The sequence below is a fragment of the Oreochromis aureus genome, linkage group 23 (assembly GCF_013358895.1).
Source record: "Oreochromis aureus strain Israel breed Guangdong linkage group 23, ZZ_aureus, whole genome shotgun sequence".
NCBI lineage: Eukaryota > Metazoa > Chordata > Actinopteri > Cichliformes > Cichlidae > Oreochromis > Oreochromis aureus.
This window is the reverse complement of record NC_052963.1, coordinates 43,194,198-43,314,894: the sequence shown is the minus strand read 5'-3', so window position 1 is coordinate 43,314,894 and position 120,697 is coordinate 43,194,198. Positions and strand designations below refer to the sequence as shown.

General features: G+C 40.8%; 2 protein-coding genes and 1 long non-coding RNA gene across 3 annotated transcripts; all 3 read left to right on the top strand.

The window, feature by feature from the left end:
* The first annotated feature begins 3,760 nt into the window (after nt 1–3,760).
* lpxn (leupaxin) lies at nt 3,761–10,335 on the top strand. Its single transcript, XM_031736052.2, has 9 exons — nt 3,761–3,923; nt 4,912–4,997; nt 5,163–5,230; nt 5,596–5,692; nt 5,949–6,203; nt 6,333–6,506; nt 7,054–7,135; nt 7,217–7,365; nt 8,875–10,335. Exons 1-9 carry the CDS (start codon nt 3,890–3,892, stop codon nt 9,139–9,141), a joined length of 1,212 nt encoding a protein of 403 aa, XP_031591912.1. The 5' UTR covers nt 3,761–3,889; the 3' UTR covers nt 9,142–10,335.
* A 16,278-nt stretch (nt 10,336–26,613) lies between these two features.
* Nucleotides 26,614–99,386, top strand: trabd2b (TraB domain containing 2B). The gene is made up of 7 exons (XM_031736053.2): nt 26,614–27,084; nt 29,754–30,323; nt 67,515–67,661; nt 73,220–73,394; nt 95,720–95,816; nt 97,934–98,218; nt 98,503–99,386. The coding sequence occupies exons 1-7, from the start codon at nt 26,971–26,973 to the stop codon at nt 98,729–98,731; spliced, it is 1,617 nt and encodes a 538-aa protein (XP_031591913.1). The 5' UTR covers nt 26,614–26,970; the 3' UTR covers nt 98,732–99,386.
* A 1,702-nt stretch (nt 99,387–101,088) lies between these two features.
* LOC120436184 lies at nt 101,089–110,385 on the top strand. Its single transcript, XR_005610220.1, has 3 exons — nt 101,089–101,149; nt 109,874–109,976; nt 110,099–110,385. It is a non-coding gene; the product is annotated as an uncharacterized LOC120436184 (long non-coding RNA).
* The last annotated feature ends 10,312 nt before the right edge of the window (nt 110,386–120,697 follow it).

Here is a 120,697-nt window from a genome sequence, read left to right as displayed (position 1 = left end):
CGTTTTCCAGCTTTTACTCTTTATTGCGTCGACTGCAGATCAGTGACAAGTAGCGTACAGAACGGAGCTGGGCAAGTGGCTCCTCCTACTTTGCGCGCTCTCGTGGATGGGGAAACAATTTTTGACGGGGGTAACTACTTTGGCACAACACCGGTAAAAGACGAAACCACAGAGGAGGGGGTAGTACTTACTTGTAATTACTCACTTGGTTGAATAGCTTAATGTTTTTCAACTTTATTTTCAACAGATACAGGTTTCAAATCCCTTCATCATAAAATCATTCGTTAATAGGTTTTCTTTGTTATTGATAGATTTATACAAAAGAACAAACACCCCACCCCGTAAGATAATGGTTGCGACTAAAGTGGTGCGAGATAACGCAAGTAATCAGCGGAGAGTTGAGCGCCAGATGGTGAGTGAAGTGAAAATAGAAACTGTCACTATCTGTCTTACTGAAACTCTAAAAAGCACACTGTTTCATTCTCAGGAAAAGCGGGTGTGCCGTCCATAATGTTGGGGTAACACATAGTTATAAAAGTTAATATCGTCTTAAGTGTATATTTATTTTCTTACTCCTTTTATATCTATTTATTAGGCTTTTTTGCACTGATGTAACCGGAGCCTCATCACTGGATATAGCGGAGATGACAATAAAGTTTACTTTGACTTTGACTTGACTAAAAAGCTGTCAAAGCATAGTTTCGTAGTTCATTCCGGTTTATTATAATGATGATATGCATAATATACGAGACTCCCAAACACAGCTAGGTTAAATAAAATAAACCATATAAACACTACCATTTCACGTAAAGCCATCATGGGATGTTAAATCTAAAAATTTGCATCCCAAACTTTATTTCTATGTTAGTGGGGTTCTTAAAAATATATATCTTTCAAATATGCTTTACATTGCTTGTTTATTAGAACTGCTTCCATCCTTACCACCACCACCATTACTGGATTTTTGGAATTAATACTAAAGGCTGCAGGGTTGTGTTGTGGTTACCAATGTCACCTTACAGCAAGAAGGTGTTGGTTTCAAATGTTCTCCCTGGGTCCTCTGGGTTCCTCAAGCAATCCGAAAACATGTATGCATATGAGACAGACTGGTGACCTGTCCAGGCTGTATCCTGTCTCTCATCCTATGTCAGCTGGCATATGATCTAGCCTCACCATGACGGCAAATTGCACAAGTCGAAGTGGAGATGTGAAGTACAAATATTTCGTTACTGTAAGTATGTAGCCTTTTCAGGTATATGTACTTTACATAAGTATTAATTTTTTTCTAACAACTTCTTACTTTTATTACCTATATTTTTAACCAAATGTCTGTACTTTCTACTCCTTACACTTTCAAAACAGACTCGGTACTTTTGGTTTAAGACATTTGAGGGGAGTTCTTTTTTTCATGTCAGTGTGCATCTTCAAACATCAAACCTTCAAAATTTGAGCCTCAGCAGCAACACATGAAAGGCAATCTTACTCGTGTATTATTCACAAGGATATGTCACATAAAAAGAGATGAAAGAGACCATAATCAGGGGTTAAAATGCCAAAAGGTGATTGCCTGCCAAAAACTGATTTCCAGTATTTGCTAAAAAGTGATTGCCTGTATTTAAATTGCCATAAATAACTTGTTGGCCTATAATATCTAAAACATATGTCAAATGTATCCCTCATGAACGATATCAAGTCATCTTGAGCCACAAACAACATTCCTATCGTTGTAGATCAGTTTTTGGGAAAGTGACTTTTATATATACTTTATTTATCCAGTTAAAAAGTCTAATTGACATTAACAAATGTCTTTTTAGGAGTAATCTGGCCAAGAGGACAGCAGGAATTGCAACAAATATAACAATAATTCTATAAAGATACTTCCAAAATGGACTGGATTGGTTACAATGTAGGTACAGTAACCCAGAGTCATAAAGATACTTGAAAAACATGTATTTTTTAAATTATATAAATAACCCCTTTGTAAATCCTGTTCACTAAAGTCTATTGACCAATATAAGTAAAGACATGACACATAAAAAAAACCCACATAGAAACACTGGAAATCAATTTTTGGCAGATAATCACTTTTCGGCACAACACAGGAATGGGTGCACATGTCCGTAAGTTGCAGTTGCTGTACTTCAGCATCTAGCTAGCACTACAGAAGAGGACCAAGAGAAACATAAAAGGAGTGATATTTTTTAAGTAGCAGGTAATTTTTTGTCACCTCAACAAATGTCAGGAAACACACAAACTCTTTGTGTGTGCAGTTTGTCACACTGTGTGTCTGCTAGCTAAAGAAAGGTAGATCTGCTGTGAAGATGTTAATTTCACTCAGAGATGGAGAGAGATAAAGACAGGGCAGGAGAGGAAGAAGAGAGGTTATATTTAACTTCTGCTCGGTGGTGTTTGATAAACTGGAAATTTGAATATCAGGTTTGTACATATTATGTTATTTTTTTCATGTTGTAAAATGTGCTGAAAAAAAACTGACACAGACCAACTGTATTATTTAAAGGTTGCATGAAAATATGGAGTTTAGTTCAGGATAAGCTGGTTCACTTGCAGTAATGTGATGGATTTAAAATAAAGCGTTGTGTTAGATTGGTGCAAAGTGGCTGTGGTCTTCAGAGTTAGGTTACATTAAGTATTGCAAAGATGAATTTGAAGGTAAGCTGATTATACTTGGATTCATTCACTGAATTCCACCTTCATACTGTTTAGTATAAGGACAGCATAAACAGTGTCAGTGTAGAGGATGGAACAGGACAACTCATGAAACACCTGCTCACACCTTGTTAAATTCAGTTGTGTTAAACCACAAAGAGCAATAAACCTCAGAGCAGCAGCACCCCAGATCATCTGATCACAGCCTGTACACAAAGAAGATCTACAAGAGCTCACAATAGAAATTGCGATTCTTTTCCCCACGCTGAGCCACTATAACCGATTTTAGGGTTCCACTACGTGCTGAATCCCGCTATAACCCCGGGCTATACTCATTTTCTGTTTAGAGGCAAAGTCGCCCTCTACAATGTAGGCGACAGAAAATAGATCTCTTTAAAAAAAAATGTTCCTTCTTTTGCGCATATTCTAGGGAATACAAATCCCACATATTCTTTATGAGTATAAATACAGAGTGCAAGGTTACATTAAATAGTTTATTTATGAACTTTCCAGCAATGTGTTTCACAAGTGTAAACTGAGGTTAACTTAAGGTGAAGACATTACTTGACTCTCCACTGATGGATCCTGCTGCATGTGATGCTTGCACTGCTAAGAGAACTGTGAACAGTGGAGTCAGAGCAAACTCTGCTGGGCAAACACTGTCATGACACAGCTTCAAAATGATATTTTCTGTACTATTTTCTGTATCTGTGAACCAAAATGTCAGTCTGACTCTGTGTTAGGAACACAAGGATGTTGAGTTTTATCAGCGCCATGTTAATCAGTAATTAAGAGAAGCTGATTTTTTCTACCACTTGCAGTGGAGGTAATGTTACAACAGAACACACACCTTGTTTAAAGAAATATGCAATAAATATTTAACAAAAGCACAAATTTAATAAGTGAAAAATTCACTCTGTTGGCATCACACTTGCATTGCTATAAAACTCACTGTTTTCATCTTCAGGAAACAAACAAACGTCTTCCTAGCTATTGACAATTCTTCACACAGCAGCAACCGAAAACACACCTTCCTCACAGGAAGCGACGGTTTTGATCAGATCAGAAATGAGTTCAGTTGCCTTAGCAACTAACCAGCACGCACACACGCACACACGCGCACACACACACACACACACACACACACACACACACACACACACACACACACACACAAAGAGAAGAAAAGAAAAAAAAAGCCACCCACTCACGTTCAAGTTTTATGCTGTCAGAAGGAACCAAAATGGATGAGCTCGGTAAGAACTTTCTGTCATGTTTTACCTTCATAAATGTCCTCAAACTAATCGATGGTACAATTTAAACTGAGGTCGAAACTGTTAGCAAAATCAGGAATTAGAATGTTGACTCCATGAGATCAAGCACAGCCAGTGCTTATGAAGTATTACCACAGTCTTGTGTGTTCTCAGACTGATTTATACAGCAGACTCTAAGTACAATATTTAATGTACTTAATGATCCAGCTCATTTGAAGGAATTTGTATACCATTGTTCTTGTGTTTTACCTCTGATTTGTAGTGCTCTGCATGTAGCGATTCACTACAAATCAAATACGGTGTAACATTTAGAATACAGTAGGACTTTACAAGTCTTAACGAAGTCGTTTAATTCCCATACTGGAAATGAAATAAGGGTGACGGTCAAAAGGTAAGACAAAAAGAAATGAATTTGTTTTAATTTCACAATGTCATAAAAGATTTTTCTGAGGTGCGGTGTTGTTTGAAGATGATGATCTTTACTGACTTACTGACATTGAAAGTTAAAGTCATGTCTTTAACTTTTTAAAATGAACCTTTGTCTTTTTTGCTACTTGTATGTAAAATACTTACTCATACAAAAGCTTCCCATTTCCCTAGATGTGTGGTTTGCCCTGTGTGGAGGAGTGTTGTATTTGCTGTAACAAATGTCACCAGATTCTTGCGACATTATCACAAGTTTCACTTCTGCAATGTGGTATGCCCTCACTTCCTGAGGAATGCAACTTGCATGAGCAACCTTAGTCTGCTAGCGTCTTGATCTGTGTATTGAAATTCACTGTATCTTACTTCATAGAAAATATTTCACTGTACATAAATTATATGCATACAGTCTAACAGTTAACACCCACAAAGGACAATAAGTGTGAAAGAGCAATGTGTGCCATACAAATGTTGTGTAATATGAATATTTGGTTGCATGAGTATTTGTCTGAGGTTTAAAGATTATTGTGTGTGTGTCCTGCCGCAGATTTGCTGTTAGAGGAGCTGGCCCTGAATCCAGCGGGTTCAGACAGCGTCCCCGAGAAAAAGAGCAACGATACAACAAAAAGAGAAGTAAAAAGACAAAACTCATTAATCATGAGCTTATCCTGTTTCTGCTTTATCCCCTAGTTCATTTGTAGATGAACCTCGAATTCTAAAGAAAACAACTTAAAATCTAACATGTAATTTAATTTCTTTAAGTACAGAAACTTCAGTATATGTTGGTTGTGTTCGCAGGTGCCAAGTGAAGTTTGTATTGGAAATACCAAAAATGGAAAAGTCTCAAACTCCTCAAATGTGTACAGGTGAAGTTCAAAGTTGAACCCGATTCATAGTGGTGCTGCATGAAGATCATTAGCTTAATAATTTAAATAATACATTTTAATTAATTTATGTATTTCTTTTTAAAATTTTAAGGCTAAGGTTTTTCTTTCATTCAGACCACACCCAAAAAGAGAAGAGCAAATACAATCAAAATTAAAGCATTGTTCTTCAGCATATTCAGGCCTTTATGTAGATGTGCTTTATTTTCTTAAGGTCTAAAGGGTTAAGAATTTCCAGTTATATTTTTGCTATGGTTCAGAAATGCAACCATTTCAATTATTAATGATGTTATGGGATGTCAGTTTTACATTTTAAAACATTCATGTTTTGCCTCTCTGGGATTTAGTGATGTTCCAACTCCCGTGCCAGCTTTTGTGGAACCTGACTCACCGACTCAGGAGCTGGACTTAATCTTGCAAGACCTGATGGGTCTAGCTCAAGGGGTTAGTACTACCCCAGTGTGGAAATACATATCTTAAAAATATTGATATTTTCAAACATTAGTAAAATGACATGGTTAACAACAGAGGGCAGCATTGTACTAATATCAGACTAAAGCTCTTGGACCAATAAGCATTTTGTTCTTAAACGTTAAAAATACGCTGATTAAATATAAAATAAATATAACAGGACAGCTAATATATTTTGATGAAATATGTACCTAAAACTGTTATTCCTACATTTTGTACCATAATTTAGGATCTAGAACCTCCAACCGACCCACCACCACTTACACAAAAAAAGCAAACAGAAGGTGGAAAACAGGAGAGCAGCAGCAGCAGCAGCAGCAGCAACACTCCAGCGGCTTCAGATGGAAAAGCCACAACGCAAAGAAAGAAAACAGATATGATAGATGACCTGCTGGGAGGGTTGAGCACTGACTTGGAGAAGATCGGTGTACGGACCACAGCCAAGGGCCACTGTGCTTCCTGCAACAAATGCATTGTAGGAAAGGTACAATCTGGACCTACAGGACACAAAGAAGAGAATTTGTCACACTGGTACCAAATTGTGGAAATTCAAACAAGATGAAAGAGATCAAAACCTCTTGTTCCCTCTTTCACTTACATTTCCTTTCTCCAGATGATCACAGCACTGGGTGAAGTGTGGCACCCTGAACACTTTGTGTGTGCGGTGTGTAAGATGGAGCTGAGCACCACAGGCTTCTTTGAGAGAGACGGACGGCCGTACTGTGACAAAGACTACCATCAGCTCTTCTCACCACGCTGTGCCTATTGCAAGGGGCCTATTATGCAGGTGAGGAGAACTGTATTCATATATGACCCTGCCTCTGCATAGAAAATAAGATTAAAATAAAAATAGGTGTTAATATGATCTCCACTAAAGTATGAAATTTCATGTTTTAATGAATTCATTTCGGTGGAAAATGCACATAGAAAATGACCAAAATACCAACCTGGAACTCTCTGGTATCTAAATGTCACTCAAATTCAGCTGCGCTGTTGTTTGATTGAAGCTATAATTTGTTCTGTCATATAGTACATCCATTTATTTACACAATAATCTTTTGAAGATTGGATGATGACATACAGTAGTATGTAATCAATTTTTCTCAACATATCCCACATGTCATCCTAATAAAGAAAACACAAAACCATACTGGGATTCTGCTGCAGACCAAAGTCATTAATCAGAAACTAATGCAGCTTCTTCTATGTTTCACTTTGTGTGCTTCACAATTCACATTTTTGTGTTCTCTGACATTTGAACATGTGAGATGAGACAAACCTTACTAATCCTCAAAGGAAGTACATTTATGATATAATATTTTGGGCTGCTTTAGAACATCGTGACAGCTCTGGACCAGACCTGGCACCCAGAGCACTTCTTCTGTGCACACTGCGGAGGCTTGTTTGGAACGGAAGGTGAGAGATTTGTGGATTATTTCTCTCCAATTGAAACCACAACTTTAGCAAATAACTCACTGCATCTTATGCCTATCCTAGGTTTCCTAGAGAAGGATGGGAAGCCATATTGTTGTAAGGACTTCTACCACCTCTTTGCTCCAAAGTGCTCAGGCTGTGGGGAGTCGGTGCGGGAGAATTACCTGACTGCAGCCAATGGCACCTGGCATCCAGAGTGCTTCGTCTGCGCAGTGAGCCTCTTACCTCAGACCACACACACAGCTCTGGCTTGCATATGAGCCCAAGAATAAATGAGAAAAGATACCCGCACGTTTGCTTTATTTGCAACATTTTGAGCTCAACGCTGATGAAAACCATATGCCTGATGAATACTCTGCCGTTAGAAATGATGCAGATAAATCAAGGAAAGTGTATTCCTCAGTGTGGGTATCTTTTACATTCTCTTCAAATCTATTTCTGTATGTAGCATCTGGTCAAAAATGGTTCAATGTGCAGCTCTGCTTTACTTAACATGTGCAACCGTAAAATTTAAAATGCTCTCAGTAGAAAGAGACAAGCAGAAGCAACTGCAATGTTAAGAATGTATTCATTGTTTTTCTGGAAGGTCCATAAACCAGACCAAAAAACATATAAAGGGCATTTTATTTCTTAATACCTATCACTTAAAATTACAATTAACATATCTTAGCTAATCATAAATCACAAACACCAACTACAGCTACTTATTTTTATACAAACCAGTCATTATCAATAAGGTCTGTTGTACCTGCTACCTAATAACCTAAAACTAATTCCAGCAGGCTGAAGGTCAGACACTCCATAAAAAAGGATGAAGTGGACACTCAAAAGTGGAGACTTTTTAATCAACCTACTGATAAAAATAAATAAAACAGGTCATACAATTTAGGACCCTTGAACTTCCCAGCCACTTTTTCTGTTTCACAGCAACAGTAGAAACATTTCCGTACCATGAGTCATTTGCTGAAATTCCCCCGAAAGAGCAGTCATTAACAAGGCTGTCACAGTGTTATTCTCATCACACATTTGCTAGTCATTAATTGCTTTATTTTGACTGTAATCTGTATGAAATCAGGCTAAAGCCATGACGCATATCTATTGTTTTAGTTTGTTTTGTCACCAACACTGAACAAACCAGCCCTTTGATGGACACAGATAATTCAGGAGTTCCAAGGCTTTGGAGCTGTTCATGCTGGCCCACAGTCATTGCTTACTGGTGCATAATAAATGGAACAGTGCCACTGGTGATGTTAAGAGTTACACCTGTGCTTTTACTGCTACAGTATGACAAGTCAAAGTGTCGGCCAAGAGAAATGACCATAATCAAATTCAGTGCCGCTGCTGTACATGTAGGTTCCAATTATGCTTTAGTGGTTATTAACAGATTGTTAAAAGAAACACAGCTGTAACACTCCTTTAGTTTTCATATTAAAGGTCCATGCCATGTGATTTTGTGGCACCGTCACTTCATTATCCGGCTGTAACAGTCAACCATTTTCCAGGCGCTTGGTTTCCCTTCACATTGTAGACATTTAAAATGAATGATGGATTTAAATTCTTTTACTTTTTCCCTAAAAGTTATCACTCTGCTGTATGTTAAGCAGTGTTGGGTATAACGTGTGGGTTGGGTTTGGCATCACTGTGTCTAATTGAAACTGTTATAGAAAAATCAAGAAAGTTTAACTGTTGGAAGTTTAAACTTCCTCTCTTCTTCTACGCAGGACTGCCTGAAGCCCTTCACTGATGGAAGTTTCATGGAGCTCAATGGTCGTCCCCTCTGCTCGCTTCACTTTCACTCCAGGCAAGGCACTCTGTGCGGTGGCTGCGGAAAGCCCATCATCGGCCGCTGCATCTCTGCTATGGATCGCAAGTTTCACCCCGAGCACTTTGTGTGTGCCTTTTGTCTGCGGCAGCTCAGCCAGGGCATCTTCAAGGAGCAGAAAGGGAAACCATACTGCTCAGCTTGCTTTGACAAACTCTTTGTCTGAGATTTGCACATGAGTGAGATGTAAAAATTACAAAACAACAACAACAACAAAACATTCAAATGCTACATTACTATCTTTGTTGAGTTTAGACGGTCTCGTCTGTGTATGAATGACAAAATAAAATGAAGCAACTGTACAGTCCCTACATTACAATTCATTGCTCTATTTGTATATACAAATTCTCAGTAGATCATATTTAAAAACCAATATGGTGAATTACATGATAAATAGCATGTAACCGTAAGAAAAACATACATTGATCATGGATTATATGAAGGGAACATGCTCACATTGTTACATAATTAATTAGATGGTTATGAAAAATACAAATTTTCCCCATTATAAAAATAAATGTGAGGACTGAATGGTTTTAAAAGGTGTATTGCTTGGTGTAAAATTTATGGGATTTCATACATCATGATGACAAAATTTATAGGTGAAGTAAGAATAACACATATGTGCTGTTTTAGTCCACGCTTTCCATTAAACTATCCTTAGTTTGCCGTAAGACTTGGCAGTCCAGATATGCTCTCTCGCAGTCAAGGTGTTTGTCTTTGTGGCCCGATAGCTTGTATTGGCAGTGACTGGCATTGAATCAGCATGCCAGCCCGAGTTTCCTCTTACCCTGACTGACCACTTGGCCTCTGGCGTGCACTGAATTCAGACAACCTCTTCATTTTCCACACAGGCTCTTTTACAGCTGTGCACAGAAGATTAATAGAGGTGGTGAGGTTAACAAAGGTGGTTTCAGAAAGAGCTCCTTCACATCACTGCATCTCTTTAGAAACTCATTTTGACTGCTGAGGGATGACAAAACCACAAAGTGTTTTAATGCTTTTTAGGCTGTCGATGTATTTGGGCTCATTTTGTTATGGGCAGATGGTGCAGATGATACGTGACGGTGAAGCATTTGCAGCCCAGTTGGGATGTACTGTTGTTCTAATAGAAGACAGATTTCTTTCATGTGAATATTGTAATCAGTTCTATAGAATCACATCATGACAAAGTTTTGACTAAGCTTTTGAATCTCTATCACAACATATGTATTTAAATATATTCATTTCTTCTTTGTCTAATTATTTTTTAGCCAAATTGCTTTTATCTGATATCTGAATTTTGCTGAATTTTTGACTGAAGAGTCAGTTAGCTAAATAAATTGAAGGCTAGTTTCTTCTAGTATGATGTATAACCAAACTTGCCAAAATGTTTCACTGTTATTATCCCTAAAATAATGAGTTCAGTGTTGTCGTCAGTACCAAACGGTGTCTTATCTTATCAGTGATCTTCAGATGAACACTGGCTGCTCTTCGAGTTTTCTTCAGTTTTGTTTAAGCAAGCCTCTTGGGCTTGCATGTGATGTTAGTGTGTGAGCGGGAATGGAGGTGTGCATTAATCATGCTGTCATCACTTTCAGAGCAGGTCCCTTATGGCCTCTATAGAATATAGACCTTGCATCGTGGAAGAACTGTGACTGTATGGTGCTCGGTCAAAATCCACGATTTTAAGTGTTTAGTAGTCTAACAGTCTTCTGCCCAGATTGCTACCAAAGACTTACTATAATGATCATTTTTAGAAATGCTTGAAGATGCCTGGCACATTTGCTGCTGTGTTTCCAGCATGAGTCATACACAGAACATCATCTTGGGATATGATCTGATTGAAGACCTTGGCATGTAAACTGTAAAATTTCACCCTGTCATATGATAGTATTACACATACAGCATCTCTTTCTGGATGAAGGACTTTTACAAATGATTGCTATTATTTGTGGACCTAACACTGACAAAACTGTGTTATGAATGGAAAAAAAACGTAATTTAATGCTGTATTTCCACTAATGGCTTCAAAGGCCTAAATGTAAACTAAGAGTTTAAATTAAGATTTGCAAAAAACACGTGAACATTACTCACAGCTATCCAGTCTCAAAGCAGGGAAACAAAAATCTGGTGTGACTAAATAAAATCTGACATTCACAGAAATATATAGGTGTTATCGTATGACTTCTACAATATTTTATGGAGGATAGGGAGGAAAAGTACCCTTTGGCACGTTTTAAAAAAAAGAGAAAACATGAAATGGAAACAGGGGTCTTTTTTAAATGGGGGCTGAATAAAGCACACTCTGTGAAAAGCAGCGAGAGTGTAACTCAGGTGACATTTACAGCAGTGAAACAGAGTACGAACGGTCTGGGAGCGCACTGGGCCATGAGATGGCAGCTAGAGCTCAATGGGGGACAGAAAAGGAGTGGGGAGTATATTGGGACATAATGGATACTGGTGCTGAGGGACACAGGGTGAGGAGGGCAGGGGTCGAGGAGTGTAGTTGTAAGAGTTTCCCTTGTGTGACACTGAAACTCAACACTCGCCTCCTCTCCTGTAAAATGACTGTGTCCGCTTGGCCACCCCTGATGGGGATGGAGGGGAGGCTTGTCCAGATCCATACAGCCCCACTGCAGGTCACACCCGGCTTGTCCTGCCATACCTAGTAAACCGAGAAACTTTGAACTCATAACTGTCAAACAGGACTTTGGCTCAGACCAGCACATTAATCAAGACATTTGCCTCTAGACACATCCATGAAAAACACCAGCCTGAGACAACTCCGTTGCAACTTTGTCCTGACAAGGTGAAAATACAGCTTCAGTCAGTGCAGTAAAACACAGACGGGTCAGGTTACTGCAACATCATTACTGGCACCATCAACGCACAGCATATTTCTAATAAATGTAAACGAGTGATTGGATGTGTTAGGCATTTGTGTTAATGAAGACATGAAGATTTAAAGCAAAGCAAATGACATCTAATTTAAAACAACAAAACTTAAACTGAATGAATTTGTTACATCTTTGTTAGAATAATAGATAATTATCATCAGCATCAGTTTTACACTGCTAGCATTCTAGAACATGTACAATTTGAGATATACACAGGTGAGATGGCAAAATTCAGTCAGGCCACAACTTTTCAAAACTTCTCTCTGTTCCAAAATATATTCTCTCAGTAAACGAGATCTTCATGTCTCTTTCTTATCATGCAAGAAATGCTCATTCATACATTATAGAACAGGAAAGCCTCCTGTTATTCTGATATAAAGACGTGTCATTAACCATCTACGTATACTGAGGATAATGCACGTCTCAAAAAACATTAGCGCCTGTTACCCTATGAAATAAAAGGGTTTCTGTGTAAGAGATTTACATGAATACATTTTCAACAGCAGAGGAAAAGTGACAACTTCAACACCTTGGTAATTACTTCCACACAGAGAGAAGTTTAGCTGGAGTGCGGCTCTACTTTGGGTGTGTTTGTTTTGGCTTTCTGCTAACGCAGGGTCACAGGTATCGCACCTGATTCATGACTGCCTCCTCTGTCCAAAGGGAACTTCTTGTTGTCCTTGGCTGAACACTGAGTTCCCCTCACTATCTCACACTCCCTTACACACCAGCAGACGTATAAATGCACACACACAAACCTCACAAACTTGTAAATACTATTTGGGGATTTTCTGTTCGTGCCATCTTGGATTTGGTTTACATAATCACATACACAGACATGCACAAAAACAACACATGAGCGCAAAAGGCTTTGGTTTAGCCACATATTAGGAATGATTTTTAAAAAAAAATACTTACGCACGCTCCCAAATCAGTTCACACATGTGGGGACTATCTTTGGGTTTGCTCAACAACATCACGCACAGATGCAAAACACATGCACATGCATAAATATATAAATGCCTTTTATTAGTTTGGTGTCTGTCTCTCAGTCTCTCTCTGCACAGCCTTCTTTTTTTTTGGTGACACAAAGCGTATCTGTGCGAACATCACTGCCCTCCCTGTGTGCTTGTAGATCCTAAACCAAGTGAACTTTAGGTCTCCAGTTTTATGGGTTAAATGGAGCCAGCTCCAGAGGTGGACTTAATGGGTGGTTCCCAAGACAACTTCAACTTCTTCTCCTGTTGCTTTGCTACACATCTTTGTCTCATCTCCCTCACATCTTCTGCCAAGTGTCTCAGCTGGACCTCCATGCTCAACAAGAAAGAGCTTGGAGAAAGAGAATGAGAAATACAGCGTGGTGCAGTTTATCTGGATCCTAATAACTGCATGGATCAAACTGGCTGGGGTTATGAAAAAGATTTATAAGACAGTCAGGTCCTTCTGTATGCTAGACGTTAGTATCAAGAAGATAGATGGTTTCATTATGCTTGCTCATTGTGTCCATGTGTGGGTTTACCGCACAGTGTGCCAGAACTTTACACTCCGTGATATTTTCAGGGAAACCTCTCTTGCAATCGATGGATTGCTTTGAGAAAATTAAAGCCTTCTTGTAACTGTTAGAACATGCTTTGAATGGTGGTAAACCTGCAGTGATTTAGTTTAGTCTCACATGTCACTGTTTTTCCAAATATGGTCCAAAGGTAAAAATTAGGTAACAAATCTCAGTCTCTGTTGGAGCTCTATACAGGGAGTGCAGAATTATTAGGCAAATGAGTATTTTGTCCACATCATCCTCTTCATGCATGTTGTCTTACTCCAAGCTGTATAGGCTCAAAAGCCTACTACCAGTTAAGCATATTAGGTGATGTGCATCTCTGTAATGAGAAGGGGTGTGGTCTAATGACATCAACACCCTATATCAGGTGTGCATAATTATTAGGCAACTTCCTTTCCTTTGGCAAAATGGGTCAAAAGAAGGACTTGACAGGCTCAGAAAAGTCAAAAATAGTGAGATATCTTGCAGAGGGATGCAACAGTCTTAAAATTGCAAAGCTTCTGAAGCGTGATCATCGAACAATCAAGCGTTTCATTCAAAATAGTCAACAGGGTCGCAAGAAGCGTGTGGAAAACCAAGGCGCAAAATAACTGTCCATGAACTGAGAAAAGTCAAGCGTGCAGCTGCCAAGATGCCACTTGCCACCAGTTTGGCCATATTTCAGAGCTGCAACATCACTGGAGTGCCCAAAAGCACAAGGTGTGCAATACTCAGAGACATGGCCAAGGTAAGAAAGGCTGAAAGACGACCACCACTGAACAAGACACACAAGCTGAAACGTCAAGACTGGGCCAAGAAATATCTCAAGACTGATTTTTCTAAGGTTTTATGGACTGATGAAATGAGAGTGAGTCTTGATGGGCCAGATGGATGGGCCCGTGGCTGGATTGGTAAAGGGCAGAGAGCTCCAGTCCCACTCAGGCGCCAGCAAGGTGGAGGTGGAGTACTGGTTTGGGCTGGTATCATCAAAGATGAGCTTGTGGGGCCTTTTTGGGTTGAGGATGGAGTCAAGCTCAACTCCCAGTCCTACTGCCAGTTTCTGGAAGACACCTTCAAGCAGTGGTACAGGAAGAAGTCTGCATCCTTCAAGAAAAACATGATTTCCATGCAGGACAATGCTCCATCACACGCGTCCAAGTACTCCACAGCGTGGCTGGCAAGAAAGGGTATAAAAGAAGAAAAACTAATGACATGGCCTCCTTGTTCACCTGATCTGAACCCCATTGAGAACCTGTGGTCCATCATCAAATGTGAGATTTACAAGGAGGGAAAACAGTACACCTCTCTGAACAGTGTCTGGGAGGCTGTGGTTGCTGCTGCACGCAATGTTGATGGTGAACAGATCAAAACACTGACAGAATCCATGGATGGCAGGCTTTTGAGTGTCCTTGCAAAGAAAGGTGGCTATATTGGTCGCTGATTTGTTTTTGTTTTGTTTTTGAATGTCAGAAATGTATATTTGTGAATGTGGAGATGTTATATTGGTTTCACTGGTAAAAATAAATAATTGAAATGGGTATATATTTGTTTTTTGTTAAGTTGCCTAATAATTCTGCACAGTAATAGTCACCTGCACACACAGATATCCCCCTAAAATAGCTAAAACTAAAAACAAACTAAAAACTGCTTCCAAAAACATTCAGCTTTGATATTAATGAGTTTTTTGGGTTCATTGAGAACATGGTTGTTGTTCAATAATAAAATTATTCCTCAAAAATACAACTTGCCTAATAATTCTGCACTCCCTGTAGGTGCCCTCCGTTGTTTGTATGAAAGATGCTTGATAGTTAGGGCAGGAGCTTTGATTCTTTAAGTGGCAAGGGTAAGGCTTGGACCAGAGGTCAGACATTGAGCATAACAGTGCTTATATGGCTCTGATCCAAATCCACCGCCTTTGTAGCAGCCACAGCATGGATCATTATAAGATTTGTTTTAAAGAGTGATGGTTAACCACAATGCAGCCCTGTTGCCTAACAGTTGAATGGTCTCCTGGGTTTAGACAAACTTGGAAACGTTTGTTTAGGGCTGGGAAGCCCCACCAGCGGAAGATCAGGGTTGGCTTGTTGATAAATCACAGCCGCTGTAGTAAGAGCCCAAAAGGCCAGCTTCTAGTCAAACTTCACACTAGCCCGCTTTGAAAATCAATGTGAAACTTTGTGGGAGCAAATACAATTTTAACCCTGGAAACACCAATAGGAGTTTAGCACAAAATCATTAGCAGGTGTCCATTTTACAGCACCTCAGCTTTGGTAAGTTTGACTGCATGTTAATTTAATTTGTACTGAGAGGATTTCAGTTTGCCCTGGTGAAGGATAAATTAGCAGCTCACTCAAAAACTTTGCGCTGGTGGAGACATTTTTGTAATTGCTAATCCCCCAATGCTTTCTGTGACACCTTGTTCCCACTAAACCCATTAAGACGCAATCATGAGCCCTCATCTGAACCCAGGCTTAACCAACAGCTACGTGTTGATGGAGCTGCGGTTACTCCTTAGCATAAAAATGATTTAGTGCACAGTAATTCTAAACCACTGCATTGCTTTCATCAATAAAGATTTCTTCTCTCTGAGGGTATTCTGCACATTTTAAAAATGTAATATTTAATTTTCAAAGATCAATTCTTTTTAAATGTGTTCATTGTTTAAACAAAATGCTGAAATCACTGAAACTAAAGAAGCAGCACAAATGATTCAAATTCTTTTTGAAAAGAAAAACACACTTCTTTAGGTGTAAGTGTGTGTTTTAGTGTTTTTTCTGTTTTTGTTTGAAAGTAAGGATGAATATCTTTAGGGGGAAAATGTTGTTTAACCCTTTCAACTGTAGTATGTTATGTTTGACATCACAGTAGAAGATGCACTAATGTTTCCTTTTTAATGAAAAAAAGTTTCTTCCTTTCCTTTATCAGATACTTACTCAGATCATCTCTCTCTCTCCCTCTCAGCCTTTTTTTTCTTTTGCATGCTTCATCATCACAGCAACCAACAAAGCCAAGACAAACAGGAACACACGGATTATTCAGTCATTTTTATCAACATCTTGTTCACTTTCCTTCCCCGAATGATGTCTGGCTTTGTAAATATTTCCACTAACCAGTTGAGTCTCCATCAGGGCTTACGGTGGGATTAGAGCTCAAATTACTGACTCTGTGGCTCATTTACTCTCCGAATCCACGGTTTTCAGAACAAAGTTGCATGTGCACATGTCCAGTGATATGATAATAGCATGAAATGAGAAACACATTTCTCTTTCCAGTGCCGCAGAAAGGCTTTTATGTGTAATGTTTGATGTTACAAGTTGTAACACATAGAGGATGTGAAAGGCAAGCGCAAGGACAAAAGTAAAGGTTTTCTGTGCTACGGTATGAAACTGAGCATCTCAGAGAGAAATCTAGGAAAAACAACAATTATTTGAGTCAAAATTTGTAATTAGCATTAATAGTTTAGCTGTAATAAAATGTGCACAGCAGAAGTAGCAGTAGACCAACTTGGCATACTTTTCTTTAATTATCCTCCTGTTATCGTTACAGTTATGACTGAACTGTTTACCCAGCAATGACTCATCTTGCATCAGGTTCATGTTTTGCCAAAAAAAATGGTTAATTTACTGTGGCGACAACATCACCTCAAACCACAAACAACACCAGGCTTATTTTGGTCACTGCTGTTGAAAAATGTTCTTGGCAGTGTTAATGAATGACTTAAACCTGCATCATTCTGTTATTGTTATCTTCCTGTTCTCTCTGCAAAGAGGAATGGATGGCAACAAGCCACGCCTCATTTATCTTCTGCGATATTATCAGTGAATGCTGCTAGATACACACTGCTGTCTGACCATTCAAACACAGTGTTCCACAATCTTACTCAGGAAACGAGGGCGAGTAGCAAGATAATTTGTGTGATCATGCGGTTACTATGTGGCATTACAGCATGAAGTTAAACCAAACCACAAACATGTAAAACATGATTTCAAAGATGCAGTTATTTGTGCTAGTGGCAAAACCACTATAAGCATTAATATAATAAGGTTCTTGTGTTTTTTCGACTTTATTTTTAGGACATTTAGCAGGTAATAATTCATGACGCTATGCTTGCCTTCACTTTCAGAGACCTCCCACTTCTGTTTCTATTTTCTGTTTCAAGTCAGAGCCAGTTTGGCTGCTCTGTGAAGGTGATACAGGAGTCTATGGTAATATTCAAAATTCATTTTCCATCTTTTTTTTTTTTTACCAACTTCATCCATGAAATAGCTCTTTTTTTGACCAAGAAGTTCTTTTGATTTTTGACCATTTTGAGCCAAATGTTTGACGCCACCGATGACTCAACTAGGTAAAAGTAATTATTCTTTTATTAGCACAGCAATTTTCTGCAAGACACAATTGAATGGGAGGTTCTCTAAAGATTAGCCAACCTTTTAACATGATAAAATGACATTAGATAATACAGCTTGCAACTGAAACATGGGAATGATTGGCTAATCCAATTTAGTGTAATAGGAGGATGGAGTCCCTTCATGTCCCTTTGGTGGGTGAGAGACTGGCTTCACCCTGGACAGGATGCAATCAATTGCAGGGCCAACACAGAACAATGAAATGAGAATTATCAGTTAACCTAACTTGAAAATGGACTTGCACATTGAGAATATGAATGACCCCAACCAGCAGATTTGAACCTGCTGTAAGATGAATGTGCTAACCAGTGCACCACCTAATTTATTAAACCATCTGTTATCAATTTCAAGTTACTTTTTAAATAAATGTGTGAAATCTATGCAAAAACAAAGAAGATTTCTCAGTGACCTCATACTTTTGATCTTGTTGTCTGTTTACTGGTCAGGCAAGACTTCTGTCTTTAGAAGGTCATGCAAGAGGCAATAAAGATAAATACAGGAAGCTAGATTACCTCAATTTTTGTGCATCATTTGATTTGGCTGTAAGATTTCCGAGCAACTAATTCAATATGACTACCCACATGTGACTGGAGAGATATGACAGTATAAGGGAGCGATGGAATAAGGGAGCAAGACAAAATAGCAGCAAATATAAAAAAGAAGGAAAAGAAAGGGAGACTTACGAGCAACAGAATCCAAAAGCCTCTTCACCAGACCAGTGGACCACTGTTTCCTGTGTGCTCGAATTACTTTGTAAATGTTACCCTGTCAACTTCATTTTAAGAGCCTCCGATATCAAAACAGAACTCAGTCATCTCTGGGCATGTGCAGTGTGGTGACTGAAAGGGCAGCACATTGGCTTAGATGTGACTTTCAATCATGGTGATGTGCTTCAGCCCAGCAGACTATGCTAGGCTCAACTCTGGCTCATAAATCAACCGACTGTCTCGCTTCGACTGCAGAGCTCAGAACTCCCCAGAGTGTAAAGCATGTTTTTTAACTCTCTGCAGTCAGGCCAGGCCGCTATTGTCAGGCATCTTCGCAGTCACTGGGTCATCACAGCAGTCTCCCTTTGTCATGAATCGCAAAACTTATGTCTGCACTGTACTCTATATGTACAGTGTATACATATTATAGATGAATGGCCTTCCGAGTTCATACAGCAAATTTTACTAGAAAGGGATTAAGTTAAATATCAAAGGTAATGAGTGTGAAAATGCTTATAAATTGAATGTTTTATAGCTCCAGAGATAGCAGCGGTCTAGACTGATCAGCTCAATACCTGATCGAATTACTGTGTACTTTTGGACCAACATTCACGGTGCCCCAAGGATGAATAATACGTACTTTGTTGATCTGGTGAGGTTTTCAGGGGTCATCTGCAGGTCAAAATTTGACCTGTCGCAGAGACAAAGGCCTCACATATTACAGTAACTCCTAACTTTTTATAGCAAATTTAGGGGAGAAATTTGAATTATCTAATTATGACCATTACAAAACATTGTCTTCACCATTGTCTTCATTCACTTGTGATACTTTCTGTTATACATTGTTTGTAAATGTTACTAGCTAACATGCTAAGCTGTCGATGATGATAATACTGTCATGATACCACTAGCCAATCACAACAATGTTAGCTGATACATTTAACATATGAGATCAACCCCGTTTGGCTTCCAAAAGCAGAATACCGCATTTTTCTCCATACATATCTGTACTTGTCTAGAGAGATTATTTATAAAGTTTGTCCTATTTTTTAAACTAAATACTACTGTAGAATGAAATACTGCAACAACATATCCACTGAATTGTGTTCACTTACAGAGAAGGTGCTGGCAAACGCTTACACTGATACAGTTTGTATTTCACTTACTGTATTATTGACTTCCCTGTTGGGGCATTAAGGCTCGAAGTTTGCCCCCCACTGGGACCTGAGCATCGGGGCTCAGTCAGATTCAGAGTATAATTCATCTTCTGTGAGACCAGGTGGAGACTGGAAGCTGTCATCGCAACGTTATTGATGTGTTGCATTTAAGTTATACTCTTGGCTCGGACTGCTACCAAGGAAGTAAAAATAGTCTTTGCTCAGTACAGTGATATTGCAAAAAATATAAAGCTTGCTTGGAGTACAAATCTAAGACAATGCTTAATAATTATAGGCCCACTGTCATTTCTACCAAGGTAAGTGGTTAATGATATTATTATACACATCACAGCATAACAGACTCACATCCCCTGGAAGCCCAAACAGAGCTCCAGGCAAGACCATAAATAAATCTAGACATGAAAGCAGGGGCGAAGCTGGTGTATTTTCCTTTTTCAGTCTCATACTGTAGATTACAGTATAAACCGTGACACATGTTCAGGATCAGCTGAAGAAGCAGAAAATTACCTCTCTGGATTTTTCCTGAGAGAACTATTTGTGTATTTGTCTGTGCCTGCGTGCCTGTGTGTTTGTGTATTTAGTCATAAGGGTCATGCTGTTTAATGTGTTTCTGTTCTTTGTGTGTGTTCAGTTCAGTCATACGCGCAGTACTGCTTAATATGTTCCCTCTGACCTAGTGCGTGTGTTTGTGTGTATTTTGTCATAGAAGCCATGCTGTTTGACATATTTCAAAAGCATGTGCATGTATGGATCTGTGTTTATATCAGCGGCTGTGTGGGTGAATGTGTGTGTGTGTGTGTAGCTTAGTAGCGCAGCCTGCTTCTCAACAGGCTCTGGGCCTGTTGACAGCTCCACCGCTCCCTGTCAACCACAAGAACAGCTCTATGTGTGAGTGAAGAGTAGCAGTAGGAACATTGCCCAGAGAGCTGAAAGAAGTCTGGGGTTTGTGTGCGTGTGCATCTATGTGTGCGTACCTGTATCAGTGTCTATGCATGTCTGAGTCTGTGTGTTTATCTGAGTCAGGTTGTTATTATGGAGACAGATCTTGAAAATGCCCTCCTACTTCTCATCCTCCACTGCTCTCTTTCCACAAACCATTAATTTTAGGCATTTGAAATACGGTCTTTAAGGCAATAAATTATGTCTGTGTTGTATCAATACAGAGCCATCAGTCAGACCTAATCATCTCCCTCTGTAGCATTCCTGTGACTCTTCACATCAATTGCTTTCCATCAACACCTTTTCTTTTTGTGTTTCTTTTTCCTTTCTTCTTCCACCTTGTGCACTGGTGCGCCCTCCTTCTTTCAGTGTCTCATATTTAGATGAATGTGTATGTATATCTGCACCGATACATGAACTTGAGTTTGGGGGGTTGAATTTGATGGGCCAAGTGTTACAGAAGCACACACTGATTTTGAAAATATACAGAGCTGAAAACCAAAGGATATGTCGGGGTGGGAAAAGCGGGGATATAAAAAAGATCCAAAAAAGAACAGATGATAGAAAGAAAGCATGAAATGTCATATTGTGTTACCGCTTTCACATTATTCAGCCCCTCCCTACCCCCAACCTTGCACTGGTTCTGAACTCACAGCTGAAGTCCAGTTTTATCAGTCACAGGGATCAAAGAGCTTTTTTCTGGAATCGCACAGTTCTCAACGCAGCTGATTCAAGATGTTATCGTTCTGAGCCTGTTTCTTTGCTTCTAACCCAAAAGGAACCCAAACTGCAGATCAGGCCACTGAATTGTTTTTATACTTTCAAACACATGTTCAAACCACATGTCTGTTCAAAGCACCCAGGTACACACTATGTAGTATTTTGGACACCTAGCTTCACAGATGTGGGTAAACAAAGCTCAAGACAGTCTATGACTAAGACTACCCCCTCAAACACAGCAGCTGGCGTACAGTACGACCACAGAGAGAGATGTGCAAGAGACCAAATAAACCTCGGATAAATACAGGATAAACACACAGAGTTTCATTGCCACCAAACTAAACTCCCTGCCAAAGGCTGACTCAGGCACAGGGCCAGGCTTTGCTTTCTGTAGTCAGTGTAAAATCACAGAAACTAGGGGAAGCTGTGTGTGGAAAAACAACACGAGCAGACAGTAGTTGAACCAATGCTTCCTGTTCTCTATTGATCTTAAAGCATAATATCTTTTTTAACCTTTCATGCCACAAATTTACTATATGTGCTGCATTAAAGCATCTTCGGACAATATGATAATCTTCAAAAGACCTTATTAGTGCAGATGACCATCTTCAAAAGGAGGTCAAGTTCAATTTCTGCCGACTTAGAGAAGAGCTCATCTGATCCCTGCACACCAGTGCAGACCAGAGGCTTTGATTTAATGATATCATAACACATGCTGTTTGTGCTCACCAGTCAATGAAAAATTCCTTATTTGGCATTGGTCGCCTTCTTTGAACCCTGCTTGAATGAACCCCAAACAGGACACTGACAATGAACAACAACAGCATAATAGAGATTAACACTGGCAAAATATATATTGTATTACCATAATATTGTGATATTAATGGTATCCATTGTCGAGCTCTGAGATTTGGAGCAGAACCACTATGTATGCTTAAATGACAAGAGGGGAAACATCATTATTTGTCCATACTTTATTTTTTTTTACCATTCAAATAGCCAAAAGACAGATCTTCTTAACAGCAGGAGGAGCCTTTTCACTCCTCCAACTCTTCAGCTTTGGCTTTCAGGGGTAAATGGGGGAGAAGAGGGAAGATAGCAGGGGGTGCTCCAGATATGGGTAATACAATTACTAACAATGCCAGTGATCAGTGGGAGAGAGTGCAGTGCATCATGGGGTGACTTTGGCAGCCAAGCCTTTGATGTAAGAGAATTATAGGCTCTAGAAAACAAACACAAGATATGGCTCTCTGTGAAAGCATCAGTATGTGTCCACATATACAAAATGACCAGAAAAAAAATACAAATTATGATCAAAACTGCTGCTTTACCAAAATCTCAGCATAGAAGTCATTTCCACAACGGCCTTAGAAGATTGGTACTAATAAGATGGGCCTCCTTCATCATTAAATGGAAAGTGATCAACAGGTGGCATGCATAGTAAAAGCAATTTCAACATGAAGCATATTAGTAAGGTGTGTGGTCACCACACGCTGTCAAAACAGCTCTAGTTTGTGGAAATGTACCAAAAGCATCAACTCCATTCACCCAAAAATACTCCCTTATTAGGCGTCTTGATGATGATGGTGGAGAGCGTCCGCCAGATCCAAAATCACCCATATGATGATTTAAATCATTTTCAGACAATCAAACAATTCAGTGACCCCAAGTAGAAATTGGAATTATTGTACATTTGCTTTGTTTTCCCACTCTTTCAGTCAGGCTTTTTCCTTTGAAGAAGCAGTTCAACATTTTGGGAAATATACTAATCTGCCTACTCGTTGAGAGCTTGATGAGGAGACGACTGTAACTCATATGTCTGCACAGTGAATGTGAAGCGAGAGCCAGCAACCACTTAACACAAATAACTGGAAAAAGGGTGGCTGTGTGCTTTCATTCATTCATTCAGCATCTCAAGAAACTGTGAAAGTGTGAATTTTCTTTCCATGACTTAATTGTAAATATTATACAGCATGACGAAAGAACCTTTTAGGTGAAATATTGAAATATTAACATACAAAATAAACACTCCTGCTGCTGTTTGATACATCCTAAATGCAAATCTTGATCTCATTTAACTAAACTGAATTATTTCAATCTCTGACTCAGACTTATGTCTCTTCTTCTTTACTTCCCCCCAAAATAATGACAGATGTTAAAAAAAAATCTATATGAGACAATACTTCTGAAAAAACAACCCTTGCCGTGACCTCCGTCATTTTATCTCTTCCCCTCATCTTTCCCCTTCTGCTTTTGCTCCTTCTGGATGAAGATAGACCCTCAATTGCATGTGTTGACCTGCAACAAGAGACATCACTGCACCTACTAGGAAAAAACTATTTAACACAAATGTGCTGTCACCAAACAAATCAGTGTCTGCATGACCCACCGACGGCAGCAGAAATTCTTGGAGACTAACCAAAAATAGCCGTTAGACGTTAGACTTGGTTGAACTCCTTTTTATCTCTGCTTAACTCATCTGGGGTAAACAGATACATTTTGGGCCCACTCCCTGGATTCTTTGATATATTTTACCACATAAAATTGTCCTTCTTCTCTACTACCTCCTAACCTTTACATTTTACCCCCCATTTTCCCAGGACATCCGGAAAAGGGAACCACAATAACATTTCACCAGAGACTCTGTCAATATTATTCCTCGACTTCTTCAAAGGAGGACAGAGGATATTAGACCCTGAGCAAGAGATGGGTGGAGGTAGTGAAGGGAATGCGTGTTTAGTCCAGCTGAGACACCAGAAAGAGACAGAGAGTGGGAGTGTCCAGTGGGGCCTTCGAGCTTGACAGTCAGACTATGAGGTATGGAAGCCTGAAGCTATAAGTCACTCCTTCAAATTTATCATACCTAGTTTCTTTGAAGCGCAATTTTTATGCCCTCAGGGTACCCATCCCACCTTGTTCTTCTTACTTTTGTCCACAATGTGCACATGCTTAATTCTTCTTCACACCACTAGGGGTCCCTGTGTACATAATAAACAAAATAGTTTGCATGCATTTCCAGCCTCAGTTACAGTTACACATCTCTGTACAGTTCAGTGGATATAAATGGATGTTCTCTTTTCATGTGGTGTAGAGCACCGGTGGTGTTTATGAAGGAAATAATACTTGCATTACATAACAAAAGACAAGTAATGACTCTGAGGCAAAGGTGCAGATTTAAAATTGGGGTTTTGTGCCAGGACTTCTGCACAATATCAGACATATGGAGAGCCACAAGGACAAGTAGACACAAGATCTTTTGAACTGCAGGGCTACAGACGTTAACAGGGTGCCTTCAATCTCATCTTTACTCTTTCACTATCTGTATGCTTTCTTCTGTATGTCATTGACATATTAAAGAAAAATATGCAAAGCCAGTAAAAGTGTGGACAGGCCTATTGGCAGGGTTCAGCTGCAGACTTGTTTAACATGTCAAAAATACTTTTGCAGCCGAGTCGACTCTCTTTCTCTCCCTTTCCTGCCTCCTTCTCTCTCCAACACCTCCCCAGATGTGTGCTCTATAAGTGGACGTTGCCGCGATCTGCTAACAGAACATTAACTTTAAAGTCTTCTTTCGTCCCCAGCTATATACGTGCACCATGCTGTAAGTGCTGGCCCCAGTCCAGGAATATCCTGCAGCCAGCCGCTCATAAGCCCTCTACTAACCGGCCAAGAATGTGGAAAGCTCCTTCAAAGAGAAGCCTTCTACGAGGCGTGGTTAAAGCATGTACCTGGGTCTACAGGTGGCCACATTAGACTAGATGAAACCGTTAACTCAAGTCCCACACCTGTCTCAGAGCAAGAGCCACAAAAGGGAGAAACCGAGTAGTGAGGATGCAGAGATTAGATTTGTTTAGCATGGTTTTCTTGAGTTATTCTTCTGTTTCAAGTATGTGAAAATATGAGGTGGCATTCAAGTGGACCATTGTGCAAATCCATAAAGCAAAAACATGCTAACTTTTCTACCTGTCAGACTCTCAAATCTTGATAAATGACTCCCAGCGAAAGTAGTCAGAGTCAAGAGTCAAAGGGCAGAAGTGTCACAGTTTTACAACGTGAAACTTGGTTAAAAGACAACTTGATCAAAGGCACTCAACACAAACAGCCAATCTGAATGGAAAATACAATAAGGGTGCAGACGGACCGAGCTGCCCAGTAACAGAAGTGAACAAGGAGTGGTGAGAAGAGGAGTGGAGAGGAGGGGAGAACATGAAAGAGGACAAAGAGTTGCTTGTCTGAGGTCTGTCTGCCCAGCCTGCAGGGAGGGGCTCGGTGCCACTTGTTTGAGGGGTCCCCGTGATAAATTTCCACTACTTGACTCTGTCACGCTGTCTGCCACTTGGACAATAACTGAGGTCACAGTAGAGTAGTGGAGCGTTGACATTGGTGCCTGCACAGAGGGGCCACTATCTCTCAACACATGCGCTGATTTCAGAATGCCTACTCCTCATCATGACTAATACATCTTAAGAAGAGTGGTGGAATGAAGATAAATAAAAGACTTCTCACAGTTGTCTTTGCTTGGACCTGTTTATTTGCATCCATTAATCATGCATATAAGGTCTAAGATTATCCATACAGTTCAAATGCAGCCTATTGCTGCAGGCATGTCAAACAGAGAAGGACAGAGATGAATGGGATCCTACTGGTGAGGAAGCACATGACAGCATTTGAAATAGTGTTCATTTACATCTTTGAAATGACTCTGCCGAAAACCAAACCAAACAAACCTCTGGACAGCTAGTACTGTGAGCCCTCTGGGCTCTTGGTTAGTGGTGACAGCCTCCCTCATAATAATGAGGTACATATACCCAATCATAGTGCATGGCTGTGGTATATAAACCACTATAGCAAAGATTTATAGTTTTATATAAGAAAAAATATTGAACATATAGACACTGAAGATCTAGACTACCATCTGCTAATGAGGAGATGCCTTTCAACAGCTGCAATCTGCAAGAGTTTAACAGGTAATATCAAGGAAACCCCGCAATAACAGAATATAAAATCACATCTAAGCTCATTGGGATCAATTTAAAAAAAACGAGTTCCTGAGTTCGGTTTATTAAAAAAAATATCAGGAACATCGAAATGTGGACTAAATAAACTTAATAGGCAGCTAATGAGAAGATTAATTCCAATCTGCACTGTTTTGGGGGTCTGCGTGGCTAGAGCTGCTTCACTCGGGGAAACCTGTCATTTCTCTATGAACCTGCGCTCCCTCCTCTTAAAAGAACCTGGGCTGTGTGTATTTGGGTGGGGTGGGGTACTCACTCAGACCGTCCCACCTCTTTCCCAGTCAAGACGCTCCAAGTTCGTGGAGCGCAAACTCTCCAAAGAGTTTATAGCTCCTGCTTCAGGACTGCACCGGGTTGGAAGGAGCCAAGAAAAGTTTAGAACAGAAACAGACACATTCACAAGTGGAGTGCGTCGGGAATGGCGAAGAGGCGGAATGGTCCTCTCGCCGACCTGCACATGTGAGCCCAGAGGCCACCGGTAACTTTTTTTTTTTTTTTTTTTGTACTTCAAAGGAGACGGGAAACCGGGCAGTAACAGAGAAGACAGAGTGGGGGGAAAGAGAGAAAAGTCCGCTGTGAGCTGACTCCTACAATTGTCCTATAACATCGACGGGATGGTCTTTCTGCCGGGAATCAGCTGGGTCTTCCTGAGCGCGCTGCTGCACGCTGTGGCACCCTGGGGCGCAGACCGACCGGGCAGACCGAGACAGTGCGACGCTCCAAAGTCGGTGAGTCGTGTTGGGACGGCTTTCTTAAGTCAGTAACTCCCCGTGTGCACCGGGATGGACGCGTATTTGAAAGTTAATAATAACCCAGGCTACTCTAAGCAAAGATTTGACCCCGACAAGGTTGTTATTTAGCCCACAGAACTGAATGGAGCTACTAACAACCCTACGGCTTTGCGACACTTGTTGTCTGTTCATCCTAAACTCCCCTTTCTCTCCAAGAACTTCTTTTTGAATAATATGGTGAAACTCCACTGAAGCATTGGGTCATTTTGGAGGGAGATTCTACGACGAGGGGCGCAGTGACTATAGAGTCTAGTTTGTCATTAGGCTGTTTTTCTGACTTAGACACTTGTCTATAACAAGCGCAAAGGCTTACACTGATATGACTTTAAAGGAAACAGCCTACAATTTCTTATTACTTATCCTTAAAGTTATAGTAACAATAACTTAAAGTTATAATAATAATGATAATAATAATAATAATGATATTAATAATAATAATAATAATAACAATAATAATAATAATAATAATAATAATAATAATAATAATGATAATACGCCAACCAGCTTTGTGGAAAATAACTTTTTGTGCGTTTTGTTTATGTAAATGTTCATATATAAATGAAAGACCCTTATACTGCAGTAAAGCTGTGGAGTGGGGACTTAACATGAAGGAGACTGCCAAGAGAAACTGTTACCGTTTGCCAACTTTATGGCTGTTTATGTGACAAACGCAAGTGGGAACACCCACGGGTGACTTACTTCATTTGGGAAAGTTTCACTGACCTTTCAGAAGTGATCGTGTTTCAGTACTGTGGCGGCTTATTAAAACACTTATCGGGTATATTGGTAAAATTATGGATGTGGCTTGAACTCGCAGACCGTGAGGAAGTGCCGGAGTGCAGCCCAGACATATTCCAGCTCGGTTATTGTGCTTGCCCAGCCGGCTGTCTGCCTTCCACTTCTTGCATTTTCGACATAAAGAGCGGGGGGGAAGTTAATGGCCATCGTGACTTCAAGAGTCATATCCAACACTCTTTCTTGTTGGAAATAAATACAGCACATGAAAACTGCATAGCTCAAGAGCCCAGAAACAGTCCAAAACAAAACAAAAACAAAACACTTGGCACGTGAGTGTGCAAGTTGTTGCTGAAGATATCATTAAGGAGTCGTTTACAGATCACAGACTTTGTTGTATTAGGCTGTCCTATATAGTACTGTTGTCAGATATGGCTGAAGGCTTGCTCCATGTGATTTCTAATGCATCAGTACAGTGGTCTCTGTTTTCTGTTAAGAGTAATTACCCCCATAAAAAAGGAACCCCGTGCGTCAAGGCTCGCCAGAAAAGTCAAAGCTGCCTTAGTAGAGAGGCTCTCGCCTCTTTTCAGGTCTTACACGATCACCGTCTCACTTTCCACGTCAAAACGTCTTCGTTTACGGTTAGGCCCAAGTACACGTAGTTAACGGTGGACGTGCAAAATGCTTTATTAGTTTCCGCCCTTCCAAAATATGATATTAATCCCTTCCAAACCTTTCCCGTTAGTCTTCGCAGACGAGTGGCCTTGGCCAAAGTGAAAATGAGGTTAGAAACACAGAAACAAACGCAGTGTATCTGAAAAACCCGAATTTTGCCCTGAAATCAAATATGGTCATTTTGATTTATTTTGTCTAGCACAAGTTGGTGCCAGTAATTACGGTATGTAAATTGCAATTAATTATGATGATTATAAAAACATACCACAAGAGCACCGCTATTTGAAAAGTTGAAATGACAAAGGCAGCGTTGGCAGTCTGCAGTGGAGCACAGCTGAAGAAAATCTTGATTAAATTTTAGAAATAAACATTTTCTAAGAATAACTTTATTTTACAGTAATGGGTTTCATCCCTCAAATGCCTGATTGCACTGTGTCTCAGAGGCCAGAAGTTTGATATTGTTTATAAAAGCTATTTTTTGTCATATTTAAATAATGCCAACATCAAAGTCATAGCACATGCAAAGCACATTTGCAGAGCAGCTAATAAGAAACATGTCTTAAATGCAGTAGAGCCTTATATTCATTTAGAACAACTGTGATTATTTAATTTCAGTTTTGACATTGCTTTCTAATAAAGACAACCACAACAGTAAAAAGCTGTAACACAAACCTTAAAGACAAAATCAGTGCTGTACTTGAGACTGTCAGCATTTCATCCTCATGCCCGATGTTAAAAAAAGAAAGTAAAATCCCAAATATAAGTATCATAGTGAGGTCAAAATTGAGTGCAGGTTTCTTTCATGGCTTTTATGAGCTCCAGTGTAGTATATTTGCACCACAGCCCTGAAAATGCTTCCCAGGCCGAAAGAGGCTTTGGCAACCGAGGTATGCACCTCAACAATACACGGGGGTCTGTTTACAGCCCAGAAGGCCCCTCTATAAACTCCCTGACTGCAAGTGCTTGCAGCACAGCCCCAGGCTGACTAGACTTCATACTTCCCGCGGTTTAATTTTAAAATAGTATTTTGAATTTTAACTTGTTGACCTGAGCCCAAGAGCCAGTAAACCACAACAGAGGAAAAATCTGTCACTTTTAGTTTTAAGGCGAGCTCTAACATGATGGTTTTGGTGTTTTTGTTTCTGTTTATTGTTAAAATCTTTTTCCTCTTCTTCTTTTTTGTGTGTTTTCTATAGCAAAGTGACATGAACTCTTTCCTTTGGAGAGTAAAGCGGGCACCTCCTCACCCACCTTCTTACTTATTTGGTACCATCCACGTGCCCTACACCCGAGTCTGGGACTTCATTCCCAACAGCTCCAAGCAGGCTTTCCATGACAGCAATAATGTTTACTTTGAGCTGGACCTGACTGATCCCCTGACCATCTCCAAACTGACCAGCTGCCAGTTACTCCCCCATGGAGAAAACCTGCAGACCCTGCTACCTCGAGATCTGTACCGCCGACTCAAACGCCATCTTGATTACGTCAAACACATGATGCCTTATTGGATGACAGCTGACCAGCGAGGCCGAGGCCTGTATGCTGACTACCTGTTCAATGCTATTGCAGGGAACTGGGAGAGGAAGAGGCCTGTGTGGGTAATGCTGATGGTAAACTCACTCACAGAATGGGACGTCCGGTCCAGGGGGACACCAGTGCTCGACCTGTTCCTAGCTCAAGAGGCAGAGCGAATGGGAAAGACTACAGGGGCAGTTGAGCAAGTGGAGGAGCAGTGTCATCCCCTCAATGGACTCAACTTCTCTCAGGTAAGAGGATGAAATGACTGTCTTTGCCTTTATTTTCCTGTGTGTACACAGCCGGAATAGCCAAAGAAATTACAAAACAATTTGGTGAAGTTGGTGCATCGTTTATCCTCCTGAATACATGAAAATATATACACATATACTGCATGTTGCACCTTTGCTGAAAAGAAACTGAGAATGTGGGAGAAGACAACATAAGGAGAAAGAAGTGATTAAAACATGTCTGCTGTAGACAGCTTTATGGTTATGAATGTCCCTCCACCTCACTACACAAACATACTTAACTGCTGAATCTGGAAAAAGGGTGTGAGAGAGTACACAATAACACACTGAAGAAGGTGAGAAGAGAGGAGCGCTCTCTCTCATTTATTAATGCAGACTGTCTGTCTAACTCTCTGCAATAATCCTAAACTCATACTACAATTTGAGAGGAGTGTAATTACCAAATTACTTGATCAGCAAAACACAGGGTGTATATGCAATTTTAATTGATTGTATCATGTAAAAAGCAACGGAAATATGTTTCTATTTAAAGAATTAGTCAGCTGGAGTTTACTTAAAATAGAGGCTGTAAAACATTTTTCAAGGCATGTGAGCTCCCAGACAAAACTCCACTGAGCCTCAAAAGAAGGAGTAAGATGATCTAATAGTTTTTATTCCCTAATACAGCCTTTTGACAAAATTGTAAATGAGAAATCTGCATGTGTGTTCACAAAGTATCCACAGTCACACACATGTTTGCGTGGACTGCCTACACACAAAGGCACGCTGTGCGTGTAAAAGGTTCATACATCCATATTCACTGAGTAATGCAAGAGAATCTGTGAGGGCCTGAACCTCCATGCGAGAGGACGGAGGGCTCGGGAGCTAATTTGAGACGCAGCGGACTTCCAGCCTCTCCTCTTTCATCAGCACCTCCTAACTACGCTGTCAAAGTCGCGTTGCATGCCCTGCACATGCCTGAGAGCTTTACTAACCCTAGAAATAAGCTAGGGCAGGCACACTATGTTTCTCAGTACTGAAGAGAATATTGCTAATGCCTTTGGGAATTTTTTTCAGTGATTTTGTCTATTATGTGCCGTACAGGTGTCATTTTCTTATTACCTTAGGGTTCCATGTTTCCTGTCTTTAGTGTATTTAATGTTGATCTGCATTTAGTGCGACAGTCACTGCCCCTAAAAACAACACTGCTTAAATTACACCCAAACATGGTTGAGAAGCAGCACACGTCCAGTTTTAGAAAATAGCATTTATGTTTCTAAAGAACCTTGACTTTACTTTAATCTTTGAGATGTATTTTTCCATGAAAAGGCTTTAAACAAAATCATATGACGAGCTTTCAAATTCAGATAAGCACATTACATCGAAATTTTATCACAAATAATTTGAATTTCACCCAGCCTGTACATAGGCACCGCTGACTCCAGAGCTTCCAACCCCCTTGCTTCCAGACATGTATGAGAACAATCCAGAGCTGAACTGAAACTGACATGGAAACCATTATTCTCAATTATAATAATTTGTGATTTAATCTGAACACTATGGTTGATTGGATCCCTCTACGCTTGACTATAACAGCGATGAGGTCAGATGGATGGATACAGCAAAAGTTGAACAGAAAATGCGTGGGTGGGAATCACGGGAAAGAGAAGTGAAACACCAGAGAGAGAAAGTCAGAGATACATTGTCTAAGGAGGAAGAAACAGGGGAAAGGCGGCAGAGGAGTTGCATGGAGAGTGACCGGCATCTTGTTGCTGCTAATGCTAATCTGAAACATAAGCAAAGGGAGAGCTAAAATGGGAGTTACTCTAAACCTGGCTGGCTCACAGATAATTTGATCCCAAATAAAAAGTACATTTTTAACACCATCCCATAACTCTGACTTTACAGAGAGGCTCTTAAAAACGTGATCACTGATAATTTATCACCTATCACACTGTGGGTATCTCAGTGGAGGGCCCGGTCCCACTGTTACAGTACCAGTACAGTGGACTCCTGGGAGATGGGTGGTCTCGAAGCACTGCTTTGTGACTCATGAATTTAGAGGAAGCCGTTTTTGGCTGAAAAGTGGTACAGCAAATATATCATCCTCTCTGGAATAGGAGGAGGAGGAGGCATGTTTAAAGCAGTAATCTTCTGTTTAGTGGTGGTGTTTGTGGTAGCGTGGGAGGGACAGAGAGATATCAAGTATAGCAGAACCCTCTTTAGACAATTGTGGTCTAACAAGAGTGCAGTCTGTCTGAGACCTCTCTCTGGTCTTTTTAGATGACAGAGAGGTGTGGATATCTCTGTGAGAGGCAGTTTAAGGCTGTGGAAACAAAGGCAGGCTGGGTGCATGGTTCTTCTCCAGTCCTTTGAAGGCCGATGTAGGTTGACAGCTGGGCGGTACCAAGTGCTTTCAGCACAGATTGGAAAAGGCTGGCGACAGTGCAGTCAGCAGAGAGAGTGTACACTGCATAGCCAAAACTCTTTGTATGTCTTTTGTTCCCGCAAGGGTAGATAAATATATTACATAATGACTAATCAAGTAAATGCCACTATCACCATTATAATAGTAACTGTAACATGTGTTATTAATGCACAACATCAAACTCCACTGGCTTTGCACCTAGAGTCTCTTCATTTTTGGAGTTGGGACATGGAACAAAAATTGATTTAGTGCAACGTTTCTTTTGGGAAATTTGGTGGTGGCACTGGCCTGTGATAAGCAACAATATTTATTTTACCTGGGTCACTTGGCAGCCAAGACCACTGGACCATGTCAAAGAGAAATTGCATCGTATCGGTGGCGCCTTTCTCCTGGGCAGGGGTCATGGGTCATGGTGGGAGGTGGTAGCGGAGCCACAAGCAGCAGAGCGGTAAGGAGACTGGCAGTCTGCTGAGGTCAGCCTGGGCACTGCTGAGCAGGCAGACAGAAACCAGTCTGATGGAGTCCCTTGTTCAACCTCTGACCATTAGTTTCCATCAGCTCAAGCTACTTACTTGCGCAAATAGAGAGCGAGAGATAGATGACCGGTGGCAGATTCGAGTGCCGTCACCTTAGGGCTTGAAAGGAGATTGGGTAATGTTATTATGAGATGGGAGGGTGGTTAGTGAATCCAGTTTCCTCTGAGTAAGAAGGTGTTCTCCTCCCGATTAGGAGGCGCCCTGTTTACAGATGCAGCGACAGTCTGATGTGTCTATTTCAATCAGTGCAGCTCCTGCGGCATTCCTCTTCTAGAGCAGACATCAGCCTGAGGCTTTCTGCTGTGCTGACGCTGCAGCCTCACACATGCTGTGGTCACAGTGGGGCACTTTCAGGCCTGGAGGGATGGCCAAAGTATCACAACAATGTATTTCTTTATGGTAAAATAATGTGCAAAGTGATGACATTAAGATTTTCCAACATGTGCTTGCAAACATATAATAAAAAATACACGATAGCAACCGCTGAGTTTACACACAGCGGCCATAAAGTGAAACTTTTGTCTATCTGGGAAAAAAGACATTCCTTTTAACAGTGCTTAGACTTTTCCCATAAGTCACTACTACTTTATATGATATTAAATTTGATTTGTGTTTGGTTTTCCAATTCAGACTGATACAAATCAGCAATTTTGAAAATGATTTAAAAGCAGTGAAATAGTAAAAATAAAATAGAGCCTTTCCACAGGGAATGACTTTTTCTGTGGAGATACTGAGGCTTTTGGCTGTGCGTGGCACTTAGATGATGAGCATTTATGGGTGGTGAATATAATATTGAGAACCCAGGGTAATGAATGGCTCCAAAAGCTGGGCGAGGTTTGCAGAAATGAAATCAAAATAAGATTCTCATGCGTCATATCGAATGATGAATGATTCTTTGCTTTGTGTTCCTTGGACCGTGTTCACCTAAACAGCACATCCTTAAAGGGTGGAATTAAGTAACAACCAACCTTAGCCATATCCAAATATTTACATTCACTGTGTAAGTTTGGGTTTAAAGAAATTGTGTTGGCCACAGAGGATGACTGTTTGCACTATACTCTCACTTCCTCTGACCTCCTCACTCTATTTGGGTCTCTGCTGCCTTCTTCTTCACTCCCTATCCTTTTCTCTGACATGTCCCGAGGCTCTGGTTGTCCCACTTCTAACCTATTGCTCATCCACACACACAAATCCAAACGCATAGGCTGAGTGGAAAAAGGAGAGAAGGAGGAGGAGGAGGAGGTGAAGCAGAGACAGAGATTGTCTTTAAAGCATGTTGGTGACGTGTATTCCCTCTTTAAGCGTGACATCTGAGGGTGGTTTACATCGAAGCTATAATTACCTGCGCGAATCTGTTGGAAAAACTGCAAGGCAACACATATCAGGCTGATCATCTGGTCCTGTCAGCAGGCAGACGGCGGTCCCTCTGCTGCACTAATGACTTAATAGGCCCCTAAATGACCAAATCGCCCACTGCCATCTAGAAGCACTTAGACAATTATGTACAGGCCAGAACTCTGTAGGCTGAGGGAGGTACAGAAGCAGGATGTGGACAATGTGAAAACAGGAGCAGCGTGCTTGACAACAGAATAGATCACAATTCTTGTACGTGATTCGTATTTTTACAGTCATTTTGCGAGAGAAAATGTTTCTTCTGTGGTGTTCAATAGCAGGCTGCAATCAAGAATTAATGGGAGACTACTGCTACAAAAATCAGTCCACTGAACTTAAGTGCCACAATTTCAGTGTTTCTTTTAAGTTGAGAAAGTTAAGCAAACTCTCCAAAGCGCATTTGTTTCCAGGTTTGATTTTTTTCCTTGGATCTGTAAAACTTGGACTTATGAACAAGATTCATTAATCAACAGCGTACTGTTAACTTCAGTCTAACCAAAAAAACCTGTAAACCCATGTGCTCGTCTATTAACTCGCTGCAGTATCTCTATTTGTTGCTTCCAACAGAGTTCACGTCCCTTCTCCCTCTGAGTACCTGAGAGACCTGAGGTAATGATTCCACCACATTGTTGCTAAGCCGAGGCAGTGAGTTAAGCACGGCAGGTTGAAGTGCTCTTCCATACTTTTGAGTTCATTTTGCCAAAGCCTTCCCTCCTTCCTTCGCCCACATTCTCCCTTTGGTGGAGAAATGAGGGTTTCTGTCAGGGTAAATTGTAGAGACCTCATGTCATACTGTGAATCCATCTTCACTCCACACTCTTCTTCACTCAGAACAATGCTGCTGATCTCACACACACACACACACACACACACACACACACACACACACACACACACACACACACACACACACACACACACACACACACACACACACACACACACACACACACACACACACACTATAGTCAGCTTCTCTATAATTATTTTGTCATCCTAACTGTGGAAATTGCAGTAAATCTTGCGGCGGCTGAGACTGCTTTCCTGCAGGGAGGTACACTCAAAGACACATTCACAACAATTTTGATATTTTCTCATCACAATAAGGGAAAATTGATTTGCATAAGACTGGAGGTTGCTTTCTATGGGAAGGACAGGTAGTTTCCAGGGTGGCTGAAGTTAATCTCAGGTTGTCTGGGCCAGAGGCTGATTGATCACAGGCAGGAATGTGACCGACTGATTTCCTCAGAGACCCACTTGGCCCCTCTGGAATGTTGTTGTCTTTTGGGACATTGTTGTTTTATAACCTTTGTTTAACCAGGTTAGCCCTGCTAGATCTAAGGATCAGGGTGTGTGCAGCGCAAAAAGCTATGCTTTTGTTGTAGAAATTTCTCTCATAATTCTGTTCTTTCCTAATGCATATCTTTAATCTTCGTGCCGAGATGGGACAAAACAGAAAACAAAATAGATTTGTTGGTTGTATAAGGTTCAGACAATATTTTATAATGGTTTCTATCATAACTCAAGGATTTTACCAGTGTTGGGCAACCACCCGCTCTAAAGGTACCTTTAGTGTGCCACAAACAGTTCTCTTAAAAGAGATTTCCTGATGTTTTGAATATGGTGGTACAAATCCCCCATAAATATTTAACTGGGCTGAGATCTGGGAACTGTGAAAGGAATAACATATGACTCTTATCATTTTTTTTTTATAGCCATCAGCCTGTTCTTTGACCCTCGTATGCCTTCAGATATGAACAGTGCCATCCTTAAAGAGACCACTTCCTAAATTTAATGCCCATCTAGGAATTGGCATTGCAAATTAGCTTAGGCAAAGAATCCTGTGTTCTGCGGCATGGTTCATGTCACATGTGTGCCTCCACAAATAAATGTAAGTTTTGGTTTAGTAAAAAAGTAAAAAAAAAGAAAAAAAGAAAAAACCTATCCTCAAAACAGAATCCCTCACAGAAGAAAGGTGGACCACAGAGGGTTAAATCTAATTAGACATTATAAAAATGCCTCGCGTAAGTGCGTACACATGCAAAGCGTAAACAGTAGCGCCTGACAACTAACTAACCGGACAATGTGGCATGTCAGTATCAGCCTGAAGAGGTGAACATGGAAAAATAGATTGCCAGCGTGCCATGGCATGCAACTTTCCATGTCAGATACTTGGTGGTCCAAGATGAATTCAGCTTCTCAGTCAGCCTGTGACATCAGCCACACATACCTCACACACCTCTCACACACACTGGTGGCCAACAATCATAAATAGGTGCCAGTAGGGAGCAACTGTGTGTATGAATGTGTGTTGTGTGATGCAGGCTTGTCAGGATTAGGTAGCATTAGCGGAGCCCTCTCACTGAACTCAGTTTTAATGTGACCCATTCCTCCTTTCTACCCCCAATGCCCTGTCCCCATTATACACAACCCAGTGGAGCACTTCAGCTCTGCTTATACCCTGTCTCTCCACCGCACACCTCTCTATACCCCCCTATAGAAAAACATGTTCAAGCTCATTTTCACTCTCACACCCTTTACCTGCATTATCCTGTAAGTCAAATAATAATTTTGTACTCCCGCTTTTTATGTGTTTATCCAGTCAGATTTATGGGACACATGTACGTCATTTTTTGGCAATACTGTGCGTCACACATGGCACATATTCACACTTGGCTCTGTGGAGTGTAAAACAGATTTCCTTCTGCTAGAAGTCTCATATAGAAAGTAGTCATTTGTATGCAGCAAAAATAAAATTTTCACAGACCAACTTTCTGGTTCAAGGCGAGTAGGTGACCTGTGAGAGTTAAGATTACCTCCATTCAATAATGTAGATGTAAGACGGCAGTTGAGCGGCTCTCCTTGACAACAGTGGCATTTTTGTAAGCTAAGCAGAACAATATAAAGCATCAAATGAGCCTGTCTGTGAAAATTCAGCCGCTTCAAAAACATAGTCAAGCTCTCTGATTAGCATAATGGAGGCAGGGGACATGATTACAGTTTGCTTCTGTGAATTCAAAAGACATTTACCTGCACTGTTCTAACATGAGAGCATCTCGCAGACTTCGTACCACAGAGCTGTCAGGCTAAGGACTGTTTATTTTCTGAGATCCTTGTGTCATTGTATGCACATCAGTCAGGTTTTGTGTAGAAAAGTTCAGGGTTGTAGTGAATGAAAATTATAAAATTATAAGTTATGTAATGTTTTTGTCAGAAAAAACAAAACAAATAACAGAACAATTTCGTTCTGATGCAATTTTTTCTGTCTCAGACTGAGAATGTCTCTCAGCCGAGGTGAAACGACCAGTTGGCTCTCTTGAAGCAAGGCTCCACTCATAAACTTTAATAGGGAGCACATAAATCCTACAGTCCTATCATCCCTTGAACAGTTGGATACAGTTACTCCCTTTGCACACCTCTAGAAGAGTACCTCTGAGCTGAAGCGGAAACCAGCAGAGAGAAAAACATGCAAGAAGTAAGTTAGCGGTAAGGACCAGAGGGTAAATAAACAGACAAGACAGAAAGCAGATAATCAGAAAGGCAAGCAGGCAGGAAAGAAAGACAAAAAGCAGGGAAGCAGGAGAAAAGATCCGGTACCATTAACAACACTGCAGATGCTCTGGTCTGCAGTGTTGTTAACAACATTTTGCAGGGATAGATTACCCCAGAGATAAGCGAAAGCACAAACACTGAGCTCCACAGGTCAAACTAAGCTTAGCCACTAATTTGAAAAATGCTACCTTCTGTCCAAACTTTCTTCTCGCCATTGCAAATCTGTTCTCAGCCACTCACAGAACTGTGGCCGGGTTCCTTTCTGTTACCCATAACAAAAGTATCTAGACTGTGTGCGTGAGTCTGTCCTTACTAACCACCTTTTTGAGTTGTATTTTTATAACACACCTGAACCCATGTATACAGTTAGGTGAAATCTTTGGATGCTGACTCAGATTTCACAGTTTTTTACACCATCGTCAGTTTGAAATGATGCAATTGGAAATTAATCCCTAAAATAGAGGGAACTGTGTACAAAGTAACAGCAATACCTTTGAAATAGCTGTAAAACAGCATTTAGAGGGTTTATTTGCACCCATAAATTTAACCAAGAGTCTGCACTTCACTTGCACCATTTCAAATTTATTGTAGTGGTGTACATATGTAAAATTCAGGCACTGTCAGTAGTTTCCAAGCCAAACCGAGTCATCGGGATTTATCTGCTTCTGTTTCAAATTCTGCACCTCGTTAGAATAGATTATACCAGTAAAATACAAAAATTAGCTTTCAACAAAGACCATAAGCATCCGATCAATAAATATACTGTTTTCCTATGAGATTTCGGTCTCTGTTCCATCTTCCAGTTAGAGTTCGCAAAACTTTTCCTGAGCCAGACTGACTGAAGGACTAGGTTGGCCTTGCACTTGCCCTCTGGATGACCCCATTCCTTTGCCTTAGGCCCAGTAACCCCTTCTCCGTGCCCCTCACACTGCAGTTGAACATGACATTTTTAGTTCTATCTAACGACGCAGGCTGGAGTCAGGTAGCCTTTGCAAGTTTGGGTTTAACAAGATAAGCTGTTTAAGAAGTACATGAATGGATGAGGATTATTTCTCTTTTCTATCAGGTAAGTACAGCATTGGGACAATGATGAAAGTGAACGTAATCTCCAAATAATTTGCTGAACTCCTTGGCTCTCGTTCTGCAAGCTTATAGAGAAATTCCTGTCCTGTTTTTTGGTGTGTAAAAAGGATAATAAATATATATATATATACAATAAAAATTGGCTGCCCTGCTGCTAACGTCTGACCCGGTCAATCCTTATCACGGGAGAAAGGGCAAAAAGAAAGAAAAGCATGGAAAAGGCGATTATGAAGAAAGAGAAAATTGAAGGAATAGGGACACCCAGTGAGTCAGGAGGCAAAGGAGTCTCCATGTCACGAATTCAAACTAGAGGGAGTGAAGAGGAAAATAAAAATGCTCAATTTGATGGTGCTGGAGAGAGAACGGCAACAGTAACAAAGGAATACTTTCTACACTTGACAGCTTCCCCTGTGCCAAAATAAAAGACAACAATAAAAAACTGGATGCTGCTGTGAAGTAACTTTCTCTTCTCCATTTTTGCTTTTGATTGTTTTTTCCCCCTGAAGTGTTCTTTCACATCACGGTTAATTTCACCTGTCAGTCACTTGCACCGTTTTTACAGCAAAGTTTTCTACCTTTCCCAAGGCACACACTTTCTTGGCATCCACTGGAACAGTTTAAATATAATATCAAACATATGGCAGAGTTTACAGAACGTAAATGAGATGAGAAATCAAATTTATGTAGCAGGACTGTGGTCTCTGAGGGGTGCCGTTGTTTAGGGAGAGCCTAAATGATGGGCAGCTGTAATTACAGCCACAAAACTGGTGTGGGAGATCAGAAGATGAAGAGGATGGTTTAACTGAGAGAACCAAGAGGACAGTGAGGATTGAGGAAAAAGCCCAGGAGAATATTTGGGGTGAGTGGGAAGGGGAAGAAGCTGACAAAGAGGGTCTCTCTCAGTGGGTGGCTCTTTTTCTCATTTTTCTTCCTTGGTCTCTCTTGTGGGTGTGCATCATGTGACGATGTGTAATTGGCCTGTGGTCACACCAGAGTTGTGCAAACAGATTAGCAGGGAAACATGTCAGCCTGAGGGGCTGCGGAGGTGAATGTGTGTTTTGTGTGAATCACAGATGTGGGATTGTGTGGGAAATGGTTTGATGGAGTAAAACCTATATTAATGGTGAACAGGTGGGGCAGTTGACTTTGTCACAGACAAATTTGTTGTCGTGGGCACTTGGGAAATGTCTAGAGTTCTCGGGCAGTCTTTATGCGCAGTTACACACACATATATTAATACCAACATATGCATCCATACACAAAGACTTGCAATGCTTCATTTTCATTCACTAAATTGAATTATGTCTGCACTGTACTCATATATTCCAGAGGTTCAGTGTGGTTTTAAGCACACTGGAGATTACAAGCCTTGCTCTCACTGCCATAAAGCCCACCACTGCAGAAACTCAACAGAAGTTCATTGTGTGATCAGCCTAGTATTTTAAAAACTTTCATATTAAGTCTGCAGCTCATTCCCAATACCAGCTTATATCCTTTTTTCAGAGTTTTAAATCTAAACCCCATGCATCTTTATACATGGGTGAATTTCGTATGTCTTTCTCATCGCAGCCGTTTCACAGCCAAATAAACTGTCGTTCAAATGCGGACGTATGAATTTTTCACTTCAGTAATATGATAAACATTTTCTGGTGTGCAATAGAGGGCCCGGTTGCACCAGTGTTTGACACAGAAACAATGTCCTCTCTGGGATAACCACACTGCAGTTTTGGGGCATCTGACCACAGTAATTTTGGTTATGGCTCACTCACACGAGAACAAAAATAGGACGGCAACCTCATTGCGACTAGGAAAAATCGGTGGTAGCCTCGTGACTCCACTGGATTTGTTCGGCTGTCAGAGACAGATTACAAATAATTACACCAACCAACTGGTTGTTGACTTGAGTGTGCGAGATTCTCAGGGTTGAGGTTTGAGGGTGCCAGACCACCAACTTCTGCACGACCACTTTCAATTGCATAGTGATTGCACAGGTTGCCAAGTGGGGGCCAACTCTAAACAACTGGGGTCCGACTTGGTCTGACTGCAGTCACTTTCAGATTGGCAAAGGTTTGCAAATAACTATTCTGCACCAATGAGTGAAACTCAGTCAACGCAACAGGGGACGTGACATGCCTCAGCTGGTTGCCAAGTAGTTGTATTCTGGTTATATTCCTATATAAAAGTTACAGTTAAGTCCTGCAGCAACTACAGTCGAGGAATTTCCAAATTTCTTTTTCAAATCTATGAGGTTGAATGATGCTAACATCACAAACAAAATGAATGTAATTACCAGCTTGACCACATTCTATAACAAACAGATATGCAGAGGCTCCCTGTTCTACTGTGATACATCACTTTTAAGTTACTATTAGTTGTAGACTGGGAGACTACATTTAATTTTTAAGACATTGCCATCATCAGCAGTTAAAGTTAATATTGACACTGAAATACCAACCGTTCATTGCAAAAATGTAAAGGAACTGCCCCATTGAGCACTGCTCTCAGCTAAAGTTGACTGTGGGAACAGAGAGATGATGCACAAGTAAGCATTCCTGGAGCTGAGCTGAGGAGACAGACAATCAAAGACTGTTAGGTAGAATAAGAGCCGCAAAGAAATCTCATGGACACACTGTACGAGCCCATTCAGATACAGGAGTTTAACTTGGCTGAAGAAAGTCGATGTGTAAGCACATGCAGTTATTGGTTTCTGATGCCCCTGTCAACTCAGTGCCAAACCACTTGCCTTCAGGTAGTAACAACATCACATAATATACCACCAAATGTGGGTGGCCATAGTATTTTGCCCTTAAAAAAACAAACCCTTTACATGTATATTCCCTTTCATAGCTAGAAAGGGCCTTTCATTTCCCGCAGGTGTCTAGTTTGTGTAAATCCACATTTGTCTTATAGCGTAAGATTGTGTTATTTTTTTCTGAGACCGCTTTCTAATAAGCCATTACTTACAGGAGTTAAAAAAATGGCGTTTTAACTTGTTTAGAATTATTTACACATGTTTTAAATGTCTAGTGTATTAACAGCTACTAGAATGGAAAATGTTCTACTTATTTCTTTTTAGGACAGCTCCTCAAATTCCTTATAATGCTTTATATTAATATAAAATATATTATTTTTGCTATTATAGTGAACTGATAAGCATCTGCAAATGATATATTTAATGTAATTAAAGCCTGCTAAATTGATAGTTTATTACAAAGTCCAGACTGTGATTTAATTGTTGTTAGACAGAGTTAGTTGCTATTTCTGTCATTTATTACTTTTTTATTCCATATTTTTAGATTAGCACATATAATATAAATCATTATAATAATAAATTGCTTTAGAAATACTGTATTTACAGACCACCTATCCTCTGATAGAGATGACTGACGCAGAGCAGAGGTTTGTTATTGAAGGATTTTTGCCCTTTCCAGCACTCCCTGAAAGAGTTCACTCACAATCTCCAAAACAGAAATGGGATATTTTAGTACTGTGCAACACAGGGCACAGTTTTCAGATTTTTTTCTGAATCCTCCTGACATCTGTATCAGTGTTAAAAAAACATCAGTCAGTGATGAACAAATGAACACACCGTCACAATAAACAGTTTCTAATGGATGAGGCCTCCATCGTCACGTTGCTATGAAACATAACAGAATCTGATAATACAGAAAATATGGTCTGCTCTCAGTGTGAGCCAATTCTGGATTGACATGAACAAATCCAATGTTTTTGATTGGTTTTTCTGCTGCTGATTCTCACAGGTAATAGTGTCAGTGCCTGGGGCAGCCGACAGGAGCCTGACAGACATGCGGTGCAGGCATGCATGCCATTGTTGACAGTCAAAAGCTAGATCTTTGTGAAAAGCTCATGGAGAGCGAGTGAGTATTGGAATGGAAACACAAGGCTATTTTATCAGCTTGCCAAAATGCAAAGGGGAGAGCACATGAGAGACATAGAGGAAGAGAGTTAGAGAAAGACAGAGAGCGAGAGAGAGGCCAGGGCCCCTCAAAGCCTCTGTAGTGAGTCGTGGTGACGGCCAACCTATGCACTTGAGAGCAGTGTGAATGGCTTTTTAATGCCTGCTAACAGCCAGGGTATTTAGTGGGATGGGGGAATGGATGAAGGGATATGCTGAAGGATGGGAGGGATGGAGAAAGGATGAGTGACTACAATGTTTGGACAAGGGGTCCCAGCTGACCACTGCTGCGGCGCTGCTGCCCAGTCACTGTACAGCTGCAGGACTCAAGTTCATCCTGTGCTTTGTGCTATTAGTGATCACAGCTTTAACATTGTGGTGTTTTCTCTGACTCCAACCTCATTTATCTTGGTCATGCCTCAATATTTTTCTTGAGGTCTTGGTATTTTGCTTGAGACTGACACAAATGACGTTTCAATTATGTGGAAATCACAGACGTAATTGCCAGTGATGCTCTTCTATCTATAGATGTCTGTTCAGCCGGCTGGTTATGCACTCAGTCAGACTAAACTTGAGTGAATATGCTGTTGACAAGTGCTGTCCAATGCAAATATAAAAGAAAGTCTGCTGGTCAAAAGGAGTGCCACTGTCTTGCCTTTTTCTGCAGTTAGACTAAACTTTTGTTTAATCGAATCTTTTCCTTCATGATAGTGAGTCCACCATTGATTTTCCTACAGCAAGACAAAACTCATGTCATATCTGTCAAAGAGAACCTTTTACAATAATCTCCAGCTCCATATTATTATTGAACTAAAGTAATTTCATGATTCACGGTTCGAAAGACTACTTGTTTATCTTATACTAGGCCTTGGCGCAGCATTTCAACATCTAAAACAAGTTGTTTTAGCTAAACACTTTCTAAAATTGAGCATTTACAGCAGAATGAAGTCTGTGCTTTTGGCAGACATCGATCCCTTGCAGATACTGACATCATCTGGATCTTGATGCCAGCCCTAATCGGTTTTCACTTATTCCAACTGCCTCTCATGTGGTGATAGGACCCTCTATAAACATTATAAATTACCACATTGGGAGCTCGTCCTTTTATGACAAGAACCAACAATTTTTGATCCTTTGAACTTCTCACAGTTTACAATTGCTAATACATCATTTTAGAATGTTCCCAAACCACTTTATCATATTAAGATAATAATTAACAACAGACCAGACAGTAACAACAAGCCAGTAAGCAACGACCTGCTGCTCTTGTGCACATTAAATTCACCTTGTCTCAGTCCACTAATACCATTGTGACTCCATATTACATCTAGCAAGTAAGACTTTCATTATTAATGATATCATTATTAGCAGTAAACTGGATTGTATGCTTCTAACAGGTGATTGAAACATCGCCCACTTATTATAGTTCTGGATACAAACGGGAGCAGTGATGGAATTGCTGTTGTATATGAGAACATTGTTAATTGTAAATCTGCGTCATGCATCTCTGCAAGAAACGTTCAAAAAGTCATGAAATTGGAACATGATCAATAGATTTTTATAATGAGCAATTGAGTCCAAATGCTACAAATGATATAAGACAGAAGAAGGAACAACAAATGAATCTGGAAACTATTTAATTGACCCTTGTGTCATAAAATGGCATATTTGAGGAATAGCACGCTGCTTCATTCCAAATGTTTAAAAACTGAAAGACAGCCAGAATCCATTTTTTTTTAATGTTCATCAGAAGAGGATTTCTGAAGAAAGGAACTGGTCAGGTCATATATACAGTACCACACAAACTACACTATCTTACCTCATCCCTGCTGGTGTTTACATAAAATGGCCCCTGACTCAAACAAAAGCTGGAAACCATGTGAAGAGAAGATTAGAGTGATGAAGATGGGAAAGAGGATGGGAAAAAAATCAAACGCTAAAGAAAGAAAACTAAAAGTGAAAAAGTTGTCTTTGTTTTTTCTTGGTTTCTGATTTTTCAGATTCTTAAAGAGAAACTTTGTTAAGTTTTCTGAACTTTAGTTCCTTGTTTTTTATGTAATTCTACCTTTATATTTAGATTTTTATGCAACCGTTTCTAAATTGCTTACTCTCCATATTACTTGTGTTGTGTATAGTAAGGAGTGTTATCAGGTGTTTACTAAAGCACATATTGTGGAAATTGATAGGTTTAGGGCTTTAAAGTAAATTAACTTAATTCTTTTTGGGGGGGTACGACATCACATTGAATCCATCAGTTTGTGGAATTTTGTCAGTATCCTTATTTATGTGTGAAAAAATAAAGAATCCTGAATCCTCAAAGCCCTCACATCTCTTCACGCCTCACCTTACCCACAGAGAGATTCGGAATGCGAGGTCTGATTTTAGTCTGCAAGTTGATTCAGGAATTCCATTTGTCTTCACTTGGGCTAAGCTTTGACTGTGGAGATGGGATTTTGTTTTTTTTTTGTTTGGGAGCATGCCAAGTTTTGGAATGATTTTTGGGCACGTCTGTGGGATGGTAGATGTTCCCTTCAATTGAATCACTTTTCTCGCAAATCAGATGCTTATCTTGGATCGCTTGCAGTCATCAGTGTGCGAGGAACTGTGGATGAAATCATTTTGAAGGATGTCTGGTTTGGATTCAGGCTTTTTAGGGTACCACTGCCCACCCAGGTGGACTTGCTGATCTGGCTCTTGTAAAAAGGAACTCTAGTCCACTTTGTCTCCCAGAGAAACACAAATAAATTCTTTTTAATCAGCAGTGGATTCTTCAGGGGCTCATTTGGAAAGAATGTAATTGAAACTTAAGGTAACATTATTCACAAGGTAAATGTGCTTTGGTAAGCTTCATTTCTTTCTCTGGCCTTTGATATACTCAAGGGTGAACTTGCAGCAATTTGGGTGAAGACACAATTAGTTGAGCAGAAAATGGAAGTGGGCTCTGAGACTGTGACTGAACACCAGGAATTGTAAAACTCACGCAGAATGGAAGCTATTTCAACAAATGATTAAATACAAACTCTCCGATATCATGAGAGCTCGTTGGCTCTCACTTCCTGTCTGTCCTCTTTCCTTCATGTTCGCTGCTTTTCTGCCAGCACTGGCGTCTAACGCTCTCTGGAAGTGCTGAGGGGAAAAGGTCCTGAGTTCAGCTCCTCTGAAAGGGGATCTAAACCGCGTGCTAACAAGAATGCCAAGCCTAACAGGGACTGACAGCTCATTGCACTGAGAACTGCTGTGTGCATGTGTGTGTGCGAGGGTTGGGGGTTGGTGTTGGAGCGTGCCAAATATCTGTGTGCATTTATTATGAGAAGGCAAACATCCCTGGTGAAGCTTAATAACTCACTTATTTCTTCACACACATGCATGCAGGAATGCACCTACATAAACACACTCCAAGATGATGGGTAAATTGCACACACACAATCACACAGTCGTATTGTCTGCAGGCATCAATCAGTCAGGGATAATAATATTTAGGAATCTGATTGGAAATGCAAGGGATAACACCCCCTCCCCACTCCCTTCCATTTCCCTCCCTCCCACACACACACACACACACACACACACACACACACACACACACACACACACACACACACACACACACACACACACACCTCCCACTTAACTGCATCATAACCTTAACCACCAGCTTCTCTCTCTTCTCATCTATCCGGCCTCAGATGAAAAGCAGATGGATCAGAGGCTAAAGAAGGAGACACAAAATGAAATACATGAAAAGGAATAAAACAGACGTAAAGTCAGATTAAGGTTAAAGGGTCAGAATTAGACACTGGAGAGGAAAAAAAACTCAAAAAATAAGACAGAGATAAAGTGAGAGGGTACTAAAGAGAATGTAAGAGACAGAGAGCAGGAGAGCGCTCAAGAGAAAGTGAGAGAGACCGACAGACAGCAAGAGGAAGATAAAGGCAGCTGAGAGGTCAGGTCTGGAGCGAGGGAACAGGCAGCCATTTTCAGATGAAAGGAATCCAACCAATCCCCTCAATGATAAACATGTGTCTGTATCACCCATCGCGAGATTCCGCTCTATTTATGTATGTGTGTATTTGTGAGACAAAGTGAATTCTAACACTGACACTGATAATTATGATATACACTTGGAGTAGTCACACTCGTACTGTATGTGTGTTACATTTTTCTTCTTCTCCCTACTCCGACTTAATCATTTGGTCTTGTCCTCACCTACATTTTCAGTTGATGTTCATGTGATGAATCATGGGATATGTAAACTTCAATAACAACCAGAGATATAAAGTTCAGCCCCGTTAGGTTACCATGTTAGCATGAAATCATGGGTGTTGTTTTACTGAAGACTGATCTTAGCTTTTCATCTACAGTATAGCCATGAGCTGTATTGACTCTAAGAATGCCATTGCAGAAACGAGCAGGGAGAATTTTCAGTGAGAGCAGTCAGCCCTGTGAAAGCGACAGAAAGCGTGAGGAGATCTGACAGTGGGGTGAGGTGCTTTGCATCTAAAGGATCCAACTGATGTAGCTTGATGATCTGGATGCCTTCTTCGTGACATCTGCCTAGTGGTTTACTAGTCTGCTCCTGGTGAGACAACACCCTGAGCTTTAACTGGGAGCATCTTGAGATCCTGCAAAACGAACTGGAAAACATTGCTGAGGAGAAAGACGTCTGAAATAACCTACTTAGCCTGATCCAATTACAACTAAGCAGATGGATGGATGGCTATATTGGAGTGTGTGTCACGTTAAAATTGTGCTTATTTTAATTTCCTGCAAATATACAAAATACAGAAAAAGTGTATTTTTACAATCAATTTCCACAGAGATACTAAACTTAATGTAGGTCATACAAAGTCTCTTTGCGGGAAATGACAAATTGTGAAAAGGGAAACAACTCAGTCTTGAGGTGAGCACTGACATACACCATAAGCCACATTCTCTAATACGGAAATCCTACGTTTTTGCCAAGAGCTTTAACCCTGATGATTTGGCTTTTTTGAGGTCGTTCAAATCACTTTAAAAGTAACATGAGCCAGCATTGCAAAAACAAAACATTTAGTTTTCCATAATTCTTTAAAATCTAACAAACACTTTCCCTGCTCTCACCCGTTCCTCTTCGTTCATTCAGGGAGTTGAGGTTGCCTCACTCCACCATCTCACCCCCCAAAGACTAAGGTTGAGAGAAGGGCCTCTGTGGCTCTCTGTTGACTCAGCCACCTTCTTGGAACGTTTCCATAGCCACTGCCAGCCTGGCCTGAAATGAACCAGGTGGGGGTGCTGATGAGAGTGGGGGAGGTTATGTGGGCAGAGAGGATAGACAGCCCGGGGGTGAGTAGAGAAAATGTTAGTGACCTAAAGTGATTAGGAAAAAAGAGGGGCGGATATTATTTTGAAATGGTCCACGTTCTTTAACTTGTCCCTTTTGTTCTAAATGTAAACTTCAGTGCCTCTCAATGGGCTTTTTAAACAGTTGTTGAGGTGTAGCATCTGTTTGAATGTGCATGTATGTTTATACCAGTGTGTGTTGAGTTGCCTGTTATGGTATTTTCACAACAATGGTGGCGGTGGACAGGGTACAATCATTCTTTTCTATTCTTCTGTTGTAACCCTGAACTGTGTAAAGCATCTGTCAGCAAGCCCCTTGTGTGTATGTGTCTGTGTGGAGCCTTTGAAACCACGGCTACTCACCCATAACCACACTAACGATTGGGTCACTGGCTCAGACCCAGGCATGCAGGAGAACATATAAACACACACAGACTGTGCCACTGCTTGATGTGGCTCAATTTCTACTCAACTGACCATGACAGATATCGTTTTCAGTTAACCCCGAGTCGATAACATCATCTTTTTCTGACGCGTTCTCGCTTTAGTTAACGCGCCGGGGCCACAGCCTCAACTTCAACACTTAATTACTGTCAAAACCAGCGTGTAGGTCCTACTAAACCAACAATTATCTAGTAAAATCCCAGTGTTAATTAAGATAGGCTTTGGCCCAGCAGGGTGTGTGGTGAGATGAGAGCTGAGAGCTTGGTGTGGAAAAAGAGACTCTTGTATGTTTAGACAATGCCAGTAATGCATATATACATATAAATAAATGATAATACGAAAAAGAATAGGTTCAGAAAAAATATGGGGAAAACACAGGGAGGGCAAATGACGTCTTAAGATAAAATAAGGCAAATAAACAGCTCCAGAAAATCACAGCAGCTTTGATAGGAAATTCTTTCCTGTGCCCTTAAATTTAACCTACTACCTGTGATGTGCCTGTGGGAATGTTTCCTTGTTTTTTTTAACCAAATACTATTCTGTTGTTGTGTCTGTCATAATGCCTTTATTATTTTGCAATACACAAGCTTCAATTTCACGACCAAATTGGGGACTTTACTTCTCCTACTTTAGAGCAAAGGCATACATAGAGCACTATTTAAAATGGCAAAAAATGTATTTTCTTAGTTCTAATACTATTTTCTTAGTTGCTTTACTTGTGAGAACTAACTTCAGCTCTCCCTCCCCCGAAAGAGGAAAAGATTTCCCAATCCCTCACAGTTTACTAAAGAAAAACATATTTTGTAATTTGAAATAGACAATGATACACCACAAAGCTAACCCATAAGAGCCCATGGTGACACAAATGTCACAAATGATCTGGAAAATATTCCATATACAGTTTAATCTTTCACTTACTTCATTACTCATTAAGTCCCCAAGGGTCATCTAAGGAACATGATGCAGTCATGTAACACTGTATAAATTTCCATCACTTCCAGTGCAGGGGTGTGCAATTTGAAGCATATATAAACAAATGCAAGCAAAATTTATGAAATGTTGTCAAAAGTACTTAAATTTTTCATAATATACTTTATAAAATACTTTAGTTAAAATGAATAAGAATGTTTCCTAATTTGCTGTAATTTTATTTATTTACGCATTTGTTTATCTCAAATAGATTTAGTGATTTAAGTACCACAGATGAAAATAAACCCTGGCTAACAAACTGCAACCTTCCAAGGAAGTTTTCTTGAAGAAGTAAATATTTTAAGACCCCTGAGTGCACACTTAGTGGACTGGGTGTCACACCTCCACATGGTCTTCATACCCCCCCGGAGTATTTTAAAAAGTTCATAGCAGCAGAGGTGCTTGAAGGGAACAGACAGATTTATACACTGTGCAAAAATCTGAACGTCACAGTAACAAATCTGGGAAAAAGCATAAATTTAACATGGAAATACAAATAAAAAGGCAAAACTGTGCTCCTATGCAAAAAAAATCCAACAATTAACTATAAATACCTAATGTAACATATGTGCATCATTATTATTTGCCACTAGGGCATAGTATTCAAAGAAAATAAGAATTTGTAGTACATTTGGTCTGATTTTTATTTCTCATAATGTTCTTTTAAAGAGAAATAGTTCCATGTTTCTATGAGTTAAGGATGTTTGCCTATACTCTAAATATTGCGTGTACAGGGTGGGCCATTTATATGGATGCACTGTAATAAAATGGGAATGGTTGGTGATATTAAAGTCCTGTTTGTGGCACATTAGTATATGTGAGGGGCAAACTCCTCAAGATGGTGGTGACCATGGTGGCCATTTAGAAGTCGGCCATCTTGGATACAACTTTGTGTTTTTCAATAGGAAGAGGGCCATGTGACACATCAAACTTATTGGTAATGTCACAAGAAAAACAATGGTGTGCTTGGTTTCAACGTAACTTTATTCTTTCATGAGTTATTTACAAGTTTCTGACCACTTATAAAATGTGTTCAATGTGCTGCCCATTGTGTTGGATTGTCAATGCAACCCTCTTCTCCCACTCTTCACACACTGATAGCAACACCGCAGGAGAAATGCCAGCACAGGCATCCAGTATCCGTAGTTTCAGGTGCTGCACATCTCGTATCTTCACACCATAGACAATTGCCTTCAGATGACCCCAAACATAAAAGTCTAAGGGGTCAAATCGGAGACCTTGGGGCCATTCAACTGGCCCACGACGACCAATCCACTTTCCAGGAAACTGTTCATCTAGGAATGCTCGGACCTGGCACCCATAATGTGGTGGTGCACCATCTTGCTGGAAAAACTCAGGAATGTGCCAGCTTCAGTGCATAAAGAGGAAACACATCATCATGTAGCAATTTCAAATATCCAGTGGCCTTGAGGTTTCCATTGATGAAGAATGGACCCACTATCGTTGTACCCCATATACCACACCAAACCATCACTTTTGTTGTTCCAACAGTCTTGGAGGGATCCATCCAATGTGGGTTAGTGTCAGACCAATAGCGGTGGTTTTGTTTGTTAACTTCACCATTCACATAAAAGTTTGCCTCATCACAAAATCTTCTGCGTGAACTGAGGGTCCTGTTCCAATTTTTGTTTTACCCATTCTGCAAAATCTGTGCGCCGATCTGGGTCATCCTCGTTGAGATGCTGCAGTAGCTGGAGTTTGTAAGGGTGCCATTTGTGAGTAGCTAATATCCGCTGAAGGGATGTTCGACTAATGCCACTCTCCAGTGACATGCGGCGAGTGCTACGCTGTGGGCTCTTGCTGAATGAAGCTAGGACAGCCACTGATGTTTCTTCATCAGTGACAGTTTTCTTCGTGCCCACATTTTGGCAAATCCAACACTGAACCAGTTTCATGAAACTTAGCAAGCAGTTTGCTAACTGTAGCATGGGAGATGGGTGGTCTCGTAGGGTGTCTTGCATTGAAATCTGCTGCAATGACCCGGTTACTGCGTTCACCAGATATCAACACAATTTCGATCCGCTCCTCACGTGTTAACCTCTTCGACATGTCAATGGCTGTGAACAAAGAGAAACTTGTAAACAACTCATGAAAGAATAAAGTTACGTTGAAACCAAGCACACCATTGTTTTTCTTGTGACATTACCAATAAGTTTGATGTGTCACATGGCCCTCTTCCTATTGAAAAAACAAAAGTTGTATCCAAGATGGCAGACTCCTAAATGGCCACCATGGTCACCACTCATCTTGAGGAGTTTGCCCCCTCACATATACTAATGTGCCACAAACAGGACTTTAATATCACCAACCATCCATCCATCCATTCGCTTCCGCTTATCCTTTCCAGGGTCGGGGGGGGGGGGCGCTGGAGCCTATCCCAGCTGTCATAGGGCGAGAGGCGGGGTACACCCTGGACAGGTCGCCAGTCTGTCGCAGGGCCAACACACAGGGACAGACAACCATTCACACTCACACATTCACACCTAGTGACAATTTGGATTATCCAATTAACCTATCCCCTTAAACTGCATGTCTTTGGACGGTGGGAGGAAGCCGGAGTACCCGGAGGGAACCCACGCAAACACGGGGAGAACATGCAAACTCCACACAGAAAGACCCCGGCCTGATGGTGGAATTGCACTCAGGACCTTCTTGCTGTGTGGCAACAGTGCTAACCACCGTGCCACCGTGCTGCCTCACTGGCACGGTCATCACCAACCATTCCCATTTTATTACAGTGTATCCATATAAATGGCCCACCCTGTAGATTACTTATGGCTAATTGCATTAGCCTCGTAACCTAGACTTTCAGCTGTAGCCACACGATGAAACCAAACCAGGCTGAGATTCCTTTTTGCAGGATGATCTTATTAATGCATCCTAGAAAAGGAACAACACTTCTTTTCTGTCTACAAAATAAAAACTAGCCACTCTTGGATGTTAGTGCAGACAATTTGTGCCACCCATCTATGGTCATTGTCAGTGTTTTTGCCCATGTCAAGTCTATCTGGACTGTGCTCTGGTCACAGATAACCAGCACTGAGGAGTCCACAATTAACTTGGGGTCAAACGCAATCTCCTCTGCTTAGCTGGTGGTATGACTGGGTGTGTTTGACAAGTGTATGAGACATGGTGCTATCTGAAAAGCTGTCTCACTAGAAAACAATGGAATGACATTTTAGAGGAACAGAGATGAGCGAAGGTTTCGATGCTTGTTACTTGACTACAACAGTCCATTTTCAATATTTTTTAATGAATGTGTATGTGCAGGTAAAAGGACTAAAAAGGAAAGAGAATCTCTGTTTTGATGCATGCTCAATCATGCAGGTAAGGAAATCCCAAAAAGTTGATTCGGTTCATCTGGAAGTAGCGTTTTCAGAAAACGCGTCATTCATCTGGACTAGAATCAACATTTTGGGAGACTCTCTGTTTGCTTTTGTGACTGACTAGGATCAGCCCAACTGACTACTTGGTTCAGTGATTTTAGCAGCTCAGCTTCCTGGTGTGAACAGGCCTTAAGATTGATATTAAACTTAAGAACACTGATAAATGGCAGGAAACTAACTGAAATTGCTTCCTAAGCTGAACAAATATGATGTATTTAGTTGATTTTCACTAATTTTTACCCGAAAAAAAGAAGAAAGCAGAAAACCAAACTGGTGACTTAAACCGTGACTTTGACTCCGACTCAAAGGTGTAACACTGTACGTTGTACTAATCTCTGCTACGAGCCATTTCATCCAAGGGTTTTATTATTTGCCTTCCAGTCAAGACAAAGTGCAGAAGTTCTAATCTTGTTTATCCAGTACTCCTCCCGTCTGCTTCAACATTCCTCTCTATCGGTGTGGCCTCTTTGATGATTTGTGGCCCATTTAAAGCCACAATTATGTGATCTCTTGGTTAAAGTGACCACAAACCCTCAGCATGGCTGACCAAGTCTGCTTTTAAGCCACTGTGGGCTTTGCAGATGCGTACACCAACACGCACTCACTGTTTTGAATGCATGCAGAAAGATGTGGGTGGGGGGAAGCACAGATACGTGTATATGTGCCTACATATGTAGAACTCATACCTACTGTATACACACATACTCAGCTGTGGTTACTTCCCACAGACTGATCCCCTTTGCCAGAAACTTGTGCTGGTCCAAACCCAATGTTTTCCTTAATAGAGGGTATGAGCGCTAAAACTATTAGAGGCAGCAATAATAGTCTTAATCATATTGGATTTCTTCATACCAAGCACTTTCCCTGGGAGGCTGTAGGACTGATGAATACAGATGAATACAGATGTGAAGTGTAAGCAACTGTCTGTGCCGCACAAGCACGAAAAACAGAAGTCAAGACAAAAGAAATAATATATACTGTACCTGTATGATGGTATACAGCATCAGGTTTTCACTTGTGAGGATGGATAGCAAAGCAAGCCACAGGTTTGTTTTTTTTTTTTAATTGTACATTTTATTACACAGGGAACTGTGCATGAGAGGAGAGCTGAGATTCTCTCTTGGTATATATTTACATCTGTACTTTAGATTCTGATGATATTTTTATGCAAAAGGGGGATTTGGTTGTGGAGAGTCAGACATTTAGACATCTAACAAAGACAATTCCAAGATAAAAGACCAGCCAAGAATGTGACAGGGCAAAATAAAACTGGTAGATGAAATATTTGTCTCAGCTACATGAACGATTAATTTCATATGGGCAGCAGATGTGGTCCTATTTAATTCCCTGTTGGTCCTGTGCAAGATTTATCATATTTTAGCTCCCGTTTGATGGGGTGCACAAATACATACAAGCAAAGCTGGTAAGCTCAATAACTTTCACCTAGATCTCTCTCCATACGCTGTTAGTCTGTGATTTTCTCTCTCACACACACACGCGTGCGCGCACACACACACACACACATACAGAAAAATGAATCAAGGTTGTTAATAAATTAAGGAGATTGTAAAAACATACTCTAAGCCCTGGCTGAGGCTCAAATCAACAGCACTGAGTGCCTAAACGTCAGATTTATGAAATAATTAAAGTCTCATGAGGATAGTTAAATGCCCGGTCTCTGATGTCACAGCCAGCATCCCTCCAAGTCAAGGCCAACTAGACGAGGAGCTACTAATCTATGGCCAGCATTACTGCAACCTCCTCCGCCACATGCTATCCAGACTCTGCCTTCCACCTCCAAAACCACTGGCAGCATAGAGGAATTAATTCCCATATCCTATCACTGGGCTTTCTTCCCCTCTCCCCCTTTACTGCCTCCCACTTGGTGCTTCAGTGAGTTTTCCTGTCTGTTTGTTTGTCTGTTTTGCTCTGTCTCCATGTTGGCTTCCCGTTTTGATTCTCTGCCCTCCCTCTTCCACAAACACAAAATACATTTTTTTTCTCTGTCCCACACAAACACACTTAAACACTCATCTAAATACACGCTTCCCCCAACACTGAATTGCTCTGATGATGCAGGCAGGGGCTTATTTATGGGCTGCTCGTAAACATGATTAATTCCTCTTCGGTCCAATTTCCAGCGCAGGCCTTATGTCTGATTTAGCTGTCAGCATGAACAGAAACTGTTAATTAATTGTGGTCGGGAAAAGCGAAAGCTTCTTAAACTCAGTAATTAAGAGTAGCACTAGGGACGACTGGCTAATGTACAAACTACATAAATCACATCTTCCCCCTCAAAATTGCGACTGTTAAACACATTCTGATCACAGGAGAACAAAGAAAATGGATTTTGGACCAAATACAAAAAGCTGGAAGTCAAATTACAGATTTGTTGTTGTCCATTTTTTAATATCAGATAAGGGACCATTACAACAATACAGCTCATCAAATGCAACCGTGTTATTCAAGAAACAGTGGAAAAAAAATCACACGAGCACAATGATATCCATCACTTTTTTTTTTTTTTTTTTACATTTTTCTCATCTAGCCCAAAGTTTTTAAAATGGCAAGGACATGTCCTGAAAGCTTTCGTGGACGGACATTAAACACTATAATTGAAATTGTGAAATGATTTTTGTAGGAACATCAGGAAATGCTGTTATACCACCTCATTTTCAGTTTGACTCAACGTCTCATGTTGTGTTTCCCCATACTTTTCATTTGATCATCATCACCAGAGTTTTCACTCCTCAGTGGAGGTTGTTGGCTGCCATTTAAAAGACTGTGTGAAGTTGGTTAAGGGTGCTTGTGTGGGTGTATTTGTCTGTGTTTGTGCCATATCTCTCGTCATGTATTGTGCAAATGGATTTAGTGGATTAGCTGTAACAAGATTTTCCCAGTCAATCCAGGACATGAAAACAGACTGTTAGTCTGTTATAATTATATAACTATGAAGTTCCTTGATTCTGCTGCAAGGTGTCTTTTCAAACTGGTGCCTTGATGAAGCCCCCAGGTTCAAATCCCTTTTTCTTTTTGGCACAACTAGAAAAAACAGTCATTGTCTCCTCACTGAAGAATTACAAGTTTGGAGAGACAGCACTGTCAGTGATGTTATGCTATAACCACGTGCATCACGCACCACTGCCAAAGGACACCTTAAGCATAACTAAGACATCCATGCCAATGACACACACACACACACACACACACACACACACACACACACACACACACACACACACACACACACACACACACACACACACCAAACACATAAAATTACAATGGACAGAATGTGATGGGGATAAGATGCAGTTAATACATTTTCCAACACTTTAAACACATGTTCTGTCTGTCAGACACATCAGAAATCTCTTTGGTGGTCCCACAGTTTTTAAGCACTGGCAAACCTTGGTTGGCAGTATTTGGGAGGGTTGTAAATATTTGCGTGTGTGTGTGTTTGGAATGGGGTGGGGTGTGGGGGGCTCCATTCATGTTTTGTGTAAGTTAGCTTTTTCTCACTGAATTATCATTTGAACTCATGGATGTGGTGACAGAAGTTTTGGAAGCGATCAAGCAGCTTGACCTTCCCTTACAGTGTTATCCCCCCCCTCCCCCCCCCCCAAAAAAATAAATCCTGTATTCAACACAAACTGATGCACGTACAACAGTTGTTCACAGTCTGTGTCTCTTTTGGGCCTGCACAGTTCACATTACAGTCTCCCTCTGTTTTTCTGCAGAGTGAATCGCTTGCATGAAATCGAACATTTCTCCTGCTGATTTACCATGAAATGGTGTGCTTGTGTGGGATTATGCTGCGTTAGCTTCAGTAAGTCTAATGGAGGCGTGACCGAAAGGGAGAAAGAGAGGGAGAGTCTGGTCCACTTACTGCTACTTCTGCTGCTCCAGTCTATTACACAGTCAGAGCACTGTGCAATTTGGACAAACTCTTTAGTGAAGACAGACATTTATGGAAACACAAATACACAGCATCCACACACAAGCATTGAATTACAAGTGCATGGTCCTTAAGCGAGAGCAAGTGTGTACGATGTGGAAGCACAGGAAGGAAGAAGGACTTGAAAGCTAAATAAACATAGATCAGTGACAGTGGTGGAAGGAGAGCCGGCATCAAATGAAAGAAAAGAGTGAAAGAGTGTGAGAGGGATGTGTGGGAGAGAGATGAAGGATAGAACTATATAATCTAGAGATTTGTGGCCACAAGCACATAACCTGGTTTGGGAAAGAGAGCAAGGCTGGTGATTGAGGGTTTGAGAATTGATCCAAGATGAAGGTACACATGGAGGGATGGAGGGACAGATCTGAGGATGGAGGTGCAGTGGGAAGATGAAAAGAAGGTGACAGCAGAAGACTTAACCAGCCATCCGTACTTCAGATAAGTTAGAAAAAGAAGAGGAGGTGAGGGGCAGTAATTCTGTTCCTTCCTTTCTTCTTTCTACCTCTCCTGGTTAACTGTAAACATCTGGCCTTTTGTCCTGTTTTTCATCTTTTGTACATTATGCCTCCTGCCCTTTCCCCTCCTTTCTTACTGTTTTCTTCGGCTTACCTCCATTCACTCCACTGTATTAAACTCTAAAGTGTCCACCATTCTGCAAGTACAATCTGCCTGTTCACTAATGCAAATATGAACAAGTCAGTGTAGGATGCCTGCCGAGGTGTACATACACACAAAAACTGAAGTATTCCCTGTTTGATTTATTTCTCAAACAAGGGAAAAAAAATCAAATAGACAAACCTGGCATGACATTATTTGAATATCAGAAATGATTTGTGATGGTTGAGGGCTACACTTGAGCACGCAACCACAGAAACCTCTGCAAGGATTCTTTTCTTGAAATGAATTCAGTCACATGCACCAGCTCTTGCGAGCTGTTCAGACACTTGCCGTTTCTCAGTCTGGACGCATTGTTTCACCCAATACACAATTTATGTTCATGCAGCAGATTATTTGCTGCTCTCGTGTTTCAGCCGGCTCTCTGATGTGGACTGTGCAAGGAACAAATCACTCTTAGAGAATTATACTGTCTAAAGCTATTAGTCCAACCAAAGCAGACTGGAGAAGATAAGAGAGAGTGGTCGGGTCCTGGTTTGAGGCCGGGGAGGCATGTTTTAAACATACACGGCTGTTTCTGTCTGCTCTTTTCTCATGCTGTGGAGAAGACCCAGCTCATCTGGTTTGTATAGCATCACACATCATAATGGAGCCGGATAAATCCAATGGAATTCAATGAGAGTTTTTCCCCTTGGAAAAAATGTGAATGCAAAATGTGTTAGGATTAGAGGAGGCTGTGAAGTTTGAAGTGGACTGTGAGTTTGAGATGAGATATGGTTACAATGACTTCATCTAGTCTACATCTTAAGTAGAGTAAGACTTTTCATTTTATTTCTTTAAAATAAATTAAGAAACCTGATGTTAAGCGGATGATTTAATTTATTTGAGGAAGGAACTCTCACAAGTTTAACTCCATCCATCATCAATTTTCTTAATCAACTTATCCAATTCAGGGTCACAGGGATAGGTTGCCCTAAGACAGCCTATTCCATCTGCCACAACCATTCATGCTCACATTTAAACAAGACTAATTACAGAAGCAAGACACTTTCAAATGAAAAAAAGTTTTAGAAATGAGTTAATTACCAGACCTGTTCAGCTCTTTGGTTTTCTCTGATTGTACTAATAGCCCGGGGCAAAGATTAGGCACTATTAGCATGACCCTACATTCATGAAAATCCAACATCCTGAGGTGGAAAGTTGTTCATCTGACTCCTAGGTCACTATATAGTCAGAGTTAACCAATCAAAAGTACTTATTGTCATCTAAATAACTTTGATGTTATGATGCCAACCTGACTTCCAGTGTTGTTTTTTCCATTTCAGTTTGTGTTCATATGAAATTTACCAGTCAGATAAGATATTATTATATTACACCCAAATCTGATGGTTGGTGCTTCTTTTAATTCGCTTCAGATATAGTTCATTTCCAACATTAGGGAAATCATGTGACTTATGAAATTAGCAATTTCACTTGTTGCCTAATAAAGTTGTATTTAAAACCTTTTTTAAGGCCTTTTGTGGGCTTCATTAAAGGAACAGCTGTCAACACCTGTTTCCTCAGCACCTCATAAACATACAGAAGGTGTTTTTCTCCAGTTCTGAATGATTATAAAGGGACTGGAATTCAAAGGAGATAATTTATGGACCCTAACAGTTACAGAACAGCCCTCATTTTAGCAGGTTATGTAAGCTGCAATAAATATAACATCATTTTGAACGCTTTCAATACACAAAAATATAAATTTTAATTTGTTATTTTATTTACATAAAAACAGCATGAACTGACTTTCAGCCACTTTGGTCCACGCTATAAATGGTAGTACTTGTGAAGCACTACCATTTAACCACCTTATAAAATTGTTTCACAAACAGGTGTTAACATTAAGTAGAGACAGAACAGTGTGTTGTTTTTCTGACCCCCTGTAAATGGATGCCTGCCAAGGCTTGAAAACCTACTATAATACACAAAAAACTGTTAACCAAAAGTGGAACACAGGTACATCTTAGGTCTGCGAATGTTCTGATCCATATCAGATGTTATGACTTCATCAGGTTGCCTTGCGACTACCTGTTAACAGGCTAAAATGTCTCATGTGTAACTTTTAAACACCAACAAAAAAACATAGTGACATTTACAATTTTTTTGCGGGGCGATCGTGGCTCAAGAGTTGGGCGTTCGCCTTGTAATCGGAAGGTTGCCGGTTCGAGCCCCGGCTTGGACAGTCTCGGTCGTTGTGTTGGCAAGACAGTGCTCGAGGACAGTGCGCCCCAGGGTGACTGTGGCTACAATGTAGCTTGCCATCACCAGTGTGTGAATGGATGATTGGATGTGTAAAGTGCTTTGGGGTCCTTAGGGACTAGTAAAGTGTTATACAAACACAGGCCATTTACCATATTTCACAAAAATAGCATGTGATTTCTATCCACAGAACCTGAATTATGTATGATATACTACGGCATCATCGTGTTGCCTAGTAAGTGCCTACTGCCAGGCTAAAATGATTAATTTGGAGCATTTGTGCACCTTAGACCGCCATTGTTTCATTTTTTATTTTACAATAATAAAATCTCATTTAAATCCACAGTATGCACGACACATTATGACAAGATTGTTATGTTAATTAACAACTACGTAACAAGTTTTCATAGCGGTGACCACTAAAAATACTGGAGTGGCACACCAAAAACAGAATTTCCAGTTTTATTATGCTTTTGTCAAATATAGGTTACTTCAAAAACAAGGCAAAAAAGAGGGAACGGAAATAAATATATGTCTAGTTAATTTCCTACTATTAAACTTGATATGACTGATAAAGGTGCGTATGAAAACCAAGTAAGATTTTTGAAATTGTAGGGTGTCTACCGTTTTCTTTTGCTCACATATTTTAATGTTATTACCAACATAAGGCGGTCTTGCCAGGTGGGGCAGCTGGGGGGGCAAACAAATTTTGAATGGGTGGCCACTGACCTCAACAGACTAAATTCACAGATCAAACAATATGGTAGCGTAGACATGTACTAGTGACACAAACGAGAGCGGTGAGAGTGAATCAGTTCAGAGTCAGAGCTGCAAAACAAAAGACACTATGAAGCTGAAACTGAGCCTCTTATTCATTTGATCCGTTGTTAACATGTTGTATTATGCAATAGCGCAGCTTTAAATTTATAAGCATATTTGAGCATGTATTAATTTCAGACAGAAATCAGATGGGTGGACAGTTTTCCCCTTCTCCACCTGTCTTTAATTATTTCTGTAATCTTGTTGTGTGCTGTGCTCATATTTTTGCACGCAAACGTCTTCCTGTTCAACAGCACCTTGATGTTGATCGAAAACAAAAATCAACACAATTTCACTCTGTAATTTTCCAACAGTCTTTCACACCCCACATTACTTACCAGTGGGCATTCACAGTGAGGGAACCAGCTGTCTGCTTTTTCAGTTAGGATCAAGTGATACTTTATTATTTTCTCTGTTTTCTGGGGAGGCAGGAAAGCTGGGATGACTGGCGCAGCTGCAGTGCTGCCAAGTCAAACAGCAGGGTTTATTTGTGGACAAGTGTAGGGGCGACACCCACCCCCCCATTCGCTGGAGACGCTTATTAAGAGTAGAGACAGGAGGCGCTGGAGTCTGTAGGGGTGTATATAGAATAAGTGTGTATATGGGTGCCTATAGGAAAAGATAAACAGGAGAAGAAGAGCAAGAAAAGGAAGGACAACAATGGAGCTAGTCTTTGGAGGAAGGAGAAGAAAAAGTTGAGTTGTTAGTGGTTGTCAAAGACAATTTTCTTTTTTACCTTACCAAACTTAAAAGAGAGATGTCTCCCATGATTAAATCCCCATCCTCTGCCTCAGAAAGGAAATCAGATGGGATGGAATGAAGAAGGAGGGGAAAGCTGGGAAGCAGCAGGCCTCTGCCACTTGGATTGTCCCTCTGGTAATCCCTGGATTTCCTGGGCTGAGACAGGAGGTAGACCAGGCACGGTGAGAGACTTAGTGAGACAGAAGGAGAATGAGAGCAAAAGGAAGTGGGACTAGAAGCAGAGACAAAGGAGAGGCAATATTCCTAACACTGGTGCTGTGTTGTGATTTCTGCAATGTGTGGTTTGTATACAGGTATTGCTCAAAGAGTGGTGTGTGTAATCATTAGCATCTGTGCTTATGGGTGGTTGTATATTTTTTTGGAGTGTTCATGCATGTGTCTCTGTTGTGGGTATTAACTGCAATAAAGATTTGGAAGAAAGCGGTGATCTGGCTTGCTGTAGCTCATGCCAGATGTCACGAGTTGAAAGTGCTGCTTACCTTCAAGTACGCAAAAGATACATTCAACAAAAAAAGGGCGCCAAAGGGTATTAAAACTATTTTGGCAATGCTCTGACATTGGAGATTACATATAAGAGTTTTATGCTTGAATGTTGCCTTTACAGCCCCTGACAGGTTACATGATTCTCTAGGAATGAAAAAGAGGGGATCAGGTCTTGAGGGCCTCCTTTGTAAACCTGTGTGAAACAACAGTGACGCTAAAACACGAGAACATCCGCACAACTTTGATGTGGCCTTGTGTGACACTATGTTTCCACACTAATGCATTCAAGGTGCTTTTGGATTTTGGATGGGGGGTAAAATTTTAAACAACTGGAGGCCTTTGAAATAGCTCCGCCACTACTGCATGCACATGCAAACATACAGTGCAGTTTAAAAGAAAATGGGTGAAGGGTTGTTTTTTATCTTTTTGGGAGCTTCTCTTTGGGGAACAGGGAAGAGACAGTGCACTTATCCTTGTAGGGATGTTATTCCAACTTGCTTACTTTTTCCGTTCAGGCACCCTAGGGTGCTGTGAACCCGATCCCCTTTTGTATTCAGTAGCTGAAACCCACAGGAGGAAGCCAGCTTGGCCCAGAGAAACCCAGCAGTGTTGTCCTGGGTCAGGGGTCTAGCTCTTCTCTATCAGGTAATGAAACACAAGCAGCTCTCAGGGAGAAGAGATTGGTCAAGGGGAACGCACCACTCTGAACTGTTTTCTTTGTAAGGAACTGTTTAAACAGGCAGTAACAAAAGGAGTGTGAATTTCCATCCTCTTCTGATGGCTTGAGTTTATAACAAAGGTACAACAAAGCTTTTAGTTATTTACTAATACAATAAATTAATTACAAGGGAACTCCTTGGACAGATCTGATGGGCTAAATGTGACTTGAGTCTGTATTAGCCTATTATCCTCCAGTTCATCTGTAGTGAAGCAGCTTGGATTAGCCACTACTAAAATAACTCTGCATTGATTTGCTCTTTTGATAGTCCTATTTCCATAGCCGGGAAGTCGTTCATTCAACTTCTAGATCACTTTACACTGATATCACCAGCTAATCGCAATCTTCTTGCTATCACCCACAATATCTAATTCAATTGGTCATATTTTTGATATGATGCCAACAACCGAGCAACTCATGCGGCAGAATTTTCTGGCTTCTCGGGCTGTTTTTTTCCCAACTTCAGCTGGTTTTCATGGTCATTTTACAGTTAGAAACTCATTTTTCATATTATACTGACATCACATCAATGCACAGAAATGTAGACAAACCTCAGACCAAACTGCAGGTGGTCAAGTTGCATTGTGGGCAACATAGACATTTAATTTTGAGAATGTGACATAATAACCAATGCAGTATACTGCCAGTTTGCTATTTTTCTATTTTAATTACCACACAAAACCAACAGACCAGCAGCAACATGTGTTTTTAGTCATTTTATTTATGTAATCTTTAACTCTTGTTAGCTGCTGGTTTCACTCACAAAGATAATGTGGCAGGATAATATTAAATCACATTATTTAACTACTAGAAACTGAAAAAACTGCCTTATTAATTTAAGCAGTCATGTGCAGGAAACTAAGACTAAATAGGAAAAAAGGAAATTTTCTCCTATTTCCCTTGCTCTTTGCTTCTCTTCTTGGAATTGGTATGTTTTCAGTGCCATTTGTCTGTCTTACTATTTGTCAGCAAGATTAAAGAAAACTAACAAGCAAGATTTCATAAAATTGGGCGGAGAGGTAAAGGAGAGGAACCGTTGAAATTCTGATGTGGGTCCAGAATAAGGAGTGAATCAACATATTAAGAAATAGGGCAGTTGTTGCACAGAATTACTTCACATAATTTCCTTAGGGATTATTAAAGTATTCTGATTATCTATCAGAGGAAAAATGACAACTCATTACATTTTGGTGGTGATCTGAATGGTAAACTGTAGGGTATATACTGTTTAGATGTTTTTACCTTCTCAGAGAGTTGTTTTCCAAAAACATAACTATACATAGATATACAATCAGAGACAACATAAGAGAAAAAGGGGAAACACTGTGAAGGAACATACTATCTCAGCTCTCTTCCCTGGTGCTGGCAAGCCTTTGCTAAGCTTTAATACACCTGACTGCTGCCTGGTTATAGCCAGCTCCCATGCCAGGCCTTACCCATACATTTCATGCTCACTTTCCCAAACTCTCCACTACACAACTGGAGAAGAATCACCTCCATATGTGCAACACATGCTCATCACAGAGAACAAGGCTTTGTTTGTCTTATACAATTCTTTCACACTTTCAGCTCTCTTTGGCCTTTGTACTCAGCTCGCTTTCTTTTCGCCCTTTGTTCGTTGTCTCGCTGTGAGCTTGCAGGAACACAGAACAATATGTCACTGCTTTACTGAGACAAAACGCAAGGAGTTGAAGAGATTGGAGAAGAAGGTGGAGAAAATATGGAAGCAGACAGAATGAATATGTGATCATGTTTCCTTTTTTAGCTATATAAAATGACTGCTCTGTGTTTCATTTGTTTTTAGTGACTCCTGTGTACTTACTTCTCAAGTAAATCATATTTTGCTTCTTTGCCAGATTTCAGTTTGGCCTCCACACTCTGACACTTCCTTCTGCAGTTCTTTAGCTATAAGCACTACTCACATTCTTCAATTCAGATTAAAGGAGGGGAGTGATGTAGTTGACAAGACTGAGGTCTCTCGGTTCCAGTACCTTGTCATCGGCACCTACTCATTATATGCTTCAGACCCATAAAACCGTCAGACAAGCTAACACTATTGCTAGCTAACAGCCAGGATTTAATGCACTTCAAGGTCAATTGTTGTAATGTACACACAAGTTGATAAACGGCATTTTCTTAAACTTAAAAAGATCTCTGGGATTTTTTTTAATGCTCATTATCCTTCCCAACCCCTACTCTCTGTTTTCCCTCCAAAGCTTGCTAATGAATTTTTGGAGTGCTGAACTCAGATTGCAGGTTCCAAGACTATCCATGTGCCCTTCTCCTTCCAGCTTTGTTCTTATAAAGCTTTTATGTAATTACAATTGGAGTTTCGCACGCATGTATTAGAAGAGAGTAGAAAAAAAGAGAACTTAGACTTGCAGTAGTAAACTATGTGGTGAAAACGGTCAGTATTCGTTATTTTGAAAAGGCCTGGTTATAAAAAAGCTGGTCTGTCAGAGTGAGTCGATCACTTCAGTGTGAGAACACCCACTCTGTCAGTCAACGCACACACACACACACACACACACACACACACACACACACGAGGAATGTTTGCGTTTTTCCTCTCACTGCCTCTTTCTCCGTCTTCGCGTCCCCTGTGGTGACTGACGTGCTCTTTCATTCAGTCCAGCACATAACTTGAGCACCATGGTTACAGCTGCAGAGATGTTCCTTTCCTTTCCCGGGGGACAATATTGAAATAACATCTCCCCTACCAACACAACCAACCATGGTCTTGACATCTCGCCAGTTGTGTCCAGATCCGTCTGGCCCTTATGTAAAGAAAAGTATTGAAGTTGGCTGCATAGCAAAAATCCTAGCAGATGTGCATGATTTGCCAGCTTCTGACCCTGAGTCTGGCCAGGACCTACTGGCCAGGAGCCCTGTGGGTCAAGGACCTGGGGCAGTGGCAACTTACTGGCACAAAATCAGCTTCCACAGCAGCAAAATTAGCTTGTCTGGCGATGGACCAGATAGCATTAGCTCCTCTGGGTCTGGCATCACACCTCAACATTACCCGGAGTTTAGAACAATGAACCTCACTTCTGATGCAAACAAAAATTGAATCATATAGAGTCATTACTACAGCAGCAGTGGGGCTCCTGAAGTCTTGTGTTAAAATATAAGCTAAAGAAAGCCTCGAAGTCATATGTTTACAAAACTGAAATGGTCACAGGTTTGATCAAGGCACTCTTATGTGCCTCTGGCAGGGTGACAGCACGGTGTTGGATACAGCTGAAGAACATGCTGGATGAAACATGTCAAAACAAATATATAAGATCTGACTCCTGCTATACAACAGGAAGACAGGCACAGAGTTCAGGCCCTGGCAGAGAGATAAGAGGAGGATGCAGTAGACAAAAAACGGGATGATGACAGAGTTATGTGTGCTGTTAGCTCATCAGTTGTCTCTTTGCATTATGAAACAAAAGCAGATTAAAGTGAAAAGGAGCCCACAAGACTTGTTAGCAAACACAATGACCTCAGAGAGAAGGAGAGAGAGTCACAAGGTTGAGCTTAGAGCTTGGTTGTGATTATCCCAACGTAAAGGTTACATGGAGTTTAAACATGCAATGTGCCCAATATGGGCATATATGATTGCGAAAACACTGCTTAATTGCAGGAATTATGACTTAAAAATTTTGACATGGGGCTCAATCAGTTGTGCAGCTGTATCGGTCTTAAGCTGCTCTACAAATCATCTGGGGCTAGATGCTGACGTGCTCCCTCCAGTATTTTCCAAAGCACTAGTCAGGTTTCTTGGCAATTAGGATCAGAGGCATGGATCAGTCTGGTTTAGTTTGAAGGTATGTTGATGTTGTAATCACATCAGCTGAAACCTCTGTCTTATTGGGTGCAATGTAGAACTATGTGAATTACAATACAATACTGGAAAAAAAAAAAAGTTTTTTCTTTCAAATGCACCTCTGGTTCCTGTAAGAGAGCTTAGCACTGACTGACAGGTCGGTCTTGATTGCCAGGCCAGTCAGAAGTGGCGTGAGATTGTAGAGGGTGGGAGCAGGGAGATTAACCCCTGGTGTCTAGGACAGCTGTGGAGGTTTTGGGCTGGCTAGCGGCTGCACGCTATAAATTCTCTCTAAAGAGGGTTTACTTTCGATTTTAATGGGTGCTATAAATTTTCTGCAACCTGGTCCTGGTGAAAGAGAAAGAAGGCTTATTTTTAAAGGGCCTCTCTCTCTTTCAATCTCTTCAGCTCTACCTTTCTTCCCTGTTCTTTCTTTCCTTCAGGAAAAAGTCAATGGCTCCTTGCCATGCATTTTGTGGTCTGCTTTTACCTGTAGTCAGCTTGTATGAAAAGTGTATGAAAATTTCCTGAAAGAAATGAAAACCCTGCAAAAGAATAAGTATTCTGCAGCAGACACTGAGTATAGTAGCTTCATTGTATATTAAGGTCAATATATTTTTAAAGAGGAACACTGGCTACGCCTGCACAATTTCTACACCTTTGTGGCAAATTCCTCTTGGGTGCACAGCAGAGGAAACTGAGTTTGTGGATGCAGAAAGTAACAGCGCCCTTCGTATGTTTCCATGTCTCTACCTGTAGGTGCTGTTTGCCTTGAACCAGACGCTGCTGCAGCACGAGGGTGTTCGAGCGGGCAGCCTCCAAGGTTCCTACACCACAGAGGACCTCATTACACACTACAACTGTGGTGACCTCAGCGCTATCATCTTAAACCATGACACCTCACAGGTTGATTCATTTAAGGACTGCTCACCCCATTGTAAAAAAAATATCATCACTTCCTGTTCACTTTTTAGGACTGATTTCAATAGCTTTGTGTCAAAATTCTTCAAAACCAGTTAAAGCAAGTTAAAACAAGTTTTTTGTGCCAAAAAGAAACAACATAAAGACTCTAAAATAAATTACCTGCCTAATATAATACAAAGGATCTAATAGCATCAATCCACTTTGTCAAACCTTACAAAGTTTTACAACATTTCTCACATATTTCCAAATTCCAAAGCTTTACATGGTCAAACAGCAACATACTGGTAAAGTTGTCAAGTTTGGCTACAGTGAAAAGATTGGATAAGTTACTTTCATGCTGGTATCACATTACCAATGTTAGGATTGTTACTGAAAAAAGTAAGATATTACACATTACAAGTTACTTTTCTACATTACATAATCACTTATCGGATTAAGTAACTCATTTGATTACTTTTGCATTACTAAGTAACATGACCTAAAATGTACTGTCACATAATCCGTAGTTTTTTAATTTCTCTCAGCCAGTTTTAGGCAAACTAAGAGCTAGCTGTTTTGAAGATTTTGCACTGATCTCAATTTTTAGCTCACTCACTTGCATACTCAGTGAAGTACAGTTTACCAGATTAATCACACCTGTGCATGTAACATCATCCTCTGCACATTATATTTAAGCTGCAGACCTACACATTCATTCTTTTTCTATCGAGAGAACTGAAAAGAATGGGAACCTGCATTCGCTGCCAAACAATGATGAATGGTTCCAGGTTTGCGTCCAGTCATAAAAATATGTTAAACTATATGAATATGAGTTTCAGGTCATGTCACTGACTTTTTCTTTCTTTCTTTTTTAATAGTGACCTAATGTATCATGCAAGTGAAACTTGCTTTGATACCCTGGTGTAAACTTTTAACCATCAAAGACAACTTTCTTAAATTCATTTGCAGAATTTTAAACTACCAAAATATTTATTTATTAACTTTGCAATTTTTTAAAGCAGAAAAAAGTTGAACCTTTGAACTTCTAAGTTAGCTATGTTTTGCTGGAAAAGGGAATCGTCTACTTATCGTTCCTGATTCACTAAAAATCCTCACAGAAAATACTAGCTAGTGGTAGCAAAACATCTGTAACAGTGTTCAGAACTTGACTCTGTCAGATCCTCGATTTGAGTTGGCAAACTTCTCATACCCACTTCTGTGCCATTACACTATCGTCACCTCAGACTTTTGGGCTTACACATCAATTCCACAAATCTGCACATTGCCATATTAATCCTTCTCAGCCTCAAGTTACTTGATAGTCTGACACTTTAATAGCTCTGGACTCCACTGTAAATACACCATCTAACCTCCTCCAACGTCTTTCCTAACATAGCCTTTGCTCCTTTGGTGATGGTCTCTTAATCAGTCTTCATACCCAGCTGTCAAGAGGCCATTCGGTATAAAGTACACGCAGACACACATGCACACATACCTACACATACATGTGGTAGACACAACATGTAGTGGCTCTCAATCCATCTCTGCCCTTGAATGCAGATTTGCTCAAAAGCTCTCCTCATAAGTCAATTATGCTGTGTCAACCTCCCTCACTGATCCTTAAGTCCCATTAAAGCCAAAAGACCATGTAACCTCAACTCACCGCTCGACTGCAGAGATTCCACATCATATCCACTAGAGACACACACTTTATGAAAAAATACACACATCTTACTGTACACACAAATTCACAATGCCTTTACAATTGAGCGCTGACAAATGACATGCGATTGCTTTTTTTTCTCCTTCTTTCTATGTCTGTCTCTCTCATTGTCTGCTTTTATACACCTTTTTTCTTCCTGTGAGCCATGAAGGGCTTGTTAGCCAAAATTTCACCTGCAGTTTAACTCATACCAGTTTGCCCCTGCTCCTCATGTCATAATAACATGTATTAACATTCCCCAACATATGCTACAGCAATCAGACGCCTGACTTCAGAGCCCACTTCTGTAGCCTAATGATCTATTGCAGGTTTGTGTGTCTGTGTGAATGTGAGCTGTAAAAGGACAGGTGTTTTTTGATAGATAGGACTTAATCCAGTGGCCCCCCGCACCGACACCCCTGATGCTCTTTCAGCTCAATCTTCCTCAAATAAGAAAGAGGCCGATGGCAGGCCAGAGACCACAACTGAGTGGAATGGTGTAAGAGAGGTTAATGTGTTTCAGCATTCAACTGGCCCCAAATTTGTCAGAAAAACAGAGTACAAGTGAGACAGAAGAAAAACTGAAATGCAAAAGAAGTAACATGAATGCATTCATTTAAGTAAACACATTAAAAAAAATGAAGAAAACAAAAGACATAGGCAAAAGTTACCTGGAGATGTAAACCATCAAAATGTAGACTGATGTGCCAAGATGAAAAATTATGTCTCAAAGGTTTAGTTTTCCACATCTGTTATGTTTCTGCATAATTTATATGGTAATATATGACTGAAAATGTTCTTAAATGCCGTATTACTCTGGGTTGTCCCTACAAGTTGTTATTACTTCAGTGCCACGATATCATCAGAGCTACAAAAAAAAGAAAGAAAGAAGAGAAGAGATTCAAACAGCTGAATCCGAAGGGAAAGGAAAAAATAGAAGTAAACGGCTGGCAGGATATGTACGAGAACATGAGTGCAGAGCAGTACCAGTGGTGGGGAAGGGAGAAAATATCTTGCTGTCACTCTGTGTTTCCTGTGGACGTTGGGATGGAGAGCAGCTAATGGCTTTTCATGTGATAACTTATCTGCGTTTACCGTTACACTCCTACCTTGACCCCTCTCTGACCGAACCCTTTTTCTTTTCTTGTCTTGAAACACTCACACGATCCTCGCTCATCAGCCATGAAGTCTTTCTGCACCTTTTTCTTCAGCTCTCTCTTTAAACTTTTCCATTACTTTCTTCCAAGTCTGCATTATTTTATTTATGAATCGTGTAGAGCTGTCAATCTGGATAAACCTGCGTCATTCACCCTGACAAAACACAGAAAAGGCCTTGGGCTACAGATAAAAGTGTGAATGCACTTTTGTTTCTTTCTGCCTTCTTTTTCTACTGCTGGGTTCTAACAAAAAGCACATATTTTAATTCAGTGGCATACAAACCGTTCAAATTTAATCAGACCCTGAATTTGAGGGAAAGGTTCTTTTCTTGATCTTTTATTCTAAAACTGTTTTCACACATAAACTTTTCATAGTTTATGAAGAATGAGGCAAAGATGTTTTCCAAAGCTGTCCTTTTTCACATGTAGCAGACATGAAGAAATAGTCCACTGCGCTGCGGCAAATACACTGTGTGATTTAACTAAGGTAGCTGCCTGGATAGATGTATTCATGTATGACGCAGTGCACATGACACCAATTTACCAGCAGTATATGAAGTATTGTTATTATCTGCTTGGTTTATACATCACTTCAGGCCAACACTGTACAAACTCTGTAGAAGTGTTCTGGCAGGTTGAAAACAACAAATGTATGATTTGACTGCGTGAGACATTTGAGTTCTCACATGTGGCTCCGTCTTGCGAGACCTAGAAAAGATCAGGGCTTCAGTACATGTGTGGAAATAGCTTAGGTTTATGGACAGCACTTAAGGAAAACTTCCTTTCAGCACCTGGCCTTTATTTTTACTAATATTACAATATAACAGTACATAAAGAAATATCGCCACTGCAAATGGTAGTACATGATGAAGTTTATCACATTTGTAAAATATATTTACAAAAATCTCCATAACTTCCTGAAGGTTAATGAAGCAGTGAAGATTTGTTTTTTAGATCAAAAATGATCTTGCTTGTGGATATATAATAATAGTTTGAGACATTTATAGAAAAGCAGAGTAATGTATATTCCAACTGTAGACTATGGAAAAAATGACAAACCTCTAAATCCTGGCATGAAAAAATGTTTACTAATGGAAATGTATATTTGTGTAACAAACAAATGAAATTTATCCAATGTTCTGTTGTAAATTAAGATAATTGAAGTATCAGTCAAAACAGACTGAGACGGTATGACTGAAAGGAAACATCATATAGATTTTGGATGGATTCTGAAGAGCACCTCGTTCACATGTGGTACAATAAATCCCCTCATGTATTCAGGCCTGACACACACACACACACACACCCTAATTTACACACCATTTGCAGCTGTTCTACTGTTGTGTAAACTTGTAGCTCAGTTCTAGACAGCAATAGTATGCTTGCATGAGTGTTCCTTGTCACAGTTAAATACAAATCCAGATTAAACACATCTGCATATGTGTAGAGAGAGTATGAAAACCAACCTCTTTGTTTCTACATTCCCACCATTATTTAAATCTGTCCTACTTGACAAGTAAGATTGGGCTATATACAATGACTTTGTACAGAACAGACTGGAAGATATAATAACAAACTGTTAGGTAATGATTAGTTTATATTAGCGTGACTGCATAGTAATCACTTTCTTAAGTAATTAAATCAGCCGCTGAGTGGCACAAACTGCTAACAACTTTACTAACTAAATAAAATCTTCATCACTTGATGTTTCTCTGTTGCTTACACTGTGTCCTCTGTAAGTAAAGAAGAGATTTGAATGAATGCCTTATAATTAGACCCTTAGTAAATAACCAGCCAAGGAGAAAAGCCTTTCCATGGAATTCCAATTTTCTTGTAATGGCAGATTTTTATTTACCTTGGAATGTAATGAGAGATGATGGGAAAAAATCTAGCTCAATAGGACAATAGTACTTACATTTACAAAAATATCTTTATTACTGTCAATGTGTGATAGATCTATAGAGGGAATCAATCTAAAAGATGTATTCAAGTCATATAAGGAGGGCGAGATACAGAGAGATACATTTTCTATCCTAGGGCTTAAGGAACTGGACATCTCAAATCCTGAGTCCACCTCCACCCCCCAACTCATCTTCACAGATTAACGACCTGATGAATCCACTGATGGAGGAAAAAGTGGAACAGAGCCAGGTCTCTCTGTCTGTCTGGCTCCTAATGTATCAAACAGTAATTAAACACATTTACACTTCACAATATATCGTACTAAGGCATACACACTTGTAATGTCTTTCAGTCAGTCAGGCACACACACACACCTATAAACACATTTGTGTAAACAGTGTTCGTCATACATGCACACACACACACACACATACACACACAGAAATGTTTCACCTAAATACACACCCAGATGGCGCTGACACTTCTCCTTCCCACTCCTTCATTTATTAATGCTTTCTTATGTAAAAATCAGTCTACAGCGCAGGGCGTTGCGCTGGTCAGTTTCTGTCAAGCTGTCACATCAGAAACACTTCTGGCTGCCAGGTGTCACACTCACATGGGCACCAACACCACCATTCCGCCCTCTTCTTTCTTTCCATCCCACTTTTCTTTAACGCTCTTTCTTTCTTTTTATGTTTTATTTAAAATTTGAGTGATTCATTTACTATTAATTCTGCTTTGGATTTTTACCACAAAGGCTTTGAAAGTCCTTTTTCTCACGGTCTTTTTCTTTCTTTCAGCTGCCTCACTTCATCAACAGCTCTTTGCCAGCTCATGACCGCATGACGGCTCAGCAGATTGACAGCTACTTCCGCCAGGAGCTGATCTACAAACGCAATGAGCGAATGGCACGACGAGTTTCTGCACTGCTGCAGAGAAATCCCAACCAGACTTACTTTTTTGCTTTCGGTGCAGGTAAGACTCTTAGACAGGACCATTGGATTTGTAGGATAGTATCGGTTTTAAGCTGCAGAAATCATTTTAATGTCGTAGGAACTCACACTATGACCTTTGACCTGCTGGTTACGAGATTCTTCTCTATTCTACATGTTGAGAGCAACTCCAGGGAGTATACTTTTGCATGTAACTGAAAAATGGAATAGATCAGGTTTACTTTGGTCTGGAACAGAGAATCTGTCAGTTTTAATGTGTGTTTACGGTGAACAAATTTGCTCTCTTTCCTGCTTGAAAGCAAAACTGGAGAAAAAAAAGCAGGACAATAATAGTGTACAATAGTTCCCAGATCTCTGGCATTCAAAAACTGTGAATCTGTCCAAGTGTACACACACGTGCACACACATACACAGAAGTCTCAATTACAGCCAACTCCCATCTCAGAAATGAAGAAACTGTGAGTTGTTTGTTTCAATTAGCATTCCTGGCTAATGCTGGTAATGTTTCCTGAATAGTGTAGTGTGTGTGTGTGTGTGAGAATATACAAACACATGTGTTTGCCCACAAAAACAGGTGGTGGGTGGGTATCTTTGTTTACTGTACGGCTGTGTGCCTGCGTGCATTTGAATGTGCATATGTGCATGCACGCGAGTGTGTGTGCCACAGTGAATGATTAATACTGAATGCCTAGCTCCTTCCTTTGAGCACTGTTACTCCCTCTGCTCTTTGTGCAGTTTGGACAGGGCCATTGTTGCACCATCCAGCTGCTATGTGTGTGTCCGTGCAGATGTGGCTGAACACTGTAAGTTAGTATTTGTGCTCAGACTCTGTGGAGAAAGGAGTTTCTGTAATATTACTAAATAATAAATGGTGTACATACATGAAGAAAAAAAATATATCAGTGGCATGTGGTGACTTTTACAAAAAGACAAGCAAAGATATTGCATTTTAGTCTCCCATCAGTCATCCATTAAAGAAAACATGTTTATCCACAATGTGAATGTACTGTTAATGGGGAACACCCATAAATGCCCTACAGAGATGCTCTACAGATTCTAGTGGAATTGGAGGCAAGCGGAGGAAAGCTGAGACAAATTGCTACCACAAGATGGCAGTAATTTAAAGGGTGGATGCAAACGAGCAATGACAGACACTTATGGTGTCTATATTTAATTGTAGATTTCACTGGGCAAGCAATGCCCACCTGCCTTGCCCCGACAGAACACGACTGGTATATACAGCAGTCTGTCATATCATTAAAAACCATCTGCCTAACATTGTGCAGATCCCTTTGTGGTGCTAAAACAGCTTTGAAGCCTCGGGGCATGGACCAGGGAATTCTGAAGGCTGTCCTGTGGTGTCTGGCACAGGATGTTGGCAATGCATCTTTTTGGTTGTGGATTGGGGTTTTCATGGAAATGCAGGGGTCAATCTCTGGGCTCTTCTTCTTGTTTCTTTAGCTATTTCTGAGCAGTTTGGCAGGTGTTACATGTTAAAGTAGATCTAAGCTTTCTCAGCAGAACATTGTGTTATAAAGAGATGTCATTCACTTTACCTGTCACAGTTTGTAATGTTGTGTATAGAAAACACTGAAAAAGAGTGAGAGAATGTAAAAACTATTTTCCAACGTTTGAATGAACTTCTGCCAAGGCACATATTTCTAAATTCACCATCTAAAATGAGTGTTTTTCACAAAGGAATTCCTCGACATGAGTTTGTATACAGTAACGAAATGAGCAGAGGGGCAGTGCTGAGAAAATGATGGTGTTCAGTAAAGAAGCCATCTGTAACTAAATATGTCAGCATGTGTGGCTGAGTGTCAGACTAAGCCAGCTTACATTAAACAGACTACCAGCAGTTCATAGCAAGAATTCTGAATAAGAGTAAAACACTGGTTTGCAGCACATAAAACTGAAATTATTCATCCCTCACTGCTTTAATGCTATATAATAATGCTATTTATTATGTATATATATCTTTTCCAGGATGTTGAGGAAAATCTGGGTCTTAAATTATCTCAGATAGTTGAAGCCACCATTATGAATTTGCATGTTCGGTCTATTAAGTAAATTAAAATAAGTTTTTAATACAGCTTTATGCTCAAGATTAGTCTCTATTAAACATTTTGTGTTAACAATGTGTTCCGCATGGCCTAGATAGATATGAGGTGAACATGTGTTTCAGGTCACCTGCAGGCTTTAGCCTTGTGTGTAACAAAGTGACAGCAGGTGTGAAGTGATAGGAACCATTACAGTTAGACTGCAGGGTCCACACACACATACACATTCCACAAACATGCATACACTAAGATTCATACTCAAACAGGGCAGTGGACATGTATACAAGTGCATACTTTATAACATGTACAAATAAGCGCATTGACTCACACATACAATAAACACAGAAGTCTCAGTCAAGGCTTTGGGGAAAAAAAACCAGGTATCAGTCAGTGAAAACCATATATATGTATGTGAAAGAGCAGGGGAAATTCCTGCTGTATGTTCCGTCAATTTGCTGTTCACAATCTGTATGTAATTAGTGTTTGATTTATTATAGCAGCAGCTAATTATGTGCTCGTACTAGAGATCCTTTCTTCAAAAACAGTGACACTAAATTGGAAATACTGAGTAATTACAGTATGGAATTTTACAGGACTGTTCTATCCGTCACTATTACAGAACACTTTTGATCAATTATTACTAACTTTTAGAGAAATCTGTCAAACCTAGCACAGTGGAAGCCATAAAACATAGATGCTATTTGAAATGTAGATAAATATAGTATGTGTAAATAAAGGGGAGTTCAAAAGGCCACAAAGTTATACAATACTGTTCAAAAGTCTTAAGCCACCCCCACTTTTTTTTATATTTTGTTTCCAAGGGACCAGACTTTCTGGATTTTCTCCAGGTAATAGTTCTCCAGGCTTTATAAAGGTACTTAAAGGATTTTCTTTGCAAATTGACTGCTTTTTCACTGATTTTCAGTTCAGCCCTTGTACCTGACCTTTTTCACATCAATGTTTTTTGGTTTGTTTGTTTTTTTATGTTGGGCCTAAAAATTATCTACAGCAGATCAACAACTCCAGTAATGTTACAGTAGAAGAAAAAATCCAGCAGATGCATCTCTGACAGATGAATCTGACCCTTCAGATGATGCATCTGCTGGTCACTGAGGTCTCAGTGGAAGGGTCGCTGTCAACAAGCCATCATCAACATGTGCTGGGGAGATCAGGAGAAAGGAACTACACTCTATAAAACACAGTGGAGGCTCTGTCATTGTTTGGGGCTGAATTTCAGCCAATGGTTTTGAGGATCTTGTCAAAATTGGTGGACTTATGAATGCAGAAAAGTATCGTCAAATTTGGATTCACCGTGCATTAACATTTGGAAAGTGCCGGACTGGCAGTAACTTTATTTTCCAGTATGACAATGATCCCACACACACTGCCAGTGCAGTAAAAGCATACTTGGGCAGAAAAACACACAATGGAAGACTATCAGTTATGAACTGGCCTCCCCAGAGCCTGGACCTCAACATTATTGAAGCAGTGTGGGATCATCTTGACAGAGCACAGAACAAAAGGCAGCCAATATCAAAAGAAGAGCTTTGAATGTCCTTTAAGAATCCCAAACTACTATTCCTGAAGACTACTACAGGAACCCTATAGGAGAGTTCAGGCTGAGTTAAAGAATGAAGGTGGTCATACTAAATGTTGACTTTAAAGCTCATTAAAACTGTACAAACATGAGCAAACATACATGTTGGCATATGTTTCAATAAACTGCTAGACCTATTTCCAATTTTCCTAGAAAAATATAAAGAAACGAGGGATGGCTCAAAACTTTTACTCAGTATTGAGTTTCAAAGAACGTTATGAAGACTAAATATTTTCCACCGAAATATTTCAATAATATCACCACACAAATTTTTACTCTTATAGTGACAGGCCATAAATACTGCTACTAGTGACCGCAACTAATAAGACTTTAGTTCTGTTTTCAGGCAACAAACCACCTTTCTCAGAAGGCTTCCACATCCTCATGTCTTATATCTGCGTTCAGGATATTGACTCATGTCTTTACAGTCCTGTAACTGTCCCTTTTAGTCCCAGTTTCCCACTGGTTGTAACCAAACATGAAATTTTATCACTCAGTGTTGCCAGAACGTATTAAGTGACGACACTGGCTCCCAGAAATTTGGCCCGGCCCACATTTCCCTTGAAGATTTTCAAAACCTCTTGAGGTGAGCAGGCCTGCTTTTTGAATAGTGTTCTGCTTATGGTATAATTATAATCTAACCACAGACCATAGTTTGAGTAATAAAGGGAAATTAAGAAGACAGGGGGGTGTGAGGGTTAAGATTATCCAGACATAAAAAATAAAGACAGCCCAGGGAGATGAATTACAGCTACTTTCAGGCCAAGCGTGGGCGTGCAATAATGCGATCACATAAAATCCAATCTTTATGGTTAGATCTCAAAATTCACATTAACATGATGTGTTTGAAACTGAAAAAACTGAAGGCAGTGGACTATATACCTTACTTCACAGCATTTTTTTTGTGGATGACAAAATGGAATAATCTTAACATGGAAGTGTTTCTGACAGAGCCATGATGTGTGCTCATGTCTGTTCATGTCGAGCGGGTGTTTTCGTATTTATGCTTTACAGCAGATAAATATTAGGAGCCGTTTTCAGCAGCATTTGCCTTGGATCACTTACTTCTAGCATTAACTATGTCTAGAATGTAGTGGACAAACAGAACTTGTGTGAGAACGAGCAAGGGCACCTCTCAGGTCAAGCCCCTCTAAAGTTACAGATGTCATAGTTATTTTTTTTTCTTTTCACAGGGTAATTAAAGTATACGATGTGTGTATTAAGTGGTTCAGTCAGGAAATCCATCTCTGCTCAGCTCAGCACCTTACCTCTCAGCCTCCCCCAGGCCCTTGCTTTCACTGCACACCTACACCTTCCTGTAGTACAAATGCCTTTACGGATAAAATGTACGCTTTTTTAACTGCAAAAAGATTTTTTTTTCCTCTATTGCTCTGCTCTCAGTTTTGAATTCTGCACACACATCTGCGAGTGCATGTTATAACGGACATTTTTCATTTTCCTCACTTTCAGAAACAGGTTATTCATGTAAATTCCAGCAGGCATAATTGAATTATCCCAGGCAATATAAAAGAAACTGACTGAGAGGTTTTACTGTCTCACTGAACCCTGTTGGGCCAAGATTTTATGATATCGGTGGTTGATAATGACGCCTCCAAATAAACAATTCACAAAATACACCTACATTGTTTGATTCTTAACCAATGACTGTACTGTAGACATATAATACACTAATAACACTCATCAGTAGCCTGTTTTCAATGGCAATACATATTGATTATGATTAACGCTCTGTCTTTTTGATTAAATTTACCATTTACTGTAACTATAGTATGTATATATTTCCCCCAGTGAAAACAAACCCACAAAGTTTTGCAAAGTTATCTCAAAATTTGGGGTAATTATATAAAAATTTCAAGTTAGGTATCTCAAAATTTTGATCTACTAACTCAAACTTCTAAGATAACCCAAAACTGAGCAAATATCTCGACATTTTGAGTTAATAAGTCAAAAATTCGAGATAAGAACCCAAAATGTTTATTTTGACTGACGGATAGCAATATTCTTTTTTTTTCAGTAGCCAAAACAAGCTTCCAAACTGAAACAACTCTATCGTCTGCACACAGCCATAAACAACCAGAGGAGTCTGTTCAGTGACAGGTTGCTTCTCCCAAAGTGAAGAACCAACAGACTTAAAAACTCCTTTGTCCCACACGCCATCAAACTGTTTAACTCCTCTCTGGAGGGGAGAGGGAGGGGAAACAGGAGGACAAAGGAGGGGGGGACAACTAAGCTGTAGTGCCTTTTCACTGTGTGATACTTTTTGTTAATATCTAACGGTGCAATAGACTCACAATACTCGAAATGTGCAATTCCCTTGTATTCTTATTCCTATTTATTCTATTTATCCCTTTTGTATACTCTGTATTTATATATGTCTCCGTATTTATATATGTGTATATATGGTATTCTGCTCACATTCTGTAACTTCTGTTGGTGCTGTGCTATTGGAAACCAAATTTCCCGGAGGAACCCACCCGAGGGATTAATAAAGTTTTATCTAATCTAATCTAATCTAATCTAATCTAATCTAATCTAGGCTGGTTCTAGCTGTGTGCAGGGGGTAGTTCAGCATAGCCAAACAGTTTTGCCAGTCAAAAGAAAAATCATTTGGGGTTTTGGTTAGCTAGTGAAAAAAAAGCAGCACAGTAAACCTAAGTATTGATTCTAACATTGGTTGGACAGCCTACAGTCCACAGTCTCCCACTCACATACACACACATAAATGTTCTAGAGCAGTTCCATTTTACCTGTTGTAGATACTTTTGAGACGTTAGATATGTGTCCTAACTTCCAGCCAGCGTCTGCAGGTCCAGCGTCAAAGTGGACCTGCAGTTATTGCCACTTCAGCATTGGCTTCATTTTCCAGCTCTGGAGGTTTCCCTTTGGCAAATGTCAAACAGAGTTTTAGCTTAACTTAGTAACTCTGTCTAACTGAACTCATCATGCTTTCTTCTTTCCCTCTGTCTCCTCACCGTCTCCCATCCTGCTCCTAAACACCACTATAGTCACTGCTGTTCACTATTACTATCAGTATTATGTAATAGGGACCAATCACGGGCACCCACTGTAACATGACGTAGAGTTCTTTGTAAGGATCAGTAAAAGCATCAGAGTTTCCCCCATGGATAAAATGACACAGCAGCCCCAGATGAAAGCAATAAAGGGAAAGGCATACCCACAGACAAGTCATACACACAGAATACTTGGTCTGTTGCTATTGCAAACAGATACAAACCTTAACTGTTTTCCATCACTCATTCGGCAAAATGCACTCTCTGTCGCCTGCCTCTCAGTCACACACAAACTAAAAACATACACTTAAGCAGACTACATGCAGAGTTATCATTTGTGCTGAGGAGTGCTGTGAGAGCATGGCCGTGTGTTGTTCGAGCTCTGTGGTGTGCTTCAGCAGGTTTTCATTTGCCAGTTCCCTGGCAGCCGCTGCCCGTTCTTATTAAAAACATCCCGTGGAATTTCCTGACGCTGCCACGGCCTAGACACCACTTCGCACACATACACACACTCACACGTATGTTTATGTTTGTGACACAAAGTCCCATGATCTGCAGATATTTATCACCCAAAGGAGCAGTTACTGTCAAAAGTCCACATGTAGTACTGTTTGTTTTGGAGTCTGAGCCACTTTGGATCTGTTTGCTGAAAGTTGATTTTTATGCGTATGTTCTGATGTGCAGACCTATAATAGCCCATTGTGCAGGCAGACTGGACCCATGTGTTTTGCAGTCACTTGTGGTGTTGTGGTGTCGAAGTGATGACTGAGGGAGAGAGCCTGCCTGGCGTGCATGTCATTTTGTCTCTGTGGCTCTTCCCATCTTAGTCCGTATCTGTTTTTCTCAGCCTCTTCCCCTCATCTGACTGTCTCTGCCTGCACACCCATCTGTCTGTATAGCTCTAATTTCATCTTTCTCCCCAGCTCTCTGTTCTGCCTCTGTCGTTCTGGTCTGCACTGTCAGTCCTTTCCATCTGTTGCTCTTTTTCCTTTATTAAACCAACACCATTCCTTGATGCTGTCTATCTCCATCTTGCCTCGTACTGTCTTTCCTTCCACATAGTGCGGATCTATTTTATGAAGTGACAGACATGCCATGCTTTGGATGTTGTGTGTGTATTTTCTATTCTGTGGAGAAGACAAATAGGGAGGAAGAGACAGAAAGATATTAGAAGTGCTTCCTTGCTGACAGTTTGGGCCTAGCACACATTTAAATTTATTTTTAACGTCCGCGTGGTTTGTTCTTGAAGCCAACGTTGTTTTTTAAAGGGTCATCTGGTGGATGAGCACAAGGATACTTATTCTTTCCTCCTCAAAGCCAGATAACTTTAATCCTTAATACAATTCAGAACTAAACAAGGATCATTTTTCGTTTGGATCTCTTAACTGTGACCAGTTACAATAGCATTCAGCTGCTGTAGGAACAGAGTAGGCTCTGTTGTTGTATCCATGTAAGGTTATGCCGTCTTGTAAATTTTCAGGAATGTAACTCTGTGAGTTTGCATGAAAACATCTTATGGTAACTCTTAACTGCACTGGCTGCATTTCTCATCGTAATTAAATCAGTATAGCTCATTAGCTTGTTCAAAGATTACACACTTCATTAGCAGCTGGAAGAACATCCCACTGCCTATTAAGAGCCAATGACTTTAATGCTACGTTTCATAAACACGTGAATGGTTCTTTCTTTGATCTTTTGAGTGTTAAAATTGACCTAAATGCACACAACAGAAACTATGTAACCCCAGGAATCCAAGAATATTAACGTCCCCGTTTAGAGACTCATAATGCTGCAGGTTTTTCTACTTGGTGAATGACTATATTCACTGTTATCCTAGCTAAAAAAACAGATCTGATTAAAACATTACTGCAGAAAATTATTTTCTATGGCCTTTATGGTCACCAGATCTCGATCCCGATTAAAGACATGGAAGATTTTGGGCCACAAGACAGACACATAGTGCCAGGCCCGTAATATCTATGCCATATGAAATATGGGAATCATTAATAATGCGATGGAGATATAGTTAGAGAGGCAAGATTGGGAGGGTTTGGACATGTGCAGATGAGGGATGTAGGCTATGCTGAATATGGAGCTGCCATGCAGGAGTTAAAGAGGAAGGCCACAGACAAGGTTCATGGTTGTTGTGAAAGAGGACATGCAGAGGACTGGTGTGACAGAAGAGGATAGGGTGAGATGGAGGCAGATGATCTGCTCTGGTGACTCCTAAAGGGACCAACTGAAAGACGAAGAAGATTTTCCACTACCGACATTAAAACACTAAATTAAAATGTACTTTTTGGTATAATTGTGTTCTTGTCTGAGAGTTTTAGAGACCTGTAGAAACATGGGTTTACCCTTCAAATACACACCAGTGTTGGTGCATCTGAAATGCCATTTGCCTGTTTGCCACAGTGAATAACTTTGGGATTAGTGTCTTGCCTGAGCCAAGAACCAATCAGCTAAGTAAAGAGAAACGACATCCCATCATTACTTTAAAAACTGAAAGTCAGCCAGTCTAGAAAATTGCTCACACTTCGAATGTGTCCCCAAGTGCAGTCGCAAAAACCAGCAAACGCTACGATGAAACTGGCTCACATGAGGACCACCCCAGTAAAGGAAGACCAAGAGTCACCTCTGCTGCTGAGGATTCATTCATCTGAGTCACACGGCACCTCAAATTAGAGCCCAGATAAATGCCACGCAGAGTTCCAGTAACAGACACGTCGCTACATCAACTGTTCAGAGAAGACTGTGCAAATCAGGTCAAATTGCTGCTAAGAAACAACTACTAAGGAAAAGCAACAAGCCGAAGAGATTTGTTTGGGCTAAGAAACACAAGTAATGGACCAGTGGAAATCTGTGCTTTGGTTTGATGAGTCCAAAGTTGAGATCTTTGGTTCCACCCAACGTGTCTTTGTGCGATACAGAAAAGGTGTTCTATACATGCATGGTTCCCACCATGAAAGAATGGAGGAGGAGGAGTGATGGTGTGGGGTGCTTTGCTGGTGACACTGTTGGGAATTTATTCAAAATTAAAGGCACACTGAACCAGCCTGGCCACCATATCGCATCCTGCGGCGACATGCCATCCCATCCGATTTTCCTTTAGTTGGATCATCATTTATTTTTCAATAAATGATGAGTGATGGAGTGCTGCACCAGTGCTGCACCAAATGGCCTGATGTGATGCTTTGGTTTCTGCAAACACAAACAGATCCAACTCAGAAAGATACACTCACATTTACTCACATGCATGTCATAAGCTGGATCCATAACAGCATGCCAGCACACTTTCTTTTATCTCTAAGCTTACGTGTCTGTGTGGTGTATGCCAGCAGCACACACATATGCACTCCTTCAGATCATAATTTATAGATTATCATTCCTTCTCTCTGTAACTTTAACTGATGGATGAAGAGGGAAAAAAACAAAGCAGTGTAAAAGGTGAAAGATGAACATCATAAAGACGTTTTTAGAGCAGAGAATGCCACATCTTCCATTACACGTATGTACGATGAGATATCAGAGACTACAGCTTACAGAAACAAAAACAGTCAATAGGAGGGGGATTTTTACTTTCATTGTGCCTTTGTTTTCTACATTTTCCACTACTTCCTTTTTTTTAACTCTCTGTGCTTTTCTACTTTTTCCTCACCACACCCAGCTTCTCACTTTCTGCCCACCAGGAGAGCTTTACAAACTTAAGCAGCAAGCATAGGCAGTCTAAATATTTGAAAGCACGGAATGGCTTTTAAACACTCAACCACTGAGCTGAGTGAACCTTCCAGTCTCTCTAACATGGATGTGTGTCAAGCCCGCCACATGCAGCGGTCAGCCTCTGGATTTGATCCCTGAAACTTTCTTGATCTCTGTATTTGACCAGAATTTCAACCTTTAACAGTCCTGTCAACAGCTGTCACTCATAACACCTCGGGGTGTCTGTGTAGTGCAATAAGACAGACAGACGTCTTACTGCATGCATAGGAAATGAAGTCATTATGGAGATGAGGAATGGGTGAGAGGGGTGATCTCCAGATTGCCTTTCCTTCTCCTTCTAGAAACTCAGAGCTCCCTGAGAAGAGAAGTGGAATTTACACATCATGTAAAAGCCGTGGTCTGTTTTCAAGGAAACTATTCCTGAACACTGCGGGTAGCTGTTTCTGTAGCTCCGCTCTGTTAATTCAAATTCTGCTGTGTGATTTATAGAGGGATCCCGTTCCTGTTAAACGGTAGATGGGAATGCACAGCGAGGCCCAGGGATGCCGACCTTATTAAAATCTTTGTTGCATTACTCATATTTTGCTCAAGGAAATAGTCTTAGTACAAAAAGTGGAAAAAGGGACTTTCCCCTAAAACACAAACAGGTGCACACATATACATTATATGAGCACAACTTGCAGGGAGAACGTGAAAACACACAGGTTCACGCACAAGCAGATCGCACTGCTAGTGTGTGTATTTATGTCTGCATGCAGAAAGAAAAGCACTGAAGCATGAGCTGCATTCTCCTGGGAAAAATGTCACCATCCTCATAACATCTAAACGAACTTGACAGATTTGGAGCTCCTTAAATTCAGATCCTCCAACAATGAAAAACAAAAGCAAAGCGAGGTTTCTGTTTAGTCTATCTCCTCTTTAAGATCATATTCTTATGTACCTGTGGAGCACTTCCAGCACAGTATTTGCTCAGAACCACCCAGCTCCACCACCCCCAGAGCTGGCTCTGCGTAATTTTGTTTGCTAATGTAGTGAAGTAGATTTTGGGTTGGGATGTTACATGATGTCCCTAAACGCACCACTGACATCCACACCTTTCAGCCGACAATTACCTGGCTATAAGAAACAGCTGCGCTTCACTACTGGGAGAAGGCATTTGGCAGTCTTGGCAATCTAAGGTGGCTGCAGCACTAGGCAGTTGAGCTCCACATATCTCTTAGGGAAAGCTACTCAGTTGCCCTTAGAGAGTGGTAAGTGCGACTTTTGTTTATTATACTGTGGCATAGTAGGGTGGACTTTTGACTACTGTTTTCCTCTTTTGTTGCAGGTGTATATTATACTGCTGCTGTCTTGTCAGATGCCGTTTTGTTTGTTATGCACTACTTTTATAAAGTATAGTGATTTGGGATGTGGTTTTATGTAGATCTTTTATTGATTGTTTAATGTTTTATCCTTTCCTTTATTGCTTTAGTGGAGGTGTGGCCGCTTGTTTAGAGGCTAGGCACGTGAGGTGGAATCCCTCCCGATGCATGCGAGTGTACACACCGGGCATAGGCAGATTGCACCATTTAGAGTTTAGTGTGAGTGAGGTTTGCTGTGAAATCACACGGGTGAGTAATTGGTGGCACCCTTGGGCACTCCTCCCTGTAGGTTGCCTCCTCAAGTGGCCGGTCTCCACCATTTTGTTTAGTTGCTTCTTTTTAATATATTGTGCTTGTTTTAGGGTAGCATTGTGGCAGGGAGTATGTTGTTTTAATTATCGTTTGGTAATAAAGGGTTTTAATTTATTTTACTCTCTTACCCCTGCTACCCTAGGTTCCTTTTTAATCTTTTAGTTATGTTTTAGTAGTTTCTCTTAATAAACTTTGCATTATAAACTCCCTTTGTCTCACCTCTGCCTTTAAATAACGAGTCTGTGGGCTTTGGTAGCCAATACAATCTTCTCATTGGCTAGAGAAATCTTTCCTGGGGTTGTAGCGCCTCCCCAGGTGGCGTTGTCACTACTTTAGTAACCGTCCCCGGTTATCTCATTTCCGCGACACCACAATCTGGCGTTGTCGACAGGATATTTTCAGGCAGAGATCTGTTGCATGTTGTTTTGTTTTTTTGGGGGTTAAATCTGTTTGGTTATTGTAGTGCAGCGGCAAGACAGCAGCAGTGGCAGCGCCGGACGGACTTCTGGTTTTTATAAAGTGATATTTAAATACTCTGGTTTATTATGGAGGAAGAGCTCACACAGTTACGAGACTTGGTAGCTCAGCTGCAAGCAGAAAATCGGCGGATGCAGCAAGAGCGAGGATCGAGCAACCTGGCACCAGTGCTGCTGCTACAGGTTCATCCACCAATGGGCATTCTGCTGTTTCAGCTCCCGCGACTGAGAGACTGATTTATATTCCTCGGGAGAGGAAGTGCCCATGGTTCAACGGTAAGACTGGTATAGGTATTGCCGAATGGGTGGAAGAGGTGCAGGCCTGTTTGAGGGTGCGACATCTTTCACCAGCCGACCAAGCCCTTTTCATCTATGATCATCTAGAAGGCGAGCCCAGAGAAGAGATTAAATATCGGCTTCCAGAGGAGAAAGACGATCCCGAAAAGATTTTGACTATTTTACAGGAACTGTATGGCTGTACTAAGTCATATGTTTCTCTGCAGGAAGAGTTCTTTTCAAGACGACAGCAGGAGGGAGAAACATTGCAAGAGTTTTCGCATGCTCTTATGTGCCTCATGGACAGAGTTGCGAAACAGTCCCCTCATGTTCTGCTGAACAAAGATGTGTTGCTTAGAGACCAATTTGTTGAAAATGTGCTTGATTGTTTCTTACGTGAAATTAAAACAGTATGTCCGCAGCCACCCTACTGCCACCTTGATGGATGTTCGTCATGAGGCTATATTATGGGAGCGTGGAGGTATGCCAGGGGCGGGAGGGATAGAAGTTACTCGGTTCCCCGGCGCTAGGCTTCCAACACACTGTCCAGGAGGTCCCTTTTAGAGGTAGTCCGGCAGGTATTGCACCCTATGCCTCTGAAATACGGGAGTTAAAGAGATTCTTAAAAGTCAGCAAGAGCAGTTGAATCAGCTCGCAAAGAGTCTTGCTGCTTTGAATAGTGCTTCCACACCATATCCTGCCTCACGTAATAAGGCTGTCATTTGCAGACGGTGCCAGAAGGTTGGGCATTTTGCCAGGGAGTGCCCTGGTGAGCCCACAGTCATGCCTGTGCAGTCAGCTGGTACAGCAACGCAAGCCAGTTTGAGTAATGTCGTTTGTTCTTCCATGCAGGAAAACTTCCACCCCCTGAACCATTGAGCCGAGATTCAGGTGGGGGCATCCTAGGCTCAGAGTTTGTATTACCTGACCCGTTGCCGCAGGTTACTGGTGGGAAACCAGTAACTGGTAGGAAACCAGTAACCCCGCTGTCAAAACCATCACTTCACCCCTCTCTGGGTACGCATTGTCTGACCTTCGTATGTTGCAGGAGACTGACCCGTGATCCGGGAGTTTCTGCCCTTTTGGAGGCGGAGGCGGGGCCCTGACGCTAAGGAGCGTGGTCGCACTTCAAGGCTGGCCCTCGGGTTGGTCAGGCAATGGAGTAGGCTAGTGGGGCGGAATGGGGTGTTATATCGGAAGGTCTGTCATCCAAGGAGAGGAGAGACACTGCAGGTATTGCTGCCAAAGTCCCTTCAGGGTCAAGTTTTGCAACATGTGTGCCAGGAGCATGGTCATCAGGGTGTTCGAGCACGGTAGATGTGGTTTCTCAATGGTGCTACTGGGTAGGGATGTATAGAGACGTCCAACGGTGGTGCCAGGAGTGTGAGCGATGCCAGTCGGCTCAAGATGCACCAACCCAACCGAAGCAAATCCCTGTAGCTGATTGGCGTAAGAAGCGCCACGACCAGCAAGCTAAGGATGCTCCCCTGCGAGAAGGTCAGTTGGTCTATCTGAAGAAAGTTGGACTCGGAGGTTGTGATAAAAGTAAGGGTGCTATGAGTTCATTGGCGTATAAAGTGCTAAAGGCCCTCACCAAAATGGGTCCATGTATACTACTGCCCTGTAGAAGAACCGATGCACGGTGGCGAGTGGTTTTATTGGTCTCTGAACCTATTCCAGCCCCAAGCAGTTGCCAACAAAGACCAGAGACTCCTAGCCCTCGTAGGTCAGATGAGCTAGAACCCTCAACGTCCTCCGCGAGGTCGGCCTGCCCTGACCAGCTGCCAGTTATGGCTGGTGTTCATAACGATATAGCCCCTTTACGCAGGACTAATCGTGGTAATGCTGGGATGCACCCAAATCCGCACCATTTGCCCCAGGCAGCAGGAAGTAGAGCAATAGAGGCCGTGAACTCACAGGCACCTGTGCCTACTACAGTTACCCTGTTTAGACCTTGGCAGTGAGTGTCAATCGTCGGGACGACGATTCAAATCTCGGGGTAGATTGTAGTGAAGTAGATTTTGGGTTGGGATGTTACATGATGTCCCTAAACGCACCACTGACATCCACACCTTTCAGCCGACAATTACCTGGCTATAAGAAACAGCTGCGCTTCACTACTGGGAGAAGGCATTTGGCAGTCTTGGCAATCTAAGGTGGCTGCAGCACTAGGCAGTTGAGCTCCACATATCTCTTAGGGAAAGCTACTCAGTTGCCCTTAGAGAGTGGTAAGTGCGACTTTTGTTTATTATACTGTGGCATAGTAGGGTGGACTTTTGACTACTGTTTTCCTCTTTTGTTGCAGGTGTATATTATACTGCTGCTGTCTTGTCAGATGCCGTTTTGTTTGTTATGCACTACTTTTATAAAGTATAGTGATTTGGGATGTGGTTTTATGTAGATCTTTTATTGATTGTTTAATGTTTTATCCTTTCCTTTATTGCTTTAGTGGAGGTGTGGCCGCTTGTTTAGAGGCTAGGCACGTGAGGTGGAATCCTCCCGATGCATGCGAGTGTACACACCGGGCATAGGCAGATTGCACCATTTAGAGTTTAGTGTGAGTGAGGTTTGCTGTGAAATCACACGGGTGAGTAATTGGTGGCACCCTTGGGCACTCCTCCCTGTAGGTTGCCTCCTCAAGTGGCCGGTCTCCACCATTTTGTTTAGTTGCTTCTTTTTAATATATTGTGCTTGTTTTAGGGTAGCATTGTGGCAGGGAGTATGTTGTTTTAATTATCGTTTGGTAATAAAGGGTTTTAATTTATTTTACTCTCTTACCCCTGCTACCCTAGGTTCCTTTTTAATCTTTTAGTTATGTTTTAGTAGTTTCTCTTAATAAACTTTGCATTATAAACTCCCTTTGTCTCACCTCTGCCTTTAAATAACGAGTCTGTGGGCTTTGGTAGCCAATACAATCTTCTCATTGGCTAGAGAAATCTTTCCTGGGGTTGTAGCGCCCTCCCCCAGGTGGCGTTGTCACTACTTTAGTAACCGTCCCCGGTTATCTCATTTCCGCGACACCACACTAAGTTAGCAAAACAACTATGAGAGATGTTGTAATGTTTAGACAGTGCTTTTCACCAGCATCATCAAAACACTGGGGGATACTGGGGTGGGGGGGGGGTAGTGTCCTTCAGTCCAGTAGACTTCACGTACTTTATTACAGCAGTGAAGTTATTCCTTAGAGTCATGGTGGCCCAGCACCTTACATATTTTCCTTTAATTTGTCACCTATTTAACACCTACACACATTTACAAACATGTGAAGATGAGAGTAACATTTTCCACATTATCTCTGTCTATGCTTGCCCTCATCCTGGAACATATTTCCAAACAAACCAAAAGTGGAACACACCCTTGTCAGCTAATATGCTTTTTTCTTTCTCATCCATTTACTGGGTATGTCTCCTGGATGTTCGCTTTTCCTCTCTTTTTAACTCATCTTCCAATTTCTTGATCACCCATTTGTTTAAATTGCTCTGAGGGAACTGCTTGTGTTTGTTTGGACTATAATGTAGCAACTATGCCCACCAGGCATTCTGCTTGGGTTGAGGGCATACGTCAATCCCTCTCCCTCTGATCGTCCTCTCTGTCCTCCACCCTTTCCTCCTTCTTTTCCATCTCCCCTCAAACCACTTGCCAATTATCTATTTCTATTCTCCTTCTCTTGTTTTCTCTCTTCCTTTGTGCTCCTTTTGTGCAATTTTCATATGAGGTGGTCTGCTTGTAAGCCATGTGGGATTTTTTTAACCACTAGTGCATATCAGTTGATGCATTGTTTACACAAAGTAATTGCAAACACATTTGTTTGTGCAAAAACTGAAAAATAACATAATTCTCTTCCTGTGCGCTTTCTGCATTCTTGAAACAATGTCAAATTCCTAACTGCTCAGTGTTTCCATTTTCCTTGCTTTTTCTGCTTTGCTACTAGTGTCTCTTTGCTCTGACTGATGTGCAAAAGCATATAGAAAGAAAGGATGGAGAATCACGCCTAAAGCGAGGCTCGGTGAAGTTTAACTTGGAAGGGAAAATAGGGAAAGGTCTGAAAGAGAGAGAAGGATGTGTGCAGACCAAGTGTTGACATGGTTTAAATTGAGCGTGAATGCCTAGACATGCTGCAATACCTCTTTTTTCCTTTTCTTTTTTTTTCAAAACACACTAATGTATCCCGCCCAAAAAAAATTGCATGCATGGAAAAAAAAGAGAAAAACTGACTGTAAAACAAATGCAAAATGGAATAAAGACACTCACACTGGCAACCAGACAAGCTAAGATGCTTAAGAAGCCTGGGCGTGGCAAATAAAGAGACAGGCGTATGTATAGAGGCGGATATGGTAAACATAGAAAGGTGAATGTGCAAGTGGAGTAAATTAAGTCGTTGCTACTGTAAGTGGAAATCAGGATGGGAAGGTTATTAAATAAAGGAGTTGCTGGTTTATTAACTCTGCTCCCTGGAGCCACGAGAGGGGAAACACACCCTAAGAGGGTGTATACACAGCAAAAACTTGCTCCTACTTAAAACAAAATATTTATTAAGTAAATAAAATATTTGAAAAACACATATCTGCTGTGTTGGAGAAATGACAGCAGGTGGTTGGCTGATATATGGTAGTGGTTGCAGTTGGGCTGAGGCCACATTCCCACAAGCTATTCTTTTTTGTGTCATAGACAGAGCAACTTGTCTACTGGAAGATTAAATACTACCCATATGGAAAAGAATTTAAAAGAACATTTAGTAAATGTTTATGTTTGTAGATGTATTTTGTGTACTTTTAAATCTTTGAACAAAATTCCTGCCATGACTTATTTATGAAAGTGGCATTTTGTTCATGCATAAGAAACAAGTATTCATTATTTTTTCAAGTAAACATTATGTCGTATGAATACAACGAGAAGGGTAAATAATATGGATTATGATATGGATATTTTCCTTTGAGTGCAATGAAGCCGATGATGAAAACAGAAACTGTGTTCCACTTCTATGTTAATATTAATGATAAACATTTTTAAAGTATGACTTTACACTGAGACAGTGCACTGAGAAAACTCTACAAAGTGATGAAGATGTAAGCAGCTTGGCTGGGGGAACTACAGCAGCACAAAGCCATAATGGATGCCACCTATCAGCTAAGAACCAGAAACTGAGATGCCACAAACTGATAATATTATGTATGTATGTGTATGTAGACAGCTCACCAGTAGTGAGACAGTAGAAAACTGTAAAAACATGTCCTGTTCTGATGAATCTGCTGCAACATTCAGATGGTAGGGTCACTGTTTACTGCTTCCAGCATAATAACATGTCACAAAGTTCCAATAATCTCAAACTGGTTTCTTACGTTTTACTGTAGTTTAATGTACATAACATAACTTTCACAGTCGCCAAATCTCAATCCATCTTGTGTATGTGTTGCAACAGGAGGTTCACGTCACAGATCTGGAGCCGACAAATCCGCAGCAACTTTGCATCATAATGGACCAAAAATCTTTGAGGAATGTTTCCGGCACCACATTGATTTTATACCATGAAGAAGCCAGGTCTGAATGCAAAAGGCTGTCCAGCCCAATACAAGCAAGGTGTTCCTAAAAGTGACCAGTCAGTGTATGTTTAGGCATCAAATATCCTTTAATTAAGGAGAATATTTTTATCCTCTGTCATGAGGACATGTTTACTTGCCATTACCAATTTTTAACCAAAGCCACAATCTTTCCTCAATATTATCCAAGAGTTCTGATTGCTTGAACATAACCATAAAAATTTTAATTACGGAAAAGAAGGAACTGTTCACAGATGTGTATCTTCAAACAATGTGCAGATGGAGGCGAGACAGCTAAAGACATTGGAAAAAAGAAAAACATTGCTTTCTCCTTTTTACATTTCTTTTAAGGTCTTTTAGTAAAAAAATGAAAAGTAAACATTAATAACTAGCATTACACTGCAATGATTAATATTCTGCGCCAGGGTGTCACTAAGTACTGTAACTTTAAAACGGAGTAGCGTGTTTTACAGTGAGCTACCTGTGCGGTCAGCCCACGAGCACTACAAGCAGCAGGGGAGCAATTAGGAGTCAGCTGACCTCTTATTACGTTTAAGTTAATTGAGCTGTTTGTTAAGACTGCTCTGTGCTTCAGAAGCACCACACTGTTTACTGTCTGAATACTCCACAAACAAACACACTAGCTCAGCCTCCCACACGCACCTTCATCTACTTGGAAAGAGCTATTATTTCTCTACCCAGTCACTCACCCACACACAGGCACGAACCACAAACTTACAATGAAACAAACAATGCACATGCCACTGTTGTCAGATGAAAAGCTTGAGAATTAACATTTTCCAAAAGAATGGATTTGTAAGAACTTGGAAAAACGTTCTATTTGTTCAACAAACTGTGCCAATTCATGAAGAAATGTGCAGTCCCTCACTAGAAAGTTACCAACATTTCATAAGTGTTGGTTCTCATTGTGAGAAATATTGCTTGCTTGTGTGTGTGTGTGTGTGTGTGTGTGTGTGTGTGTGTGTGTGTGTGTGTGTGTGTGTGTGTGTGTGTGTGTGTGTGTGTGTGTGTGTGTGTGCATTCAGTAGGCTGTTTGAGCAGTGGATGCAAGTTTAGCATCCAAACCAATACTCCCTCCTCAGAAAACTGAATGGCAGTTTTACAGCAAGTGTAAAAATGGAACCCATGTGGCTGTTTGTTATGTCATCATGCAAACAAAGTTACGCATAAATATACACCACTTTGTCTAGGTGAGTTATGAATGATGGCAGAGTAGAGGAAATCAAGCCAACACACGAAACAGTCAGCTTGACCTCACACCCAGCAAACGCACAGCACATGCTCTTCTTTGCCCCGAGCCCACTGAGTTTAATGAAATAGCTGCTTGACACAGAAATGAAGGAGGTTAAATCTGTCAGCATGCAGCCACTGAACGAGCTGACTTTGGCCCCAAGATCTTGTTTGAAGGAAGGGGGTGAAAAAAGAAAGAAGAATGCTGTTCTTTTCAATTCAATTCAGTTTTATTTATATAGCGCCAAATCACAACAGCAGTTGCCTCAAGGCGCTTCATATTGTGAGGTAAAGACCCTACAATAATACAGAGAAAACCCCAACAATAAAATGGCAACAGTGGGAAAGAAAAACTCCCTTTTGACAGGAAGAAACCTCCAGCAGAACAAAGCTCAGGGAGCAGGGGCCATCTGCTGGTTGGGGAACAACAGTATTATCTGTTTATCTTGGTACATAACCAAATAACATTACAGTTGGCCTTTGTAAGTGTAGAAATGTTCCCAGTTGTCAGTATAATTATCCGTTGACCTAACGGTGGTGCAAAAGTACTGTGCAAAAGTCTTGTGCCATCCCTCATTTCTTCATACCGGTATTTTGCTGTCAAAAGAGGAGACATGTGCAGCCGTTTATTGAAACATGTGTAGATGGTATTATATGGTTGATCAAAATCCGACAATTTTTTTCTCCGTTGGTTTTTCCATCCATTTTGACAAGATCCCAAACACACTTGATGAAATCCAGCCCATTAACAGAGTCTCCACCATGTTTTACAGATGACTGCGAACACTTACTGTTGTGCCACTTTCCTGACCTCCTCTGTACATATTCACAACAGTTTGCAGCAAAGATTTCAAATCAAGATTCAACACTCGTTAAGACCCATTGCCACTAATTTACAGTCCAGTTTTTGTATAATTTCACACACTTCAGCCATTTGTCGCTGTTTCCTGTCAGAGCTTTGCTGGAGTTTTCCCCCCGTATTTCTTAAGGACATGACTTTCACTGTTTATTTACTGTAGATCCTTTGCAGTCCTGCCACTTCTTCTTTTGGCTCCCACGTGTCTAGCCTTGCCAGTTTTTCAATTGCTTGTGCAAAAATAAGATTCTAGGTCTGTCAAACTGTGTGATCTTTTGTATTTTTTATAGACTCAATTAAAGAAGATGGATGTTTCTAAAGACAGAATTAAAAAAAAACTTTGCATGATTGTTACATGTAGATGCCATCTCTTGGTCCATCTCTTAATTCAGTTGCCTTCTCGAGAATACTTGACCCAATGAAACCCAATGAAGTGTGGCTCCTTGGGAGCAAAATATACATGAATGAGGGGTGGCTCAAGACTTTTTCACAGTAGTATTTGTCAAAGTTGAAGGACGTGAAATGACTCAACAAATACTTAAATAGTACTGTACTGTACCTTTAACTTCACAACAAAATCATACGTTTTATTCCATAAAAACTTTAAGTCTATGAACATGAGAAAATGTCATCACTTTTTATGACAATATGTAAGTATAATAAAAGAAGAACACAAGCACACACACACACACACACACATACACCCACCGTCACCCAGACAAAAAACTCACACTCGGCCCTCTGTGTAATCCCATCTGATCTCACCGACGCTCTGTTGTTAGAAGCCTCCTCTCACTCCACGGCCTATCCCAGCGCTGCCTTTGAACTCAGCTGCCAAGAAAGTGTAACACCGCGTGCCTCTTTCTTTGACTTTCAGGAATGATCAGGAACATTATAATGATAAAATTGGCAGGGGGTGAGGAGCTGAGTGGGAGCAGAAGGCCTCGACAGAAAGCAAGAAAGAGGCTCGAATATTGTCAGCGTGTTGTTAATAAGAGAGCTGAGGTGTGCGAGTGTGTAAAATTCCTGTGCGTGTGTGGGTACGTGTATACGTCTGCGCACAAATATGAATTCCTCTCTTAGGGAGTGCGTGTTGGTGAGGGTGATGTCAGGCTACATTATGGCTTATTGCTGGGTTGACTGACATGCAGGATTATCGGCTGATGGGATAAATTAAAAGAAAAAAGAAAAAAAAAGCTTTCATCAGCATGCGGCTGAGGCCCGAATGTTTGATGTTAGACTGAAGGAGTCATATGCAAGGTGATGGAAAGTGAGGCTGGAAGGGAGGCAAGAGGTTGAGTGCCCGATGGATAGACCAAGTTTTCATTTGAACAATCCCTGTTATCTTGCAGATTCTTCACTTCACTCTATGTCTGAGTTGTCACTGTCACCAAAATCCATTAGTGTCTCTAAAACTTGGCCGAGAAAAGATCATATTTAACTAGGCAGTCCACAAGAAAATGTAAGAAATTTAGACTGACATGGTTTCTCTGGTATTTGTCAGACAAATATGGACATTAAAATGTATAGAAGCACTTTTAGGTTTGCTTACATTTCTTGACATAAGCTATAGTTGCCTGTGTTAGGAAGATATAGTCTGTTACAGTTGTTAGAAAATAAGAGTTCAGATAGTGGGCCACACAAACATGTTATTGGTATGTTCAGCACCACAATGAAAACAAAGCTAAAATTTATGGAAGTTTTGTTCACTATATAATAATTGAGTGCTTTCAACATAAGTAAATATCCATGAAACATAATCCAGGCTAGATTTACTCTTGAAGACAAATGCATGTGCCGCAAGAAGCTGATTTTGAGTCTTTTGTGACCTCTGTTTTTTTTGTTTTTTTGTTTTTTGTTCACTGCTAGGTCACTTTCTGGGGAACCACAGCGTGCTGGACATCCTGAGGCAGGAGGGCTATGAGATTGTCCATATGCTCTCTGATCATCAAGAGCCAGCCACAGAGTGAGTAAGCAGACAAGAGTGCACAGTAACAGATGACGGAGCATGTCATATGATTAAATGACTGTGGTTACAAGGACAAAAACAAAAATAAGTTGCTGAAAAATAGAAAAAATAAGTGGTTGCTTGGATTACTCTTTAGAAAAGCAGTTGTTTGACATTATGGAGTCTAAGTTCTTGATGATGACACATAAACTGCACTAATTAAATTTGAGTTTTGGATGATTCCTGTTTTGACTGAGTAATCGGGCACTTTAGAGCTATTTAAACCTCTTTACATGTTAAAAGTATGAGTTTTTCTAACCAGACAAGATATTTAATGGAAAAAGAAAAAAAGAATGATTTTCTGTGTGCATCAGATTGATAATGTTGTGGCAGTGCAGACTGTGAAGCAGAACATTTGTGCACTCTTACTGTAGATTTTGGCAGGGATACAGATACACATCCACATGTATTTGTATCGACACCCCCCAACTTAGTCTGTCCACATCCGTCTAATTCTCTTGAGAGTTGAGGCATTTAACCTCAGCAGATTTATTGAAGTGCAGATACGGTCCAAATTGTGCTCTGTAACAAATAAAGTTCAGCTATGCAAGAATCCTTTGATACCTCATCAACTCCCTCACCTGCCCCCCCCCCCTGTTGTGGCTGCCAAAGGCAACTTGCCAGAGTGGTGGTTCTGTCTGCTTTCACTGCAACATACAAACACATGCGTGCATGTATGCGGGATAAGTGTAGAGATGCGCAAAGAGAAAGATCGGCTGGGCTGCACACAGTCAAATTTACAACTATACAGCACATACATGACTCAGAAAGAGTCTTGGCTTCGCTGCTGTGGCCTTCTACAACTCTTCTTCATGTCTGTTAGTGTTCAAGCCCAATTGTTGGCACACAGCACCTCCACTCTCACCTAAGGGTTTGATCCATGGGCCTATAAAATAGTAAGAGCAGTCGCTGGAATCGGGGTGAAAATGGAAAAACAAGGCATAACAAGAACAATCTTTTTTTCTAACAGTAAAAACAACTCATCCCTCCAGCTGGAGCTTTTCACAAACTTCTCACTGCAAATTACAGCTGTAAATGTAGCCTCCCTATCTCTCTCCATCCTGTTTCCAGGCTTGTGGGCTTCAGCCAGTGGTTCATGGTTTAAAAGCTGACAAGTGGACTGACTTACTGTGGTCACGAAACACTTGTGTCTACTGCGTGCACGCACACGCACACACACATGACCACACACTTGCCTGCAAGCTGACACTTCTAGCTCCCCAATACAAGGTGATCTGACAGGCGAGGAAAAACACCACAGGATGGCTGGATGAGAGGTGTTTATGAAAGCTGTTAGCCTCAGACCTGGAGTGTTTTGAACCCACTGGCACAATTATATGACTGACAGAGCAGCCCAGAGCTGGGTTTGGCTGTGCAGTAGCTTGACCACAGGCCTGGAGCTATCATCGCACTGACCAAGCCATCAGGGCCTGGGTGAGACAGGGTTGTTGAAACTTGTGAAAACAGAAAGGCAAACCGACAAATTGATCATGACTGGTGAGACAAAACTAATTATAAGTATTTCAAAAGAAATCGTGACTAAAGCATGCGATTTCTACTGCTGTTTGTTTCATTTGAAAGGTCTTGAATGATGTATAAAACACATTTTTGATGCTCTACTGAAACACAAAGTCACATGCGAGCCATATTGACAGGAAAAGAACAAGAGAGAAGAAAGTATGAGTAATGGCTGGAAGAAAGAGCAGCATGGCAAAAATATTTGAAGACAGGAGATTCTGGGTGGTCTTCTTGGTCAAATGTCAGCTCTGATGCACAATATATTGCCATGAGAGTTCCAAGTTCCTCTTACGTTGTCTGCTGGGTCTTTCAACTTTTAAAGGAAGCCCTTATGGTGTTCATGTCCTTGACTGAAGTTACGGGGTGTAAGTGGAAAGCAATGGGGTGGTCAGAAACCACAAACAACAACACTGGCTGGTAGCACCCTGGAAATCTAGGGAAACAGTACAGAAACATAAAAAGAAACTATTTTGATCTAATATTTGGGTAAAAGTCTTTCTGTGAGTATTAATAGAACTGAGTCCATCCCCTGTCTGTCCTGTCTTCCCTTGCTCCAGGGCACCAGGTCCAGACCTGCTTGCAGCAGCAGGGTCCAGCGAGGAGAATACAGACACTAGCACAGGACCTCCCATTAGCTGGCCAACCAGTCCAGAGATGGAGCTGGAGCTGGAGGACCCAGAACCTATGCCTGGCCTTGGAGGGGAGGAGCTGCCTCACATGCTGCTCCCTGACAGCTTGAGCCAGCTAGAGGAGTTTGGACGTCATAAACGGCCACGCAAGGCTCACCGTGGCCACGGGAGACCCCGTCTCTTCAGTGACCTGTGGGTTCGCATTGGGGATGGGTGAGATATTTATTATGATTAGTTTGGCTGCAGCTGAGTTGTACCTCTTTAAACAAAACATAATAATCTTTTAACAATTGAACATTTATAAGGACTGTACTGGCTTGATGAAGATTATTAATAAACTCTGGATGTCCCTAAGTAAAAGACCACAATGAGACTGACTGCTGAATATGTACTGGAAATGTCATGCATGTGATTGTTCTGAGATCATGTAAGACTCAGTTCTTTTCCAGTCCGGTTAAATTCCTCATAACCTAATTTTTTCCCCCTCCTTTCTTCAGCACCACCCCACCACCAAACGTGAGGATAATCAATGGCTATGTGACAGTGGAGCCTCCGCTGACCTATCAAAAGCATCGCAGGCGGATGGAGATCTATGAGATAGATCGAGAACCCAGTGCGCCTTCCTCCACTTCACCGAGCCCCAGCTCAGCCCAGCTAGCTCACAGCACAGTCACACTGTCTTGTGCTTTAGCGTGGCTTTTATCACACATATTGTTCACCTCCTGACCAAAAGAAAGTGTTACCTCATGAGAAACACTTGGGATACTACTTCATCCACACCAGAGCAGTGGAGTGTACCTGATAAAGCCAAACAAGGAGTGATTGTCAGGGAGAAACATCTCAGTCAGGATAAGACGTCTTAACGTGGGACGATCCGGTCTCCACCATAGAGCGAGATTGGCTTCAGGCTGCTGAAATGCCAATGTCTTTAAAAACTTGCCAAGTCTCATAATGTGTGGAATAAGCTCTGTGCTGCGTAAGAAGCAAAATGTGGACTATGTTGAACTGCAGTGGCGTCAAGTCCAAACCTCTTGAAAGTATTAAGATAGAATAACAAACACATAGCACAATGAAGAATTGTAAATTTAAAGAGCTGGAGTCTTTTACCTATAAAAACTGTAATACTGTGTAGAAAAATAAGACTGACTTTAATAATGAGAATAGGTCATACTAACAGTTATAACTCTGTGAAAAAAATGAGTTGAATAAATAAGGTACTGTGTGAGGCATTTACCTTCACACAGAGAAGCACTCAGATGCCACTTTGTAAATTGTGCATTTTGTTCATAAAGAAATATTGTATATTTATTATTTCTGGAAGAAAGAGTATATTTTCTTGCTTTTTGAAATTAAACGGAAATAAATACAGTCTGTAAACTAATCGAGTGCATCAAGAGGTCTTTCTTTCAGCAGACATAAACTGTGTGATTAATAATAAGTTTATAACAGAGGAAGAGAGCTGCGCACCATCTGTTCTTTATTTAAAGTGTGAAATTATGGATATTTTTTGGTTATAATCTGATGAGGCGTATATTTCGGAATAGTCAAAAACATCCAACTATGAATACTACCTGGCAAAAATGAATAGAAACTATAGTAGAACTGCAAGTTAATCCTAGGGAAACATGCAACATGTGAGTTGAGTCTGCCACCTGCTGGCTAATACAAGAAAAACATGGGAAAACAAACCTCATAATGAGTCTTCTGTCAGTTGTGTCTCCATTATAGAGCTCACAGACAGGACTGTGTAACTGTGAAAATGCAACTTTGAGAAATGTGAAAAATATATCTTATCACACAGCAACAGACAAAACAAAAATAAGGATATTAGCCATTAATCAAAGGTCATACTACATTTAAACATTTTAACAAAAGGAGGAATACGGAGGCAGTTGAGCTCTGAGTGTTAACAATTAACCAAAAACAGCCAACTCCATCACTTCCCTTTTTGAAACTGCTTGAATGATGAAGCTTCACTTTGAAATATTTTAAAATTGGATGCTTACTTAAGCTCCATAAAACATAAGAGCCCTTTCAGTCGTCACATACTGCAAATTAACTAGATTACAACTTCTCTTAAAGGAGTCGTTGGCAACAGACAAAGTGACTATTCATTTCAATATAATTGTTGTTGTTGATGATGATGATGATGATGATGATGATGATGATGATGATACTGTAGTGTATTATATATTGCAGTGCACACAATATCAGTAAAGTGCATCATGTTTGCTGTGTTCTTGTTGCGAGGGTGCAAGGGAACAAAATAATTCTGTGCACACAGTGTTGATTCCTGATCAGCTTCCTCCTCTGCTATCTCATAGCAAATGTAAATGCAGTAAGACCGCATGATTTACAAGGACATTTACAAGTGCGTTAAAAGTTGGAAAACAGAAGAACATTGTTTTATATAATATTTTAAAAAAAGACAACTTTCATCAGAAACTGCGACACACTCTGACCTCTCACAGCAGCAACTGAGACAAGTTTCATTAATGATGACCCAGTTCAATTATGTATGATGACCAGATATAATAATGTTGAATGAGCTTATCTACTTGGAATTCAGTTTTTTTTTTTCAACATAACATTTCCCAGAGTTCATAACAAGATTGTCTACTTTGAAACAAGGCAGCACTTTGACAGTAAACACGGTGAAAGTAGTTAAAGCAAAGCTGAGACTTGTAAAAAAAAGAAAAAGAAATGAATGCAAAAAGAATTTCACAAATAGAACAGGATTCATCATTTTAGTATCAGCAGGAAAATACAGCATTGACAGGGAATGTGAAAAATAGTTACAAAAACACAGGAAAGCTTCTATCTTCTGACTGTCCTTGGCAGGACATGTGAAACATGAAGTCAGAGTATATGTCAGAGTGTATGTATACTCTGTGTCATACCAGTCTTATAATTTAAATTATGCATTTTGAATGCTTCTGTCTTCTAGAGACACTAAGCGGCTGCATTGCACTGTTGCAGTTAGCACTTCTACCACTAAATGGCGCTAGAGTCGCATAAAAACTTGAGCAACAACAAAGCACGTAAAGCTGAAAACCTGGTTTGAGGTTGCATAGAGCCTGAGACAGAGATACGCACAGAGGCGAGCAGGCACTGGGTTACAATGGCTTAAGAATGTCCATACAGGTACGTAATAAATAATTTAAAACAAACTGTCAAGTTGTAAATTTTAAGTCAGTGGTAATAAAATGCGTTATTTTAATTCAAGGTTAATGATACCACCCAGGTACAATATACCCAAATGTATTCTTAGAAATATTATAATATTTATTTATTTAAAAAAATAGAGAGAGATTTAAACTGAACTTTTTTGCCCTGCTGACCACGTTAACCTGTCATTGCCAGACAATATTCTATAATTGTTGCACCATTAACTTTACAAAACATAAATAAATAAACTAAATTATGTAAAACATGAATTTAAAAGTTTTTTTTTTCTAATTTAGTTTACTTTTCTGAGCACTTTTTAAATAAAACAAATTCAATATTTGTATAAAAACACAATAAAATTTAGAAGATTTTGAGTGTTCGCATAAGTTTTTGTCAGTTGTCTGAAAAAGTGACCAACACATATGAATTATTTCATACATAAAACAAAGTTTTTGGATATTTATTCACAAAAAATCACTAAGAAATGAAAATCTGCTCATTCAAATATATCTGTACTTTTGACAGCTTAAATCTTGCTTAAAAACCTTTAATTAAAAGATTAAAATAATATGAACTAGACAGTATTTTTAATTGTAACTTTACGCTTACCTTTCAGGTTAGCCTACACCTTCTCTTGGTCTTCTCATAAGCAATTTTTTTTTTTTAAAGAAAAAAGTTTTTTAGAACAAACAGCTTTTTCGCCCCGTAAGCCAAGGCAGGACAATATTTGCCTTAGCTAGAATACCATTTTCCCTGGGCTTTGGGGTGTTGTTTGAGGGAGTGGGGGCCTTGACAGGGTGCTCTGAGGGCTGACCCTCACTCTGCTGGGCACACGCCGCCAGCCGCATATAAATAAAAGATTACAGTGGAAAATCAATTTCTGAGCAAACTCATTAAAAATGCCCCTCACCTTAAATGATTCCCATTTCCTTCCATTCAACCTGTTAACGCCTTGCTGTCCCTGAAACCGACCACCCTACCCCCACACCCCACCACCACCACCACCGCTGCCTCATCCCACCCCTCCCTCCCACCCTTCTTCCATCCTTCGCCCTGTTGCTCTCCCCCGGTGGTAATTACTTGCACAAGTCGTTTTTTGCCCTTTGATTTGCACCGTTTCACAAATGAAGGTTAAGTTTGTTTAACCGTGGTGGATTTGCCAGTCATGTTAAAGCATATAATGTGGCAGGTCCTTGGTTTCTCCGCACACCTCAGGCACCCCCTGGCCTGCCCGCCGCCCCCCTCCCCATCTTCTTCCCTGTTAGCCTAGGCCTCTTAGGGAGGTGGGAGGGTGGGTGGGGGCTCCAAGGTTAAGGCTTAGTGCGCCTGAGGAAGCCTGTAGTGTATCAGACTTCAGACCCATTGACTTGACTCAAAGGCAACCAGGAAGTTGTTAAAAATCACCTCTGGTAAAAGGATTAAGAATCAAACTGCCGCGTTTGCCCTGAGAGGACGTTAAGACGGTCACCGATAAGTTGCAACTCACTGACAGATAGGGAGAAAAAAATAGGAGCATAATAAGGGACCACTAGTTAACTTCTGTTCAAGGTCTCGGACATCGGTGCTGTAGGTGATGTATATATTCTCCCTTGCAGTGTAAATTACTCATGTGGTGAAGATAACTGCTGAAAGCATAAAATGCACAATGGCAGAAGGTACAAGTGTCACAAGCCTCCTCTTTGATCGATACCTAATAAACAGAGAAGTCACAGGAGCCAAGGAGAACATTGATCTGAGCTAGCTGGAGCTTCAAAGAGCATTTAAAGTCCTCGCTGCTTTGACTGTCGAGCTGCAGATTGCACACTGATCACAAGAATAGCGCCAGGAGGACTTTGTTATCACACAGTCAGGACAACAGATGCCTTTCGCATTCAGCTTGCTGTCTCTCTCTCTCAGTCAATCGAGTACATTGCAGTGACACACAGCAGGTCTGTGTGGTCGTTGCTGAAGGATGTTTTTTAATTTTTAACACTAGATCTGTAATTATGAGTCGCAGGAAAAGTCTGTCTACCACAACCATGTCCTGTGTGGTGAGTGTGACCTCATATTTCACAGAGAGCTTTGATTCTCTGTCTAGCAGAGGGCAGCTATAAAGCTTTGGGAAAACAAAAGCATGCTTAGCCTGAGGGCAGATAGCTCTTCTCCCTTTAGATAATCCTGCTGATAGTGGAGGCAAAGCAGCGCTGTTTAGACAGCTCAGCTAACTCGCAGCTCATCTGTGTTTGTGCTGGTTGAGACATTATTTTCTCTCATTGTCCAAGTCCCCTTGAAGATGCGTAACTTTGAGCCGCAGGATTGAACCCATGGCCTTGTATTCCATTAACAAGGGTCAGGTGCAAGTCTTAAAGGCAAGACGGCATCTGGTGATGTTTGTTAAAAAGAAAAAATATATATATACTACAGAGCTAAGGTTTGACTTTATATTTTCATTTTAATCAATCACCCAAAGAGATCTAAAGCCTGCTGAAATTTTATTTACAACTATAGTGACAAGAACTGTTGACATATCAGATAAAACTGTTCAAATCTTGCTTGGATGAGGTTATTCTTCTTTCCTTTGTTGAACCCGACCAAAGTTTCTTAATGTGGAACACACTCTGTGATTTCATTTGCAGTCTCTGGCAGTTATCACTTGGTTGATACAAGTTATACATGCATAAATTTTTCTAAACGAATCAAGCTATTTCATTGGTCACTGTCTCTGTGATGAAGGAGGATAATCATCACAACACTAGAGCTTTTTATTTCTTTTGTTGTACAGCACAAAGGTTTACCTAAATCAAACTATTTTTTTCTAATTTAAAATAATTATAAAGGCAACACAGCTTTCTCTTAAAAGTCTTGTCTCTTGTATTCCAATATAAAAATCAATATAATGTAAGAAAAATATATACATTATTATATTTTTAAAAAGAAGAACAATCGAGAATTGTTTATTGTGCTGCATAGAAATAAACATGTAATTTATGAGACTAGTAAACTGATATGTTGCACTACTCGTTCTCCACTGCAACACACCGTAAGACAAAATAGTTTGTTTTTAAGTGCTGAGGTAGAAGGAGTGAATGTGTACCAAGGAGAGCAAAGTAGTTACAAAGGAAAGAGGAATACCATGTGTGCTCATATGTCCGTGTGTATATGTACATGTGTGTCCTTGTGTGTGCATTGAAGGATGGTGGTGAGAGTGTTGTGTTTCACAGTTTTTTGCCATGATGCACTGCTTTATTATTCTGCACAAGGGGCACTTCACATGCGGAATGGGTTCTCTTTGATATCGACAGCAGCTTGAGGGAGAGAGTGCACTCAAAAACAGGCGAGGGCGAATTTATTCTGGGGGAAAAAACAGATAGTTGTGTACTTCCCTGGCAGTGGTTGCCGCACATAGGAAGAGCCAACCGCTTTGATGCTCCAGCGGTGACACTCCACACGCTAATGAAATATGGTAATTACAGCCACATGAAAGCTCTTCTAAACAGAGCTGGAGAAAGGGTATAAAAAACAAATATGACTTTATCCAAAGATACCCACTGTGATTAATTCTCCTTTTCATAAACATATATTTTATGCCGTTCAATTGTTACAAAGCAGTGTGGGCCATCAGTTGACCCAGGAGCAGGCGAGGGGGAAAGGTCCGCTGATTAAGAACCCTATTGTTCGCTTTCAATAGAAGACACAGTCTGCTGGAGAACACGGGACGGAGATGTGTCAAAAAGAAAAGACCCTGCAAACGAGTGCTCTCTGTGCTGTTCTAACTTTGGCTATTTTCTTTGCAGGAGCAGATTTGTATTTTTTTAATTAATTTCTTTTTTTATTTGAAATTCACCTAATCTAGACTGTAAAACTTGGCACAATCAAACACAACTTAGGAGACTTATTGGTGGAAAAACTGGTAATGTGATTGACATGCAAAGGAAAGTATTGTGTTTAAAGTTTACACAATTGAAATTTGAGCAAAATGCTTGCATTTTTCACTCATTCTCTAAGAGAAACTGATTTCCAAAGAGACCCCCAGAGCTCGATACAATGTCAGTTACTTGTTTTGACAGCACAAATAGCTTTATGATTGTGCTGAAGGCAGTTGACTGTGGCGGATTCTGGGTGAATTGTAAGTTTGGCAGCAGGTCTGCTGCAGATGAATGAGGAACAACTTGCTTTTGGTTTCTCTGCACATAAAGACAGATTGCATGAGAGTAATTTGGCGATATATATAGGGAACAAACTTAAACAGCTTGTTCATTCATCTAGGTGTTAACTTTTAACAAATATGACTATTGGATAGCAAGTGTAGGTAGAAAAACAATAAATACCACACTTGTACTCATAAAGTGTCAAAGCCCTGCAGCAAAACTACTTTTCTACTCCGATATTTTAAGGTCGTATTAGAGTGGAAATTAGTGAAGTGACCTGATGCAATGCATGTCACTGAAGAGGGGAGCAGGGAGACGCTAGTGGATAAGAGAATTCAAGGGGTGGGGGAGGCTGTGTGTTTGACCATCAGTGTTTGCTCACAGTCAGACGGTGTAGCAGCCCCTCATCCCACGACCACTTTCGCCTTGCTCACTGGCTCTCCCAAGGGATGGCGCTAGAGGTCAGGGAGAAGGTGGGGGTCAAATGGGCTCTGATAAGTCCTGCTAATAGGACGGTGCGCGTTATTGCGTGCACACGCCTGTCTGAATGGGGTTGTGTGGGTCTGACTAGCTAACTGGGGCTAAAAGCTAAGGGAACAAACACACAGCCATCAGCACACGAGAACACACATACACACAAAGTCATGCACGCTGTATGCATGCATCCACAGTCTTTAAGGTCAGACCATGGGGTGAGAATGTTAAATGGCCAGGCTTGGGACATCAAATATTTTCCTTCCCATCACTATCAGCAAACCATCTGCCTGAAATCTTTAAGTGTGTGTGTGTGTGTGTGTGTGTGTGTGTGTGTGTGTGCGCGTACGTTTGTGTGCATGCAGCAACCTATACAGGTTTAGCTGATCAAACTGTTGAGCCAAGTTGGCTTTATTAGAGCATACAGAGTCAGAAGGACATACAGACAGGCAGGCAGACAGACAGATAGGCAGGGTAAGCGTGTGGGCGCCAGCAGTCGCAGCGCAGCAGACAGACAGATGGAGTTTTGGGTGCATGCTGCTCAGATAGGAGCTCATTCCCACCCTGTGTTTTTAATACCCCCAGCTCCTTTTATCGCCCTCCTCCAGGTGTATCCAGGTAACTCCAAGGCCAGGCCGCTCTTAAAACCTCAACAGTCAAGGTAACAGGTAATTGCAGAATGGTACTCGTAAAACAGCCTGTTTGTCTACAGCTCAACTCCGCCCTGCTTGTTTTAGATGCCAAACTTGGAGATACAGGAAGTAAAAGTGTATAAGGCCATAGTGTGGTAATGCTGCTCATTCTATACTTAATGTTTTAGCCCACTGCAGTTTTTCCCAGCTTATACTAATCCAAGCCCTCTGTCTCCTTCCCTTACTCCTTTTCACTCTTCAGACTACTCTAGTTTTTTTAGTCTTTCTTACTGTCTTTATCTATCACACTCCCCCTTCAGTGCCCATATTTCTCTGACTTTATGAGTAACACTGGCTCCCTCCCTCTTTTAATGTTTGATTCCAGGTGATAAGAGAAGACGGAGAGATGAGTCTGACTGCACCGGTTAATGTGGTCAAAGGTCATAGGCTGTGCTGGGGAGTGGGGAGACTGTCTGCAGATAGTCCAAGCTAAAACTGGACCGTGATCAGTTTTTGGACCATGAATTGTAGATGGTGGCTCTCAGCCAAGCTGTCTGCACACAAGCCAAGAAAACATACATATTGAAGCATTGTCCATATCTGCGTGAAGAGTCATTATCTGACAATCTGTCAAGATACTGATCAAGAGTTTGTGTATATCTACTGTCACATGTACTTACCCTCTAAACAGCGATAAGGTTACTGCTTCTCTTTGCACACAGGCCAGTAGATACACAAGTGTGCACACCTGTACATGCATGTGAACCGCTGCCTGTAGGTTCTACCATATATGTATAGTTAAAAAGAAACACTGTGTGCAAACATATACGTGCACATTTACTGTAGAGCATGAATGACTGTAACCTCACGCACACTGTACAATCTACTGTCAAACAAAGTCACAGTTCATCTCCTCACCCCTCAACAATCACTTGTTTGTTCCAGACCACATACAAACAGCACACTCCCCCACATAGTAGTCATTGACACAGACCAAAACTGAACCCTCCTCTGGCTCTTTGCTTTACTCTCCCATGCTCTCCATCTTTTCCTCTCTTGTCCTCACAAACCTCTCTCTTTGTCCCCGTCTTTCTTTCTCTCTCTCTCTCTCTCCCTGTGCTCATCTGATTTCATTCCTCGTCCTGATCCGGCCATTATAAATTCATTGTATGCTGTCGTGGCTGATTGAAGTGATGGGCTGATTCCTCAGAGCTTCCTGCCTGATGGAGGGTGCTATAGCAAATAGCCCAATGGGTCTGTTTAGATAACACTGACCTCTCACAAACCATTGCCACATCTGCTGTGAGTGAGCTTTGTGGGACTCGCTGTCATCGCTGAGTGAAAGGATGGACAAAAAAATTGAAATGGCAGAATGAAAAATATAAACAAAAAACAGGAACAGACTGAGTGAAAGAAAGAAAGAAGATGTTGGGAAAAAATTAAAAGGAAGAAAGACAGAAGATGAGGGCGGAGGGGGTTAGAGAGGAAGAGCTAAGGGGAGATCTCGGGTGGGCAATGATTTGAAGCGTATTGTCACTCCCACCTGCCCTCTCCATGAACAAAAGTGTTAGTCATCATCAGGGTGAATTGTGAGGGGAGACAAGGGGCCGCTTCGTTGGTCCCCCTGATCTGCATTCTGCCCATGGGGTTACCAGGGTAACGAGTACAGTAGACAGAGGGAGGAGGAGTGAGGGGGGGCATGGAGAGGGCACTCACCCTTTTCCTTGGAAATGGATATTCATGCCTTTGTTCTGCTGGGGTTATGATCGTGTTGATTAGGGGAAAAAAATTGTTTAAACAGCCCGCCCTCTCTCCTGGCCTCAGATATCGTGTAGCCGACCGGACTTCACCTGGTGAACAGATCAGCATTCAAACACCAGTACTCATTAAAAACGGGGAGATAATGGAATGCAGACTATTAAACAGCAAATCGTACATTTTATTTGGCCACATGAAAGAGGAAGTGACCAGCGATGGGTCCATTTTCTTAATTTCTTTCCTCCAATAGACCTTTGACTGCTAATTCTCTGCAAATGTACCTGTTACTTGAGCGTACGTCGGTCCAGAAGGAATACACTGCGTTGCTCAAAGATAGTCTAAATATTTCTTTAAATATTTGGGTCAAACAAATGTTCTTTTGAAAGATCTTGAATAACTTTGATGTACCTTGGCCAAGATCCCATAAATCTTTGCAACTCCAATGTAGGGAGTGAACACCAAAAGATACCTCATGTGGTATTTGGATAATGGTGGTGGAGAGTGGTGTATTACACACTGGTCCAAATTCCCCTAGAAGCGCTCAACTGGCCAGAGGTCTAGAAACTGCAACGGCCATAGCACATTCATACTCTAACCATTCAGTGGCCCCTCATGCCGCTGTGAATGGAGGCATCCTGGAAAATGAAAGATATCAATCCCATAAGGACTATGATTGCATCATAAGTTAAAGGTTTTCAGTCAGAAGTACTTTGCATTAATTTGCAGTGTCTCTTCCTCATAAGTTCACGAGTCGACCTAAACCATGCCATCAGAATGCATCTTAATGACGCAGTGTCCTAAGGGAGGTCATAGGGTGGTAACGACTCCTCTGAAATATGAACGGAATGTAACTGAAATAAAGTTTAAGTATTTGCATGCTACTTTCTATTCTTTTAATAATGGATGGAAATATCTTAATTTGTACTTCATACCATTTATTCTTAAGCTCCACTTACTTATTGTTTTGGAGATGTTGAAATATAAACCTGCTAAAAAGATTATGTTATAGATATTGTTATAGATAAAGCCAATCATAAGCAATAGTTATTAAAGTGTCCACCTGCACACCTAAAGTAATACACACATGAATAACTTATATACTGTATAATATACACAATATATTTATAAAATTCTAAAATTATTGATTCTACATAATGAGTACTTTTCCTTGAGCTACTTTAACTAGGTTTTGATGCTATAACTTTTGTACCATTACTTTATGTGTGCCATCCTATCTAAAACTATGTGGAACTTGTGGACAGAAACCCCACACTGTAGAGGTCAAGGGTCACGTTTTTCCATTAATGTGTCACCCATGTTTGTGCTGGTAGTTACCATGTGAATTTTTATCAGCAGTATATGTGCAGCATGTATCTAGGTCTGTATCTGTGGTCTGGTTTAAGTGTCCACTTTATGATCCACATCAAAACACACACACTCTTTAAGTGAACATTTGAAAATAATGGTCCTGGGTGTTATGCAAGTCTTTGTACACACTGACCAAGTCTTAAAAGTTACAGGGGGCAATACTGCAGCTCATCTTTGAAAGCTGGGGGCCGTAAAACATCATTGTAACTCTCTCATGTGATTTACAATCACGCCATTAAAAGAACATGGGCCACATAGGCTACAAGAGTGTAAGAAGACGGTATGCTCTCTCTCTCTTACTCTTTCTCTCTCTCTCTCTCTCTCTCTCTGTTCTGACACAGCACAGAAAACAGGGCAAGGAGTGCAGCTGCCCTAAGATAATGTTTTTCTTTAATTAAACTATCTCTGCCACGCAGAAGTGGGGGGAGAAGGCTTCGAAGCATGGTAATCTTCGGCACACAGATGAACATGAATAAAAAGAAAACAATACATTGTGAGCTGTGAGGCATTTCTTTTGAGCTAGAACTGTTGCACATTAATAATCTGGGTCTCTATGTACTTTCCAGCCTGATCGCCAATTAAAACAACCTGCCTTTTAGACAAAACAAGAACCTGATGCCTGGAGTCTCAGTTATGGATCAACCATCAAACCATCAGAGATCATTACAGGCATAAGGAGATCAGCCTACTTCAACTTATAAGATTAAAAGTTGGAACGTAATTTTACCTGCATTAAACATTGTGCACACTGAGGTCTCACCGCATTGTGAAATAACATGAATAACCTGCAAAGGCAATTTTTTATTAAACCTGTGCCGTACCTGTATTACACTCAAGATAAGCTGCACCAGAATAAATACAGTTAAGATTTGAGATATCTGTCATTGTTTTATTTATACATATACATATATACATATATATATATATATATATATATATATATGTGTGTGTGTGTGTGTGTGTGTGTGTGTGTGTGTGTGTGTATACACAATACTATGCAATTCTAGATATCTGAGTAGCAAACACATGGATGAACTAGTGTAAATACCAATTTTATTTAAATTACCCTGATAAAATTGCTTGTTGTTAGGCCCATATGTAATCTGACATGCTTGCAGAATCAGTTACAAGCTTTCCTGGATGGGGCATGTGTTTCACCGGCTAAGGTTGTTGTGCCAAATTTATTTTTGTATAACTGCAATAACTAGAAATTATTTTGAAAATATGCAGTGGTAAATGATGTATCATACAGAGGCTAAAACAAATTTTCGGGGATTACATTTATGGCAGAATTCTCTTTTACGATTAATGCGCCGGGATGATCGCTTGACACAGTGCAGTAATGTAAGCCGTTGTATTCCGTAATTTCTCTCACGTAAAGCGTTGACACGTCAAACGGACAGGTCTGTTGCTGAAATCTGAGAGTAATAATTCCGCTATCTCCGTGTTGATTCGTCTCTTGTGGCTTCGTCAACCTGAATTCCGGCATCTGCTGCATGCTTGACAGAAAGTTGGCGTACAGAACACAGTCCGGTTTACAGTGACGGACACAGACAAAGAAAAAAAAAAGGACCGCGAGTAAAGTGAGAATTTCTGTCAGGGCTCAAACAACTTCTTATCAGGTGCTCTGTTAGTCCTATATCTTCCTGTTGATAACACGTCGCTGTTCATTTGTTTGACCTATGCTTACTGCTGATGCAGTTCAGCTGCTGGGCTCTCTCTATTATCTTAATGTAATTTATGGAACGGGTGCCCTTGTACTGCATCCCGCAGACGCTAGGAGGAGATGTGCCTGAAGACAGACTCCTGCAATTCCTCTGCAAAAGCCCTCTGTAGAGGTCTGACAGAAAGCACAGGTGGAATTAATGATGGATCCTAAGTGTACCAGTAAGCCATGATAATGGCCCAGCATGCACAAAGGCTTTCCGCCAAGTAGAAGGCAAATATCACGACTAACCTACACCTGCGCTTCTCCTACTTTGAGACAATGTCTGCCGTGAAAAAAAGAAGTTTACGCAGTAATACCGATGACGTATTAGTGCTCAGTGGATTTTGTCCACCCATGGGTTTCAAGGAGGGTCTACAGTTTAGGAAATACACTTTGAGAGTTGAATTAAATATTAAAGTATATGTATGTAACCCTTTTTAGGACACAATCTGTGTCAAAGAACTTTGCTCAGAAAATAATAATGTGGAGTGGCTTCTAGAAAAAGAGCCGAAGGGAAAAATGTCATTTAGGATTGGAGATTTCCATTTGGCCGCCTGAAAGAGACTTAACGCCAATTGTCCTGCTGGTCATCTCACAGGATAGAATGCAAATGCAGGGGTCTATAGGGCCTGGTGCGGGACAGCCATTGATTTGAGATGAATACAGTGGCTACTCTCAGGCCCTTCACAGTTATTAGGACTAATAGAGAAACATAAAATAGTGAGCGAGAGAAGCACAGATCCGCACAAATGCTCTAAATAGCTGGCTACTCCACAGGCCTCTCGGAGAGTTTGGCTTGCAATTTGCATTCCTTTGTGTGACAACTTGTAATCCTCCCCTCAGCATGCCAAGAAACACACAACAGATTTATTGTCCCAGTCAACAAATCGTTTAGGTCATCCCAAACCTATTACAGCCTAATGCAGTGGGATCCCAAACCCCCTCCACCACACACCCCCAATGCACCGCCTTGTCTCAACCACCGGAGACTTGCACACAAACTCTGCACGGCTGGGGCCCCACGGTTGCACCGCTTTGTTGGCCCCCGGTCTATTCAGAGCCGATGTACTTCTGGAGCTTTATACCTTCTCAGTGCAGCGTAGGAGGCTGGGAGGGACAGAAACATGGTCGAGACTAGCCGGGATAGCCGTGCTAAACGGACATGAGGTTTTCACCGCTGTGGGCCCACACAAGTTGTGCTCAGATTTCATACGTCTACAGTGTAATATTGTGGTATTTTAAGACAGAGAGAGAGCGTGAGAGAGAGAAGGGGGGGGTTGTTTATTGCCAAAGAATCGCTTCAAAACAGCATCAGTGTCACATCCAACCAGGAGCTTGGCAGTGATTTTACTCTTTATTTGCATTTATAGGACAAAAATCACACAAAATATAAACATGGTAACTCCCCATTTTGGCAGCATTTGCAAGGATTCAAACAATATGTGAAATTATTTTAAGTCTCGTTGATTGTTACCCTTTTATTAAATCCTCTGGTTTCTTTTCTTTCTCTATTCTTTTTTATTCATCATTGTGCTCCATTTTCCATTTGGGCAGTGGAACTAAAGCAAATCATAACACGTCATATAGTTTTTGGATAGTATGACCTAAGCATAATGACAGCTGTTTGGTCCTGTCATTGTGTTTGATGGAGCGAAACCACATCCTCACGTGTTTGCAGGAAAACTCTGACAAGGCTGTATTTTTGCTTGTCTGGAACAGGCGTGACTGACTGACTGACTAACTGCAGGTTGTTTGTTGTGTGTGACAGAGAGAGGAGGGTGTTTTTGTTTATTTATTTGTTTGTTTTTTCAGATTTTCTGTCTATAGATGTATAGATAGATATTTACGCTAAATGTTTTGAAAAAACGATTTCATGTAATTAGCCTAAACAGACCGTAGAAGAGAAGTGAAACGAGTTAGTGAGTTGAATTAAATTGAACTGAATTCATATGAACTGAACTGAGAATAAAGCACAGTAAATAAAGGCGTGAGAGGCTGCACAGAAAGAGAGACCACAGCCCATCTGTGTGTCTCGGCCTCGCTCTGCAGGACTCAAACGCGGGGTCAGGCCAGAGAGAAAGAGAGACGGGGGAAGATCTCTCCCCCACCAGACATTTTCCCGCAAACACAACGGGCCTTTGATTCGTTTGTTTGGACACACACACTCATGTCTAATTGTTGTTTTTCTTTTTTAGCGTGCCCCACAAGGCGCACATGCATCATGCAGGACAGGCAGCGCATATGGCATCGGTACTCCTCTGAAACCACACTAAACAGCCCTGCGCAGGGCCAGCGTTTCCCATTGCATGCAGAGCGCCAGGCTCGGGCTTGTGGCCCGACAAGCGTCATTCTTTCTCTATGGAGATCAACACAGCCATAATTATAACGGAAGTAATGTTCGTTTTGGCATCGATGAGGAAGAGCCCTGAAAAATGCATCCTGCAACTTAATGAGCCGCGTAGTCACGCATTCATTCTTAAAATTGTAATGTCGGTGAAAAAATAAATATATAAATATATTTAAAAAACGAATGATATAGTTGATTTCTGTACAAATTAGAGTCGTTTTTCTAAATTTCAAGCATGTAATCAGCCAAAAATTTCTTCTGATAACGATGCCTTTTTCTTGGGGAGAAGTCAGCTCCAATTTTGGATTAAGTGCGGGAATTCGTGACACTTTGGGGCTTAACATGGAGTAAAATTACTTGTTTAAATGAGCGAGTCTAATGATCCGTTCATTATTCTGAAACACTAATGACACGAGAGGATCGGTGAGCTAAATTATAGCCGATTCAGGCTGCCTTTAATTGTCTGCCTGCTGCTAGGCTGCACAGACCAACAGCCCCTCCTCGTTCGTCATAACTTCAGTCCCGCATTCAGTAATTTTTCTCCTGCCAACAAAGGCGGATCTGACTACATTTAACACCCATTCTGAAGATCCAACACCCACCGGACCCTTTTTTATTGGGGGGGGGTAATTCTGTCCTAATCCGTCTTTATCCTTATTTAAACGTCATTTACTATAACACAGAGACGCGACATTACGCAGGTGAATGAAGGGGTTAAGAAAATAATTCTCCTTCATTGTACCACGCGCACAACGGCTTCATCACGCAGTCAAGACTGAAACACATGTTCTCCATTTCCACATACAGTCACTTACTCCACTGTGACCACAACATAACAGCATCCATTAGATATAATTCGTACATGTCGTTATAAATCCTTCATTAACATAATCCGCCCAAATTATTTTATTTGAATACTTAGGACTCGATTTTAGGTCAAAACACGAGCCTATTATTTATTTATTTATTTATTTATTTATGAAGCTTATAATTTATTTTCTCAATTATGAAATTCTAACTATTTGACATCATTTTTACTCTTAATATAATTATTGTTATTATTGTCCTTGAAAAATAATTTCATCGGCTATACCAGCAAAAAAATAAAAAATAAAAATAAAATAAAAAGAGGAGAGGAGAGGAGAGGGGCGCCATTGCATTTTACAAGTGTTTTACATCTAACGGAATGACTTACATGAAGGTGCAGCTGCAGGTCCGCTGAAGTGGCGCTGGTATTAATTTATTTTGTCAAATTTAATTTTCTTTCGGAGTGCGTCAAGGCCAGTGAAGCCTGGCTTTGTCGGCATGTTTGTAGTTGTGCTTGGCAAAGAAAGCTGGCGAAGTTTTCAGATCGCACGAACTCGTGTTTCAAAGAAGACTTTCATGAGTTTATTTCATTTTTAAATATAATTTCTCAGCTCTCGAGCTTTGCCGAATGTGCTCTAAATGCATCGGTCTGTATGGAAGAGTATTTATTACAATGATGGGTTCAAAGTCACACCAGTGGTAAACAGTGCGTCGTTAAGTTTAAGAGACATTTAAAATCGTCTTAAGGAAAATTAAAAAAAAAATGTTTAAAAATGTGTTTAAATAATTAGAAACAAAATAAATAGCCTCAGAACGAAAAATAAAGGGATCAGAAGGACAGCATCTCATTTGGAATTACGGGGCTAGATTAAACGTGTCTCCCTCAAGGCAAACGTGAAGCCAGGATGACCTAAGCGACATGGTTTTCGTCTGAATACATTAGTCTGGCCACACGGCTGCTTGCACACATGCCCTTGGTTAGGTCGTCTCCTTTCCTAGATTTCCCACAGATTTTTCGGTAACTCAATCTGTCGACAATCAATACGCTGCCCAGAGCCTATTGAATAAATACATTATTCAATTATTTGGAAAACTCTTCACAGCCCACTCCTTTTTCATCTCATTAGACTGCGAAATCTAATGCTGAGCTAATTCGGCATCTTCTCGGTAGTTCTTCAAATGTTTAGGAAATGAACTCTGAAGAAAATTTACTTTAATTAGTCATTAGACCACAATCTCCAATGAACATGACAAGTTTTCAAATGTGAGTCTGCAGCCATGCCCAAGGAGTTTATTCCAGTGAGTCGGACTCAAGCGAGGTAGCAGAGAAGCAGGTGGTTTCTCTTGGTTCTTCAAGGGTCCCACTATGGCCTTAAGGACACAGTCATCCTGGGTTCCCCCATTCTGCAGCACTCCTTCACCTCCTCTCTCTCCTGGATGGCCCGCTGCTCTCCCCTCCCTCCTCCTCCTCTTCCTCCTCCTCCTCCTCCTCTTCTTGGGCCTTTGATCAAAGCTGGCCTTTCTGCCACAGCTGCCCATCAGGGGGCTCCTCACCCTCACCTACAACAACACTGCCTGCTGGGCGCCCTTCTCTGATGCACACACAGCCACAAACATACAGGGGCTAATGCAGGAACCCACACACAGATTCACACACAGATCAGGCTTGACCCACACACTCCCCAAAAAATATTATTAATCTCTAAGGACAAAGCAAAGCAGATGAAACCTCGGACACAAAGGTAAAGATAAAAAAGAAAAGAAAGAAACGTTAACTTATTAGTGCAAAAACACACAGGAGTATATGTAAAAATGAGCCGTGTGTGTTTTCCTGTGTTTGCATGTGTGAGTATGCTCAAAGTTTCCAAAAGGCTTCTCAAATTCACACAGGTTCATTTGTTTTTGCAGAGTGAAAGAGACAGGGAATGTTACCCAGAGTACATGCTATGCTTTGAAAGGGCAAACACATTATGTGCTGGAAGCTGCATTTTCTACATACAAACAGACACCAGAACAAACAAGCACCACAGCTTGCTTGCATATGTAAAACTGTACTTGGGTCCACCTGTAAGCTTTTATCTGAAGGTCTGGTACCCAAGTTACTTCCTCTTCTGTGCTTGACCTCAAAGTTCCTCTCATCTGGCATGTCTACCCCCAATTACAGACACAAGAAAGGCTTTGGTCTGCCTTCCAGTGGCACTGAGAGCATTCTGGTACATAATTTTTATAATCTCTTATGTTCCACTCATCGTGGTGGCAAATGTTAGTTGACTTCTTTTGTCTTTCTTCATGGTGAGCTGTTGGTTTCTCTTTGAAAACCCACAGTTCTTCTCCAGAACTGGAAGTAATCCTGTTGAAACATCTGGTGATGACTCAGTCGGCATATCAGATACACATCACATGTGATTCATTATCCTGAGGTTGGCCTGTCCCTGGCAAATTGGACTTTGTATATTTTCAGACGGTCCCATACATATACATAGGACCCGGCTGTGATGACACATCGGCCCGATGAAAGTGTTTCCAGTGTTTGTGTCCCAGTTCAAAGAGGTTGATGGGAACCTCCACTGCTGATGTGACACAGGAAGCACCTTGGGCCAATCCTCTCCACCCTCACCTGTGCCCCGAAAGCCCCTGTCACACTGTTAGCCCAACAGTGCTGGGGTCAATTAACTAATTAAGTGCCAATTAAAGCATTAACTGTTTCCCAGAGGTTGTGAGGTAGCACGGGGGTGGGACATTGAGCAGGTGGCCACGGGGCTGAACAAGTATGAAAGGGTTTCATTTCCAAAAACACAATGACAAAGAAGAAGAAGCTTGGCTACTGGAGCAAGAATAGTTGACATCAGTGTATTTATCCTGCTGCCCGTGCATAATTAAATGAAACAGACTTTTTTCCAAGTGCTTTTTTTGTTTTCGTTTATTTGATTTAAACTCAGAAGCCAATGATGATATGAAATTTACCAACTTATTCTACAAATAAATGAATTGAACATTTTGCAGTTTTGCAAAGTTGACATCAGTGGTTTTGTTGATGGATGTTTAATCAGCAGCAGCAAAATTCTGAATGGTTTTCTGTCCCCCTGCGTCCTGTCATGTGACAGTGCCAAGAAGTTAAAGGCAAACACTTGGCAGGTTTGTTAAGTAAATTAATTATATTTATCTTCCTGCTACTGTCTGGGTTACTCTTACTGGGTGAAGTCCACCCATCTGGAACTTCATGCAGGTTAAAATACACAAAATTTCAGAACACTATTCAACATGAGTCTGGCTGAGTTATGTCTCACAAAGACAAAACTACTGTTAGACTTCAGGCTCTCAGTTGAATACACTGTTCTCTGTGTGATTTTCTTTCCCCCCGTTCATTGACCCCTGCTGCTAGTATGGTCTGCGCTTAAACCTTAAACAGTCAAAGTTGAAGGGGGAATAGAAAGTCAGAGAGGTAAAAAGCATTAAAGACGATTTCCATACTTCTTCCGAGGGGTGAATGTACAGGATGCAGAGCGGATACATAAGTAGCGGTGCATGTCCCTGTAAAGCTCCCCTGTAGAGTTGTGGTCAATTTGCTCTTGGTTTGCTCAGTTTAACATGTAATTTAAAACTGGAATTAAGTAAATGATAACATGAATCTAATCCTCACTCACTTCCTTGTAGGTTAGAGCAGTAATTTTATGGCTTTTTTCAACTTTTATTTTCAAGAAAATCTACCTAATATATTGACTTAAAAGTGAATTAATCTTTTCTACTTTGCAAATGGGATACTGCTCCCTAGACAATGATTTCCTGTTTAAAAGGGCCAGGCTCAAATCTTGTGTGTTACCTATACATCCCTCAGAGCAGCTGTCATCCAATTCCTATACCCACTCCCAGCGAGCATGTGTAAGGGTTAGCGCCTTGGCGCTGCTCGCTCCCCACAGGCTTAGTTATTGGACGTTTTTCCTCCACATTTAGGACCAACAGGCTGTGTCCCTGGCTCCCCCTCACTCTGTGTTTACCCAGGCGGGGCGCCACCTCCCTTTCAGCAGGTTCACGTGGAGTTCTGGGGTTTCAACTGGCCAAGTGAAGTCTGTGTCAAGAAATCCCATCATCATGACATGGAAGAAAGGTTAGCAAGAATCATTGTGCTGCTGCACAGAGCAAGACAGTTAAATAAAGTCTGCTCTTATTGTGGGTACCTAACAGGCAGTTTCACTGATCACTGAAATGGCTCAGAATAAAAATATTATCAGAGATTGTGGTAACTAAATGATGCTGTTCTTGCTGACTAGGCAGGTTAAGTTTTAAGATGTAATCCATCTCACATTTTAGGCATTTTAGTATGACAGAGGATAATTAATGTGAGGCAAAAGTTTTCATAAGCCCTGTGGCTTCCAAGGCATTCGTACAAGTGTTATGTGAGACAAGAGGAGAGGGAAAAAGACACCATGGGAGTGAAGACTGCGAAGAGGAGTGACACAGAAAGGAGGAAGACAAGGAGTCGGGTGGAATGTCCAAGAAAACAGAAGACAACACAAGAGACTGCAACTGTTGGATATTATCATCCTTTTGCAGCAGCAAAAAAATTCCTGCAATGCAAATAAGCATGCACAAGCACATACATGCACGAATGGACAATCCACGGAATGCTGACAGCAACTGGTCCTCATGCACCTTCAGTGTTGAGAGAGAATCTGAGGAATGGTACAAGGAGGAATTTCAGATCTCTAAAACAATCTTTCACTTTCCTCCTAGTGCAGGAATTTCAGATCTAACCGTTTTGTGAAAGCACTCAACATCTGAGACATGTTCATCGACTAACGCGGCTCATGTGCTATCGCTATCGTGTATCAGTGCTCCACCTAAACTGAAAACAAGGACAAATGCTTCTGTTCTATATGCTGGGACACAGCAGGTCGCAGGTTAACACTTAAACCAGCAGCCGTTTATGAAATATTGCTCTCCAAACTACAACTCTGTTCTCTCTGTGTCTTTCGTTCTCTATCTCTAATCTCTTCTTCACTCAATGTTTCTTCTGGCACTCAGCTTCCCTGTCTGTGTGCATCAACAAACACAAGCGGAGAAACCAGCAACTGTATTAACAGATGGCCAGAGTCAATAAAACACACACAAATCAAGTGCTGGACACATCTGTTGTATGTAGAGTCTGACTAATCTTTCTGTGTGGCTCAACGGGAGTGATGGAATCACAGCAGCTTGGTCAGATTAGAGGGAACGGGGCCGATCACTCAGGGGACAGCAGGCAGCTTTGTAATGGATTGCAGGATGGAGATAAAGTCCGATCGAGGCTTGGGGGGGACATGTTTCAGTCAGATAAAGCCAGTAGCATAGATAGGAAGTGGAAATAAATGGGCCATCATGTGTTACTGCTGAGGAACTTTTTGGTTTTAGTCGCTGTCACTTAAGCTTTTTGACAGTCAATGTTATAGATGGTTTGGCCCTGAAAGTCTGATTTCATATGGAGTTTAAGGTGTGTGCCTGCAGCAGAAGTCTGTCAGCTGTAACCAGCTGAAACCTGCTCTGCACAGTGAGAACAGACAAAAAGTGATGTAGCTACTGCTACTTAAATTTAAAAAAAAAAAATGTATTGATTGTTAACACTTCAATGAGGGCTGAAGCATAGATGTTATTTTAATCATTTCTGAGTAACTGAAAAATTTTAACTGGAAAAAAAATGATATCAGAAACAAAATATTAGCCACAGTATAGATTTTTTAAATATAATTTAACTTGCCTGGTGGGAAAATATTAAGATATTAGTCACACAGCACTTTTTTACTTGTATGACCAAGTGAGACATCCTGAAAAACATAACACAAAAAATAAAGTGGTATTTTTTGGAAACTCATAATAAAAACTTTTATCAATAAATCCCTTAGTAAGTATTTGTACCATCTAAACCAGTGCACGAAGGAGATGTTGAAGATTAAAAAGTTGTTTTCTTTAGTTATCTTCTTTAGCCTGGACATTTTTTTCACAGCCAGCAATTACTCAGCTTTTATATGATTCTATTAGTTTTTATTTTATCCACTCTATATATATTTTATATAAATAGCGTGTTTGGAATAGGCACAAGCAAGTCACCATTTGTTGCAGAGAGGTCCATTTTACCAACCTCTGCATGCTGGAAGGTCAGATATCACTGGTGAGATTTAATTAGTTATCAGCCATCATGAAAAGGCCAGCATGACTGTAGCTGGAGAGTTCCCGATGCCTGTAATTAGAAGTGCTGCACAATGTTAATCTCTATTTGTCTGAAAAAAACATCTAACAAAAGCAAAAACAGAACATCAGTTAGCCGGCTGA

Bases quoted from the DNA above. Each gene is read 5' to 3' on its own strand.
- lpxn (XM_031736052.2), top strand. From the start codon at position 3,890: ATGCTGTCAGAAGGAACCAAAATGGATGAGCTCG. The intron at 5,693-5,948 runs GTTAGTACTACC...ACCATAATTTAG, and splicing joins TGATGGGTCTAGCTCAAGGG to GATCTAGAACCTCCAACCGA. The intron at 6,204-6,332 runs GTACAATCTGGA...TCCTTTCTCCAG, and splicing joins ACAAATGCATTGTAGGAAAG to ATGATCACAGCACTGGGTGA.
- trabd2b (XM_031736053.2), top strand. From the start codon at position 26,971: ATGGTCTTTCTGCCGGGAATCAGCTGGGTCTTCCTGAGCGCGCTGCTG. The intron at 73,395-95,719 runs GTAAGACTCTTA...GTTCACTGCTAG, and splicing joins CTTTTTTGCTTTCGGTGCAG to GTCACTTTCTGGGGAACCAC. The intron at 98,219-98,502 runs GTGAGATATTTA...TCCTTTCTTCAG, and splicing joins TGGGTTCGCATTGGGGATGG to CACCACCCCACCACCAAACG.